This window comes from Apaloderma vittatum, unplaced genomic scaffold (assembly GCF_000703405.1).
Source record: "Apaloderma vittatum isolate BGI_N311 unplaced genomic scaffold, ASM70340v1 scaffold9227, whole genome shotgun sequence".
Taxonomy (NCBI): domain Eukaryota; kingdom Metazoa; phylum Chordata; class Aves; order Trogoniformes; family Trogonidae; genus Apaloderma; species Apaloderma vittatum.
In genome coordinates, this window is record NW_009724508.1 from 1 (window position 1) to 119,625 (window position 119,625).

The window sequence follows — 119,625 nt, forward strand, 5'->3', positions numbered from 1 at the left end:
AATAATTTAATTATTTAATTTATTTATTTGATTACTGTGAGCAAGCTGAGGAAAGACAAGCGGAAACAGTTGGACTCAGGAGGTGATTTGGCTAAGAACAGTATTAAGCCTCATAAAATGGAGGAACAGGAGGTGTGGCTCACTAATACTTCTTTTAAAGACTTGATGAATAGAGTTCAAGAGTATTTGTAAACCTAGGCGTAAACTAAGGTACTGTCTTTATATGCCTTCAACCCAAAGAACTTGTACTGTGTTCTGAATATGAAATTTCTTATGTGAACATGAGTACATGTGAGTGGCAGAAGCTTTGAGAAATGCTTGCTTCAGGCCTGCTTATCCACATACCAAATTTCTAAGGACTATGATAACATTTTCTCTGCTTTACTTTGGAGCTCAAGTCTTTTTGTCTGAGATCCCCTTCTCTTGCTCTTGAGTTGGTTTTCTGCTCATTTTCTTACTGCTACACTGACATTAGTTCTTGTTGGATGTTATTTACAGGCCTGATCCAAAGTTATTAGTCATCAACATTGCATCTATCTTGCTCAGCTTTAGGTTTTATAAAACCTAAAACATGAATAAGGTTTTCGTTAATACTAAGCTCTTGTTTTAGTGAGTTTTTTATGGTTATCTGACTGTATGTGATAGATACTGGTAACATTTGGTTGTATGCCCTTTAAACAGTTCAAATACTTTTCTATAAGACACAAATGCATAGAGTTTTTGTGAGCTGAAGTTTGATTTCTGATCACTGCTTGTTAGAGGCATCTACCCAGAAAATGCAAGTTTTGTAAGCTGAATTATAAATTTCTTGGGGAGGATGGTAGCATAGAATTATAGAATGAATTGAGTTGGAAAGGACCTTTAAAGGTCATCTACCCTCTACAAGTGAGCAGGGACTTCAGCTAGATCAGGTTGCTCAGACCGCTGTGAAGTTTAGAATATGACACTTGAGACACGACACTTGAAAGCAACACCTTTTTTCAACTTTGGTTGGTATCCCAGTAGATAGGGTTTCTGTTCTGTTCTGCTATTTCTCACTAGAAGCCATGCTGGAAGCTTATCCACAAATTTTATAAGCTTGTGAGCGTACTATGTCGGACTGGTCACATGCCAGTGAACTAAATAACCAGCATTCATACTAAATTGATATTTCTCAGCTGTCACAAGTTCTGCTGCTTTTCAGGATGCCATTGTTTTATTATACATGTAATAGAGAAAATGGAATTTGAATTGTATATCATCTGAAGACATTTCTGGATTTCATAACAAAATCAAACTTTGAAAAGTTTAGTTTATCAGATGTGTTTATCTGTTTATCAAATCATCTGTTTTTTTATAAAAGGTGAGGAAGACTGACCCTATGAGACTGTACAAAGACAAAGACTTTTTTTTAATCGCCCTTTTTTTTCTGGTCCCTCTGGATTGCTGCTGGGAGAGTGCTTTCCCCAAGTGCAGTCTGTTCTTTCTAGTTTTAGCCTGTTTTCACAAGGACTGTTGAAAAAGCATTGTTACCTCTGCTTAAAATCACGATCGTTTACTGAATCTTCGGAGCCAAACCAGTTGTTCTGACTACAGATATTTCTGTCCTGTGTGGCTGTGTTAGCCATTTCAGGCTCTTTTCACTAAATCCAAATATATGTGCGTTTTTCCTTCTGTTTATGAAGTAATTTTGAATGTAACCTTCAGATTGCAACCCCGAACTGGGTCTACAGTTGTTTCAGTTTTCTTACCTCTTTATGCCTGCCTTCCTCCAAGCTGTCCATGTGAACAGTTGCAGTGTTTTGTGACCAAGGTAGTAGCTTTCCTGTATAAAATTTAAATTTACTCTATTGATAGTATATTGAGAAACTAGATAATGTTTATTTTGCATGCTTTTCTCTTTGTAGGTAACAAATTACCAGTTTTCCCGATTTTAAATTCTTCTAAAGTGAAGAGAACTTGGATCTTTAATAGGATTTGCAAGGCAGTTAATGTATTTACATATCACAGAGTACATCTAAAGGCTCTCTTCTTAATAACTTAATTTTATTTAAAGTGCCTGATTTCATAGAATCGTAGAATGGCCTGAGCTGGAAGGGACCTTAGATTAGAGATCATTTTAATCCAGCCTCCCTGCCGCCAGGGACACCATCTCTTGACTAGATCAGGCAACACATGGGGACCGAACGGGAATCGAACCCGCGACCATAGCGTTGTTAGCGCCATGCTCAACTGACTGAGCTAACCGGCCCCCAAATTTGATGCTGTGATTTTTTTATTTTTTTTTATTACTTTGCTGCTCTTTATTTCCAAAGCAACAGGCTCCTGTGGTTAGAGAACCCTGCGATGTAACTCCACCTTTTTTTAGTCCTCTGTCAAAATGTATGCTGTATTAAGTTTATTAATCCTAATTGATGTTCATGGTTTTTTTATTATAAAGGCAGGAAAAGTCCCTCTTTACAATTTAGAGATCAATGGAGTGTGGAAGTAAATGTTTAGTTAGTATTTCATAGTGTGGTTCTTTTCAAGCATATGGGCAGTCAGTACAGGATACTTACAGGCAAATTCTCAATTAAACAAGTTACAGACCTACAGGAAAACTTTTGTGAAGTAGCTAGAATTTGGTGTTTTCTTGTGTAAGTTATATCATCAGTCATCTCATTTCTGTTGAAAATATTTTTTCTAACAGAGCAGTGTTAAATCTGTTTATTGAACATATACATCACAAATGACAATAAGAAGAAGGTTTTAATATAAAATATACCACCTTCATTTACAGTCGTGGTGATATTTTTTCAGTATCACTATGTATGTTTCATCACTTCACTAGAGTTTATTAACTCTTCTTACTGCTTTGGATTGTTATACTGTTCTTTTCATTGAGGTGTAATGTTAGCTTTTTATGTTATCATCTACATGTACTATAATTTATTAAAACATTTGACCATTTCCATATAACTTATGATGCTTGTAGAATTGAAATATGCAATCTGCCATGGATTTGCCAAGTCCTGCTGTTAGTGTGATTCAGGTGGACGCAGTATTTGCAACAAAACAAAGCAGCAACAACAATGTAGTTTTGTTTGGTGTGGTTAGCTAAGTAAAAGAAAATCAGGGTTAACATCCACAAAAAAGAAGTTTATTTCTACGCTTTAGTTTTACCTTGTCCAGTGTATCAACCCCCTGAATATTTGTCTGATTTTGTCTGAAGATAATCAAGGGAAGACCTACATTAATAAAAATAAATCTTCACAAATTTCAAAGCTTCTGATGATGGTTTTAGGGGTATTTTCTCCTCTTGTCTTCTTTACCAAGCAAGTAAGGTTTGTTTTTCATCACTGAAGAAATAAAAACAGTCATGCTTTTGTTTTAATGCATGGAAAACTTTAAATTTGCAATTAAACTAGTTTTACTGTATGTTATTCTATTATTGTATAGCATATATAAAAATGATTGAGTGGCGCAGCACAGTAGTTTGGAAATCTACTTCACAAGTAACCAGAAGACTCAAAATATTAAGTTGAAGTCCAGTGGTGCCTCTTCCGATATGAATATGTTGCCTGTGACTTATATTTTCCTTACTTTCAGCTGGTTCAGTTGTACACTGGTGTACAACCTTTTCTACTCATACAAGTTTGGTTTTTTCTTTTTTTCTCTTTCTTCTATCTTTTATCCTTCTGTCTTAATTTCAGTATTTATTACTGAGATAATACTTAGATATTTATTACTAAGAACATTTATATCTCTTTTAGTTCTGGCTGGTTTTGCTTCTGTTGATTTACTTTTCACAGTGCTGTGGTCTACCTTCACTTCTCTTTCATAATTTAATTTCCTAGTGTCCTCTGTATCTATTACGATTCTCTCTCACTTTTTCTCTTCCCAGCAGGGTCTGTGTCGAATGCTCCTCATCCAGGGGCCTCATGGGGCTATACTAGCTGAGTTATAGCTCAGGTGGTTTGAAATTAGCAAGATTCTGTGCTTCAAATTCTTCTGTAAAATTAAAGCTACAGCACAGAGTCTTGTAAGTATGAAAACACTTTAATTCTAATATTTCAAACTGTCTGTCAATAGTAGACTGAATATGTCCCTTTTGTTACTAATAAAGGAAGATGTGTAAATGCAGTAACTTAATCAAGAACATTGTAAAACTGGAGGCTCTAATGGCAGCCCTGAAATCTGCTCCAGAGCTGTTCAGGGAACTGTCTTAGTAGCTTTATCATGTTATCTTCATAGCATAGTTAACAGTTGTTATTCCAAAGAAACGGAAGAGCAACTGGAAGTTGCCTCCTCTGTGACAGTCTGTTCTGGAATAGTTACACGTTTTGTAGGATCACTCTTTAATGAGAATGCTAATACTAAAGTATTAGCAGAGCTGTTGCAAGGATATAGTGTTAGAGAACAAGAACGGGCAGCTGGAGTTAGAGTGAAGATCTGTCTCATTTGGTTTTCCATCTTGGACAATGGCCAGTATTAGATACAAATATATTTTTATTATAATAACTAATATTGTTATTAGATATATATTACAGTTAGGTATCATAACTGCCTGTTGAACAGGGCAGTTACAATATCATCTTTTTGACACTGTGTCCTTTCTTCAAGTAGATAGCTTATAGCAAATAAGTGATTAAGGAACATTTGGATGAGGGGAGTAAGACCAGCATTATCAGTCCTCTGCAGCTTGTATGCAATATCTCTGTCTATATGTATATACACAGAGGCATAAATGTGGCTCTGTGGATTGGAAAGTGAAAGCTGACAGTAGTTCACGGAAACACCCTTTTTCTATAAACTGAAATACACAATAGAGTAACTAAAAATTATGGTTACAATTGTTACCTCAAGAAACTCCTGTCTTTCAGCTCGTGGCAACCATCTAATTATGGAGGTGTAGAGTTCTGACTACCTGGTACCAAGGTCAGCCTTCCTTAAGAGGCTGTTTAAAAACTTTGTAATATTTGAACTTTAAAAGATTGAGGTTGTTTTTTTTTTTTTAACTCTTCATGACAGGTGATTGTGGAGTGGATTAGTCTTGAAAGACTTAGTTAATCGTTACTGGTTTTAACAGTGTTCTACAACTTCCAATTCTGGTTATTTTAAAAGTATGCTTGCTATTGTAGTGCTTCACAAGAGCATTTTTTCTTTTAAGTTGCAGCGTGACATGAGACTAGAAAAGGAGCAGGAATTGGCAGATTTTCTGAGACAGTCAAAAATTCCAACAATTGTTAATTTTTATTAACTTTAGCTTCTTTTGATTTGTAAGATAGATTGATTTAAATAAGTATTAAGTAAGCAATTGTTAGAAATTAAGTATCTTATTTCTGCCATGTGATTTAATTTGTCTTTAAAAGACTTCTAGGTAGATGCCTGAATAGTGAAAAACAGGCCTGCTTGATTGTCTGGAGTCTGTGTTTTATTTGTCAGACCCTCCTACATGTTTTGTAAACTCCCTTGGGTGTTCGGCTTGATCTCACAAATTTCGCATCCCACAGGGACCAGGATTCATTAATCACACATAGGATCTTGGGATAGGAGAGGCTACCATTGCAGAACCAAACTTAGAGAAAGTGAGGAGAATGGCTGGTACAATGGCCTGATTGCCTCATAGGAAACCTATTTGCAGGAGCAACCTCTGGGATCCTTCTCAGGTTAGTGGAGGATAGGAATTGGACAAAGATAATGTTCTCTGACCCCCGGGGAGACCAGTGCATGCTGCACTCAATGCTGCTCCAAAAAGGAGTTGCAGATGCAGGTGTGCGATATGGGCGGGACTTAGAGTTTTAAAATTGTATCCTGTGAGAAAACTGTGATTTTAAACTCTTTGCACTTCTGGATCAGCTCTTTCTGCTGTTTACCTTTCTTCACTTTTTCTTAGGTGGGAAGGGACAGTGAGGGACAGCTGATCCTCTAAGACTGGGGACCTTCCTGTGGCAAAAAAGCAATAAAAATGTGAGTCCACCAAAAAGCTGTAAGGACTATCTACAGAAATTTTGATCTTTGGGTGATAGCTGCTTCTATGCTGAAACTGCCTCACATGGCATTTCTCTGTATTGTCTTTCTTAATTTTTTCCCCCTTTCATTTGTTTTCAGATGACCAATTTATTTTTACCTGTCTCTTCCCATGTCTTGCTCAGCATTACAGCTGCAATATTTTGTGATCATTTTAAGTTTTAGGGTCTTTCTTGTTTTTTTCCAGTTATTGGACTTGATGATATTATGGACGAAGAAGGAGTTAAAGACAGCAGTGGTAACGACACCATTGATGATGATGAGCTTGTTTTACCTAACAGGAATTTGAGAAGCCGTTGTGAAGAAACATCAGTCACATCACCAAGAAAATCACCACGTTTAATGGCACAAGGTGATCATGCAATAGATTGTGTGTTCACATATTCGAAGTCAATTAAATTTTTATAATCCCATTCAAGCAACATCTATAAACTTCAAGTAAAGCTTTGCTATTTGTGAATTTTGCCAGTTTTGAGAATTGAACTATAGATGCTTCCTTAGGGTCAGCATCCATAGTGTACTACTGAATTTGAATTTCTCTTTGATAAATATTTTATGTCTTCCTTATGGTCCTTAAACTAATTTTTGAGTTTTTGATCCTTTTACCTGTGTTACATTAGCACTGTGGTTCTTCATCCACAAAAGTATGTTTTAATTGCAAGTAGTGTTGGAGTATTAGATTGGTTTGTCTCTTTATTTCCAATTAAAATTTTAATTCTAATTATTCTTATTTTTTTTCTTTATTTTAAATTGAGTTTTGTAGTAATTGCAGTGGAAGTCTTTCATCAAAATGTCTCAATGTGGTTAATAAGTATTTTAATCAAATATTTAAATTCTGTGTTACAGCTAATCAGTTATGGTTAGGATTTTTCTAACTTGAAATGATGGAATTAGACAGCTCTACTTTTCCCCCCCTGTATAGAGTAGGCTGAGTTAAAAGGTAAAATTACTTAATAGAGAAGTCAGAATTTAAAAGAGCCTGTGGTACAAAGCTGGCGAATATGCTTTTTAAAAAGACGTTGGAATTGGTTTCTTGCTTAGAAAATGTAAAACATGTCATCAAATGAGAATGTGACTGGACTTCAGATTCATATACTGTGTTCTTGAAAAGATTTGTAAACTTGAGCGCTATACCTCTAGTAATTTAACTTGTGCAATTTTTACTTGAGGTAAAAAAAGTTGTGGTAGAAAAATTTTTACTGTCTTTCTATTAGCAATTCTGTTTTATATATACTACTCAGAACTTTCATAGCCATTTGATACCTCAGCAGCGGAGTTGTAAACTTGAAATGCAAGCAATTTAAGTATTTAAAATTTTAAAGTAGATGACAGTTTTTTGGGGGGTTTGTGGAATGTTTTTTTGTTTGTTGTGGGTTGTTTTTTTAGTTTAGCAAACAACGAAGTTTTCTGTTTGTGTCCAGTAAGCTAAATCATGCTAAATCAGTTCTATTCTAGATAAGTGCAAAGAGGAGGACATGATATAGCTAAGACATTTTCTTTTTCCCTTCCTAGAACCAGTTCGGAGTTTGCGACAGAGCACGTTAGCCAAGCGGTCGAATGTTGCACCTCCTGTTAATACCAAGAAATCATCTGTAAAGAGTAGCTCTGCTCCAAAACCAGGGCAGAAACAAGAGAAAAGTCCAGCTAAAGACACAGATGTTGCTGCACCCTTGAAAATAGAGCAGCCTAAAGAAGTTAGGCGTAGTACAAGACGATCAGGACAGACAGAAGGAACAGCAGCAGCAACAGCATCACAAAGTAATGCAAAATGTCTTCCTGATCCTGGGGAGGTGAATGACCTGAAGTCGGAAACCCTTGAGCAGGCAAAAGTTGACGAAACATGCCAAGAGTTAAGTTGTGCTAATTTAGCAGTAGCCTCTTCTCCTGGAGAAAAAAAGGAGATAACAGAGGTTGCAACCAGGACTGAATCTGGGCATGTTGAGTCAGTTTGTTCAGTATCTGCAGATACTGAAATTACGGCGGTGAAAAATGAAGCAAATGTTGTGATTGATTCAATGGGCTCTGAAAGTTCTTCGGAAGAAAAGACTGAAAATAAAACAGAGGAAGAGGAGAAAACAGAAGACCATGACCAAAGTGGGGTAACTGGAAAAGCTAATGATCCGTCTTGTGCTTGTGTGGATCCAAGTGAAAGTTGTGAGACCTTTCCAAATCTGTCCAGCTCTGTAGATGAGGGGGTTAGTTGTGGTTTAGGTTCCCACAGTGTGGGAGTTCCTGGTGAAAATACGTTGTCATTAAAGGAGAGTGTAACAGAACCCATAGATGATAAGGGAGTAGAGAACACTGTAACTTCATCTGAGAAGCTATTGGACAGTACTGAGTTTGATAATGAAGACTTGAAAAGCAAAGATTTTTCTTCTGCTGACCCAGGGAATAATATTTTAGAAAGCACTGTTCTTGACCAAGCAAGCCAAAATACACAGCAGCAGATCAGCGATACTAAAGTAGAAGCTCCTGAAGCATCAAAACTTCAGGATGATGATAAACAAACTAGTATTTCATCAAAATGTGAAAAGAACATTAGGCCACGGCAGAGTAAATCTATAATACAGAATAAGCAAAATGTGACTGCAGGTACTCAACAGAAATCAGGTACAGTGCAACAAGAAATAATGCGTTCAAGAACAAGAGCTGGTCTTACTGTTTCAGGTCTTCGCAGTCCATCTTCAGCAAGTCTGAAGCGGAACGCGGATGAGCAAGAGAGTCATCAGCATCCAAATAACCCGGTTAAAATTAGGAAGAAACAGACTGATCTGGGTTTGAAAGCCAAGAGCTGTGTTTCAGGGGTGACTGTAAAAAAGCAGACCAATACAATGCTGAAGAAAATACCCCGAGTCCAGGCTTCTGGGCAAGTACAAAAATCAATTCACAGAGCGAGTGAGAAATCTCCTACACATCAAAGCTATTCTAAAGATAGCCACCACTCCGGGCACTCATTGTCAGGGCATGTTTCAAATCTTGGCCACAAGCAAGCCCAGGGTCAGAAACACCAGCTTGCAACTGTGCTAAAAACAAATAGCTCCACAAAGGAGGAGGCAGAGACAAAAGACCCCCCTGATCATCTGAAGGAAGATGATAAAGAAAAAAACAGATCAAAAAGAGTTGATAAGAATCTCCAACCTCACCAGAGAAGAAGTAGCAAAAGTCTTTCACTTGATGAACCTCCATTGTTTATTCCGGATAACATTTCCACTGTTAAACGGGAAGGCTTGGAACATACCTCTGCCAGTGAAAGCAAAAGTGTTTGGGTGCCCAACAAGCAGTGTGGCTTTTGCAGAAAGCCACATGGCAACAGGTGTGTGTGGCTTTGTGTCTGAGGAATTTCTTAGTGGTGTCAGAAGATAATTTCTTCCCTCACTTATCAAATGTTTCATACTGCTAGTGACAAAACAAAAATATGTAGCCTTATGATGGAAGCCTGTTGTTGTACCGTCAATTAATTTCTTTTGCACTCATACACTTTTTGTCTTTGGAATAGAGCATTGGAAGTAGTTTGGCCAAATTTTTTTACTGAAGTTTTATTATATGAATGCATTTTTGATGAATGTGCAATTTTGCTATGGTGCTGAAAATGTGTACTTTAAACTTGACTTGTTTTTCATAAAAAGGCAGTAAGGCTGAGATGTCTGCGTTCCAGATTGTAGTTTTCTTCAATCCAGAGACCTCAAGTTGAAGGATCACCGTCAACCAAAAAAAAATTGAAATAGTTGTTTGCATGTGACTTTTACCTTGTAGAAATGTGATTCAGAGATTCAAAGTGGTTTGTTTTGGTTTTTTTTTCAATTTTTGTAATCATTGTTCTGAAGCTTTCAGAGTGGTTTCAGGGGACAGGTCTCAAACTCTATGAAACTTCTATATGGGCATATGTGAAATTGTCTTTAAACCTGATAATGAGGTTGCATCTGAAGTTGATAATGTACCTCTCTGACAAAAGTAGTTATTCTACATTTTAAATTAAGTGAAAAAGGCCATTGGGTTCCACTAATGAACTATCAACCCAAGAATAAGAATTTCTTCTTTGCTACTTCTGCTTTCTGGATTTAATATTGAACAATTTTTTTTTTTATAGTTGCAGAACTACCTGCCACATGTGTATGAGGATTTTTTTGTTTTTGTTTTCCATTTAAGGATGAAGATGTTTCTAGTTAGTCTTTTGCTTGTCTGAGATAAACTTCGAGTGGTAATTTTCAGTGATTGTGCTTTAGAACTCCATGTATTGGAGTGAAATACGGAACAGTTACTTTTGGTGTGTCAGGTTGTTACAGATTCATTTGTATCTGAGAGGCGCTCCTATTGACTTCATATTTGAAACCAAATACATAAAATTAATTTACTGTGCTGCTATAGCAGCTGCATCAATGTGGCCTATTAAAAGAATTAGTGCTAGATTTGCTCTGTGTGGTTGATGAAAATAACCTTATTGAAGGGGCACTGGAATTTAGTTCTATATGGTGGTTTTTGTTAGTATGTTTTTTGAAAAATCCTTTTATTGTTAGGACTGTCCCTTTGTTATTTGTGCCATTATGGTAGGGGAAGGCAAACTGCATAAAATCAAACACTAGCTTTTATCATCTCATGTATTACCACAATGGTCGAAGTACATGGGTAGCCTGTATTTCAATGAATTGTTAACATTTAGAAAGACTGCTTCATGATATGACAACTCTTCTGTGGATGTTTTTAAAGCAAATTTCATATTTGAGATTTAAACTGCTTGGTATCTGGTAAAAAATCAGCTTTGAGTTGAACATGTCCTCTATTCTTTGTATTTTTATTAACATTGTAAACATTCTATGGGTTTTCTTTTTTCTTAGAGTTCAGAAATCCTTGATTTCTTTCTTTTTTCTTTTTTTTATTTTTATTTTTTAATACTAATTGGATCCAACCAGTGCTAGGAAGAGGCAGCAGTGAGGCAGAAATTACTTATACTTTGTAAAGTCAAAGTAATGCTACAGAAGATACACGTATTATACATTGATACGGGATTAAATGCAGCAGGATATTTGGGCACTACCGGCTCTTTCAGCTGAGGTCAGATAGAGAGCCCATGAGTTGTCACAGGTGGTGATGATTGGCATTCTCAAACTTGCAATGCCAGCCTTGTTAAGATTTTTTTTTTTTTTTTGAAAAAATTATGTCCGTGTTACAAAACTGTTGATGCAACCAGCAGTTTCAGGTCGAGAAGATCAGATTCGCTAAATGTAGAAAGATACTTAGCACATAAACACAGAAGCTTTTGTATGTAGAATGTAACAGAGACACACTGGTGGAGTGAGGAAGCTTGCAGAGTTGAGCCCTGAGCTTAATAAAAAGACTTAAGACTGTCAATCCAACACTTTACTGCCACTATTCCAAAAAAGGAAGTTTTAATTTGTTCAAATTACTTTTATTTTGTAGTTGTATGTTACAAGCAAAAACTCAAAACTTTCAGATTCACTTGATATCATTAAGATACAGGAGGAAGCAAAACTCATATCTTGAGAGGCTTGGCATTTTGTACTTGTTTAATTATTGGTGCAAGAAGAAAACACTTTCATTACAGTGGAAAAGAAAAAAGCTTAACATGATAAATTTCACTTTTATCTCTTGGAAATAACATCAAAGTTATCAAAATTTACTATAGTGATAATTTGTTTTTTTTTTTCCATTAGCTTTGTGGATTACTTTTCAAAGAATTTTTGTTTTGCTCTTGTAACAGCAACAGCCTGCATTTTCAACTTTTTTCCTTTTGTTTCCTTTGTTCATCATATAGGAGAAAATGAGAAAGTGTGAGACAAATACTGTCAAATGACAAGAAGTTAGACAAATGTCAGAGGCAGAGCTAAGGTCTGAAACAACATTTTTGTTTATATCCTGCGCTATAGTTATTAAAACCTTGGAAATTTTTATCGGTGCAATGGTACAAATTGCTTGTAGAAAAGAGGTTGAACAGAAGTTAGAGCCCTGAGTTTGCAGTGTGTCTTGTTAATTAAACACATTTAGAATTCACGAATCAAAGTAGTAGTCACTTGAACCTTTTTGTATTCCCTACAATCTGTGCAAAGCCACTAACTAGTTAATGCAATGCTGAGGTTGGAAAATTGACTCACATTGAAGATACCTTGTGAAGATCCTTTCATCAGCTTTGTTGATGTAGAATCCCTGAAGGGGGATGCTTGCAGAGGCCTTCCATAGCCCCAGGGTAATCTTACAGTGTCTGCTAGAACAATGGAAAGATAGGGTGCATTATTTCAGAATCAATACCTGACAAATGGAGTCAACTGGCATATTTAGGAATAAGTGAAATAATTTGGCCACAGGCGAAGTCAAAGTATGCTTACCTTGCACTGCAGATAAAGCAGATTTGTCTGGATCAGGAGGAATCTCTTTTTACAAACACATAACTTGCATGATCAAAAAAAGTGTACAAGTTACAACATGTCTTGCTTTAAGAGACATGCCTGGTTTTGTCTGCTAGTAGTTTGTCATTCTTTGGCATCTGAGCTTTTAACGACGACTATTTATACTCTACTTTCCACTTGTTTGATGTTTATAAGCTGGAACCAATGTAACTGCTTTGTATATCTTCATTACTCCACAAATGGGTGGTCAATATTTGACTTTGACTAATTATTTCAGTCTGTTTACATGATGTATTGTGTTGATTGCCATTCAGAGATTTGTCTTTGCAACATAACTAAAAATAATTGTTCTTTCACATGAAAACTAAACCCTCTGCTTCTGGGCAAATCAGATAACTACGATGCAGATTCTTGTACTTAATAATTTTCAACACATCTGAAACTATTTTTTTTTTTTTTGGTGCAAAGTTTGAATTGTAGTTACTCATTATCGTAGTGCTTTCGACTCATTTGACTTTGCCGTTGTATTCCCATATTGCTGTCAGATGTTCTCATCAGCTAATAACCTAAATCATAGACATAAATTTTCTTTCATTTCTCTGTAGATGGAAAGTGTGTGTATGGATGTGTGTGTGTGTTACAGACTGAAGTTACTACCTCATCTTAATGAGTTCAAGTGGTGCTGAGAGTATTAAGCTATGGCACAAACAGTAGGGTTTTTTTCCTGAAGACAGATAGCAGATCTTTAAAGGTAGTTCCAGGAAAAAAAAAAATTGTTAATTTCTTGGCATAGAGTTGGATGAAGACAGTAGCTCTGCAGACATCAAGAAATCTACTAATGTAAGATCTTTTTCTTCTATGGATCTTGTGCATCCTTGTGACATAAGGGCTCATTACAAAATTCTTCAGTTCTCATTATAGATGTTCAGGTTCCCTTTATGCTGAAGGGCTGAACTCATTCTTTTCTTGTACAGAGAGACAAAACCTAACTGATATTTTGCAGATTGTCTCCCTTGTCTTCACTGTGTCTTCTTTGAAGGAACAAATTCTACTGTTTTCTTACTAATAATTCATAGTATGTAACTTGAGATATTCTGTTTCTAAACAAATGTTCTAGAAAGCATTATATCACAAGAGAAGTGCATAACTTTGATTTGCTGCTGTCAATTTCTTTGGATTCTTACAATTCTGGTAAGATTTTTTTAATAGGCTGCGAGAGTTATTGCATTCACCTGTGGTGGTTTTTTTTTTTTCCTTTTCTGTTTGCTTTGTTGTTGCTTAGGATTTGAGCATGCTGATTGTGTGGTCAGACACAAACTGGCCTTCTCAGCTCACAGAAAAACTAAGTGTTGCAGTACCAGAGCTTTACTTAAGATCTTCTTTTTCCCCACATTTTAATTCCACTTTAATGCAGAGGAAAAGTTAGTAATATTGTAAAAGGGGATTCATTGGAGTTGATGTAGCAATGTAGATCTCTTATACATACAGGTTTCTGCACAACCGTAATACAGAAAATTACTTTAGCTGATGGATGCATTTAAAAATAAAACTGAAAACTTTCCTGTAGTAAAGGTTGTTGTTAGAGGACATTTGGTTTTTTGAAAATAGTGCTAATACTTCAGTAAACTATTTTGGAACCAGGTGATCATGTAATTTGCACAGTCAATACGAAAGAGAATGATTGAGGAAGGAGATTAAGGCTCAAAGTTTATAACCACCCTTAAGTTACATCTACATATTTTTTTAAGGATGGATGCTTGTACAGCAAATGAATCATTGTTGTGACAACATTCTTCACAAGAAACAGTAATTAAAATAATTATGACACCTTAGTTCTAGTATATGTTCATTGAATAGTATGAGCATGTTAAACACATGCAAGATGTCATCCATTTACAGTCATGGATGATGCTTTTTTTAAGTTTTCTGCCTGTTACTGCGTTCTTCCACTGTGAAAAGCCTTGCAATGTTAAAAGTTGTCATCCATATCCACCCACAGCTCTAGTAGAAATGAATGACAATATAAATAAAATAGCATTGTAGTGTATAATTATCAAATGGAGGGATTCCACTGTGTTTTATATTTATAGCTGTATCATTTTATTAGTATTTTTTTATGTATTATATTACTATGCTGCAGTATTAGTAGGTTTATTATTAATACTAGTACCATCAGGGAATTGGACAAATGGATAGCATAGCATGAGTTGTCTAATTGAGAAGTATGTTTGTGTATATACATGCAGTTTATAGAACACAGATTTGTGGCTTATGGTAGGAGTTGTAGTCTTCCTATTACTTTTTCAGTGTTTTGGGAAGTTCAGTGATTTTGTTTTTCGTGTTTTGTTGTTGGGCATGTTTTATGCATTCACTTTGAGCTCAAAGAGCGTAGAGTTGCTATTTACCCTGCTTGCTTCCTTTTTGGAGAGGTTCATGTAACATGAAAAACAAAGAAAATTATGCCTTTGAGGAGAAAAAGAAGCATATATTGCATAAAACATGGGTTATTGAAATAAGGAAATAAGTTTGCAGCGTCTTTTTCCTGTGCTGCAAATCCTGTGTGAAGAGATATGCTGATAGTTTTTTCTCTGAAGATATGTTGTTCTGCTTTCTAGAACATCAAAACCTTAAAAATCCTGTCACCTGTGTTTGCTTGTACAAAAAGCAAATGAGAAACTGCACATGTATATGTGCTCTGACAAGGTAGTGCAGATGGTTTTTGACAAACTCATTTCACTTGAGCTTTAAATTGAGCCCATACTACTTCACTGATGGGGAACTTAAGCTCTGCTAAAGCTGCTGTGAATATCTTTACTAATAACTTTTATTAGCTGAAGGAAAAACAGTTGCCTTCACACAGTGGCTCTGATTTAGCATTGACTCGACTGTAGCATCAGCGCACCTGAGACAGTTGTAATGTTACTGCAAATCTACAGCAGATTTTATGGAAGATTGGTGAACAGGGGCATGAAGGGTGGGGCAGAAATGCTTTAAATACGTAAGTCCTTAAAAAGATGTGCGTATGAGTGTATGTAAATTAATTTGAAAACATGGCCTGTATATTTTGAAAATAAATTCTCCAAGCCTGAGTTTTTCATTTAACAGGTAATTTACTGCAAATAACACATGAAGGAAAATCTCCCAGTTCTAAGAGAGGCTATGGAAGACTTGCATGATTGTATCTCTCCTTTTGTGTATCATCTATTACTTTCTGATTTTAAGGTATATCTTTTCAGGCTGATGTGTGAACTACCACATCATTCACTTCATCTAAAGGAATGAAACAGTAACATGCTCTGTGCAAAGCTCCCAGTGAACTGTAGTAATATCTGCTGTCAGCTCTTTTTAGATTTTCCTTAAAGAAAATTTTGGTTTTGTACTGAAGTCCAGTGAAAGCAGTTCTGTTATTCAATGTAGCACGATTTAATATTTTAAAACACATTTTTCTTTCTTTTCCAGCTTTACATCTTCCAATCCAGCCTTACAACATGGGTAAAACTCCTGCACTTCAAACTTGAAGCAATCTACAGTCAAAACTTTGGGTGTTTAATAGTCCAAGATATCAGAACCTCTTCAGTCACAATTCTGGCAGCGGTGCAAGAGGACACCCTTGATCCTTCAAGCCAGGATTCAGTTTCCCTTGACACTCCTTTTTAGTCTTTGAGCATTGCCCATTACTCAATTATAATTGCTGTTAAAAATCATAATTGTGTTTTGTGTGCAAATAAGTGAAACAGATAAAGATGTAAAAGTGGCCTTATGATGAAAAGGATCAAAAAGTATCCAAAAAGTATCAAAATCAGCATGTTCTCTCCCAGGTTCAGAAGTTGCAGTCTTGCAGTTGACTAGTGTGAAAATACTAGTAGAAACAGTGAATTTTTTAGGCAGGCAGTGCCAGTATTTTTATTACCATTTTGTGTAACCAGGTTTAAGCAAGATGGTTGTAAACACTACATTCCGTTTTATAGTACAGACTTCACAGACTTTTCCAGATTCTTTTCTGTCTTAGTTTCTGAATCCTGAATTCTGAAGCTTTATTATGTATGTTTAAATATAGTGTATTTGAAACGTTATTGTGAAGACTGGAATGAAGTCAAATGGTTATTCCATCTTCCGTAATTTGCTTAAAATGGCTTGAATGACATCTGTCTGTCTTGGTGTATATTCTTAGTGAAGAATGAACTTTTCTGAGCTGAATTCATTTCAAGGTGGTGTTTCAGTCTGGTGTTTGAGGTTTGGGTGGGGTTTTTTGTTTATTTTTTTTGATAGACCTGGAAATAAAGATGTAAGACTGGATGCCCATCCTGGTGCTTTACTTGTAACATACACCATCTCTATTGCCTGCTTACTGTGCGTGAGCTAAGCTAAAAAATTCCATGTACTGTAAAGTTGAAGATGTGCAGTATCTTGTGTATTTTAGTCTCTGGAGTTAATCTCTCCTTTTCTGCAAATTTAGTCAATTTTCTAAATATTAATCAAAATTTTGTTTTGGTTGCTAAAAGTTGCAGTCTCCCTTGCTGATTGAACAATTTAGTCTCCAATGCCTGAACTGACAAACTGGGGAAAAACTCCATATATTTTTAATAAAAGTTTTAGTAGCAGTTGTGGCTTCGAGACTGTGTATTCTTGATTTCCTTCTATTTTTAACCAAAAGGCATTCATTTATTAGCACACCAAAATACCCCTTAAGCAAGAAGCACTTGACTGTGTGCTTTGATCTTATTTCAGCTCCTCAGAGAATCTTAAGTTTGGTATTTTTGTAACCATTTTCAGTGTTCCCAAAGCTTTACTAGTATTTTCTTGCAGTGGTACAAGATGTAAAGCATCCTCTTACGGGTCCTTGCAGCTGTGAAGTAACCATTCACTCTGTATTTCTTGTCGTCACACGTTTGGCTCTAGGCCCTCGGAAGGCAGCAGTCATCTTTGTGGTGAAGGGCTGTCGCTTCTGTCTTTTCTTGTTGTGTCTCTGAATTCTGGCGTCTTACTCTGGTAAAACCATCAGAAGCAGTTGTCCCCTAATGTTACCTTTCATGTGTCTTCACTTTGTTGGAACACGGATCTTAAAGTGCTGATAAGCTGACAAAATGTGAAGGAACCTCTGTCTTCCTAATTGAAACTTTGAAAGAAATGGACAGATACTGTTTGCTAGCAATAATACCGTAATGTACTTGCAAATAAAAAAAATTAAAAATTGAGCAAATAGTTTTCTTTAAACTAGATTAAGTACTGGATTCTTCAGCTGTAGCAAACATCATAATAGGCTAGTGAATCTGGAAAAGACTTTTTCTCAAACTGTTGGAGTTTTAAGACTTCCCTAGATTCTTTTTGCACCAAAAGATTAGTAGAATTTAATTTTGATTTATTTTGGCTAAGCAATGACAGAACATAATGCCACAATATCTCTTATTTCACACATCCATTCTTGGATAGTAAGAATTATAATCTGTTGAGATACCAGTAGTTCTTGAATACAATACCTGCATCACGCCAGCTGGAGTGTTCATTTACAGTTCTAGAGAATTCCTCTGAGCATATTTTGTAATATTTATATGGTTTTCCAAAGTAGGTAAGTCAGCAGAAAGCAGAACCTAGCCTGAACAGGAACCATACATAAATTACTCTTAATTTTCCTTGGAATCATCTTACAAAAGAGATTTTATAGCATATTTGTTTAAGGAAGCAAGGTTTACAGGTCGATGTAGTTAGTGTGTTGAATATATTGCTGAAACAAACAGCATTTCATGAGTTACAGTTTGATCGGTTTTTTGTGAAATTTAAAAATAGTAATTAAGTAAACATGTTTTCAGTATTAACAAAGAACTCACACTTTTCATAATATACTTGCAGTCTTTCTGGATTTTCTTCAGACTATATAATAGTACATATATTTGATACAGTTTATGTAAGAATAAAACAAAAAACCTGAAAGAATATGTCAGTAATGCAAGAAGTCTTTTTACATCATTTGAAAACAGATCTTAAGTAATGATGCCAGGTTTGTTATTATAAGAAAGGACTGTAAAAAATGCCATGTAAATCTCCTGAAATAGATTATTGGGGTATTGTAACTTTGGAATTCCACGTCCTTCCCAAACAGTTCCACAGGAAATTGTACCTGTTAGTGCAGTGAGGTGCTAGTGCTACCTAATGAAGTTTTCAGAATGCTTCTTACAACGTTGTCAGAAATTACAGTTTTATTTTAGAGTAAATGATCTTCATAACACTTTGAAAATACTATCTGTACCCAAAGTTACTTTTACTTTTAATGTAGTGAAACAGGTGAGGTGACTCTGAGATGAAAGGTGCTCTTTAAGTGATCCTCATTTTGGTGTTTGAAACATTCTTTGAATGACTCTTAGCTCTGAATAAAACAGGCTAGCAACACCAAAGTGGCACGTACCTTACTTCAAGCAAACCAGCCAGTTGCTGCAAGCTAGACAGGTGTAGCTGGAAGCCAAACTCCAAGCCCTATATTTACTGGTAGAACAAAAGACAACTTGCTGAAAACAAATCAGTAATAATGATCTTTACATGTGATGTGAAATATCAGCTGGTTAGGATAGCTTGATGTTTCTGTGCTCATTTGTTGAAACACTTGAACATCTGCTGTGTTGTTGATAGGTTTCTGCTGTAAGAATGACCATATCTGAGGGAAAGCAAAGGATAAGATCTTGTGAGAAGGTTTACAGATGTTTTCAAACGCAGGTTTACAGTGTTTGAGAGTTGGTTGTTTTGGTTTTTTTTAGCTTTTACGTTCCTATCAATCTTTTTCATAGTAGTAGAATTCAAAAATCCCGTTGGTAGGATTTGGGGGCAGATTATAAAACCATAATGAGGTTATGATAGCCTCTTAGACTACTGCAAAAAAACAAAAATGCCAAAAAATATTTCTCAGGAAGACCATACCATGTTGTAAGGCTGGAGATGGATGTAAAGCTACAAAGCAAATCACTTACCAGGTAAGAGTGAGTTGTTGAGATGCACAAATCGAAACAAGTTGTACGCTCTGCTTAAGTTGCTGTATCTTCTTCTGTAGTCTGTACACTGATTTATGTCTTGCTTTGTTTTCAGGTTTATGGTGGGCTGTGGTAGATGTGATGATTGGTTTCATGGTGATTGTGTTGGACTGAGTCTTTCTCAAGCACAGCAGATGGGTGAAGAAGATAAAGAATATGTCTGTGTGAAATGCTGTGCTGAAGAAGACAAAAAAATGGAGTGTTTTGATCCAAGTGTACCAGATACTCAAATGAAGCTTGAAATCCATAGAGAAGAAAAAGCAATTGAGTGTGAAAAACTGGGGATTTCAAAGCCAACACCTACTTGTAATCTAAATGTAACAACTGAAAAAACAAAGCAAATGGAGGACACTGGGAAGCACAAAGTCAAAATCTTCAGACGGGTGTGTCTAATACTTAAAGGTTCTGTTACTAGGAGAGGAGTTTCCTCCTAAGCTCCTACCGTTTAAGACACCAAGTTTCAAACATTTTTGTGAACCTAATTTAAAACTTATCCATTATTATTTTGCTTCATTTTCATTTTATTTCATTTTCTAACTGTATTGACTCTTTTGAGGTGATGTTGCTAAACTCTTAAATATTGAGCACGTGCACATCACGTGTGTATATACACCTACACGTATAAGTGTGTACATAGAAATAGCGAAAAGTTTCGCACTTTGTTCTTTCAGACTTCTAACCATTTTAACAAGACATCTGTCAATTTGTTGTATGATATAAACCACAGATCTTTTAAATTTCTGTAAAACAATACACAAACAGTATTTTAGGTTCAATTGGTTTTAACTTCAGATTGTATGTAGAAGAAATGGTTAGGGCCTTTCTGCTTTGTGTGCCCTTTTACTAAGCAAAGGATAATTTGCAAGTGCACTGAGATGTTTCTGTTACAATTCTTTAGAGTTATGTTCATCATAACTTAATCTTATCCTTAATCCTAATCCTCTCTGTTTTATTTCTGAATAGTAGTATTGTAATTCTGACATGTAAACTATTCTGCTTAATTTTGGTTTACATTTACTTTCTAAACATAAGTGACTTCTTGTGGTTACACGGCTAAAACTGATTAAGGGGTGCTCATTGGTATCCCTGACCTTTTAAAATAACTGAAGGCATGGTGTTTTTGAACTGAAAATCGCCTCTGATGTTTTTGACCAGTATTTCAAAGAAAGTGTTCAGTAACGTTTTAGAAAATACTATACAATGGTACATACATCCAGAGAATTCATTATACAATATTCTTAAGATGAAAAAAAATGGAAAAAAAGTATGGTAATTAGATAGTGGTTCGTTGTAACATTCAGGAGCATGCTAACTTGTAAATGTTTATTTTAGGAATCTGGTGATGGGAAGAACTTGTCAGAGTCCAGAGACTCAGATACTAAAAAAGGGCAACATGTTCCTGCTCGAAAAGGATCACAAACTCCTGTAATTCCTCGGCGATCCCCTGAAGATAAAAATGAAAAAATAAATAAAGAATCCCTAAGTGTGGTTGAAAGGTCCACGAAATCAGGTACTAAATTTTGATGAAGTGTTCCGCGCTGTAATTCATGCACCGTGACAGATAATGACTTTCTTTATAGGATCAGTTTTTGAAACCACACTCTATAGTGCAAGTGATGATGATCTAAAGAGCTATTTGTTCCCATTACTTTTATGATCTTTATTTCTTACTTTTAAAATTTTATTTAGCAGGTAAATGTTTCCTCCTTCAGTAGTGGAGGATGCTCACGTAATCAAGAACGGGAAAAAAAAATACACAGAGACATCTTTGTATAAACTTCATTTCACAGTTCAGAAAACTTTGAAACACTCTTCCATAAAATACTGTGCAATATTTAATGTACATAAAAGTGTTAGAATTGCTGTATAAATTATACTCTGGCTTACTGATGTCTTCTGCACAACTTGACAAATAATTGTATCAATTAATTTCAAAGGGGAACATAATATTGCACACTGATACATCAGATTTTCATCTAGATTTATTTGAAAGGTTGAAGAGATGTATTTCCTCTCCCAGCATCCTCTGTCCCCTTCCAGCTCCCTGCCAGGAAGTGTTATTCTTCTAAGATCATGGTAATATGAAATTGTTGTCAGTTGGGAGCAAAGCTAGTGAGATTTTGTGTGAGAACTGTGTTTTTAACTCCTAAACTCAAGCTTTGAATTCTTGCCTGAAAAAAAAAAAATAATGAATCTGTTTTTCTAGTCTTTTGCCAATGCTGATGCATTCCAGAAACTCTTATTGGTGGAACAAAACAATTGAAAATATCAGAGTTAAATGTAAATCTAAAGTATTTTTTACTGAATGGTGTCTTTAGACTTGACATACCTTGTTGCTCAACTTTGAAATTCTGAGTCACAAAACAATTGACATCTAACTGCAGATTGCATGGAGTGAAATGGATCTTTGGCATCCGTAAATAATTGTTCTAAAATACATCAACTGAGCTGGGAGATGACAAAAAGATGTTTACAGTGATGGTTTCAGAATAGAAGTTAATCGAAAAATCATTTTGCAACAGAGAGGAGGCTTGGCAGTCTCATTTAGGACAATTAGCGTGAAATTATTAAGCAGCACATTTGTCTCGATCCCTTAACTGCTTCCGGTTGTGCTTATAGAGGCATTATATGTTGCCAATCTTGCCCATCACTTCACTGTTACAGGACTCTGTTTTCAGATGGTTGAAACTTTGCCAAAATGTTGCTGGCATCAGAGGGGCAAGGAGATTAGCAGAAAATTGTATTGAGCGAATAAAAGCATTGTTAGAGCTGCTTTACTTAACAAGCCTAGCATACGAATTGAATACTTTAGAGCACAGAATGGCAAACAGCTGTGTTGGGTCTGTCCCACCTTGCTGGTGTGGAAGCAGAGATCAACAATTTTTGATAGAGATTGTAGTCCTGTTAATGAGGGAGCTGATGATCCAGTCACACAGTCTACCCAGCAGAAAAGAAAATCTCTCTTCCTAGAGCTGCTTGAAAATGTAGTTGGTTCACTTCTGGTATTAATGTATTTTAAAATGCACTCAATAGGTGAAAGTAATAATAAAGAAACAGTTCTTTGTACCAACAAACACTCAAATTAGATCTTTATCAGTTTCCAGCTTTTCTGGAAAGTAGAAAGTGAATAAATTAACATTATTTACTTTCCATTAGTGGTATGTTCATGTTCTGAGACGAAAGAGCATTCAGTTGACACTCTGAAAGTTAAAATTAAAAGGAATTTGTGTGTTTTGCTATAATGATTTTAATTTGACTAGAAATTTCCGTTGTTTGTATTCATAACACAAACCTCATTATAGCCTTGTTTAAGCGTGCATGTTACCTGAATCAGAAGCTGAGATTTTTATAACTGAAATAATTCTGTTGGCTAACAGATACAGAAATATTAAGTTTAATGAAAAACACTATTTTAAAGTAAAGTTTAATGTGCCTATATTACGTACTTCCCAGTATATTATTTCTCACTTCTGTCTTGGAAAAAATCATCTATGCGATTACAAAAATTCAGAGTCAGAAACCCTACTTGAGATCAAATTAATAAGTGGTGGTCAGCTTAGCTTAGTGTAAAAGAAAAATATGTTAAGTCAGAGGGAAAACGTGCTGTTTGTTTCTGCTAAGGAAGTGTTTTTTGGATTAATCTATGTAATACAAAATCCAAACAAAGTAAGGAAAAACACCACAGCCACTCTGTGAAGTCTGTTCCTTTAGAAGTTCAGATCTTAGCATTTCCAAATACAACTTCATGACACTCAGCAACAGTAAAAGTTCATAGCAGCAGCTTGATTAGCTTACAGTTTTTAACTCTCTGTGTTTTGATAGGTGTTCATGAAAAACAAGAAATTAAGAAAAAGAAAACTGAGAAAGGATCCATTAGTGCAACACACCTGCCAGCCGTGCCAGCTGCCAAACCTTCTGCTGATCAGATAAGACAAAGTGTTAAGCAGTCTCTTAAGGAAATTCTGATGAAAAGGTAAAGATACATTATTAGTTTGTTATTGTACTTAATCTCCTTTCAGAAGGCAGAGAAAAAAATATTAATTATTTGGAAGCTTTTGGTAACTTTGGCTCTTGTGTACTCTCACAGATTGACAGACTCCAGTTTAAAGATCCCTGAGGAGAGAGCAGCAAAAGTTGCCACAAGGATAGAAAGAGAGCTATTTTCTTTTTTTCGGGACACTGACGCAAAGTATAAGAACAAATACAGAAGCTTAATGTTCAATCTGAAAGATCCTAAAAATAACGTATGTATTATTGGTCTGTTGTGCTTTACAGAAATCCTTTATTTGCTGTAGATTAAAGGAACAGTCTTTTATGTAGATACGTTATTAAGCCTTTCGCAATTTATCCTGTGTGTAATTTTTTAGATCGGTTTCATCATCTCTTTGATCTTGTTTGTCCTGTTGTGCACGCAGTGTTCTCTCTGTTCTTTTTTGCTTGTTCCCCATCATTAATTCTTTGACTCCTTGCTCCCAGTGTATCTTTCGTAGTGGTGTTTCAAAGTGTAGTGGATATAGCTTGCCTAATTTAAGTGTTTGTCTTTACCACCGATCTGGTGTGCAGGTTTCCCTGGCCCCTCCATGACTCTGTTGCTTACTGCATTGGCTTTTGTTTCTGTTCAGTAGCTTGTCTCGCTGTGCTTTTTCATGCCTAGATTTCTCAAGCTTGGTCTTCACTCTGCTTCCTGCTTTCTTGGAGCCCATTATTCAACATTATATCATCTCCTCAACTTCTGTCTTTTGTCCTTTTATAAGTTATAATTGTTTTGTCTGTAGTATTTTAAATTAGCGAACTGTAAATTACATGAACAAGCTACCTTCCCTCACTGGTTTCTCTTTGCTCACACTACTGTGGGGTGCTTTTTGTGCTAGGAACACAGTTCAGTCAGTGAAGAAGCATGGACATCCTCTTTAATACTATTTAATACTATTTTCTTTCTGCTCTGTAATGCAGGGGATTTGCACTTTTGCCAAAAAAAAAAAAAAGTCCAATTACAGCATTATGGATATAAACTCACCATCTCCTTTGGAACAACAGTTAATTATACGCCTGATTATTAAGGCTATATGTAAATACATTCTGTATGTAGAACAAATGAAACTCTGAAATTAAGCTTTTTATGTTATGAAATCTAGTACCACTTCCTACAGTAGGAGATAATTACAAAAGCATATGATCCCTGTAGCTGTCCTGAGGATGTTGTATGTCACTTCTCTGCTTTTTTTCCTGTTGTGAGCTGTTTTTGTCCTGATAGCAATAGTTACATTTTCTTCTTTCTTCTAGATATTATTTAAGAAAGTACTGAAGGGAGAGGTTACTCCAGACCATCTAATAAAAATGAGCCCAGAAGAACTGGCTTCCAAAGAACTGGCTGCTTGGAGACAGAGAGAAAACAGACATGTAAGATTTGTCAACTTATGTTGTGTATTTGACTGCCTAAGCATATCCAATTTCCTTTTTCAGGTTAAGTGAATGTAGAAAGAGCAGAATGCATGTTGCACAAGGCAACTCTGACTAATTGGGAGGATCTCTATAAATTATTTAGTATTCAAAAACCAAAGGGGATGTTAGGACAGAAGCAAAAGTTGTAATTGGGCAGTTAGTCTGGTGATAGTTCACTGCAGCTGCTTAGAAATGTCTGGTTTACAGCATTGAGTTTTTCTAATTTACAAAATCTGGATTTATGTTGGTAGAATCTTTGGTATTTATATACTGCTTTATAGAACTGAAAGTCACAAAATTTGAATAGTGTTAAATAGCATGTATTTCATGTTTTGGTTTTATGATACTAGGAATTGTGAGTTGTATCAGATGACTTCCATTAAAAAAATTAATGAGTAGGTAATGCAACATAGAATAGATGGAAATTCATCCTTCTGAATTCTGTGTGCTCACAATGAATGTTCAGTGATCAACAATTCAGTACAGTGGGCTGCTGTTTTTAGAGACTGCAGTTTGCATTGCAATATCAATTACTCCTGTTTTTTTTTTCCTTTTCTTTGCATATTATGGCTAGACCTGTTTATGAATCACAACTTGTTGCTACTTTCTGTGCAAAAACAGCAGTTAAATTATTCTGTTATCTCAGAGTTGGTTTGAGGTCCTAGAAAGGCATGAAAAGTTTGTTTATTCTGTAGCTACCTAAAGCCTGTTTTTTGTAGTATGTTTTTATTGCATTTATTTTTATAAACATCAATAAAATACTGAAAAGATCTTTACAAAACAGTATTCCACTCCTGTGAGGTACAGCTTCAAAACAAAAGCGTATGCTGCTCAAAAGTTAATGAAGGGTCCTATATATTTCATGGAAATACTTCAAAATTTCTAGAAGTTTAAATGGAATACAACTGTGTATTCCAAGTGTATTATTTGACTGTATTTTTCATTTTCCTACTTAAGACTTTGAGACTGCTACTTAATAATTTTTTTGAAGTTTTCCCAGTGTGTTCAAAAGTAACTGTAGGTGTTTGGCAGACAGATAAAGCAATCACAGAATCCTTGTTTCCTTAGGAAACTAGGCTTAAAATATTGAGGACAGCCAACACAAACTGTTTCTGGTTTAAGAAATAAAAATATGCTTTAAAAAGCAATTTTTTGAAAGAATGGTTTACATTTTATTTTTTTCAACAGAGCAAAGCAGCAGTGCTGATCAGAATTACCATATCCATTAGTTTAAAAATACATTAAAGTGTTCTTTTCTGAGGTAGAGTATTAGGTTTATGTACTGAAAAACAAGTTCTTGAAAAATCATAGAATCATTAATGTTGGAAAAGACCTCTTAAGATCATCAGCCCAATACTCAAATGATAAAAATCTGTATATGTGTTTCCTGTGCTTGTATTTTTTTTCTTTAGCTCTTGGAACATCAGAATTACCTGTCTTTAAATTTAGCATTGAAGGTCTGTTTTAGAACCTGTATTTGCATGCCCTGTAAGTACTTGGTGCACTGTAGGTGAATTTAGACCAGTTACTTCTGCATTTGCTTTATGAAACTACTTGACACTTGCAAAATAAGAATGTATTCTTTTTCCCCCAGAGGGTTTCCTAATTGCAATTCTGTTTTCTGTTGTTATATTTGTTCATTTTTCCAAATATTATTGCATGGAAATAAATATACATATCTTCCTGCTTTTACAGACAATTGAAATGATCGAGAAAGAACAGAGGGAAGTTGAAAGAAGACCTATCACAAAAATTACTCACAAAGGAGAAATAGAAATTGAAAGTGAAACACCAATAAAAGAACAAGAGGAAGTAATGGAAATTCAGGTAGAAAAGAAAACACGGCAACACAGTGTATTTAGTTCATAGATAATATGATTGTAAAGTGGTTTGTTTATGGTTTTGTTGTTCAGATCTGTACTCACACATTAGGTCTGTTTTGTGTTTAATGTTTTCTTTGACCTTACTTTTATTTCTGGGCCTGGTGTTTTTGGTTTTTCCATGTTCTGTCTGTAACTGCATGATGAATTCTGACAATAGTGGAAAATATTCGAAATGTTGCCTAAAAGCTATCATTCTTTTAGTTGCATTGGTAGATTTTGTAATAACCTTTTAGGCTATACAGCTGAAGGGAGAGTTTTATGACTGAAGGAAAGAAAATACCATAAACTATTCAAGCAATACAAGTAACAATATTAGGAATATTAACAGAGGGGGAAAAAAAGGCTAACTGAAATGTGTTTGACTTTACGTAGGAACCTAATACAAAGTTGTTTGAGAAGTCAGAAGAAGCTGAAAGAGATAAAGAAGTAAATGAATCTTCGTCTCCGGACACCACAAGTCAACATAAAAATCATCTCTTTGATCTTAACTGCAAAATCTGCATAGGTAATTTTGAAAAGAACATCAAAATAAACACACCGTGCTTGTATAATGCTTTTCCGTCATAAATCTTAGTATCCCTCAAAAATGTAAATAAGTGGTTTCTTTTTTCCCTAGTTTGCTGACAAAGATGTAGAAGCGGTGTTTTGCTTCGTAACTGACAAAGGAGACAATATTAAAATGATAGGCTATTGGCATAAACTTGTCTTCTATTTAATTTAAAAAAAGACAGCAGAGAAAGAAATCTCTTTAATGGCTGTACATGCTATTGTTCATTCCTCATTTCCATATACTGTCCCATTACAGTCGCAATATTTATGTGTAATATTAATATATACAATGTATATTTTTATATTTACAGTGTTATACATTGTAAATATATAAATTTATACATAGTATAAATATGTATAAAATGTATCACTTTTTATTCTATCCCACTTCAATGGCAGCAAGTAGTATTTCTGGTCTCCCTTGAGAGGAAGTCCTCTTTTGTTTCTTTAACAAAAAATACAAAGCATTGCACTTCTCTGCAGGTCGAATGGCACCACCTACTGATGATCTTTCTGCGAAGAAAGTGAAAGTGTCTGTCGGGGTGGCGCGGAAGCAGTCGGACAACGAAGCCGAGAGCATTGCAGATGCGCTTTCTTCAACATCAAGTATTTTAGCTTCCGAATTACTGGAAGATGATAAGCAAGACCCCTCCAAGTCATCATTCACACCTCTCCCAAAGTAATATAAACTGCAGAAGTAGTATTTTGAAGTTAAAAGTGTTATTAATCATGTTAAGCTATTCTGACTAAATACAATTTTTTTGTAACAGCATTTCATTAATCTGTTTATGCACTTGAAGTTGTGCACCTCTTCTTAGGAATGGGGTTCTCTGCTGGTGTAAATGATGCTATACATTTATTTAAATTATACTACTTACTGTGATTACACACTTCTGATTACCTTATGTTTTCTGCTGGACCAAGATCTAAAAAGGCATGTGAGTTTATGTTAAAAAAATCAGGATTTAGATTTATACTATATTTTGCTACTAAGTAACATAGTATGTACAATGCTGCAGTTGAATGAGCCTGTGTTTGTGTATAAAGCTAGGGAATTCGAGATTGCTCCAAGCAACACTGTCACTGATAAATCCCATCTAGTTTCAAATCTCAAAGCAACACTTTTCTAGAAATGACAATTAACAGCAGCTTTTCTAGTGTTTTGTAATATTTGCTGTCAGCACTCTCTTTGTTTTGTTCCACACTCTGCTACCCACTGAAGAGCGAATTACAATTTATGAGGCTGTGGGGTTTTTCAGGTTTGAAGGGAGGGTTTTCTAGAAAAAAAATCGACTCCCAGTTTTTAGGATTGACCAGAGTTCATGCTCAAATTCTGCCTTTATCAGGACAGTGTGATCCTGTGCCAAGGACAGTGGACTTGAATATCTTCCTGAAGATTCAAGCTAGCTTAGGCAGAAAGAAGTATACATTACTGTGTTAATGTAAAAACACAACATCTGGTACTACCGAACTGTTGGCTGAAAAGTAATAGCATACCTAGACTATTTTAATAGCAATTGATATGTGGCTGTAACCTTTTCCATAAGGAAACCCTCAGGCTGAGAAACACTCTCCTGTGAAATTATTTAAGTCTTCCCATTTATTGTTTCCATCTGCATTGTTGACAAAACAGGATTTTCTTTTTGAAAGGGGGAAACCCCTTGTTTTGTACAGATGATACTGGAATTGGGAAGCTGTGGAAGTGGTGCATGGGTGAGAAGAGATGAGGATCCAGCTTGTGGGGCAGGGGAAGGGCAATGCAGGTATTCAGGTGTTGGGCAGACAGGGTTGTAGCAAAAACTAGGAGCTAGGAAAGCAGAGCAAGGCAGTCTGTTGTCTTCTTCCCTCCTTCCTGTGCCAGGGGAAGATCTTATAGAATCATAGAATGGTTAAGGTTGGAAGGGACCTGGAAGATCATCTAGTTCCAATCCCCCTGCTGTGGGCAGGGACACCTCTCTCCCACTAGTCCCGGTTGCTCACAGCCCCATCCAGCCTGGCCTTGAACACTTCCAGGGATGGGGCATCCACAGCTTCTCAGGCAACCTGTTCCAGTGCTTCACCACTCTCATGGTGAAGAATTTTTTCCTTATGTCTAAATCTGCCCTCTTGCAGTTTCAGGCCATTGCCCCTTCAGGCCCTTGTAAAAAAGCTCTTCTCCAGCTTTCCTGTTCATGGATGGGCAGGCTGCTATTAGGTCACCCCGGAGCCTTCTCTAAGTTGAATAACCCCAGCTCCCTCAGCCTGTCTTCATAGCAGAGGTGCTCCAACACTCTAATCATCTTTATGACATCCATGTCCTTTTTGTACTGTGGGCTCCAGAACTGGGCACAGTGCTCCAGGTGGAGCCTGAGCAGAGTAGAGGGGGAGAATCACCTCCCTCGACCTGCTGATCACGCTGCTTTTGATGCAGCCCAGGACACAGTTCGCTTTTTGGGCTGCAAGTGCACACTGCCAGCTCGTGTTGACCCTCTCATCAACTTGCACACCCAAGTCCTCCTCCGCAGGGCTGCTCCCAATCTGTTCTTGGCCCAGCCTGTATCTGTGCTTGGAATTGCCTCGACCCAGGCATAGGACCTTGCACTTGGCCTTGTTAAACTTCATGAGGTTGGCCTGGGCCCATCTCTCAAGCCTGTCCAAGGTCTCGCTGGATGGCATCCCTTCCCTCCAGCATGTTGACCACTCCACAGAGTTTGGTGTTGTTGACAAACTTGCTGAGGGTGCACTCTGTCCCACTGTCCATGTTGCTGACAAAGATGTTAAATAGCACTAGTCCCAGTACCCGTCTTTGCAGGACACCACTCGTCACTCGTCTCCACATGGACAATGAGCCATTGATCGCAACTCTTTGACTGCGACCATCTCGCTAATTCATTATCTATCGAGTGGGCCTGCAGCACCTGTATGTGTCCTTTCCAGTAGCATTTAATAACTTGGACTAAATCACTTCTGTATTCTCAAAAGATACAGCACTGAACTAATATGCTGCTTGTCTGACTGTTCCTCCTGTAACCTCTGTCTGCTTCACTGGAAGGGGATATGGTTGTCTACCTCTCTCTTTTCATTGACTCTCAGTTATGCTTAACTAAAAAAGAAACTTCTTAATGACATGTGATTATTAAGGTTTACGTTATCTTGTGATATATCATGTTCTAAACAAAATCATTCTCTGTTGTTTTTTAGGTCAGAAACGCCTGGTACTGTGGAATGTGAAAGTCTGTTTCTGGCACGCCTGAATTTCATCTGGAAGGGTTTTATCAATATGCCTTCAGTGGCAAAATTTGTTATTAAGGCTTATCCAGTTTCTGGCTCTTTTGAATATTTAACGGAGGTATATATATTTCCTGCAAAGAATGAATAATTCATTTATTAACTTTAGCAACTTGTTTATCTTGTCATCTAATAATAGCACAATGATGAAGGGCAGTGAAGCATGATCATTGTACTGAGTAAAGTATTTGTGGGAAGACATAGGTTAGGATATTTTTCAGTATTTTTCAGTTTGTCCTACATGGATCTGTAGTTCATCAGGATTCAGGTTCTTTGAGATATTTTAACATGTTTTGCTCTCATCTTACTGTAAAGTATTTCTTGAGGATAAGCAGCCATATTTCTAGAGCTGGTTTTATAGAAGTTGAATGATTTTTTGTTTATTGTGGAGCATCTTCTATAATATGAAGTGGCAAGGAAAGATAGGACAGAATTTCCTACTGAAATAACCACTTTGATGCCTTCCATTTTCTGAATTAGAGGTGAGAAAATTGTAGCTTATTTCTGAATTCAAAGCATTAAAAAGTCGATACTAATTTTTGGAAGAGAGATGTCTAATGGTGGTTTCTGTTGACAATGGAAGATTCTACAACAGAAACCTACGTAACTTTATTTTTTGTATCTATCTGGTGGAAATTCGCATCCTAACCTTTCATTCTAAGACTAAATTGTACCTAAAAGAAAAAAAAAAAAGGTTGTGCAGTGTTCTCATCAGTATCTGAGACGCAGGAAAAGGATGCAACTAGTTATAACAGTTGTCTTTGTGTCATAAAATAAAGATCAGAGAGCTCGTAAGGCACAGTGTTACTTCTTGCCAGTGACCCTGGATGCATTGGCTTTCTAGTTAATAGGACTTTTAGGTTTTCTGCAAATCTTCCATGAAGTGCACGGCATGCAATACCCTTTAGTATTAAAGGATTGTTTTATGAATATGATGTGCCTTTCAAATATCTTCTGCTTTATTTCAAGAAGCTGTTTTTCGTAGGTTTTCCTAAATGCTTCTGAAAGTCTGTGTTTATTACTTGTCAATAGTGAACTTGATAGTATCCAAGAACAAGTTTATTTCTCTATATACACATGTAGGTTATGGTTTCCCCTAATAATTCAGATTTTAAAAGTTTATTATATACATAGGTGTGGGGCTTTCATAGCAGTTTGATATTACAGATGTCGTTTGAGTTTTTCTAGAGCACTTTACAGTTCTTTGTAGTCAATGTTGCAGAAATTAATAATTTTGAGGAGTTATAGATGACCAGTATTAAATGATAACGAATAGTGCAGATTGTTGGCTTTGCACTGAGAATATTAATTTCAATGTCCAAATTTTGTATTAATTTGTTTCTACTGTTGTAACCTCTACTGATATTTTAAAATTATACTTTAAGAACTAGAAGACTTAAGTATGTTTTGAATATATGAAACAGATACTGGATGAAGGATTTACCTCAATTTTTTGCATTTGATTCAGGTTTTTGTTGTCCTTTCTTATAGGATTTACCTGATAGTATTCAAGTAGGTGGCAGGATATCTCCTCACACTGTCTGGGAATATGTAGAAAAAATCAAAGCTTCAGGGACCAAGGTAAGAAGTTTACATCCTGAAGACTTCCTGTTTAACATATATCCTATTCGCCCTAAAGACTTCCCCCCCATGCCCCGTGGAACATTTGCAAACTACATGATGCTTTAAGGATAATTGATGATTATGTTAGCTCAGTCTGTTGAGCGTGGCGCTGACAACGCCAAGGTCGCGAGTTCAATTCCCGTTCAGTCCCCATATGTTGCCTGATCTAGCCGACAGGTGGCGACCCTGGCGACAGGGAGGCTGGATTAAAATGATCTCTAAGGTCCCTTCCAGCCTAGGCCATTCTATGATTCTATGATTCTATGTTGGAATAGGATGGATGGCAGCTGGTGGTGGTTGTTTTCTTACTAACTTTAACCTCTTATTTGCTTTTTGAAAATACCTGTATTCCTTTGGGACAGTAACTCAGCATAAATGTTTGGATACCACGACTCAAGTGTCACCGTTTTGTTTGGGTACTGTTAAAATGCGCAAAACCACCTCGGTGGTCCTCTACTGGATCTGTCCCAATATGTGGAGGTTGTTCTTGTGCTGGGTAGCCCAGAATTAGGTAGTGTTCCCCAAATGCTGTCTCACAAGTGCTGGATAATAAAGAATAATAAATTCCCTTGGCCTGCTGGCAGCTTTGGTTCTGACACCAAGCATGCGGTTGGCCTTCTTGGCGTGAACACATTTCTGGTTCGCACTCAACTTGCACGCCAGGACTCCCACGTCCTTTGATGCCAAACTGCTCTGCAGCCGGTCAGTGTCCTGTCCTGCCCTGGTGCGTGGGGTTCCTCCATCTTGAGGTGCAAGGTTTTGCCTTTGCTGACCTTCGCAAAGGTCAGCCCCTTTTGTCAGCCTCCTCAGTTTCCCCCATATGGCAACCAGCCCTTCAGCACATCGACCGCTGCCCCTGGTGAGGTGCCCCCTCAGTCTTGCAGGGGCTCTCCTGTCCCATCTTCCGGGTCATTCGTTAAGCCATTAAACAGTGTCAGCTCCTGAGCTGGGCCTTGGTCGTCATTCTTGGATCTCTGTGGTCTTCCTCTAGTATTAACAGATCTCTCGGACACCGTAAACTACAAAATAAAGCTTTATAGGACTTTAAAGCGTGGGGAGGGGAGTAATTACTTGGAAACTGGTGTGGTTCTCTAGAACTTGCTATTTAACTGGCTGATAAAGTGTGGGCTTTTTTGTCGTGCACTGCAATTATTTTTTTTTTTAATACTAAGTACTTTTTATTTATTTTCTCAAGTTTTTCTTGTTTATATTTGGCCCTCTTTCTGTACCTTCCGCCTCTGTTGTTCTCTGCCTTCTTACAGAGGCTTTTTCTCCACCTCCAAACTGTGCTTTTAAATAAAAAGAGGTCAAAACAACTAGAATTTTGTGGAAAAATGTATCTGACCATCTTTTTCTCTCTCTTTTTGTAAACAGGAGATCTGTGTAGTTCGTTTTACCCCAGTAACTGAAGAGGATCAGATATCCTATGCATTGTTGTTTGCCTATTTCAGCAGTAGAAAACGTTACGGAGTAGCAGCCAATAACATGAAACAAGTGAAAGATTTGTACCTCATCCCTTTAGGTTCCTCAGATAAAGTCCCACATCATCTTGTGCCTTTTGATGGGCCTGGTAAGTACAACTTGGAATTTGGAACTGTATTATCTGAACGCTACTTAAATAAGTTCACAACAGAAATACAAGAGAAAATTTGATTTAAAAATGCCAGTTATTCTGTTCAAACATGTCCCGAGTTTTCCAGTATATCAGCTTCCTTGAAAATACATTAATTTCCCAATGTAAGACTTTTCTGATACTTTAAAATATTGCCCAAAAAACCCTCTGTGCGTAGCTTTTTCACATTTACAACATTTTTCCTCTAACCTAGGTGGCTTTGTAGGTTAAATTTCAGTAAATTTAGTGATGCAAGTGAACTGTCATAGTAGTCTACTGCATTCCAAATTGATACTGTAACTTCAAAACAGTATTTTTTTATTATTTGAAATGTACTAATTCCTTTTCTCTCAAGTGTTCCAAATTTCCTTAAAAAAAGAAAGACATAGAAAGTTTGAAAAACAGATGGGCAAGGAAGCAAAGATCCTGAAATGGGTCTCAGTTGTTCTGCTTTTGCCTCAGTTATTTTGTATCAATTTATTTTGGTTATAAAAAATTGTGGATGATTTCTTCTTTTGAGATGGGCAGGGCCGAAATGAAGAGAGTCGGAGCTACAATTCATAATTTTTTTTTTTTTTTTGCAAGAACCTAAATTGTACAGAACACAATACATAGTGAAGAGATAGCTAATAGTGTATCGTGAAACACAGCTCCTTCCTGGAATGAGAGCAGCGTTTCAGGAACTTGCTCTTTGTGTGTCTGTGAAGTATGTCGATCACAAGTTGATGAAGAGGCTTTCTGGTTGCAAGTGTGCTGTTTGTTTTAACTCTCATGCTTTGCTACCACTGTTACCAGGCTGTAGCTCTGTTACAATAATATGATGTTTAACTTCTGTGACTGATATCCTATATCCCAGTTTCATGTTCTGCAATCTGAAGTTACGGTGGGCAGATAGAGTACTTAAACCAATTTTAATTTGCAGTGTTTGAAGACATAACTTGGTTGTTGGGAAAACATTTTTGATTATTTGAAGTATTGCTCCTCGTGTTTAATGATGGAAATTTCAAATGTCATAAAATGCATACTTTCTGTAAGATATTAGAAGAGTCTGGGGGGTTATTTTTGTTAAAATGATTGCCTTAACCAAAACATACGGAGATGATAAATTGCTGTTACAATTTTGCACAGGGATTGAAATACATCGACCAAATTTATTACTGGGATTAATAATTCGCCAGAAAATGAAGAGGCAGATTTCCGCTGTCGCAAGTGTTACTAGTAGCTTTGCTGATGAAGCTTCTGAAAGTACGTTGTGTAACTTGCCACCAGAGAAGAAGAGCAAGCCAAACAAACCTGAAGTCTCTCATCATGAGTTGGCACTGGAAGAAGAGGAGGAAAATGATTTTTTTAACTCCTTCACAACTGTGCTACACAAGCAGAGAAATAAACCTCAGCAATCTAATGTAGAAGATGTTCCTGCAGTTGTTGAACCATTGGTGGAAAGTACCAAACATGAACCACCGAAGCCTCTCAGATTTCTTCCTGGAGTCTTGGTTGGGTGGGAAAATCAGCCTTCTGCTCTGGAGCTAGCAAATAAACCGTTGCCAGTAGATGATATTCTGCAAAGCCTATTGGGTACGACAGGGCAGGTGTATGAACACAGCAAGTCTGAAGCGAGTCCCAGCGAAGAGATACCGTTGTTAAATGAACCAGCAACCTTAAAAGAAGAAAACATGGTTGTTGCTGATGTCACTCCTGAAGTTACTGAAGCGAAGACTGGTTTGGGTGATCTACAAGAATCCACTAACAGTGCTCCAGCTGGGGATGCAGCAGCTGTAGGGACCACAAGTTCTGCAAGAAGCACTGGATCTTTAATGGGGCTGAGTCTTAAGGGAAAACCTCCGGATGTCTCCACAGAAGCGTTTTTAGCAAATATATCTGCTCAGTCACAGAATAAAGAAACTGAAGAAACTAAAGAAAATGATGTAAAGCGGCAGTTGCCTGACAAGGATAACGTTGCACAGGAAGTTAGAAGGACCCCAAATTCCAGCTTCTCTTCTTCCTCATCAAACACAGGGAAAAAGCCCAGTGAGAACAACATTAATGTAGGCTCTGCTGAAGTCACCACTGTCAATACCTCTAAATCACCACCATTTATTAATCTTAAAAGAGACCCTCGGCAGGCAGCTGGGCGAAGTCAGCAGACTAATGCTTCAGAAAACAAGGAAGGAGACGTTAGCAAAAATGAAGACCGGCAGAACGCTTCAGGAAATGATCAAACGGAACCAGAGAATAAACAAAGTGATGCACAAACCACTGAGACGCAGTACAGTTCAACCGCAGCAAAAGCAGATAACGCCACTGCATCACAAGTGGAAGATACCAAACACTCGCCGGAAGATGGACTGATGCAAAACATTGAAACACTGAACTCGTTTCGAAGAGGACCAGCAGCAGCAGCAGCTTCATCTCATTTTGAAACCGAAAACTCTTCTCGTTCTGAATTCATTTCCAAAGGCCCAACCCCTATTACAAGTGGCAGCTTCTCGTCTGTTAGACCTCCGCAGCAGAATTTTCAGCATCCTAAATCGAACCCACCTGGATTTCAGTTTCAGGCTCCTGCACCTCATAACTTCCCTCCACAGAACAACCCTATGTTTGGATTTCCTCCTCATTTACCACCTCCACTTCTTCCTCCTCCTGGCTTCGGCTTTCCTCAAAATCCAATGATGCCATGGCCACCAGTAGCTCATTTATCAGGTCAGCCACCACACTATGCTGGACCCATTGCACAAGGGCTACCAGTGGCTCACAAACAGTCAAGATTTTTGGGACCAGAAAATTTTTTTCAGAGTAAAGACAGTAGGAGACCAGAAAGACGCCACAGTGATCCTTGGGGCAGACAAGAGCAGCATTTGGAGAGAGCGTTCAGTAGGGGAAAAAACGATCAACATAGACAGAGGTTTTACAGTGAATCCCATCACCAAAAGAAAGACAGACATGAAAAGGAGTGGAACAACGAGAAATATTGGGAGCAAGATTCTGAAAGAAATAGACGCAGGGACAGAAACCAGGAGAAGGAAAGAGAGAGGAAGAGTAGAGAGGAAGGACAGAGAGACAAAGAAAGATTGCGATCTCCACACAGCGATAGGGCTGCTGATGGGAAAAGCCCCCGAGAGACTAGAAATCCCGAAAAAAAGACAGAGAAGCCTAAAAGTGAAGAACAGCCTGATGAAAAAGATAAGGAGAGGGAGAAAAGCAAAGAGAAGCATAGAGAACGAGAAAGTGAAAAGAACAGAGAGAGACATAGGGACCACACTGACAGAACTAAAAGCAAAAGGTAAAAAGATGCAGGCAGTCTTTGAAAATCCTATTTAAATAAAATGATAGAGTAATGTCGTAAAACTTTGTATAAAAAAAAAAAAAAAGCCTGCTAGGATTGTGCCATCTTTTTTATTCAGTGTTGGTGTTTTGCAGAAACAAGTCTGTGTTTTGGTACCACTCGGCATACCAATACTCATCCTTTTTTTTCATTATACCAACTATCGCTAGAAGTAGGAGTTTAATATTTTTAAAAAATTTTACATTGCTGTATATTCAAAATTTTAAAGATTTCTTTTATTAATATGCAATAAAGGCTTAGAAATTTTCTTAGCTGATGAAGCTGGCTTTAGTCAAGTCTGCAGTATAGTTGCTGCCTTTGGTAATTTGTGCTCTCTTCTGTTTTAAGATGCTCTGATAATTTTAAAGGTCAATTTCATACAATAACCTTCTTTTTAAATTGCACTGTTTTTAAGGACTGTAGCAAAGCTTCAGAATCCACACACATTACAACAAAAGATAACATGCTTGGTGGCGTGAAGAGGTTTTTTTGTTCTTTTTTTAAATTATTCTGTAGTACAATAAAATAATTCAAGTGTATTTCATTAGTTTTTCAAGTTTTTCCTAAGCATCTGAAGCAGTTTGTGACCAGAAATTGGAAGGCTGAGCTGCTTGAATGTTATTGCTTTAAACTGCACTTGTTTAATAAGAAAGCATTTTTAACCTAAATCCCTGAAAATATGATTTGTAGTAGTAAATTCATTTCTCCCACCATTTTCCATGCTTCAGAAAACTTGAATACCTAAGCTTGTACATTACTTTGTGTTTTGCTATCCTTTTTACTGTAAAATGTAAATATTTTAAGGGATATTTTGATTCTAAAATGATAAAACTTTCTCACATACTGCGTGTGTTTGATTTCATAGGTGTGAAACTGTAGGCTAAGTGAATACAGGAGGCTGAGTTATGGAGTGCCACATCTGTTGTTTAACTTCATGGGTCAGGCGTTTTGAGTTTTGGGGGGTGAAGAGGCGGGAAGAAGGGCAGAAGGGTGTTTGTACCATTGGGACTTCTAGTAAATTGGTATTTTGTAGTGACTACTATGCAGTGGTGCCAAGCAAAAAGCCAAAAGAAACGCAAACCTGAAAACAAGCTCAGATCTCCTGCTTTTATACTTCTTAAAATACACTGTCCATTTTGCTGAGTTGGTCAGAAGCAACAGAAATATTCCACCAAGTAAAGAAAAACTTATGATCATTGTTCCAATTTTCAGTGTTTTGTTTTTCATTTTGAGCGGATGAACATGTCCTGATGTAGCATTTTGCACTTTGCTGTACAAAAGCCTCTTCTCTACAGAAAACTCTTTCCAGTTGAACAACACAATAATTGTAAGTTTTAATTATGAATATACTTGAAGGTAAAACTTCATGTGGATACCTTGCAGGTAGTTTCATGGTCAAATTGACTAAAATTAAAAAACTTGCACTGCATAAAGGAGGTGACTGACATCTATTAAGTAATGCTTCTTAGACTCACAGTTAAGAAGATGTATAAAGAAAAAGTCTTCCATTTGTTAGTCACTAGAAGCAATATTTTTAGCATGATCACATGACGTGATTAAATTAGTCTTTCCCAAATTAATTCCTGTATAGCAGTAGTGCTGTTGGATGTATCTAGCAGTATTATGCAAGTGTTGTGTTGCTTAGTATTTACATCAGAGTTCTTTAAACACAGAAGTGCACCAAAGCATTATTCTGGGTTTTGGGCTAAGTTTTAAGTTGGCAGCTCTGCTTGTGAAGATTTTCTTTTTACCTGTTCAAAACTTGTCAACTCCCGATCCACTGGTGATCCATCTCTCACATTCACATCCATCATTTGTGCTCTAAAAATAAACTGAGAGCAATGAAAATTGCAACTGTCTGTACAGAAGGGATGGGAACTCTGCCTGCCAGGGTGACCAGAAGTAATTTGTTTGGAAAGAATACATAAACGTTTTCCACGTTGGCTGAGTGCTTTACTACCTGCCTCATGTAAGTAGAACCCAAAGAGAGCCTCACTCTGGAGGGAGAGTTTTTTAGGAGTTAAGTTAATAAGCAGCAACAGTTTCCAGGATTTGGTCCTGGAATCTGAGTTTGTGTAACAGGATTAAATCGCACTCCTACAGGAATAAAGGATTTGTCTTCTCCATTGCCTTCAGTCACTCTCCTTCGTGTTAGCTGAAAGTACTCTAATTGCTTGTTTTGTGCTGAATCACTGCTCAGACAACAAAAAGCAGTATGCACTCAGGAGGAGCTGGCAGTACACCAGGAGCCCCAGAGAGAACAGGATAAACCCTAAATACGCTCCCTTTCCCGGCATCACTTGGCCGTAAAAGGCCCTCCTAAGAGAAACTGGAAGAGGAGAAGAATCCGGGGCCAGTTCATGTGCCAGGTGGGCTTCACGGGCTGGCTGCTGGCAAGAGGGGAGAAACCTCTGCTGCATCATGCTGATGGATTGAGGGCTGAGAACAGCTGAAGAGGATGGAGCGAACCTCACAAAGATGTCTGCAGATGCTTATTAGAACATCTCTGGGTAGTTCTAGCCCTCCCCCTCACTTCAAGTCATCTATAACTGACTTGGCAGTGCATATGCTGCTGCTTATGAATTATGGTTATGTGGAAACTAATACATGTCACCCAGTTTTACTGTGATTCCTGTCCCTGCTCCGTATTTGCTTTATGGAAAGATGGGAAAAAAAAAAAAAAAGAGGTACTTGTTTTTGATAGGTGTCCACTGAAGACTTGTGTTCGGTGTATTTCCATGCAAAGAGGAGATGGTTTATTGTTTTGTGCTTTTGAGCAATAGTAAAGTAAAAAAAGGAGAAGATAGGAATCAATCACTACTATTTTTATTTAAGTGTTTTATTTCTATAGAAAGCCAGCAGTCAAATTAGAAATGTGGACTCCATCATAAATCATTTGTTTAAAGACATTAAAAGAGAACTTGATTTATTTTGGTCTTACTGCTCACTAAAGTAAAATGTAACGGAACTTTTTCAGAAGGAATAGACTTCCTGCATTTTCATGTGAAGAGCTCTGTTTAATTTTTTGATATTATAAATTCATGAAAAATATAGTCATAATTTACTGTGGCCAAAGCCTTTGTCTTGTAAAATTGCAAAATCTGATTTAGAGGAATATAAACCAGAAAGGTTTAGCTAAAGCAAAGTGGTTCTTAGACTTTGTAGTTTTTAAGCTGTTAGGAATAGGAGTTATTTGTAGGCAGATGTCCACCTTCCCATATTAAAATTATTAATGGGTAAACCATGTAGTCAAACAGGAAAAGACCTCTTCTGGAGAAAAACAGCAGGCAGATTTTATATCTGTGCAGCAATTACATGAAATAGTTTGTCTGCTTTTAAAATCGTTCTTCAAGTGTAATATTTTTTCGGGAAGGCAGGCTTACGCTGTACCCTTCTACATAAATGCACAACGACTGATGGATAGAGAGACAGGCAGGAGAACGTCTTCATTACCTAAAATAAAGTCTTTGTGGACTTAATTAATTACAGATGTTATGATTTTAAAAATTCTCATTGCAATAAATGTGCTTTTTGGCCCAAGTATACCTTTTTTCTCCCTCCTCGCCCTGCAATTTATTCTGCACTTGACCTTAATATTACAAAATTTGAAGAGAAACCCCACACTGTAATAAAATTTAAGGGTTTTGGAGAAACAGGCAAGTTGTCTGTCCTCATAAAGCAACAAACAATACTGGAGTGACAGTTAGCTTTATAAGTTAAATACTACGTATTTGTCTACAAAACTTCTCATTATTTTAAAATCAATACTAAAGAGTATACGTAAGTAATTTTATGAGTAAAACAACTGATCACATTTTATATATGCTACTAATACTCAACATTCACAAAAAAGGACGGGGACAATTTTATTCAGCGCTTACTTGAATTAGTTCCCGAGTCTTACACTGCCAGCTAACACAAGAAATGGGATGGAAAGGCAGTTTATTACTTCTAAAGAGTCTTACACAGTTTTTGAATTAATTTCCATAATTTCCGTTGTAAACATTATACCCTTCTGCTTTCATGAGCTGAATTTTCTTAGAATCGTGGAAGAGCACAATATCTTTAATTTTACCAATGAATTCCTTCTGAAAAAGCCCTGCTGTGACTACGCTGACTTTCCTGCCAATTTCAAAACCACCAAAATAACAAATGCCACCATAGTTTAATGCAGTGTATTTTCTGCGTGGATCAATGTCTTCAAAAAGAATTAACTCCTCATCAAGGTACACCTTAATACAAGTTTGGTTTTGAATGACAGTAACAAAATGCCATCTTCCATCACAACAGACGGAGTATTTGCTCTGAATTAGAGGAACAGAGATTCTTTCTCCAAGATTAATCACAACTTTTAATGTTCCATTGGAAAGACCGATGGCAAGGAAATCATTATCTTCATCTTCGCCTTTTCCCATCCATACTATTAAGCCTTCAGTTTGATTGGTAGTAAAATTTAAAGAAATGCGGCTATGCTGGAGGTCTCTTTTTCCATAATAAGGATCTGTGTATTTGATGTAGGAATTTCCAACAAACTTTGCTATGAAAAAGTTGATTTTGCTATCGCAGTACTTCCCTGACCAGCCTAGTGTGCATACACAGGCATACGAAAACAAAGCAGGTTGAGGAATACAGAGAGCGTGAGACCCACACCTGTTCCATGAACAGTGAATAGATTGTTCACACGTGCTCCCTGTCCACTCTCGTGGGCACGAACAAGAAAAGCCTGACTTTTCAACGTGACATGTTCCGTTGTTTTTGCACACTTTGTACCCACAGGCTGTTCCGTCACAGTCACCAACATTGGCTCCACCTTTGGCATCAGTCGTGGTAAGCTTCAGTTCCCTGTCATTTATAACAATTTCTCGTATACAACCGGTGAAACCTGTGGGTTCGTTTTCTACCGCCATTGAATTAACAAGGTTTAAGGAGGACACCCCTCCCACAAAAAAATCTGTGTGCGTGTCTAGGGCTTTCATTCCAGGACTAGCTCCTTGAGTAACGTTGACACCATCGAGGTCCAGGTAACCTTCGCTGCCAACTCTTCCTGCTTTGAGCGAATGCCATGTATTGCCATTTGCATGGACCTTCTGAAAGGTCTGTAGGATGACTGTCTTGTCTCCGAGATTGTAGCGTAACTGTATAAATCCATTTACTAATGATACGCATAGAAAGTCACCTGTAAAAAGACAGTATAAAATAGTTTTACTTTTTAGAGGCAGCACACTGAAGAACAGAATCATAATCCTGTTGTTTTCATGCCTTACCTTCCCCACGTCAGTAACTTATTTTCAGTAGCCTTGTACCATCACTGTATAAATCGCACAAAGGGAAAAATGTTCCCTAATAAGTTTCTCATGTTTTTTTTTTTATTTTATTTTTTTTTTCCATTATTGGAAACTGAGCTTGTGTTTGCTTCAAAGTTAAAAGAAAACCCAACCTGGAAAGCTCTGCTTTGGTGCTCAGACTAGGTAACTGTGACAAAGGAAGAAACAGGATCACTTTGGCATCCAGGGACTTTGAGTTGATGTTCCCATGAAAAAGAATTGAGTTTTGGCCAAGTTACAAAACCCAGAATACTCTCAATTTCCACATGCCAAATAAAAGCTTGAATGGATTTGTCAGTTTAATGCACTGAAATTTTGCCCGCACCAAATATACTCTGCTTTCCCTGAAGCTGGTTTTTGCAGCAGGGATGTTTTGGGTTTAAGAATCTGACAAGTGTAGGAACAGGTAAGTGTTTTATTGAATTGTTCTGGAGGCCTCTCTGACAGGAACTATTAGGAGGTTGTCTTTTCTTGTACTATCAGTTTCTGGCCTAACAAGCAATATAAATGGAGAGAGAGTGCCAGCTGGGACTCAATGTGAAGAAGAAGAAAAGCTAGGAAAGGTTAGGAAATGAGAGCTGGAAGGAAGTGTGTAAGGGCAAAGATGGAGCCTCGTAGAGGAAGGTGACAGGGAGGCTGAAGAGGACAGCAGAAGAGTCTGCAAATGAAAGTCACATTTTCCAGCTTTTTGATATTTGCCTGTGCAATTTAACTTCTTTATATTACTTTTGGAAATAGTAGGCTTAAGGTTGTTGTGTTTTGTTTTGGTTTGTTTTTTTAAATTGAATTTCTGAGTTAATAAATATGAACCTACTTGAGGTCCATATGTATGTGGATAAATACAGACATAGACCTGTTGGAGCGGGTCCAGAGGCAGGCCAGGAAGATGATCAGGGCCTGGAGCACTTTCCCTGTGAGGACAGGCTGAGAGAGTTGATGTTGTTCAGCCTGGAGAAGAGAAGGTTCCAGGAAGTACTGCCTTCCAGTACTTAAAAAGGGGGCTGCAGGAAAGATGGGAAGGGTTTATCAGGGAGTGCAGTGACAGGATGAGGGGTAATGTTTTCAAACTAAAGGAGGGTAGATTTAGATTAGATATTAGGAAGTGATTATTTACTGTGAGGATGGTGAGACACTGGAACAGGTTGCCCAGAGAAGCTGTGGATGCCCCGTGCCTGCAAGTGTTCAAGGCCAGGCTGGATGGGGCTTTGAGCAACCTGGTGTAGTGGGAGGGGCCCCTGCCCATGGCAGTGAGGTTGCAACTAGATGATCTTTAAAGGTCCCTCCCACCTCAAACCATTCTATGATTCTATAATATGTATGTTAAATTCGAATATAAGCTTTCTTTCCTAATCATTACCGGTAAAACTTAAGTTTCATGTAGTATTTTGCTAATGAAAAAAACACTTTTAAATTTGAAAAATGCAAACTGCTCGTATGTTTGAGCAATTTACATAACCTGCTTGTCTGGCCTTAATCCTGGGGTGAGAAAGGAGCTTTGGAAACAGTTTCTGAACTACCTGCTTGTCAGCCTTCCAATCCCCCTCTCCTACCCAAACAATCAGACTTGTATAAAGTCATGAATACTCATTCTTTGCTCTCTAGGAAGAAAGAAAAACATCTGACCAGGTTTGCTTGCCCATCTGTCTTGTAATCAGGAAGAGCTGGAGAAGCTGAAAGTTCTTCCAGTCTTCCTGGCCTGCAGGGAAGCTTTTTGGTACATTTACACATTTGACAAGGTTCTGTCTAGAATGACATTAGCGAATAGTGCTTCAGCGAAGTGGAAGAAGTGGACATGGTTTCAGCAGTTAACTGTAGTGCTTCTGACTGAAGGCTACTGATGCCTGTTGCCTGTGTACTTGCTGTCAGTGTTGGAGTCTAGTCTTATTACAAGATCAGATCTGTGTTACTGCATCTGCTGTCTGCAGCTTAAGGAGAGGTTATGGCTGAGGGCTCAGGATTATGTTCTAGCACAAATCTGATGCCTCTCTTCAAATTGGAGTAACTTCGTTTTCTGCTAGTTATGAACAAAACCCCTAAACTTAGCAATTTCAGTTCCCCGTGAGGCTGTCAAGATACTTTGTTACTCCCTCGGTTGGACCCTCTTCTTTCAAAGACTTGCCATTTTAGTCTTTAGCAAGAACAGTTGAGATAGATTTTAGGATGTGGACATTGATCTTGGGGTTCAGCTCAGTATTTCTCCATGAAGTTTATCATGCCATAGGTACTACTCAGGGACAACTGGCTGTATTTTAGGGCTCTATAATATAAAGTGCTGTCTGCTAAACGTCCATGAAACTTCCTCTCAAAGTGAAGGCAGATGAGGCGCTTGTCTTTGTTCCTCTTCAGCCTGTGTCTGAAGCAGTTGCACAGTTGCACAGCTGAAGCCCATGTAGGCCTTTGCTATCATAGGAATTGCATCACTATTTTAAATAAATGTCATTATTGTCACTGAATTTCTCCTCTCAGAAGTCTCAGTATGGGAGACCATGAAGTAAGGTGGTTTCCACTGTTTCAGTTGAAGCATTACTCAAACCTGTCCCATATGACCCTAACTGGGGCCAAAGACCTTTCTGAGGGTTTCCTTTTCTTGAGTGTGAAGGAGATGACGTCCTCACTTTTCCCAGGACTAGACTTTATAGCTGGGCCCTCTTCCAACTTCTCAGATTAGCATCTCATCTAGTATGGGAAGGGGACATTTTGTAGCAGGTGTTGCCTTGAGGAAAGAACTGTTCTGGAGTTAAAAATAACACTTTTACTTGCAAATCCTAGTTCAGTGTTTTCACCAAATGACTTGACGGTCAAAGTTACTCCACCTGAAGGTGGATTGTCTTTACAGCAGAAGCCTGCACTCTGAAACAGGTTATCAGTTTTTCTCCTATCACTTTAACTTTCTGATTTTGATTGTGCCCAGAAGACTCATCTGCTCTTACATCAAATGCCAGCATTCCCAGAAGCCAAGTCAAGTCCTGAGCAGTCAGTTCCTAAAATTGGGAGTTAATGAAAAGTCTCCTGTAAGTACATCTGACTACTACTGTGAGATCAGGATTATCCATGGTAGTATCTGCTTATATGACTTCTTATGATGAATTCTGAATGCATCACACAAAGTTTCAGCTTGCTGTTACTCTGAATGTAAGTCTTTAAGCAAACTGGTTGCAGTCACGCAGTCAAGTTTTAAATTCCCCCAAATGGTGACAATGTCCTTTAGTGTTCACCCTTTATCTAGACACACACGTGTCTCTTTATAACTTGAGAGGGGATCGTGCTTAAGCAGTATCAGGTCACCATGTTTTATGTTGCCACAGGAAACTCGTCTAAATTGTAAAGTCTCAAAATTTTGTACAGCTGGAAACGCATACTGGTGCACTCTGAGTGGCCCTGTTCATGCCAGAAGCATTACTATGGCTAACAAATGCGATGATGGTGGTAAGTTTACGCTGCTGTGTTGGGCAAAGACCTCTGCAGTTACTGCCTTCCCTATCCAATCTGCCTAATGCTGACACATTTCCTTCCTAGGAGGACTGAATACAGGGTCGGGGGATCTTAGGCTGCCAGGCCGTGGGCAGGGAGGGGGTATCCTGGATGATATTTTCAATGCTTCTCTTTCAGAGACTCTTCTTGTGCTCTGTGTGTGTAAGGTAAAGCCTTTATTACCTTTTAGAGTGCCTGAATCTATTCCTACAATTCACTGCAAATTAACAATAAAGATTTCCCACTAGTTTTTCAGGCCAAAGGAACTTCCAGAACATCCTTTTCAGTAACTTTGGAAGCAGTGGCATGCACCTTTTTGATGCTGTTTGCATGTCCCCAGCAATACAGAGATGCAAATCTCTGTAAAGTCTTCCTCTTTGATTGAAACTCACTGATTTGTTCCTGGATCACTGAAGGTTTAGATTCCTTTACAAAGATTAACAAGACATCTGATGCTTGTCCTTTTCCTCAACCTGTGTTACTAAGCAGAAGCCTCTATGCTGTGTTGGGGGCAGAGGCTTTGATGATCTCAGTGCTTCAGCAGTTTCTGCAGGGTAGAAACAAGAACTCTAGGCGGTGCTTTCCTGGTTACAGAACATGGGTAGTCTTGGTTCTTTCAGACTTTTCAGAGCCCTGAGACAGCATCTCTGGATGTATGTTTGCTGGCCTCAGTCTGCACCTTCTGTTGCTTTTACCTCAACTTTCTGTCCTCTAGCTCAAGGCCAGAATGTCAGTTTCTATCACTGTCGTATCAGGTAGCATTCCCTCCCCGTCCTCCTTCCACCTTCTTTTTCAGAAAACCTTGTTGATCATTGTGACCATCTCAGTGACAGAGTAAAAATCTGAACCTTATATTCTCATAAGCAGTAACTTTGACAGGAATCATTCCCAGTTAATGAGACCTCTTTCTGTAGGTTCGTTTCAGTATTTGCTCATCTTCACTCTAAATTGACCTCTAAGCCACCGTAGTAAAGTGCCTGTGTCTCCAACAGTATTTATTGCCTATTTTTTGGTGTGACGCATCCTGTAACCATCATAGCTCCAGATGTATCTTTGCTCCCTGCTCTTCCCTGCCTTGCTGAACTTGCTGAAGGGAATATTCACATTGCTTTTATTTTTCCTTCTTTTCACCATCCTGCTCTTCACAGTTTTCCTTTCACCCTGCTATCCTGTATGACTTCTGTACCCAAATCCTGACCTCTTTATCATACTCTTTCAGGAGCAGAACTTTTCTGGACTAGTAGGAGCAGAAATAGTCACGTCACCCTGCAGTTGAATGGCAGTACTCTGTGGCCAAGGAAGGTGATGCGCTGTGGTCTCCACGTGAGAGGGAACCTAGATGAGCAGTAGCTTTCCTTCACAGCTGGCCTTCTGAACATTTCCAGGAGCTGGAATAAGGCCCGGGGCCAAGAGGAAGAGGGAGGGCTATAAATGAGTAGAACAAAGAAACAAAGGACACCCTTCCACAGCCTCTGCTGCTGATTGTTAAGCCAATAGTATGTCAGCATGGTTGAAGTTTGTTATTCTCAGCTTAATCTCTTTGTGGTCTGCCTTGTCTTTAAGGGTTTGTTAACCTTGACTCTGTCTTTGCCATAGCCTGGGTGCACGCACACAGTCAGGCATCGGTCAGCTGACAGGTGGTAGCAGCTTGTTGCACCTGTTGTTACTTGATCTTTTATCTAGTGATGAGCGCAGCCAGTGCCCCTAATGCACACTTACAGGAGCTACCCATGAATGTGCTTTCATGGATTATTACAAAATGATTCTACTCCATGTACGGAGCCACTTCTCACAGCTAATGCGAGACTGAGAACAGGTACCAAGTCAAGCCTGTGGATCTCTCAAGCCACGTAAAAATCACTGGGGCTACAGGTAGATTTCAGCTCCCACATGGACCACTGCCCCAGAGCAGAAGGGCATAGCTAGGATCTAGAACAACTCCGCTGATGGAGTGAGACTCATGCATCTAGAAGGGGCAGGCAATTACCTATTTGTAAGTCAGACCACTCAGCCTCACCTTCGTAAATGCTCCTCTCCTTGGTGAAGAAATTCTTCCACTTCCTTTAGTCACCACTGCCACCCTGGCATATTTTGGCAGCTAGAAGCAGCCACGATACTTGAGCAACCTCAGTTTGCCACTCTTAGTTTTGTTTTGCTTGCCAGTGGCAAAGGAGTAGCAAAAACACTTCATGTGCAACACATTTCAGAACGATGGGAATGTCTGTTCTGTCACACAGACAGCTGGTAGTTCTGCTTCCTATGCTGCTAATTTAACCCAGTACAAATGATCCCAAACTAACAACAAAGCAGAAATTATGTCCTTGTCAGCTAAGGAAACCTGGCTGCCGAGAGAGAAGACTTAACCACTCTTAAGTTCGAAAAATAGGTGGATAATCAATTTGTTTCTGATTAGGAAAACAACACTTGTGGGTGTTCTAGAAATTCTGAATATTTCCGTAAGGTTTTAGTTCAGTTCCATAATCTAGTTTTCACCAAAAACAATGTCTTAGAAAACTGCGCAGATATCACACCCTGGTTACCTCTTATTTTCATGCTTTAGATTTTTAAACTGAAACGCTTTAAATATCAGGAGTTAAAGTTTTGAGGTTTTTCAGACCAGGTAGGGAATGTAATCTGGTTAAAGAGAGACAGAGCACTGGTGTTGCAAACGTTGAATACTAAATATAGTGTGAGTCATCCCGTTCTGTTTATTAACCTGACATTCTTCTTAGTCATGCAGCATAAGTGTTCTTTCTCATCCCATCAGGGAGCAAACCTTTCCATCACCCTGGCCTGAACTCTGGAATAGTGCAGACAGCCTACAGCATGTTCCACCTTCGTGAACAAACATAAAGCTTCAGTAATGTCATGACTCAACAAAAAAGTAATGCTCTTTACTACCTTTTACCCAGAGTGCCAAGGTGGCAAGGAGTGGTCAGTCAAGGGACTGAACTGTGCATTGTTCAAGCAGTTGATAGGCATCCAGCAAACCCTGTCTGAATTAAAGGCTTTTTATTCAGTGAGGGTCTCACGCTTCCACTGGTAGAAATAAGACACACTGGACTTGAGGAAATGTGGAGAGGGATGCCCTTCTACTGAGGCTCTGCTGGGCTCCACTAGAGAGTGCTGCATTTTTTGCAGCCACCTCACTCAGAAGCAGAGAATACAGCTCTCTGCATCTCCCACATTTTTACTTCATTGGCATAAGACAAATAATCAAAGAGGGGGGAGAAAAGTCCCCATCATTCTGTCTGCAAGTTTCTAAACTAAAATATGCATACACAGTTCATCTGTTGTCATTTTTTGGTGCATGTTTGTTTCCCTCCAGCTTACTATAAATATAGCTAGCTGCATAAATTCAGCCAAATTTCAGAAATTATTTTCTTAAGGTCCACAGAAATCAATACTACCAAATTTAAAGTCACGACATACATTCAGAAACAGTTAAGGCGAGAAAACCAATGACTGACAGAATTATAGGAAATCCAGCTAACAGGTAAAGATCCATGGGATGTTTTCCATTTTAGGCCAATTTGCCAGGTGTTTAAATGTGTGTACTGAAGCAATCACCTTGTTAAGATACTCGAAGGCTGGAACCAGAATATCAACTTTCGTTTAAGGAGACTAGCCACCTACCTACCCTTTCTAGAAACGCACATAATGTTCCGTCAGAAGAACAAAGCAAGAAGGAAATGTTTCAACACAAGTCCATTGCTTATTTCTTCACCTGCTACAGATTTTTTTTTTTTTTTAATGATTGAAGTATTATTTGGTGTGGGCATGCCCCTGAAGGGAAAGTCCCAGTGTAGTGTTTACATGGGTAACAAGCCAAGCTAATTGATAACTGTGTCACTCTGTATCATTACTAATTTAGCTGCGCAGTCAGAGTTCATTTCCTATTAAAAAAAAAAAATCAGTATTGCCTAGTAAGGAAAATGTTCTAATTATTTCCTGATAAAAAGGAATGTTAGGGAAAAAAAAAGTGTTTTCAGCAATCAGTTTATTAGATCTTACATAACTGTGTAGAAGAAAAGGCTTTATAGGAAGTGCTTTTTAAACTAATCCCCAACAGAAAGCTCTTTCACATCTGCTGGCTGCTAAGAATACTTCTGAGTCTTTCATCAGTCTAATTCTGTCTGGATTTGACAGGATTATATGAAGGCATATATAAAGAGCCAGATGATTAGCTTTTCCTAAATCTTTCAAAACTTCAGGGCAGAGAAAATGGAAGGAGGAAAATTGTAAAGGAATTAAATTACTCTGTAGAAGTTGTTTTTTATTTTGAAGTGAAATTGATATGAATCTAGAAAGCGATTTAAAGAAAATATTCCTTCTGGTACAAACTAAACATTCATGAATGGCAGAAGAACGAGGGCATGCTCATGCTAAGCCTCTACTGGCCCAAGTTAAACACACTTAGCACTCTCTTTGATGCTTTCCAGAGAGATATTTAATTTCTTTATATGCTAGCTGCTTCCATGACCTTTGACTATTCTTTTGAGAGAGATCCTTTTTTTCTCTTCTGTTTTTCATGGTCCATGTAATGCTTTAGTTTATACACTGAGAATCTCAGAATTTTGCCTGTAAGTGATAGAATTAGAAAAGATTCATTGTAGAAGACAAAGTGCTTTGCAAATAAATGTATTTGTATTCCATGTATTTATTCTCTGAAGCTGTTTCTCTGTATGTGGCTGTAATTAGACTGAGGTGAACAGGAGGTGCCAGCAGCGCGTGACACATTATCGCTCTTACTGAATGGTAGCCTGTTTAAACCTTTGTGTGCAGAATAAGAAGATGGTAAATTGGGCATGTGTGTGTTTATATGCATGTGTGGCTGAGTGTGTTTATTGAAATGGTTCAAAGCTTTCGGCTTTGATCAAAGGAATTCAAAGATATATGATGAATAGTTAAATGCATTTTTTGTCATACAAAGGCCCATTTTTTGCATAATGTACTACTAAAAAGTGGAAAATTTGCTCTAAGATCATGTTATGAATGATAAGCGATGCTTCTGTTTAAAAATGTGCAAGACACCACATAAATGCAATTGAAAGATTTTAGCCCTAAAGGCTAAATTTTAAAATGTTATTTACACTGGTTGTAAATATTTGGTTGGCAAATTATGTTTTCATGCCATGAAGTTTTAGGAATGTTAACTCAGTAAAGTTTAAAATACTTTTATAAATAGCAGAAATATTTTTTTTAGATTTGTTTTTCACTCTGTACATCTGGCAAACGCAGAACTTGCACAATTTGCACGCTGCTCCAGCAACCTTTTGGCATTATATAATAAAAAGTTAGAGTTCTGGTGAACCTCATTAGCTCTGTCGTAGTCTGTTCATTTTCACTTAACTCATTGGATCAATTTTTATATTGCTTTATTTTTGCTCATTTTAAAACACCGTCCCAGACCCCTAGACTTTGAAGCCTCATGTAGCTGCACTGAAACTGTGGGAGCAGTATCAGTACATGGCTGCTGAAAAGCTCACTCCAGGTACTTTTCAGGGGAAAATGGTTTCCTGAACCACTTCATGATATCCTTGCTGGCTTTGGGCTGATCTAAAATTTTGTTATGCGTGTTTTTATTTACGAAATTGATTATTCACAGATCAAGACCCAGTCACCATGGTCAAGGTGTTACAGAGACTGAATGCCTCAATCACATTAGTGCACTGCCTTTCTTTTTTTATAAAGTCCCTGGCTGTATGGCATCAGCAAGGGGGAATACCCTTACCTGACTGGGTACCCAAATGCTGGGCGATGTAAAACAGGATACCCTCTGGCGATAGAGGCTGGAACTGTATTTTGATATGGGTCTTATGCCGGACATAAAAAGGTGCAAATGACATCCATGATGATTCATTACTTCTGAAAGATGGATCACTAATGGAAATACCTGAAAAATACAAGAGAAAAGATCTTCTGAAAGATATTTTGAGAGGACTGCATTATTATGGCACCAGTTGTCTACAGTTATTTTGTACAGCTCATAAATGCTCTATATTACACTTCAAATTCTTCCATTTCCAAAGACTAAAAATAACCTACATACAGAATAAAACACAGACAATAGCAAATCAGTGCCATTTTGTCTTCTGTCTGCCTTGTTTTCGTTAACAATCAAGCCTGTAGTTGTAATGCAAAATAAACGTGATCTTGTTAGTGTTCATTTTCAAGTAAATATAAGTGTAAATTTTACATTGTATAAACATTCAAATGCAAAATACTTTTGCAGGAATCAGAATAAACATTTATTTCTTCACCATACAGATGAAAACCTTAGTGGAGGATTTTTAATGAATGCCTTTGTGTGGCATAAGAATGTACATTTTGAGTGGACTGTGTTCATTAATTGCTACTGAAATTTGGGGTTTGGATAGTCATACTGAGATGCCTGGTAATTGAAATTGTCCTGTCTTATACTGAAATGGAGCACTTTCACACAATGAAAGTGAAGATACAGTGTACACCACATCATTTTGTCTTACCACTTCTCTCAGGGCTAATTGTTCATACGGGCCTAAGAATCAGGCTGATTAACCTTCCTTCAGGTAGATGACTATACTTTTTTATGCTTCTTACGTCCCTTGAAGTTAGGTCAGTTATTAGCTAATTCACTGTTGTGTAGTTGTTAGCTTGCTGCATTTGTGGATTCACTGCATCAAGTCAGGCTATTCAGAAGTGTAGGGTACGTACAGACCTGTGTGTGAGACTTTTTTATTATTTTTACTTTTACTGCTGGGTTAACAGCACTAGTAAATACCTGAACTGTAAGTACAGCCTCCTTCACTTCTCACAGCCTTCCTGCTGATTCTCTTCTAAGAAGCCAACATCTTTCTTCATTTCGGTGCTCCTAATTTCATAGGTTTATAGTAACTTGCTTTCAGTCAGACACACTTTCGTGTATGTACCTACCTTGTAGTGCATTCCTGGACAACCTTATGCTACCTTTCCGTACCCAATTTTCCTGCACAGCATCTGCTCAAGAATTCACTTGCTATCCAGTCGCAGCCGCACTGCCTGTGGCCTATGGGCCGTAGTTATTAGACTGGAATGCAGTCAGCACGCTGCAACACTTTGTAATTTGCCTTTCTGTCACACTACCTCTCTCAGAACACGATTCAAGGTGTTCCTGGTGGAGCGTGTCCAGCGGACAGACACACCATTATACAGGATCCAGATCTCTCACCTGTTATCAGCATAGTGACCTGAGGATGCCTCTTAATTGCGCAGACACAACTGCCCTGTTTGTGCGTTCACCTCCCCAGAAGGCAGGTAATACTTCTTAAGAAGGTGCGTGGGTTTAACCTCACAATTCCTCACTAAGTCGAAAAGTAAGAATACTGATCATAGTGGATTTATGAAATGCTTGAATGATCAGAATCAGTCTTTTGATGAGCTGTTATTCAACCTATGTACAGATCATCATGCAAACACATTACATTAACAAATCTCTCACATCCTAAGCATCATAAAAGTTGTTACGATATCAAGGCTCGGCAGTGTCTGCAGTAATATATTACATGTCAGAAATTCAAAGTTCCTGGCAGCTATACTTAAAAGCTGACAGAAATAAAACAGTGTTAAGAGTAGCAATCACCTGCAAGACAAATAGTAATTAAACTTGCTTAACAGATTAGGTCGTGTAATTTATATCATTAAAACTTATAAACACTATCAGGTACAAAAGAAAAAATTTAAAAAAACCCAACTTTCATATAGATTTTTAGGTGCTTGTGATTTTTCAGTAGGTAAGAGAAAATATTCTCCATTAGTAGTGAAAGATGTAATCCCTATACTGTTGTCTTCATATTTAAAAATGAATAATAATATAATTCATTTTGTACATAGATATTTTTGCTTTATGCATCATTTGCCAGTCAATTGTAGTAAATTTTTGCACAGTGAGACCCACACATGGAGGCACTATGCCACAGCAGTCGATCTTATATTAAAACATGCTCATGCTTAAAAGGTCATTCCAGGTGAAGTGTGCACTGAGGCATCTGAAAGTCTTTATGTCAGATTCAGTTTCACTTTGTCAATGTATTTAATTCTTTCATGGCTTATGAAGGAATTGTGGACAATGACTAGTGTGAAAGCAAAATGTTCAGCTGCAGCTACGTTTCTTTTCAATGGAAGGTATACAAAAGGAAGATAGGTGTGATAAAAAGCCGTGGAGCAGCGAGGAAGGACAAGGATGAAAAAAGGTGATTTTATAGTATCACTCAGAGAATTAGTTAAATCCATGGCTTTACATTACAAACAGACTATTAAAAAATAACACCCCCCCAGATGTCGGAATGCTTTAGAAAAGTGGTACTATCCTGATTTATAGATATCACATAAAAGATTCTTTTCAATATACTTCATCCCAAAGCTTCCAAGATGCAAATATTTTATTGTCATTTTTAGAAAAAAGTGGTTTTATTCCCAATAAATATGTCAGACAGCAACATATTTTGCTACAATGCAGCAGGCCTAACTACAGGAAGTGTTAGAATGACTTCTAATTTGCTTGTAAATTATCTGTAGATCCTGTGAGTACTGATTATATGCATGGAAAAAATCTGACTTGACAGGCACATGGAAGTGTGCAACCACATCTCAAAACAGAATGGTTTAACTCTACTGCAGTGCAGAAGGAAGATCACTAGAAAATTTCATTTTTTAAGAATTGCACCAATGAATAGACAAACTTTTATGGTGAAGAATAAGACAATTTAAGCTTTTTGATTTGTTTTTATGGCAGGTATATGCAAAGCTAACATGTCATGTCAAATGGTGAGGTGCTTTGCTGTTGTTTTCTTGGCAACAAACTATTTTTCCCCACCTAAGACAAGAAAATAAGCAGGTTGGCTAAACTTGCACAAGACAGTTCCTGTGTAACATATGCTTATTTTAGAGAAACTCTTACTAAAACAAATGAGATGAATGGATGCCTTTGCCAATCCTACAAGCTAAATTTGTGCTGTCTAAGTACGGCATTACTAACAAGGGCGCTCAGCACTGTGTGGTACACTGTAAGCACAACAGGCATCTAAGCAAACCTTTCTGTTCTGTCTCTGATAATTGACTCACTTTTCTAAACTGAATACTAGTATCTCATGAGGGTATACACTTCTAAATGGTACAAAAAGAAACTCTAAATCCCTTTAGACCTGTGAGAGCTATGGGAGCACAAAGTTACTGTAAGTACTATTGTTGAAGTGTGCTTTTCTTTCCAACATGCATTACTGCTTTTCAGGTTCCTCCCGCTATCCTCATTTGATCAGCCCATCCTATTCTACTGTTCCGAACAAAGCTTTCTAGGCCATTCTTGTAGCTCATTTTCCACCATTGAAGCACAAGTGCTTGTGCACATCCCGGTCTACATTTTGATGGCATTGCATTTTGATAGTTTCTTCAAGCAGCTTGTTGCCTTAAAACTTTCAGCAAGTCCATTTTTTTCTTCAGCACGTCAAGGAAACTTGCAGTGGAAGAGTCAAACAGGCATCATGAAAAAAACTATCTCAAACTCCAAGGCAGAACTTCTACCAACAGGGATACAGAGCCATTGCCTGAGTTGGATAGGGATGGAGTCAGGAGTCAAAACTCGTCAGGGGTTGAAACTGGCAAGAGATATAAATAGAAACAAGAAGGGCTCATAGGGCTTTTCCTTAGGCAACAAGAAGGGCTTGTAGACATTGCACTTCAGCACATGGTTTAGTAGTCATGGCAGAGTTGCGCTGATGGTTGAACTTGATGATCTTAGAGGTCTTTTCCAGCTTTAATGATTCTGTGATTCCAAGAAGGAAAATGTGAGGCCGCTCCTGAAAGGAGCAGGGACCTTTTTACAAAGGACATAGAAAGAGGCAGAATAGTAAAAGCTTTGTTTGGCTCATTTTTCACTTGACAAAGCCTGATCAAGCCTCCCAAGTCCCTGAGTCTGGTATCTGAGTTTGGGAAGTGAAATTGTGTCTATGGCAGAGGAAGAATTTGGGAACACATCAGCTAATCAGACATACACATGGGCAGGACACTAGCCAGGACACATCCCCAAGTGCTGAGGGAGATGGCCAACATGACTGTGAGGCTGCTCACTATCAATAAACTCTGAGAGGTTGTGGCAATCACAAGAAGTTCCTAGTGACTGGAGGAAGGCAAAACATCATCCTCTCCTCCAACAAATGCAAGACAGATGATGCAGAGACCTATAGACCAGTCAGCCTCACCTCACTTGGGAACTGTCATGGAACAAAGCCTCCTTGACAAAATATCCAAGCACATAAAGGACAAGATGGTGACAAGGTCAAATTGTGTGTGACCAGCCTGATAGCCTTCTTTGAGGAGACAGGTGGCTCAGTGCTAAGTCAAGAGCAGTGAATTTACTTAACTTCAAGATTGACAAAACCTCTGACAGGCTTTCATAGTAATCATGTGGTCAAATTGGCAAAAATTGGTTTGGATGGATGGGTTAGTCTGTGACGCTAGCTGTATCAGTTTTTTTTCTTCTCTAATCTGTTTTGGAACAAAATATATCAAGCAAGATTTTTCATAGAACTGTCACTTATCTACTGTCCTGCCCACAAACTGTAATGTTTTTCTCAGTGTTTGTTTCATTTTGGTGGTGTTAGGAGCCACAGGAGTAGCGACGGCTCGGAGCCAGGAGCCGGGAGTGATATCCCATGGCTGCTCAGGGCAGAGGGCTCTGCGTCCAGGGCCCTAAACGGAAATGTGTTTTTCTGTTGAATCATCATCTTTTATTTAATATTTGAAGAGCTAGATTTTCATTCTTATAAAATAATTCATGTATGGCAAAAAATATTTCAACTTTCATTTTTTGTGCAGTAACAATCATGTTAATAGAAGTGTCGATTACTAACACAACTAGAATATAACCACTGTAACTAGTAATAACCATGTAGTCATGAAAATTGTAATTTTGCCAGACTTGCAGCCATAAGTAGTCCTTGATGTCTCTGGAGAGGAGAGACTGAGGCAACCATTATTCTGAGCAATACTGGGAGAAAAGATTGCAGTTTTCTAGAGTGAAAACTACAGTTCTGTTTGATTTTGTTGCAGTGGAGCTGTAATCTCTACTGTTAGCTAATTAGAGACCTAATTAGCTAAGAAGTAACATCTACGAACATATGGCTAAATCCCTGAAGTGGTCTCTGGTCTTTCAAATCCTAAAATAGCTATTACTAGGCAAAGTCAAAACACTAGAACTCAATCTTTCAGTACGACACGTCTTAAGAGATAAGTGTCTAAGCATAAGTCACGTGAGCCAGCAAATTATACAGGAAGCAGCTATGAAATCTCAGTATTAGGAAATAAATTGGCCCAGGAATCTGAACCCGATTCTCCTGCATCTGAGGATATGGATATCATAGCCAACATACAGATAGTTTGTAATTCTTCTTTCCAATGTATATTTCATGAAACAAACTTTTCCTAGAAAAGATAGAGGCAAAAAAAGAAAACTTTACATACCTAATTGTTTAGTGGTTATTATATTCTCTGAGGATATGACAGATATGGGTTCAAGTATTTGCACTTGAAAGCTAACTTTTAATCAACAGGCAGTTAGTAAAATGTGACATAAATAAAATCTACAAAGGCTTTAGTAGTAAGCTTGTTCTAGGTAGTGAAATACTCTGAAGATTCTTTCAAAATGAAACCTGCAAAAATAAAAAACCAGTCTGATATTCTCTCACTGGAACCATTTCTGCACTGGAAATCTGCAGTTGTCTGAAGACTAGGGCATTGTGAGGGACTGTGAGTATCCCACAGCCTGATAAAGCAATTGGTAGACAAATAAGTATTCAAAACTTTGTTAATCTAGTTTCAAATTGAGATCTTCACTTACTGTTTTTTGGACTAGATTTAGTCAGACAACAATGCAAGTGTATTTTGAGAAGGACTGGAGTATAAGAAAGCTGATATTCTGCATAGTGTTTATGAAAGTAATTCAGGGCAATAGATTACTATAAAATTAAAGGAATTAATTTTGACACTAAGACATATTTAGCTGTCTACACATTATTTATAGGCACAAAAATACTCATTATGGCCAACTGTGACCTAAAACAGGATTCACTTGCTGAAATATGTTTGTTGCTTGCCATTGAGATGCTTTAGTGTACGCAGATTATCCACATATGGGCCTGGCTGGTGTAATGGCAAACACAGGACCTGCTGGAGGTGGCAGCTGGAAGCTGTGGGGGATCTACGGCAGCATGTACCCTGGTCCTATTTTCAGGCAACTGAATAGTACAGCTGTGCCGCACAGTCAGCAGATCTAGAAAGAGATTCATAGAATCATAGAATGGTTTGGGTTGGAAGGGACTTCTAGTTTCAACTTCCCTGCTATGAGCAGGGTCATCTCCCACTAGATCAGGTTGCTCAAAGACCCGTCCAGCCTGCTCTTGAACCCTTACAGGCATGAGGCATCCACAACTTCTCTGGGCAACCTGTTCCAGTGTCTCACCACCCTCATTGTAAAGAACTCATTCCTAATGTCTAATTGAAATCCACCCTCTTCTAGTTTAAAACCAATGACTCTTAGCCTACTCACAACATGCCCTAGCTTTCCTATAGGCCCCCTCCAGGTACTGGAAGACCACTTATAAGGTCTCCCTGGAGCCTTATATTCTTCTCCAGGCTGAACAGAACCAACTTAAGCCTGTCCACTTAGGAGAGGTGCTCCAGACCCCTGATCATCTTTCTGGCCCTCCTCTGAACCCTCTTCAACAGGTCCACATCCTTCTTGTGTCAAGGGCTCCACAGGTGGATGCAGTACACCAGGTAGGGTCTCATCAGAGCAAATCAGAGGAGCAGGATCACCTCCCTTCACCTGCTGGCCACGCTTCTTTTGATGCAGCCCAGGACACTGTTGTTTTTTTGGGCTGGCAGTGCACATTGCCAGCTCATGTTACGCACTTCATCAAACAGCACCCTCAAGTCCTTCTCAGGTGTTTTCAGAAATGTAACTTGACATCAGAAAAATATCTAGGAAGTTGACTTGAGCTGATAAACATAGCTAAAGAAGTTGTTTGCCATTTGTTCATCAAGGAAATGGCTTTATTGCTTGGAAAGTATCTCATTAAATTGAGGCTACAACAATAAAACCAACCTTACATGTCTTTTCATTTCTTCAAGAGCTGTATGTTGACAGGCAGTATTTGTAGCTATGGAATTCAGAGACTAATACATAATTAACAAAGTCTATTTATTAACTTATTTATTTGTGAAAAGGGGAGTAACATTCCATTATGTAGTCTTGAAGAAAAAATATTTTAACAGATTTTATGGAAGTATGTGGTACAAACTAATCTTGCTAAAGAAAACCGCTGAATAATTTAAAATCCATAGAAATACTGTGGTAAAAACCGTGCTTGGTTTGGCCACTGGCAATTCTTCTCCAATACTGCCATCTAGAGAAGCTTTCAAATATTACATTGCTGTCCCCTTAAATAAGAATACTATAGGTTTGTGAAATTTCACAATTAGCTAAGTTGAACTTAGAGGCCATTTCACTCCTATGAATGGAAACCAAGTAACTTATCTAGGACATAAATTTCATATTCTTAGTATCTAGAGGAATCCTATCTTATGTGTCAATGTATCTCAGAGCAACTTAGTTGAATTCAAATGTATTTCTGCTCAAGTTTTCCACTGCCTTAAGCAATTCTGTTTCTGACAAGGTGAGAGACTTGATTTAGTCCATTAAAAAAAAAGGTCAAGAAAAAGATAAGTCTCAATGCCTTGATGCTAGAAGACTTCTTTGGGGAGATGTCATATAGAGTTGCTTTGTTGAAACCTTTCCCTAAACCTTCATTGTTGGCCACCGCTCCAGACACGATTAGCGGCCTCACACAGGGACACTGCTCTTAAATGAGTAATAAGCTGCTGAGATACAATTTAGTAGAGATTAGAATATAATTGCAGGCAGTCATTATGGATATGTATTTTTAATGTTTGCTTCTAATAATTACTAGTTATGAAAAAAGATACTGTGTTCACAAATATAATAATTACACTGTCTGAAGCAAAAGAGTTTTAGACCATTTCTTGTTCCCCAGGAACAAACATCCTTGACATCTGATTTGGCCACTTCTTCTCCCAGTAGTAATAACACTGGAGCCAATAGGTCTTACATATACTTGCAGGAGGGCTGATACAAGAGATTTCTCCCTTTTCAGAAACCTGTTGATATATGTAATTACAAAGGTGCTCATCAGGCCAAATGCAGTAAGTTGGAATTTAGTGTTCAAAGCCATGCAGTAGATTCCCCAGACGAAGTGCTGGGAGGCAAAACCTCTTGTTGATTTTTGAACATTGTGTATTAATGAAACAGCTAAACTAAATTACAAGATGCTCTGGGCTGAAGCTTCACTTCTTAATCAGAATGGCAGAGTTGTTTGGTACTTCAGTTGCAAATGTTAAGCCAAACAAAAAAGAAGATTTTTATTAACTTCATAGTGTGATGTCCTGGAAAAATGTAACTACTTTAAAAAAACCTGGATAAACTACTTCTTCCGTATTCCTAATCTGTGTAGTTAAGGAACTGCTAACTAAGAAGTAACACTGTGCCAGATGTGTGGTTGCCATTTATGCACTTCAGGATTTGGGCTGGTTTTGCCATGTTTCTGTTAACAACTGTGATAATTTCAAACCAATGGAACAGAATTATCTGTTGCTTCATGTATCCCAGACAGTTTTAGAAGTGGTCTGAGTGTGGATGGCAATATTAACACCAAGTAAAAAAGACTCCTGCATAAATTTCCCATTTCCTTCCCATTTAATTACAACTACTTCTATTTCTGGCAGTATAAATCAATAATTTTTTGTTTACATCAGTGTTACCTTTAGAAACCTAACACACTTGAAGAACCATCCTGTCTTATGAGCATTAATGGGCTTGGGAAACACAGTACACCCAAGAAGTGGAGATTTAATTTATTTTACAATTAATGTATTACTTTGCCTTCCCTGACAAAGCTTTGTTCCTTGGACCCATTCAGATGTAATTACCAGCCTTCTCCTCTGTTCCTAGTGCTCCTTAGGGATGCTTGCTTTCCCAAAGCAGGTCTTAAATCTCACAAACCTCTTCCTGCTGCACTTCACTCACGACACGTTGACTACTTGCTAAACCTCTTGTTCTTTCTTCTAGAAAAGCAAGTCCTGGTGCTTGCTTTGGCAGGTTGAAACGTACAATAAAATTTTTGCTCTGAGAGTGTCAGATGAAAGAAGTACTTGTGTACTACTTGCTGAATATTAATTGATCATGTAGACCCTATAGGAAATGCAGGGTAGTTGAAACTGCTGCTCTCTCTTCATCAAGTGGGCTGATTTCTTCCAATTTCCTCTGAAGTATATGATTTAATACACATACTACTGCAACCTCCTGAGCATATTGCTCAATACTTGCACTTTGGAAATGAACATCGTGAGAGTGGACCAAGTAGGCACTCTGAATTTCATTCCATATGAGCCATTAAAACTATGTTCTTTAACTGATCTTGCTCTCTCTAGGTTTACTGTTGTTCTAACTTAGTTTTCCAACTCCTGAACACTTGTTAGTGCAGCTCAGTCTTCTAAAGCTTAACCACAGAATCATAGAATCATAGAGTGGCATAGGCTGGAAGGGACCTTAGAGGTCATCTAGTCCAACCTCCCTGTCATGGGCAGGGACGCCTCTCAACTAGATCATGATACTCAAGGCTCCATCCAACTTGGCCTTGAACACCTCCAGGGAGGGGGCAGCCACAGCGTCTCTGGGCAATTTATTCCAAAGTCTTGCCGCCCTCGTACTGAAGAATTTCTTCCTAAGGTCCAATCTAAATACAACTTAAACCCATTTCCCCTTGTCCTGTCAGTGGACACTCTTGTAAAATGTCCCTCCCCAGCCTTCCTGTAGGTTCCCTTCAGGTATTGGAAGGCAGCTATTAGGTCCCCCCGAAGTCTTCCCTTTTCAAGACTGAACAATCCCAGCTCCCGCAGCCTGTCCTCGTAGCAGAGGTTCTCCAGCCCCTGGACCATCCTTGTGGCCCTCTTGTGAACACGCTCCAACAGATCCACGTCCCTCTTATGGGGGGGGCACCAAAACTGAACCATAAGGTACCACATCTCTGTGCTGACAGTCATTGCATCCTTGGTGGTCTGAGTTGCTGCTCAAAGAAGGACGCTACAATCATGTCCTCATCTGCACATATGCTTTCATCCATCATGTACATAATTCATACAGAACCACAAATATTTTTAATATTTATTAGGCAAGTTAGTGCCTGATGATTGCCCGTTTACATATAAGTACCCTTAATGTTTGTGGTCAGCGTACTCTTCCTTATTACTGTGATTCTGCCCCTACTGCCCCATTTACTTACTTCACCTGACTTGTTCTTGTGTAGTCTGTACTGTTGGACTGTATTTACCAGTTGCTATTATTAAGTAAAGCTCTGTTTATTCTTACTCTTTGTTATTGTCCTCTGCTTTTTTTCCCCTTCATAAATCTCTTCTGTCTTTTTTTTTTTGCCCACACTTTTTTTCCTTCTTTCTAGCACATTCATTAGTCTCCATCATTTAATTTTGCTTTGTTCTCTCCTGGTCCCTCGGGCTGTTCATTGCTCTCTGTCTCTTTTTGTTTTGGCTCCAATAACTGCCATCAATCTAGAGATGAGATATTCAGTCTTGATAAGCAGCTGTTTTTTAGCAATTTACTATCCACTAGAAGTGCAAACTGCACTTTGAAAAATCTCATGATAATTCATTACTCTGCTAGAGTAAGGTGAAATGCAGGGCAAAGAGTTTGGTCAGGACCCATAGTCCTTACTCATAAAAAGATAGCTTTTAAACAGAATAGAGAGGAACCCTCTAATGTGTTTACCAGGTGGAGGAATTACTGAAAGGATGACAATCTACAAGAAAGAGAATTTTCTGTTGCTCAGATATAAGCTATTTGTGCTGGTAATAGTGGCTATCACAAGAAGATCCAAATCTATTCTGAAACCAGAACACAGGAGTGTTTACCTGATTAATTACCTGCTTTATGCACGTCCTGGTGATCAGTGTCCTGAATCCAGGTGGCATTACTTTTGAAAACTTGACTTGAAATGACAATTCAAAATTGAAAAGTTCACATAAGGAGCCCTGAAAAGCTGTTGCAGCAGAGGCAACAGAGCAAGTGCATTCTTACATGGAGTAAAGAATCTAACAACGACTTTCCAGAAGCTGTATTCTCTCCTTGATTTGAGCCTACCAGCTGCAAGTGCTTTCTGTAATGGGATTATAAAACTGTACTCATCTATAGGGTGAAGACCACAAATCAGGTCAAACACAGCTCAGCTTGTCAGTTTTGTGCTTGAAACTCGCTCTGTGGGCACAACAAGGGGGGCTGGACCTTGGCAGGCAGTTTGAAAAGGCTGCTATTTAACAGTAACAGGAATTCTCCAAAAGACGTACAGGGAGCTTCTCAAAGGAAAAACATAAGCTTGTACAATATTAACCAAAATCTAAAAGCTGTGGAATGGAGAGTGTGGACTGTACCACATTTCCTGGCACACAGAGGTGTTTCAGACAGGGGGAAAGTCCTTGCCAGAGCTTGTAGCACCTGTGTATCCACATTGCTGGATATTCATTTGTGCAATCTCACAGAGAAGGAAACAGATGTGTAAAGAATTCCTATATATGAGGGTAAGAAAATGTAAACCCAGCAAATTGAGGACACATTTTGAGGGTGACAGGTTGGAAGAAAGCTGGGGGAATAGATACTTTAAGATTATTACAGTGATGCATCTTTTATCATCTTTCTCAGTGCGTCCCTACCCAATAGCCATTGAAGTCAAAAGGAATCTCTCCATCAGTGTCAGCAGAAATTGGATAAGGTCCTAGAAGCTCCCTACTTCTGAAGTGTCATCAGAAGTGTCCTACTAAGCTCTTAAGTGCATTTCTCGATATATTTCATTATGTGATCTTGGGAATTGAATTGAGCACTATAATGCTGCCCTGGATGCCTCCTGTCCCCTTGCTATGACAATGCCATGCTTCACACGAATTTGGATGAATGATCTGAAAAAACTGAAGGAACAATTGGTGTCAAAAATAAGCAGAGTCATAAAACAATATCTAACAATTCATAGCTTTAAATTACTTGATTTTTCTAACAGAAAGGAGTGCCACTCTCTTAAATAAAAACTATTTTGCACTTTGTGTCTTTGAGTCACATTTAATTGCTGGATTACAAAACACAGAGTGTTTTATTACACAGCTGTACGGAGAGTGTGCTGTCCATTTAGACATACCTTGTTCACAATAGGTGCCCGTTGTTCCAAGAGGACAGTGACACGTGTAGCCGTCAGGCAGAGGCACACAGGTACCACCTTGCTTGCACAGGTGTGGAGGATCATGCTCAGGATCACACACTGACACCCTTTCTGTGCAAAATGCTCCTTTCCATCCAGTGAGGCAGTCACAGCTACAGCGGGTGAGTGAAAGGAAAGAAAGCAGTGTTACTACCAAAAGAAATCAATGTGTCAGTGGCAACGTAATTAAGACTTTCAAGTTTGGGTGCCTATATTTAGCCATCTGATCCAAAATGGTTAACAGAAAAGTGTGGTAACAAGGTTTCTCATTTAACTTTTTGACACGTTTTTTTCATTGGAGAAGAACATGCTTAATAGGAAGCATTTTATTTTGAATCTTAGCATTACAACGTTGGCATTTGTAAAAAAAAAAAGAGAAAAAAGCAGCTTGCATCTCTACTGTTTCACCAAAGCTTCAGATCAGGCAATAACATGTAAACAAAGCACAGCCAACAAGCCCTTGAGGGTGATAAACAGCTATTTGCAATGATGGGGAAAAGAGGACAGGACCTTGCAAAAGCAAAACCACCTCAATTCATCAAAGTCAGCATCAGAATGCTTTCTGTCTCAGCTATAAATGTTATGCTTTGATGCATGAAAGCTAATGAGAAAGGGAAGTAATTTCACTCCCTGAATGCAAACAGAAATGTCCATTTCTTGGGCTGTGAGGCAGTAGCTGAAGCTACTCCTGTTGGGCAGCATATACACAAAGGTTCTTCCGCTTGCCCTTGCTTGTAGCTACACGTATCTGTTTAAGTTTCTTCTCATTCTTGACTTTTAGGACCTTATAAAAATTAGGCTTTTAAATGAGTTAAAAATTATTTGCACAGAGCTCAACATGTCTGAGGTGGCAAAGGTCTGTAAACGAATGCAACCTAGCTTCTAATTAACACTCCTAAGCAAGTTGTACAGGTGTTGAGAACTTCAGATCCAAAATGTACTGATCTTTTTCCAGATGAGGTAAACCCAATGGCTTGCATAATAACTAGTGCCTTGAATCTCTGGGATTTAAAGACCCATTTAGAATGGGTCAAGTTAGATGGCACACATAAGGATCACTGAGTCAAACGCCCTGTATCTCACAGGACTACCTAAAACTAAATTGTATGACTAGGAGCATCATCCAGACGCTCCTTAAATTTCTGTAGCTATAAGAATTGAGATTCATTCTGAGATCAAGGCATCTAATTTTACGTTATATTTGGTGTCCAGGTGGCCTTCAATTGCCTTCCTAGAGGTATGTGAGGGAGACAGCTTGAGACCAGGGAGACCAGATTCTGCCTGAGATCACTGAATGCTCAAGTTTTGGCAATGGGATCCTCAAGCAGGTTGCCTGAGCTCCTATGTTAATCAGTGATGATCCAGCTGAAGCAGTCAGGAGAACTGGAGCACTATCCAACCCACAAACCAATACATGCATGACTAACAATGAGGTGCTGCATTCAGTTGCCTCAAGGCAGGCATTCAGTGCCATCTGATATGCCGTGATCTATCTGAGATCTGTGTGAGGACAGAAGAACTGCAGAAGACTTGTGCTCTTCTGGACACCTTATGAAGATCAGAAAAGGTATCCCAGAACCTGCACCATTAGAATGCCAACGTTTAGACAATTAGAAAGGTCTGGACCTCCATCGACTATGATAGGATCTTACACATTTATGTCACCTGGAGACACTCTAAGTTTGTGTGTCTTAGGAGCTAAATCTCACTACAAGATACTTTCCTATTTTCCTGTTTTTTGAAGAACATGGATTCTTCAACTTTTTAGGTTCTTCAGAGAAACTTCTAAAATGTCTTTTTTTCTGTAGCATATTTAGAGAGGCTATCATACACTACTTTGATGGAGTGTATAACAGGAAACTGGATAATCTTGAACCCTATAGTTTTGCAAAGGATTCTTCAAAACATAACATGGCAAAGTCGTCCAGTTCAAGAAGCAAGAACTCTCAAACTCACAGATCACAGAAAAATACAACAAATGATCACTTTCAGTTCTGCATATTTCAGACACCACTTCAAGTTCTGTAATCTTTGTATTTAGGAAGGTCAATTATGGTTTGATTTATAGTATTTTTCTCTTTCTTGATTTTTTTTATAGTCAAATGATTAACAGTGTCATGCAGTGTTTATGGAATAGATTTCAAGGCTCAAGTCCTTTACCAAAGCCAAACTGACCTCTCAAATAAGTAACACAATTTCTGTATAAGCAAGGACAACAAGTTTATGTCACTGTTGATTATGCACCAAATCCTGAAATTTATTATATAAAAATTCAGGCAATATTTAAAAAAAAAAAAACAAAAGTAATCTAATTTTAAAAATTCTGTAAGCCACATGTCTATATGTTATTATACAAAATCCTAATCAAATCAGAAGCATTTGTTGAACATTATAGGGAAATAATTAAAGGTCCTAAAGGATTTTTGTGAAGCAATGGGAAACTTTGCTTATACCTGATATGGTTTCCTAAACTACACAAAGAGCATTCTTACTTTAAACATAGAAAATATTATGTTTAAAATGCCATGCTCAATGCTAGGAGATTTGCAACTTCACCTAGATGTAAGATGGAAATATACTCAATGGAGATCAGAGGCTCAGTTAATGTATGTAATTAGAGTGGCCAAGTCAGACCACGCAGATGTTTAATGCCATCCAGAACTCCCTAGAGTATCTCATCTGGCCTCCAACTACTCCAGGTGGGAGTCTCATGAGAGTGGAGTAAAGTGGGAAATGATTCTCCTCCTCCTCTATTCTGCTCTCATGAGACCCTACCTGCAGTACTGCGTTCAGCTCTGCGGACCTCAGTGTAAGAAGGATACAGGCCTGCTTGAGTGGGTCCAGAGGAGGGCCATGAAGATGATCAAGGGCCTGGATCACTGCCCCTGTGAGGACAGGCTGAGAGAGCTGGGGCTGTTTAGCCTGGAGAAGAGAGGGCTCCAGGGAGACCTTATAGCTGCCTTCTAGTAGTTAATGAGAGCCTACAGGAAAGGTGAGGAGGGACTCTTTCTCAGGGAGTGTAGCGGTAGGACAAGGGGTAACGGCTTTAAACTGAAAACCAGTAGATTTAGATTATATGTAAGGAAGAAATTCTACACTATGAGGATGATGAGACACTGGAACAAGTTGCCCAGAGAAGTTGTGGACACATCCTCCTGGAAGTGTTCAAGGTCAGGCTGGATGGGGCTCTGGGCAACCTGATCTAGTGGGAGGTGTTGGAACTAGATGATCTTTAAAGATCCCTTCCATTGCAAACCATTCTGTGATTCTATGATTCCAGGAGGAATTGTCATATTTGTCAATATCATATCAGTATCTCAGATAGTGCTAGGCATCATAAATTCATATTGTCCTGTACTGGCCACATCAGGCTACCCAAACGACTGGAGATTCTGGATATAGTTTTAAATTTTCATTGTACTGAAACTGAAAGATGCTGAGCAGTGGACGAGATATCTGAATAAAAGTGGCTTTAAATTCAGGCAGTGGAAGACTAGAGCATAAAAAAAAGTAAACTATCTTCAGGCTAGAAGGTAAAAATGGAGTCTGAAGAAATTAAGATTGGAAGGAAATGAACTATATTTGAACAAAGAGAACAATGGAATACTGCAAAAGTGTCCTATTAAATAAGCCAAACTGGATTGAAATTTTTAGATAGCAAATCCATCCCTTAAAGCAGAAACTTTTATTGATCCAAACTCCAAAAATTTAATAAGGGAACACCTTTTCCCTTACAAATTATAAAAACATGTCCTTGCATTAAAGATTGCTTCTCTCCTTGCACTGAAAATTAGTTTCAATTGGGTCTAACCTAAACATGAATCTACAGCAACGTATTTTATGAGGCATCTCTCACCATATAGGGTATGATTTAACATCCTAAATCTAAGTGGCTAGTGCTATTTGAGAGCTATAGATTACTGAAAATTCCACGTGAGGCTTGGATTTATGACAGAAGATTTATGCAAGACCTAAGCTCTTCTGAAAGAGCAGCTGAAGGCCAAGTGGTCTACCCAGGGGTATCTAAAGTGACACTATGCGCTTACATTTAGCATCCTTCCCATTATATCTGATGTTCTGTTCAAAGTGCACACAAGACATACTCTTACTTCAGCAACCAGCAATAGCCATAACACATCACTATCTTATCATATATATATATTCTATTTTGTATGATTCTATGCCATAAATAACGGAGGATATTATTGCCACTTGAACATTAATTCTTAATTTAATTATTAAAATATTTCCTCTTTATTTCATTAAAATATAGTAGTCATGTTTCTGACCAGAATGTAAATTTTGATGCTGTGTATTTCTGCTTCTATTTAAATCAAAGCATTATCCCTATAGCAACTGAATCTACAGCTTAACAGCATTGTATGCTTTCTGGCAGGGTAGTGAAAACAAGACATAAAAATAGCTCAAAACAGCAACAAAAACCTCTGGAGAGATCTCATTTCAGGATAAAAAAATATTTGAATGCAAATGCAGTTCCCTCCGGGACTCTACTCTTCAAAGGAACAAGGATGATTTGAAAACAGAAAGAAGTTCCCTCCGAGAAAATGTAAGATTATATTGACAGCTAGTATACATTGACAAAAATTATATGCATGCTATGCCCACACCTCTTTGGCAATGTTTCCCTTTTTTTGTGAGAGGAAAAAGCCATTAGTGGTACATGCATGCATATACACATGGCCTGTGAAGACCTAGCTGTCTTGAAATACGAGAAGAGAAATATAATTCAGTAGTAGGTGTGGCAGGTATTTCCTCCCCCCAGCTAAGCTGTTTCTAGGCAGATTCCAGGGAATCTGCCTACCTGGGCTAGTCCAGACTTGTCTAGCTGGTCAGGACTCGGTTACACCCAGGAAGTTGGCCAGCAGCCAATGAGAAGCTGAGATGGCTATGATTGACCACAGTCATCATTGGCTAGGTTTTAAAAGAGGGCTTTGCAGTGTCCATGTTGGAGTTACCTCGTGGCAGTGGCCTGAGGAGATGTCCCCCTTGGTCTAGGGGATCCCTAGGCAAGGTTGACCAGGTGAGCATGGGAACCCCCACCTGGTAAAGGTAACCCCTGGCAAGGTTAAAAGGGAGAATGGGAATCCCCCCTTTTATGGTACCTTAGTGAAAACAATCAAGACGAGAAAGGGAACCCCTGGCTTGATTGAGGTGAGTGTATGATAATCTGGATTATCATTCTTTTGTCAAGGGCTAGTGCGTGATCTTGATCTTTATCTCAACCGATACCGAACCTTTAAATTGGCAGGGAGCTTATATCCTGTAAATAAATTTAAATTTAACTATACGCGTGAATTTATTTTTTTGCGGATATGGGCGCGCTCCTCACCTCCTTCTTTACAGTAGGTCACTACAAAGTAAAACCAAAAAAAAATTACATTTTTTACACTACATTTAAAAACTAGACCCAGAAGGGAACAAACCTCCCAATTTTAGAACAATCCCCAAACAAATCTGGAATATAAATTATCATAGATTCATAGAATTGTAGAATGGCCTAGGCTGGAAGGGAACCTTAGAGCTACTTTAATCCAATATCCCTGTCATGGGCAGGGACGCCTCTCTCAACTAGATCAGGTAACATATTATGAAACTATAATGATGAAAAAGTGCTTTGCCTATAATATAGAATCATAGAATGTGTTGAGTTCGAAGGGATCTTGAAAGGTTCAACCTCCCTGCATTGAGCAGGGACAACTTTAAGTAGACCAGATTGCTCAGACCCTGACCCTCAATGCCTCCAGGGATGAGGCTTCTACCACCTCTCTGGGCAACCTCTGCCAATGGTTCACCACTCTCATAGTAAAGAACTTCTTCTTAATGTCTAGTCTAAATCTACCCTGCTCCAGTTTAAAACCATTGCCCCTCATCCTGTCACTACACACCGTTGTGAATAGTCCCTTCCCAACTTTTCTGTAGGCCCCCTTCACGCACTAGAAGGCCGCTCTAAGGTCTCTCTGGAGCCTTCTTTTTTCCAGGCTAAACAACCCCAACTCTCTCAGCCTGTCCTCATAGGAGAGGTGCTCCAGCCCTCTGATCATTTTTGTGACCTTCTCTGGACCCACTCCAACAGGTCTATGTCTTTCATGTGTTGGGGGCTCCACAGCTAGGCACAGAACTGCAGGTGGGGTCTCACCAGAACAGAGTAGAGGGTCAGAATCACTTCTCTCAACCTGCTGGCCATTCTGATGCAGCCCAGGATGTGATTGGCCTTCTGGGCTGCGAGCTTGCATTGTTGGCTTATGTCCAGCTTCCTATCCACCAACACCCGCAAGTCCCTTTTCCTCAGGGCTGCTCTCTAGCACATCATCCTCCAGCCTGTATTGGTAACAAGGACTGTCCTGGAGGACCTTGCCCTTGGTCTTGTTGAACCTCATGAGGTTCACATGGGCCCAGTTCTCCAGCTCATCCAGGTCCCTCTGAAGCACATCCCATCACTCTGCCATGTCAACTGCACCACTCAGCTTGGTGTCATCTGCAAAGTTGCTGAGGGTGCACTCAATCCCACTATGTCGTTAATGAAGATATTTAACAACACTGCTCCTGGCACAAACCCCTGAGGGACACCATTTTTCACACGTCTCCATCTAGGCATCAAACCATTGACCACTACCCTCTGGGTGTGACCATCCAACCAACTCGTTATCCACCAAACAGTCCACCCATCAAATCTGCATGTCTCCAACTTAGAGAGAACGATGTTGCGGGGGACTGTGTCAAATGCCTTGTGGAAGTCCACATAGATGACATCCGTTGCTCTTTCCTTGTCCACTGAAGTAGTAACCCCATTGTAGAATACTCGACTTTCTGTCTAGCTATATCACCACCTGCCACTCTAGCCTGCCACTTGCCTTCCAAATGTTCTCTTGTGGTTGCTCTGTGTACCTTATAGAGATGGTGACTTAGCATGGCTGGGTAAGTTGCTGAAGCAAGGATTTGGGGTGGTGTAGGTGGACACATGACAGTGGCATGCTTCAGTCCACATTTCGGATTTTTTTTTCCTACAGTTTTGGTTTTGTATCTCCTCTAATATGTTCATAATTGAAAAGAGTGCCATTCTCCTTTCTTGTTCCTCAGACAAACAAAACACTCTGAATGTCAAAGGTTTAACAGTTCTGGAAAGATACTGAAAAGTGCAATACTTGGGATATACTGTAGCTCAACAATAACAAAGCAATCCCAAATTATGTCTTTCAAAGTATTTTCTTCATTACTGTGTTCAAGAGAATATAAATATGGTCATAAGGAGAATGGAGAGGTTGGGAACTGCATGCAACATCTTAGCGGTGAATTTTCCAAATTTTAGTACAGCCTTACTAGAAGCACTAGGTTTGTTTTTGTCTCAGGGGCAGTAAAACCAATTAGCATATAATTATCTCTCAATACACAGTTATTAGACTGTTTATAGCTTGATGAGTATGCAAACTCTCTTTGTTGCACACAGAAGGACATGTCTTTGTTGTTTTGAAGAAAAATCATACAGAGAGGCTCCAAAGTGCACAGCCTGATTTTTTTCTTCTTTTCTGTCTTGCTGTCTGCAATGTTTTCAGTCAGTGTCTTCAGATATTTTAAATCAGCACTTTTCTCTCTTTTTTAAAAAAAGAATGCAAATAGGTGTGAATAAATGAACACAGGCAGAAGCACACGATTGGAAGCAAGTATAATTAATCTTGACATATACTTTTAAAATCAGAAATGCTCCTCAGCAAAAGATTTTACAACTGAGTTACAAAGTGTTTGAAAACAAGATTTATTACAATGGAACTGTTGGCACACAACAGCGATTTGGAACTGCAAAGGTACTTCCTTTCTGTGTGCCTTACAGTTTGGACACTAAGATCCATCTACACTTAGTGATAAGACATGAAAGACCATAGACTCATCTTCTGGGCCAGATGTCTTCACTATCACTTATTATCCCATCGATTAGCCAGGTGAATAGCTCATATGATGAACTGACCTAGTTCAAACAATTTTAACATGAGATCCTTACTAACACACCTTTTTTTCTTTTAAATGGATTAAGAAGGTCTTAACATGAGCAGGCCAGTCAGCACATCTGGAAAGGCAAAGGTGAAGGAACACTTGAGAATGGCATGAAGAGTGACTGGTGAAGGTCCATTTGAGAGTCAGGAAAGTATCCACAGAAATCACAACAGGAGGCACAGAGAATTTTGTGTAAAAGGGAGTGACTGAGCAGAACAGAAGGATGTTAGTTAAGGGAGCTCCAAAGGAATTAAACTGGCTCAGAACATTCTGATGTTGGGCAGTCAGTGGTTTACTCCAGGAAGGGGCTCTTAGATGAAAATATTCATTTCCAGGTAACAGAAATCACTGTTTTTGCCCCGCCAGCTATGTTCAGAGATTAAGACAGTCAAGCACACATTTTCGTTATTTGTTCTCTGCTAGCTGGGCTGCTCATTTAGTTTTTTTAAAAAATGTCTTTCTTACATATCTAATTCTTTCATGCTTTTTGTAGTAAGTCTGTAGTAAGGCCAGTGACTTCAGTGTAGCAGAACCAGCACCTGGTTAAAGAAGTCAATTTCTTAACCAAGTTCCCCAGGAAGTGTCATAACATAATATTTTAATTATGATTTTATTAATGTAAGATTAAAATTATTTGTGTAACTGAAAGAATCCTTCAGCAGTTTTCTTTCTTTCTAATGAGATGAATGGGTCCTGGAGACTTCTGTTATCAAGCCACTAAATTACTGTAGTTATTATTCTAGAGATCAGTCTATGCTGTAGTCTAAGAAAAAAAATACTTACTAAACAGTAGAGCCACTTTCTCTGCACTTCCCACCATTTCTGCATTTTATTAAACTGCACGGAGAATCTTTACATTGTCCAACACTGCGACCAGAATTGGGGTGACCTTCTGGAGTCCCTGGTGATTTAAACTCTTGGTTCACACTAGTGCGAACTTGAACATCGAAAATGCAACCTCAAAAGTAGAAAGAAAAAATAAATGAAGTTTAAAACAGATACAGGAAGTCAAACCAAACAGCATATTGTCAACCCTCAATCAATGGGTACCACAAGAATGTCTTTAGTGGATGGGCAACTATGCCACCTACACGAGCTGAAGGTATGCTGGCTACTTTCTGTGCAGGCAAATGAGTGGATGATTTTAAGTTCCCTCATTTAATGATAAGTAAAACAACAGAGGTAATTTCTTAAGGAACAGACAGGATACAAATTCAGTAACTAAGGAGTGACTAGATGCAATTTTGTCTTTATACACACATGCTCTTATAGGAATGTATCTATATCGTATAAAAGCAGTCAAAAAAACCCTAACAACCCAAACCAACCACCACAATAGGAAAAAAAAAAGAACAGATGCCAAGAAGTCTGTTTGGTATAAAATATATAAGAATCCAGAGAACACTGACTAATAATGCAGGCAGAGAATATGGACTTGAATTTCCTTATTCTGAAAAAGACTCCTTCAGAGGAAGACCCATATTCTCCCCTTCTTAAGTGCAAGCTTCAGCCTCTGATACATACAGATAATGTCACACATGATCATATTTCAAAGAAGGTGTATGCTGCTCCTTTAGTCCTTCAATCTGAGAACATAGTTGAAAAGTTTAACATATACTAGTAAACAATTCCAAGACCCGTTACTTGTTCCTGTGGGCAAGTGACCTGGTTTAGCCATGATTATAACTTCCCAGAACAGTATAGCTGCACCCAGGCTACTTATGGGAAATGGTCTCTAGATTATGTAAAGTCCCTAAATATACCAAAAAATTGTTTGGAAAAATGGTAGTTGTCACTAACACAGTATCTGTCAGGGACCAGTGCAAGAATTCATTTGTAGAGATGACTGAGTGCCAGCATTTGGATCTATGCCCTGACATTCTTTTGATTTGCTAATGCATTGGTATCCCAAGTGAAAGGAGGAGCCAAAGGTTGGAGTGAAGCAGAAATATTCCCTGCTTGCTACCTCCGGGAAGCTCCTGCTAAGCCTGTCGGCTTTCTGTGGATTGCTGCTTTGCAGAGTCTTTGCTCTTTCTAGGGACTGCACAGCATGGGTAGCCTTATGGGTCTAACTAATGTTTCCATATTTTTGTACTGCACAGCTGAAGATTATGTCATATATTGTATCTATTTGGATCAAGTAACTTTTAAAAATATACCTGAAGATCCAAGTGATTTAATGTCACATGTAAAGGCAACCTTAAGCACTTATGAAATGTCACCCAGATCTATCTACAAATACATACAATTTTAAACTAAAACCAAGATTTTAAATCACTTTAGTTAAACCAATACAATAACATATTTAGAAATGCTCATACCCTCCTAAACTTCCTTTAAACAATTTAGCTGAGAGATGGTGACTTCCCACAGTGCTTGAAATCATGAGAATAGTAGGCATTCAGTAGTGTATGCCAGAGGCTCTCTGTTTAGTATTAAAAGCAGGAAAGGATACAATATGGAGACTACTAGTAATCATCACATGATTTTTGTTAAAAAATCACTTAATATGACTTTTTGCATGATTCAGTGAAATCACATAAAAAAAGAGTTACACCTGGAAGACACAAGGAATGTCCAATTGTGATTTTTTTTAATAATCACATAATTTGTTTTGAACAAAATATAAGTAGTATTTATAACAAGATAACTATTTTAACTCTGGTTAGAACAATGTTAGGAAAAGTGTCTTTCTATTTTTCCATATTATACACATTATGTAGTTCTGTTTTTATTGACACATAGCTGGAAATTCAAACCCTCATATTAAGCGATTTAAAAATAACCTAGTTTGATGATTATTTGCAGTCTTCCTATTATTACTTCTTCGCTTTTAACAGTGTTGGTTTTAGGCCACCATATGCTTGGTAAATCCTAACTTATGTTTCATCTGTTTATCAGTAGCAGAAGAAGCATGTTCTGTTCTCCTGAGTCTTGCTGGAGTGCTTAGAAAAAGCAGCCCGGAGCTCTGTGTAAACAACGGAAAGCACAGCGAGTACCCAAAAACTGGTAAGGTCATAATGGAAAATAAACTGGCATTTGTGTTGATGAGTGGATTGACTGTACCAGGAGAACACCTAGGTTAGGAACAGTTCTTGAGCACTCGTAAACAAAGCATATAGTAAGTACAAGAGTGTTCTGGCCCAGCTTTCTCAGTTCAACTGCATTTTTCCTTTTATTTTCTTAACTCTTCTAATGCTTAGTGGGATGCAAATGAAGAACTCAGAGCAGCAATTTCAGCCTGTTGTACTAAGCACTGTACAGCCTTCTGCAGAGGGATCAGCTGATGAATGTGTCTTCTTTCTGACCTGAATTCCCTTTGCTTTGCCAGTTCTGGGCCTCTTTTAATGACAGACTGCCAACCACAGTGAATAGTGGAGAGGTTTTCCTACACAGCCAAGTTTGCAAGAGGAACTCAAAAGAAGTTTCTGAATTTACGAGTTAAACTCGATTTGATCCTGAAGATCAGTGTTTGATGCAAGTAAGCTGAAATCAGATGCAACAAGACAGTGCATTCATAGAGGATATATTACCTTGTTGTCTGTAAACTTATGTGTAGTGACTCCTTAGGCCACACTTACGGCTTTCTGTCAATTACCTTTTTTTTGACTCTCAATTTAATTTATAGCTTTCACCCCTGTCAAAAAGAGCTCATTTACCACCAAATAACCATGGAAAATGGATTAAGGACATTTCAGAAATTATAATACAAAAATGTTCACTTCATTATTCAGTTTTACTTATCATACAGAGATTTTTTTTCAAAAATTTCTTACTATTCTTCCTTACCCTCGTAAGCACTTGTACTCATTTGACTGAAAATACACAAAGCAGGCATTTTCAGAAAGATGTACTAAAAATGTAGCAAGAGAACTGACAAAAATAGATACATTGATAAACTCTGGTCCACCTGAATGCACTACTGAATTTACACATTTTTAAAATTCTACTTGTTATAAAGTGCAAACTAACACTGCCAGAGACACTGGCCAGAGCTAGCTGGAAAAATCTAAACTACAGCAGAGAAAGGAAGTACTTTTGGATCAATGCTGTAGAAAAGGAAGACATAAGAAGAAATGACATCACAGCAAACTTCCATTTTTATCAGAAGGTACTTAAATATTTAACAAAGCCTCTCTTTGCATCATGCTTCTCGATAATCATAGTGAAACAAACAAAAAGCCACAAGAATCTCAATCAAGGAGGTGCTCCTTTGTTTCCTTATAACACAGAAATTTTAGATCTTTATTTCACAGGCAACTGAAAAAATCTAAGGCATGTTTTAAAAGGAATTGAAAACAGTATAATCTTTACCTTGAAAGCCATTCTTAAACCTGGATCCCTTTGGTAGGAGTTCTGGAATATACTCGTGATAGCCTCCTAAATAAAACTGACTGAAGACATTGAGCCCAACCAGTCTTCCAGGAGAAATGACAGTTTTATTCTTCTGATCATCCACCTTTCAATGAAATATTTATATGTGTTACAATAAAGGAATTTACCTTATTTAGGAACTCATAATGAAGACAGTCCTCCAAATTTAACAAGGAAACGCACAAGTAATTTTTAAACTTTCCATATAAAATGTGGAAAAAAAGATCTCTTTCATCTAAAAGCTCTTCTTCTAAAGGAAATAATTTCTTACCTTCAGCCAGCCTTTTTGCAGGTACCTGCCAAGATGGATGACATGAATATCCAGCGTCAGATCAAGTGGTTTACTAATTATTGTTGCTGTGCCAGATCCTAGATTGTAGTTGTATACTACTCTGCCATTACGGAGGCCTAACTCCAAGAAATCATCTCCATTCAGACCTGAAAAGAAAAAAATAGAATAACTAGTTATACTGGGATTTAGTTAATACTGATGCATAAAATATTCTCCAAATCCATTGGAAATATCTCAGTTCAGGAAAATTCTAGCCAGAAAAGTTTTAAGATTTGTATACATTTTTAATATTCTCTGTTTCAGTTGTAATACTATTTCCAAAATCCTTGTGGATTTAAAATAGAAACTGCAAAGATTTTGAACATGATCACAGGTTCTTTGAAGGAAGTTCTTTTTTTCACACTAGAGCAGGTTAGTGATGTCCACAAAACCTTTTGAGCCTGGTGGATTTAGCGGCCATTGACCCCCCTCCCTGCAACTGGAACAAATTCTCCAAAAGCATAAAAAAGCAGATTGAAATTCCAAGTTGCATGTGAGAATAGCCCATGACTTAATTCTATTCCAGTATGCTTGCATGGTAATAACTTTAACAGACTAAAAACCTGAGGGCATCTGCTGCGGCAAAGTAAGGGAAGCAACAGAGATACGGGCCTGAGGATGCTCTAGCAGCTTCCGTCAAGCTCAGTCAGTTGCCCTTGACCAGGAGTGCCTGGAAACTTAATTGCAGCTGCCCTTGGTTAGGACAGCTTTAGAGTATTTGTTACTGATGTTTCTATAATCAGAATGGCTGCATGATTTAATTCTCTGAAGCCTTCTTAAACTTTCAGGTTAGAAATCATTCATTTGCAAATTCACAGTAAATAATTTTGTTCTTTTACATCTTAGGACTACATGCTCTAAGTGTAGTCTGTGTTTTTCAGGTGCTATACTATAAAAACTCATTTGAAAGACTTGAAAGTCTGACATAAAGCCTATGAGTAAGAATTCAATTCCAGGACCCATTCCTGGTCATCCAAGTACCTGGATTTTTGCACTGGCATCTTTGAAGGGAATGCAGACCCTCTTCTCAGGTAGACAAGAGTGGAACCACCATTGGTCAGAGAAAACCTGATCAACTTGTTTCTTCTTACAAACCCCACCCTTTCTTTTGTACATACTCTTAGTAAAAGAACTGGGATACCAACAATGGTAAAAGGGAAGAGTGTTCTTAGTCTTGGATTAGGATGTCCTGAATTGAAATTCAAAGCCATCAATTTCTTTTTACAACTCTCCTGTGAATTAAAGTCACTAGGTGCTCAGTTTCATGCCTGTAAACTGTGTTTTTTTTGTTTATTTCTTCTGTTTTCATCAGGCTATCTCATTTTGTATTTGTTTTAGGGAAGGTCTTTTCCCATTTGTTCTTGCAGTGTCGCAGGGTGGCCCTCGTTTCAAACGACTTGATGCCCCTGTGCCAAGTGGGAATTTGCTTCATTTGCAAAAGATGAAGTGGGTTTTTCCCCACATGAGGCAATAATACGAATCTTGTCCTCTCATTGAAGCTCTGCATACTGCTATTTCACAGCGAAAACTGCCCCATATTTCCTTATTGTAAACAAACATGCCGCATTAGCAATGTGGGGGAGAGGAGGAACACTACTCTGCTTTTTTTGTACGAAAGTTTGATTTTTCTATACAGTTACTGTTTGCATACAGCATGGCTAAAAAGAAAAGCTTATTCTGAAGAATTTGAATACCCAGACTCTGTAGAAAATCTATAATTGCATTCAGTTAAATAGAACATAAACACTGTTCATTTTTATCACAATGATTTGTTCATGACTGAATGAAACCCCATGGCCTTAAGTTACACTGGCACTTTACCAGTGAAGAACTTCCAAACTGAAAATAACTTTTTAAAAATCATTACTCAAGTTTCTATTTTCAGCATTGTCCACAATGTACTTACATGATTTGGCCTGCAATGCTAGGGGAGGCACATTAAAGACAAAGTATTATTTAAAATGTTGTCTGAATTTTTTAAAACATTTTCTTGGAAATGAAGAACATGACAGATATGCAACAGCATCAACATTCTACAAAATGGACCCAATGGTGAAGATAAAATTAATTAATTGTATAAATGAGACAGCTTTTAACTGTTTTATTGGTTTTGATTCTTCTGTCTTACTCCTTGTCCATAGCAAGAATAGAAAGGAAAACAGACACTAAAGTAAGCTTCAAAGAAATAAGGCCATCTTAAATTCACATTCTTTTTGTTGATTTCTGATTCACCTATTTAGAGTTTTAAAACCAGTCATTTTCTACTTATGCATTAGTCTTGGAATGGCATAATTTTATTGACTTAGTTTTTCTTGTACTAGTGTAACTGCAAATAGAATCGAATCTCAAATGTTTTAACATGTTTATATATATACATATTTACTTCCTCTTCTTTCATGAGTAAAGAACTATACTTGTAAGTTTTTGGGAAGGATAGATTTGTTTATTCCAGTTTGAAAACAGTGATAGTTAGCATGTATTCAGCCTGAATTATTCTAAATTATTTAGCCTGAATTCTAAATTATTCAGCCTGAATTATTCTAAAATTGTAAAAATCTTATTTTGGAGACAGGAGACAAAAGCTGACATGTTTTTGCAGTAGTGTAAGGAGGATACTCTGTATCTTATTGATGTGAAGTACTGCAATTATTTTGTGTGATATAAATGTAACTGCATATTAACTCCCCAAAACTGATTTTTAGTGATGTAGTTTGGAATCTCAGTAGCTTAAAATGGATAAAAATAACGTCTTACCTCTTATAGAAGTATTAGTTTGCTGATACCAATAAGTGTAAGTGTACGGTTTCCATAAGTCATGGGCTCTATCTGCCAAACTCATGTGATATCTTGGTAAAGCATCTACTGTGACACTCTCCCACTGTGATGGGTGTAGACCTAAAGAAACACTACCAAACCTCCCTCTGAGTCTTCAGCATCCCCGCAGGACATCTCCAACCTCAAAAGTTAGCTCATACTTCAATTGAAGAAACAATCAAGGTAAAAATAAGTAATATGTTTCTTATGGTCTGTTAAGTATAAAGTAGTTTCTACCCTGACTGCTTTAAGTCTGCATTAACATTTCATTATTTTTTTCTCAATTTTCACCAATACTCATAGAGTCATAGAATATAAGCCAATATTATGGGTCCTGTGTGAACAAGCAGTATTACTTACCCCATTTCGGTGCTTAGGCCATGGCAGCCTGCCACAGTAGGGTACTGTAAAGAGATACTTAAAGTGCCACCAAAATCCGACTACAAAGATTCTAAGTAGATCTGTATGAATTGCTTCTTAGCTGTGTTCATAGAATCATAGAATGGCCTAGGTTGGAAGGGACCTCAGAGGTCATCTAGTCCAACCTCCCTGTCATGGACAGGGATGCAGCCTTCCAACTAGACCAGCCAACACATGGGGACTGAGCAGGAATTGAACCTGCGACCTCGGTGTTGTCATTGTTGTCAGCACCACACTCAAACCACTGAGCCAACTGGGTGTTAATCAGACCAAGTTGAATACTTCACTATACAGTTCGCAGCACAAATTATTCATAGCTAGCTTTAGATAATTTACATTGAATGATCTTGAGGGTTAGGGTCTCTTATTTTATGCCCAATTTTTGTTGCCACAGGGTTGGATTTCAGTTTTGAGAGTCTGGTGGGCCATGGAAGTGCAGCCACTGTGGTAACAGCAGCAGTTCGTGGCTGCTCCTGCAGTAAGTCGTTTGAAAACACAGGAAGAAGAACTGGCAGGGTGGCTGTAGCACGTTGGGTGGATGGGTTGATAAATATCAGTGGAAGAAGACTTGAGCAGCATCTCTAAAAACTGCACTAAATAGATGTAATTAATAATGGAATATAAGTTTGAGACAGAAGAGAGAACTTTCATCTTCTGGTTTCCATTTATTTTGTTCAGAAATATGCTACATCAAGAGCCAGATTAACAGTTGATTTAAATTATTGGAAGTGATTATACTTTTTAATGAAAATAAGCAACCTATTTACTATATCTTTGCAAAACAATAGAGTGTTGAAGAGATTATTTTCTTCCTAATGAAATTACGTCCCAAAAAGAATGAAGAAAAGGCTGTATATATTTTTATCCTACTTGTTTAATGAATATCTGAAAGTCTGTAAGGATAGGCAATAAAAATAAAGCTTACCTTGGCCCTTCTGTCCAGCGAAAAAGATCAGGTTATCTTGAAAAGCTGAGTGGTGGTTTGCCAACTGGAATTTCAGGCGGAATTCATAGTAGAAGGTGATATTTGGAATTGTAGAGTAAGCTAGAAATGAGGTATAGCCAAAGACATCCGTGCCACTAAAACTTGGTTGACTAATATTAATAGCTGGATTTAAAAAAAAAAAATAGAATCAGCCTTAGGGCAAATTCTTATAATATATGTATTTGCAAGTTCTATTTATTAGCCCATTCTAGAACTAAAACCTAATAAATAATACTAATAATTTGATGTGTTATAGTATTTTACACACATGCAGATATAGAATGGCTTTCCTTTGAGTGTTATCTCTTTATTTTTCAGCTTCTGCAAAGTTGTATTCTGCAAATGAATTATTGGCAACTACTGCCATCTCCTGGATTCTAGATAACACTGTTACAAATAGGAGTACACTGCAATATAGACTCAAAACTCAGACAAAGAAAACATACAAAGAAACTATCCTGTTAAAAGAAACACAATCTCTGACATGCATCTGAGTGAAAATATGTGCGAGGAAGTGTTGGAGAGTTCAAAGAATAACAATTCTTCACAGGTAGAGAAATAATTAAAAAACTCCATCATTAAAGGATGTATTTGCAGGACAGTGATAGGACCTACATGATTTATACTGCTCACATTATTTGCTCCATCATTGGAACTCTCTGAATATTCAGAAATTGAGTATTAAAAATATATAATTTCCAGTACTGACAAATTATTTAACCTTTTTTTTTTGTCATTTAAGTTCAATTTATTAGAAAGTTCCTTTATGTTGGGCATTGAACAAGCAAAGCTTGTAGCTTTTACTAGAATACCTTTTCAACTATATACTTCTGCTTCCTCCAAAGCTGTGAAGCCTACAAATTCATTCAAACACCTACTGGTTTTGTGACAGAGAAGTTTATAATTTATGCCGAGAAAAACTGCAGGATTAAAAAAGCAAATAGAAAGCAAATAAAATCAAGTCTATACACACATCTGCCCTGGTAAACAGCCAATAGAGCACTGGTACTAAGCACCCATATGACCCCAAGGACTATCTGCTGGGACAGTATAGCCAGGCAGCTGTAGTCAATTCTTGTCACTGATACTCAGAGCAGAGATAATGCCTGTGTTGCCAATATGGTTTAGGGGAAAAACAGGAGAGAAAGAGGAGAGGAAGAGCTGAGTAAAGCTTAATCCTGAAAGATTGGATATGGGGCTAGATTTAAGATTTGAGCAGTTATCTCCAGCCAACCTGAGTACAAAATGCGACTGGATTGAGCTTTACTAATGAAGACAGTAGGAGGGATTGATTGAGGGAGGAAGGAATATGTAGCAAGTGCTAGTAAAGAATTACAATCCTCCCCCAAGTAAATCTATGTTAGCCTAAGTACCTTCAAGCAGCTGGCTCTAAACGCTTGTGGTGTGGGAGAAGCGATCCCTGTGAAAAACGATATCGCCATCTCTACTTTGTGGAATCTGTTTCTAAATGTTCAGCTTGGGAAACCTGCCATATTGGCACTGCAGTGGCAGACATTGCCTTAGGATCTGCATTGGACAAAAGGTGCAGACGTAGGCTCTGACAAACCTTTTCTAGCACAGGCTTGGAGCCTGCAGCAATACAGAGTGTGCTCTCCCATTTATTAAGCACTATTTCACACATGTGGCGCATTATGCCTTGATCCGTGATCTTAAATGGGAGCCAGGAAATTTCCATATGAAACAGTGATTTCGTCCTAATTAGAAGAAAATTGCCGATGAGTTTGTTGTCAACCTAGTCTGCCTGAACATAACCTCAAGTCTTAGACCTTTGTGAGTCATGTGCTGCACTAGAGAAAAACCATAACTCTCACATATTCAGAATCTGTGTTGACTGTAGCCCACTAATGCTCCCTCAGAATGCTTGAACATGCCTGAGGGAGGCTCGAGTTCTGCATTGTTTGCTTCTCAGGAAGCTATGACAGACAGGCAGCTCTTATAATGCAAAATATTTTTCCTTCATTTCTTCCTGTCCTTTTTTTTAGTTTTATTCCTTTCTCTTTATTCAATAAAACACTGAATACTTAAAAGACAAGAAGATTTTAATATAAAGGAGGCCTTTGTGTTTATTTTCTTTTCCTGCTTTTCTTTATAACGAGAAAGGCAAATCCTATCATGTACCTCCACAGAGCCAGGTAATTTGGTTTGCTGACAGTGATCACCAAAGAGCCTGTTTCTGACAGGTTATTCCCAGCAAGGTAAAACACTTTATTTTCAGGATGAAATATGCCATTGTCTCAGCTTTTTCCTTGGAGCTTTCTAACTGGTGAGTTTTCTTGCCTTTTTATTTGCTTTTTCAACATTCCATATAAATACAGATTGACAAAAGAGTGTCCTGAAAAGCGTTCTACGTCAGTAGGACCTGGACAGTAGAAGGATGCTACTTCTACTGACTAGGTGCTGGCCAACATAAAGACAATTGTTACATATATCCATACTTACAGTTTATTACTAGGTATCAGTTTCAATTCCACTGCAGTTTTGACAGATCCTTGTACAAAAAGCTCAAAGATCCCAATTCACACTTAAGGGTAAAATCATATCTTGTTTAAGCAAGAAGAGTTTTGGCCCATGAGCTGGGCTACAGCAAATCTGGGACTCCTCAGGAATGAGTCAGCTTTTTGCGGTGTGTTTCTTTATGTAGCAAAGTGATAGATAATCATAGAATCACAGAAAGGTTAAGGTTGGAAGGTTAACGAATGCTTAAGGTTGGAAGGGATCTTGAAGATCATCTAGTTCCAACCCCCCTCCTGTGGGCAGGGACAACTCTCTCCCACTAGCCCAGGTTGCTCAAACCTTCACTGCATGGAAGTTTTATTTGAAGCATGACAAAACTGTGTTGACAACAGAACTATTCCTATTTAAGGTTCTATACAAAAAACATTTAAATAACTTCACCTAAAATGAGGGGCACGCGGCTAGTCTTACTAAGTTAAAGATGCTATCCAAAATTTAGTTTGGTAAGTTCTCAGTCATAGGAAGTTGCTATTGTTTGACTCCAGAGACTACTATCACCATTTATATACAGCCTGTGATCCATCATATGGCCTGGACTCCTCACAGTGCTAAAAGGTTGGCCATTCTGTGGTTTTACTTATTCACTCTTGTTTTTAGGATAAAGTCTTAAGAAGATAAGCCTGAGAGAAAAATTACCAGGCCAAATTGATGGTGAAGTTTTTTAGCAATAAATGAACAGAAAACGGTATAGAAAGATAAGTTTCAATAAAAATGTTAAAATCAGTAAGTATATGGATAGTAATAGCTGGCATCTGCAGACTGATCATGTATGCTGTATTTGGTCAAATGTAGCTGTCAAAGTGCTTGACATGGTCAAGCAGGCTTAAAAGGCTTCTTAGAGACACCTCAGTGATAGTGCAAATTCAAAACCACCTTAGAAGTGAAATGTTTTGAAGAGTATGGTGCAAAGTCCTGAAGAAGATATATTAGAGAATGCCAATGTGGCATGTTACTTAAGAGTTCCTGAAGGCCGGATTGCTAGTTCTGAGAGCACATGGAATGAATGGCCCACAGCCATGGTCTCTGACAAACAAAAGTCATCAGTGAACAAACATCTATTTGAAGGTAAGAAGATGGGAGCTCTATCTCCAACCCAAAACATGACAGACATTCTGGTTTGGACCTTTACCTACACTGTAATTTTACCTACAGTTTACCAGAACTGGGTACGAGAATTAACACTTTACTTTCAAGAAAGGAAAGCCTACATATAACCATACCTTCTGCACTCTCAGGAAAAAATCTAGTATATAATAGTTTTTTGCTATACTATAATACAAAAACCTTTCACATTAGTGTTTAATAATTGTCAAATTTTTCATTTCACAGTATTGCTTACCTATTTTTTTCCTGTATTTACTTACTAAATATTTGTGTCCTAAAACTCCCACTTGCTAGTAGCAATCTGGACATGTACACAAAAGGTGACAGTCATCTGACCAAATGAGGGCTTTTATGATATAGATGTTTATGTAAGAGCTGATTACCTAAGCTTGCACTTCATGTTGGTGGAAAAATTAAGCACATTCAGGATGCAATGTCTTTTGTATAAAACATCTACCTTATACAGGTCAGGTCAACAGTATTCTAAAATGCTTATTTTATCCCACCAAATACAAAAGCACCATTGGGTTGTAAGTTAGAATAAAGTATTAAAAACTTCTAAAGTTAGCTGGGATGAAGTCTACCTTCTCTTTATCCTGCCACTACCCATTCGGTATGTTCTTTGTCTCTGGTCTTCATTGTCATAAAAGCTAAATGATTTAGAAATTCTGAACTCATTCTCTGTAAAATCAGAGAAACTTTCTGATTTTAAAGAATGGGAACTATAGGGCACTCAGAAACTAAATTATTTGCACAAAGTTGCACACAAAGTCTAGAGGGTACTCAAGAATTGAGTGTAGATCTCTGAACTTCAGGTTAGAGCACAGTCACTCAGCATTCTTTGCAAATTGATTTTTTAATTTTTCACCTCTGTTGTCTGAGCACATCCCTATTTAAAACATCTGACAAGAAACAATCTTCATAAATAATGTCCATCTTGACTACTTGAGCATCTCCTCTCATCTCTTTAGGGTCTTCTCGTCCAGTGGTAAGACACCACGATCCAACAGCTTTTGGGATAAACAGCAGAGTAACAAATACAAAGCAGTAGTACAATTACCCCAGTTAAAACAACAGTATATCACTAGTAGTGGGTTAAACACAGTATCTGGGCACAAAAACATTTACCTAACAGTGGCTATCAGTAGGCCAACAGGAAGCAGGACATGTCTTCTCCAGATGAGCAATTCAGACTCACCAGCATGTTTAGGGAATTACAAATTTTCTTATCGGACTCTTCTTTTTTACTATTGATCTGCAAAGGAACTACCTGCAATTGATAACCAGCCGTTGTATTGATTCCTGCTCCCCCCCGTGCTAGTCCTGCCCTGGGTGGGCACAGTGCTCAGATGTTACCTGAAATGGTGTGCAACCACCATACGGAGCTAAACCTATACAGGGCATGTGGTCATCAAATGGAGAAATGCTGTATGAGGGAATGGGAGTCCCACTGGCATATTTTATGGAAACCATTGTACATTAATTTAGTTTACTTCTTTACAGATTTCTCCACAGTGTTGAAGCAGTTTCTTACACCTAATAGAAGCCAGATGCAGTATCTAATTAACTAAGCTATCCCTAGCAGGTAGATACATGCAGTAAGTTTTTGCAAATAGTCCTTCCTATTCTGGTCTCTGAAGAGTGAAAGCTGTTTAGAAATTTAAATTAGTCCCAAGTCAAAAGCTTATGTTTCTGGCTAATTCAATATATCTAGCTTGATAGCTATTGTATATTTTATCTGTTTCTAGACTGCTGCTTATAGATTTTCTACTATTTTTTAAATCATGTTTTTCCCCTACACTAAGTATTATTTATCAAGAGATCTTTATCCACTCACATTAAAAACTATCAGTAAATGTGCATCACTGTAAAACATTCAGTCTTTGAGATGTCATTCATGCAATGACCTTTGTTAGTTGGATTTTAATACAGACTAGTTTACCAGACTCTTACATATTCTTAACTTAAACATTTAAAAAACCTAAAAACCTCATATAAAAACCACAGTGACTGGTAAAATTGTGTCAAGCGAGGTAATTCCAATTTTTCTTTTCATTGTAAAGCTATGGAGACAAGACCATGCAGAAAATTGTATAATCTTACAGCCCTCTTTTCCTTGAAACACAGTCCTTCAAAACATTATTTATAGATTGTTTGGGGCTGAGTGGTTAGCTCTGCGGTTAGCAGAGGGTGCAGCTAATCACAATGGGTTATTTACCTTTTTCTGCCTGGAAACTGATTTCCACTCTTGCACTTGCAGTGGTAAAGAAATCAGAAGTGGTAAAGAAGAGAGATGTGTCCCAATGGCTCTGATTATGAGCCATGCAAAAGCTTACTCCTCGTTAACGCTCTGCTTAAAACGCCACTTCTGACAGAGTACTGAAGACTTTTATCAACTTTTGTCCTTGATCTTGTCCTGTGTCTCTCTGCCAGTCCTATGCCATTCATCGTCCTCGTCTGCATTCCCAGTATTGAAGAAGTAATAAGGTATGATGTGTCCCTTTGCCTCACAAACAAATAATGACAAATTATCTCATTATATAAATATATTAATATGGTCGGCTACCCACTTCCCTAACATTGTACATCTTACCAGAAGTGAATATAAAAGCGATAGGTAAAAAAAAAATCAACTGTAGTTTGAAAAAAAATCTTAACAAAGGGTAGAGAACAAAGTGACAAAGAAGAAAGAGAGTAATTATCTTTCAATTTTCTGTTCTGAGTTAAAATTAATGTTCCTTTCAGTATTCGCTGTCAATACATCTTGAATCACAGATTTATAATACATTGCAAAACCAAGACAGATGAAAGGATGTGCTGTTTTTGACTTGGATAGAGTTATTTCTTCACAGTAGCTGGTATGAGGCTGTGTTTTGATTTGTGCTGATAACAGTGTTGATAATACTTTAGTTACTGCATATTTTAGTTAATGCTGAGCAGTGCTTACACAGGGTAAGGGCCTTTTTTTCCTCTCAAACCACCCTGCCAGTGAGTGGGCTGGGGGTGCAGAATAAGTTGGGACAGCTGACCCCAACTGACTTAAGCCTTATCTTGTATCTCATACCATATGATGTCACCCTCAGTATACAGATTTGGGGGAGGAAGAAGGAGGGGACATGTAGAGTGATGGTGTTCGTCTTCCCAAGACACCGTTACGTGTGATGGAGCCCAGATGGAGCCTTTTGTGTCTTCTCCCAGCATAAATGAACCACAATTCTATAATCTTCCTGCAAAACTTGACCTTGTTTCCAGAGCTCATACATTTTCTTCTTCCTCTTGAGTTCCGCAAGAATACCCTGTCCAGCCACACTGATGTTCTGCCCCATTTGCTTGAATTACAACACAGTGGAATTGCCTGCTCCTGGGTATTTAGTTTACCTGTTTTGCTAGTTCTACATTAAATCTATTTTCTTTAATAGGCAACCTGCTTTCCTTACCAGAAACTCTGGGAAGTGCAAGGAGGAAAAGATAAGGAATGCTGGAATTCCAGGGCGGTGCAGTACCAGCAGAGTTCAGGGTGGTAGTAGAACACTCTTGACATCTGGAACACTATTGTATGAGGAGTTTGTGATCCATATATCAGGTAATTCAGGTGTTCACCTCCTTCCATGTCCCACCCCTCAGTATATACTGGGTATTCCTTTTATTTTTCTTATGACCTTAGCAGTCAAGGAGCCCATAGGCCCTACCAGCTTAGCTTATTTCTGTAATTATATGGACTAGTAACTTGTATTTCTGATTGGCAGCTGAGATCTGAAATAATAAAAGTGATTTCACTGCTCAAGGATGAAAATACAAATCTGAAGAACTGGTAACAGAGCAATGACACTAATAGTGTGTGAATGTGCCTATGTGTGTTTTGTGCAATTTTTATGACATTTCTCACATCGGAGGGGAGGGGGAAATTAAGGCCCAGCTAAAAGCAAATGACCCAGAAAATAAATTCTTGTGAATAGGAAAAAGAGCAACCCTGATCAGCATTCCCCAAAGTCTCTTACCACTGACCAGAAACCTTGCAATGCAGTTGTTTTTTTGGGGTTTTTTTTGAGAAAATTCCCTTTGGGCATCTGCTGTCACTGAACTGCACAATTTAGTCTGCAGACCCAAACAGCTCTGAAGGTGACACTGTGTGCCAGACATTGCTGCACTGAAGCAATTCACTTGCTGATTTTTACTCAATAGAGCTTGCAGCAAGTGACTATTCCCACTTCAGCACTTTGAAATGAATTTTATACATGGGGGAAATACATCCTAAAGAAAAACTGCTGGAATCCTTCGGGCTGTGAAGCATCACCCTAAATGTTGATCAGAAAGGTTTCAAGTAACCTGTTTACTGTGTGTGAATGCATGCTATGGATGGCCCTTTTTGATGTGTGTTTATTAAATACAAGATCACAGAACTCAGTCTCATGTTTTCCCATGTATACCTATGTGAAACATATAGTGAACTAAAACACTGAAGTTTGGTCTAAAACATTGCTTTTGACACAATTACTCAGTAATGCACATTCCTTTGAAATCCTTCTCCTTTTGAATTTAGCTTCACCCTTACAAAGCTCTTGTCCTCGTTTCCTGGCTTAAAAAAATGCTTCATGTTATGACCAACGGCTTCCCAGAAGTGGCTAGTTTCTTAGAACAGAATCATAGAAACACTAGGTCTACATGTTTTTTAAACATCTCCAGGGATGGTGACTCCATCACTTCCCAGAGCAGCCTGTTTCAATGCTTCACTACTCTTTCAGTAAAAAATTTTTTCCTAATATCCAATCTAAACCCTCCCTGGGGCAACTTGATCCCCATTGTGTAAGATGTAATTAACAACATCAAGAGTTTGGAAGTCCAGGTGTTCATTTGCATTCCTGGTGAATGAAGCATTTCTGCATCATTCATAATTAAGAGGCCACAACTCCACAGTACGATGATAACCTGATACTTCCTCTTTAAAATTTCCGTGTCATTTGGATAAAAATTCCATACACTCGGATATTTCAAACATGCTGGCCTTATATTTCACACATCCATACCAGTTTCCTGCACCAGCTAGAGAATGCCCCCAGTCTGTACTTAAATGAAAGTGTTAAAAAAAATAGAAAAAAGAAATAAAGACTTATTACAGAGATGGTAGCTATTCAGCAAGCCCCCCTTTTTTTTTGTTTGTTTTTAAGGTACAAGAACTTTGCTTATTTTAGTGAGATACAATAGATTTTTTAGTAGTTTAGGCTCAGGAAAACTATTTGATTTTTATTTCATGTTAATAACAGTAATTTGGCCACATTTATATTAAAATAATTATTATTATTAGAATCTTCCTTCATTTTAAAAGAGTTAAGGTATAGTGATATGGACATCTCTAACTGACTGAGCTCAAACTTTCTCTTTGGATCGAGCAAGCATCATGGATTTTTATTTAAGTCTTAGAGGCTATGAAATGAGAAATCTCCCCACATGACAAGCAGTTCTAGTGCTAACCTAATCTCACTTGCTTCCCATAAAAAGTTGTTTACATGTCTTCCTGACCAAATTTTAAAAGTAGAAAAATCAATTACATAGGAAGTATTTTAAAAAGCATTTTACAGAAGAATGTTCATAGCACTGCTGGAGAATCCGTATTAATCTGGCCTGAAATGGTGCTGTTTGTAAACACTTTCATTCACCAGTGTGATCCTAAATACTGGCGGAGATTTAATCTGCAAGAAACACAATGCAAACAGCTTTTTACTAAATGAAATGTGAAAGGAAATTTATCAGACTACGGCTTGAATTTTGTTTGCTTTCACAGAAAACTACTGCAAAGCTGGAGCTCAGTAATGGGACTCAGTTTAAATGACATAGATGCCTTCATGTGCAGCTTTAAAAAAAGTCACCTGGGAGATTGAGTCAAGCTGCCCATGTAGATATAGTTTCTATTTCAAATCATTGCATATTGATAATGTGCATTGTTAAATATTTCTTGTTTTCGGTTTCAGTAAGTGACTAAATTCTTGTTTCATGCAACTTCAGCCCCTTAGCTGAAAGTCATGGGGGGAATTAACTCCTCACATCAACACTTTGGTTATGTGAGAAATGCCTGCCTGAGTACCCACAAAGCAGCACCTAAAGCCAATGGTATTTGGGGGAAACTCAATTAATACCCTGCCCCAGCTACTCCCAGCCCTATCCTGGGAGCCATCAGCACATACAGGTCCATCTCCATAATCCCAGAGGAGCTCAGAGCCCAGTGGTAGGTGGGAACCCAAACTAAGGATTCAGAAGAAAGGACACATGGTCTTGGCCCCTCCCAGGGCTGTCCCAGGAGACCCTCAGACCTAGTGTCCAGGTGTGACACCCACCACGATGAGTCAATACTGGAGCACCTATTGAACAGAGGCAGGTAGAGTGAACAGCGTTCTAGAATAGCACAAGACTGATGTTTAAGGGAGGAACTAAACGTGGGGTGAAAGAGGGAATTAGGAGATTTGGGGAGGAACAAGCGTGGAAAAATAGGGGAGTACAGGGACAAAAAGGGCCAGTAACATTTAAATTGTTGGCTGGTCAGTATGCTTGTCTGGCTGTGTCCTTCACCTGATCAGTGCTTTCTGTGCTCTCTTACGTTATCATCCCCTCTCCTTGCTGGCCCATTATGCCTTAGCTATGTAGCTCCTTCAGAGAGATTTAAATACATAGTGGTCAACCTGCAGTCATAATAATGATTAGCTAGTGATAAAAGCAAAGAGAGATGAGAGATGAGAGATAATGCATTTTACTATACATGTTTGGAAAAATGGACATGCTCTTAGGAGGCTTTTCTTGAAGTCTGAAACAAGTATAAAGCAACTAAGATAAACTCAGAGCATTTGTTCCCAGCCTGCTTACACTGCAGAATGCTCCATCTGCTTTAGAAATGGAAGAAAAATCCTTGTTAGTCCCCAGAGCTTGTCTAGTTTTCCATATTTATATAGGTTTGCCTAATAGCCGTTACTGTCTGTCCTTCAACTTTTTGTGTCATTCATCATGTTTATGGTAGCCTTATAGATTTCTTACTTTCAGAATGCTATACATTCCCCATAAAGTGATGTATGTTTTGTTTTATCATTACGAAGGTTTCTTTTCTTTTTTTCCCCCCATTTGATAGTGACAGTAGTTTTCTTATCACTTTTTCTTACATGTTTGTAGAGATTTGATGTTTCTAGTGTGACTTCCAACTCTTAACAGACAGCAAATAGAGCTCTGATACGTGCAAGACCTGTAGCAGTGGGTTCATTTGTGGATCTGCCCGCATATTTATTTATCCTTACTTTGCCTTTTGTAAATAATCTCTATTGCTAGGAGCAATGGCATGAAATCTGCAGTTCTGTTTGGTACATTTACTATATACATTTTATCAAACAATCAGTGTAAACATCTTGAACATTTCTTGTTGATGAAGACCAATTACTATTTGATAAGCATTTAGGAGAAACAAGTTTTTCTTCAGTGTTACAGACAAAAAGTACAATGCACTTGGTTACTAATTTTAACAGTAGAGACAATGCTATTACATATTGTAAATGGGAGATGATTCATTAAAAATGCATGTGCCTAGACTTTAAATTTTATGGATCATTTCTTTCTAATACATTTATCATCTGGGCCACTCATTTTATTATAGTAAACAATCATGTTTTATTTTCTATTTCTAATATAATCAACATTGTTCCACCATTATAATTAGGCAATCTATCATTTTATTCAAATACCTCACCAAATGCAGGGCTTTGATGCTGCTAGGGCTATTTCTAAGTCTGCACCCAGCCTTCATTGAGTTGTGTCTCTGTTTCTCACCTCTTTGTGCAGTTTTATCATGTGTGATAAAAAGGCCTTTTGCAGCTGATTTTAAGTTTCAATGCAAAGTCTAGCTTAACAAGGCTTCTGTCTGTGCTCAGTTTAAAACTCTTCAGACAGTTCAATAAAATAATTTTCCATATTTCAATAATTTTTGAGTTGCAGGTTTATTGAGCCTAGATTTATACTCTGTCCTAAAAAGCTGTGTGCTCTTCCCCATTTTTTTGATGGTGGTGATCCAGAGAGAGTCTTCCCCTTCCATTCAAAAGAATTTCATTCCTTCTATGCTTTCAAAGCCTTCAGCTCAGAATCCTAATCAAACTAATGAACGTGTTTACTTTCTCTCAATTTAAGCTCTCTCCATTTTTACTCACTCTCAATTTAGAAATAGCTAAACACAAAATGTTGCAGAAGAGCCTCATCAAACGCCTACAGGGAAAAAGTGTTAGATGATACCCAATGTTTACAGATGCAAATTGAGGTAGATTACAGCAACAGTCGTAGCCTTAGATACAGAATAGTGGGTTCTGAATTTGCCATAAACATTCAAAGAAAAGCATTAGGAGTTTTAACAAGCAGTTTCATGAAAACGTCAGTGTAGCCATGAAACTGAATAAAATGGTTAAGAAAAGGACAGAGAGTAAAGCAGAAAAATGCCAGACACCACTGTATAAGGCAGTAGCATTATCACACCCTGAATACTGTGATTAGCTCTACTTTTATTTTAAAGAGAATGCGCTGGATCTGATAAGGAACAATGAAAGGCAGCTTGGATAACTAAAGATACAGCATGGCTGGCATCCCAAAAGTGAATGAATCAACATGGACTATTCTGAAATAATTTTGGGAGGGTTATAGTAAGTTTATATATATAAAACAAAGAGAGGCATAGAGAAGGTAAATACAGAATCATTCACAGGACAGGAAGCAACTCTGAAATGTCTCTTCTAATAGAGGCGCTTGAGGCATTAATGTCCTTAGCAACTGGCTCTGTCCATCAAGCAAATGGAAGTATTTCTGCACAAGCTAGGTACTTCAGCTCTGGAGATCTTTTCTGTAGGATGTCGTATATTGAGTTTACATAGACTCAATGACCAATTAGAGAAGTGCATGGAAGAAAATAAATCTGTCAAGGGCTAAACCAGATACTGCCCCCAGCTTATGAAGCCCCAACATCTTATGCTATTACAAGTTAAGAAAGATTACCAAGGAAGTATCATACATGTTTGATACACTTGACTACATATTTGCTATTGGTTATCAATTAGCAGGTTTAGAAGAAAACATGGATGAAACATAAGCATTCACCTGCTGATAAATTTTGGAAATTAAGATTTTGAATAAGAGATAAAGATGCGTAGGATAGGAAGAAAAAGGTAGTGTAGACTTTGATGTGACCTGAACATTGCTCACTATTTATTTTAAAAGGTATGTCACATGATTAGGGGGCCAATTAGCTCAGTCAGTTGAGCATGGCACTAACAACGCCAAGGTCGCAGGTTCGATTCCCGTTCGGTCCCCATGTGTTTCCTGATCTAGTCGAGAGGTGGCGTCCCTTCCAGTCTAGGCCATTCTATGATTCTATGCATTTGTGAATCAGCTCAGAACCAGTGATTTTTTCTATACACAGATTTTTCAATCTTTACTTCTTGCTACACTGAGTGTTAGGGGAAAAGAAGACCTTGGATGATCACACATAGGAATTTCTGACCTAGAATAATCATTATAATCAATGTTTGAGGAACAAAAGTCCTTCATTTGATAGTATTAGTCAAAACATCCTATTTGCTTAGCTTTATTAATTTCCCTCCATCCTGTCTCCTGCCTCATAGCAAAGCACTCAGTAAATTTTTATTTATTCCTCTTCGTGACCTGAGAAATGAATGAAATTTTAGCACCTGGTGGTATTTTTACATTCACATTTACAATCCAGAAAGTATTACTTTTACATTCCTTTTATTTACAAAATGTACAAAGTAATGCTTCCCTAAGTAGATGAGGAAGATGGTCACATTCAGTGTTCTGCCTTCAAAGCATCTGGCCTGTTTCTTACAGCTTCTATGAATGATAGAAACTACGACTGATGCATGAAGAGCATGGTTCTTACCATTGCTGCAGAGGATGCCAGATCTTCCGTATGGACAAAGGCAAACAGCATCTTTCCTGGACTTTGGAAAACACGTAGCACCGTTTCCACATGGATTTTCATCACAAGTTGCAAACTGGCAGAGTTTTCCAGAATAGAGTTTAGGGCATTCACAAAACCAATTTTCTGCATCACTGAAATATTTAAATTTTAAAAAAAATAAATAAATGTATATGTACCAAAACATGCATAAAAATAAACTCAGAGAAAATCAGTGACATTTGACTTATGCCTGTAATATATTTCTTGGTTTTCACTCTCTTATTTTTTCTTCTTCTTGCGTGCTTGGTATTAGAGATGTCAGAATGCTTTACAGTGACTTGATTTGATACACTCTTTAGGGTTTGATTTTTATATTTTAATTTATCTTTCCCTTTATGGTAAAATATCACAGACTGATATTTTGTGACTTTTTAATGTCTCACTAGTTACTCGTGCTGCTGCTTTCATAAGAGTTCAAATAACTGCTACAGAAAAACAGCTCTTCTATTATGTCTGAAAAAGGAAAGAAAGTGAAAACAAAAATGTAAAAGTTACTAGCTTACTTTGCAAATGGAAACCTTTCTATATTCATGTATTACACATAGCTTGTGACAACACAGTAGGATGTAAGAAAAAACTGAAATATGAATAGTTATAGTAATTATATTGAAATTGAATCAGAATAAACAGGTAAAATCTCTGCTTTCATATATCTTATGTTCTCAGTCATAGAAAGAATATTAGAATAGGCACTGGAAAAAAATAAGCTGTAATCAGTCTTGAGGGGTGATAAAACAAGCATCTAGAAATGTGTATATTGTGTTTGTGTGAATAATATCTCTTTTTTTTTTAGTATACAAAGGCATAATGGCAGATATGGCAGGAAAACCGAATTATCAGATAGGAAAAGCAGGAGGGTAAGACATTCCCATCTATCACTTATTATAAATCTAATTTCATTAAAGGTCTTATTTGATTTTCCCGTTGTTTTATGACCACAATTAGATAAGAGCGAGATAGGTCAGTTTATGTGATTACAACACATCCCTGGTATAGAACAGAAATGTGTCTGTCTTATACTTGATAAGGTCACATATGCCTGTGGGTTTGAATGCAGAAGACATGACGTGAGCTGTAGCAAACCACAGTCATTATGCTCTTCCAGATAATAGTATAATCATTAGGATGTTCAGTGATAAAATGTCAAATATATATGATTTCTAAAAAATCTGTTCACTGCTCATAATAATCATGCAACCAGGTTAGAGAAAATAATCTGGAGCTGAGAGAACTCCTGTATTTTTTATGAGGGAAATAAAGAAACCTTGTGACTGCCTTTGTGCATAGCAGTTGATTAGTGTGTTTCTAAGCTGACCACCCGCAGTTCTGGGGAGTGAGGATCCCAGCTGGAGAGTCTACCAGAATGACTCTCATGAATAATGCCTCCAGACACCTTTGCAAAAGAAAATTGCTATCAGCTGCAATAATAAATTTCTGTGTGTAGCCTATTCTATTTATAGAGTTGCTGCAGACACCAGGACGGGAATGTAAATGAGATACCAGTTTGCTTTCTTTCATGCAGCATCGAAAAGACTGTTTTCAATGATTTTAGTATCAGCATTACAAAGTTCAGCTAATTAAAAAAGCAACAATAAACTGCATTCTTCCTGGAAATCTATAATTGATGGTAACAGTTTCTAAAGCTAGTTATCAAATGTGTTTCTGTTTGTTTATAGAAAACAAAACAATTGTCTCTGCTGACTTGCAAAATGTAGAGATTTTAGTCTTCACTTTTAAAGAACAATTTTCATACATTCTACTGTTGAGTTGTATATGTCAACATTGGCCCTTTCTTTTTATAGTCTTACCTTTGTTATTCTGAAGAACATTAAAAATAATAGGCCTCATAACAAATTGTGAAGAGTTTATTGTCATCAAAATGAGTGATGTTCTAAAATTTTACTACTGAGACATCCTAATTATAAAGAGCAATACACAACAAAGCAAAAAAAAAACAGTTTTGGAAAATAATACACAACCTGAAATTGTAATAGCTAACCACACAGAAGAAATATCACTGCCAATTCACAAGAATTAATATACCGAAATACAAAGTCCAAAATGACAACTTATTATCTCTCAAAGTATTCTGTCACTGTACTTGGCGTAAGAAACACACCAATGTTTGAATGACCAGGACTTCTTCCCTCCCAGATGGATTTCACAATTCCATGACATCCTACTATCCTTTATAAATGCAAGAAGCAAATGAAAAGGGCCAGCACAACAGGACATTGATACCTTTTGCCTATGCTGTACACCTGTGAATGGCTCCAAGAAAAAGTCATTGGATAATTACATACATGTACGCCCTCTCGGTCCCCATGTGTTGCCTGGTCTAGTCGAGAGGTGACGTCCCTGCCCATGACAAGGAGGTTGGACTAGATGATCTCTACGGTCCCTTCCAGCCTAGGTCATTCTATGATTCTATGAGCAGAAGAGAGGGATTAATGTGTGAAAGAAACAAGGAAAATACCAGAAATTTGAGGCTGCAAAACTAAAGAAAAATTTGGACTGTTTTGCTGGAACGTATTCTACATCTATATTAGTGTTTGAATTCAGACCCAGAGCATGGCTTTGAAGCAAATCTCCTTGCTGTCCTCGGTTGCGATGCTTTGGTTCACACTGTGGAGTAGCCTCAAGAGTACACGAGCTCCATTTCTTTCAGATGACTCTGCACTACAAGATTGCTTCACACTCAGGTGCTCCAGCTGCTGATGAACATTCAGTGCATGAGGCCAGAGTGTGTGAAAGTTCCCTGAAACATGAATGATGGGGATATTGAGTCCTCAGCATGAGCCAATTGGTCCTGTAAATCTATGCCTATTGAACTACATTATCTGATAATATAGAGGTAGATTTATAAGACATCAAAAGAAAAGCAGGCACCCATGATGTAAATTATACACCAAAAAAAGATCCAGATTTTAAACTGGAGTATTGACGAACTCTAGAAGTAGATAGAGAAAAAACAAAACTAACCATCCAGAACCATACGATAAATGTCACAAACAGTGAGAGAAAATAGGAGAAGAGCCAGAAATAGTGTAGAAAAGGAGTGAAAGAGACAAGAACAATAATCCTAGAGCACTATCACATCATATCAGCAGTCTTACATATGAAGAAAAAAGCATAGACAAGATGAAATCTTTGCTGACACTCTTGTAACCCTCCTCTGGTATGTTAAGGGGTACATTTTACCATTTCTTTGTTAAAATATTCCTTTGATCTTTGGTCTGGATATTAGATTGGAAAGAAAATCATCAAGAAGCATTTTCATGGTATGACACGATACTGGTAATTTGGGAATACAAATTGTGGCAGGTATTTCCTCCCCCCAGCTAAGCTGTTGCTAGGCAGATTCCAGGGAATCTGCCACCTGGGCTAGTCCAGACTTGTCTAGCTGGTCAGGACTTGGTTACACCCAGGCCAGCAGCCAATGAGAAGCCGAGATGGCTATGATTGACCACAGTCATCATTGGCTAGGTTTTAAAAGTGGGCTTTGCAGTGTCCATGTTGGAGTTACCTCGTGGCAGTGGCCTGAGGAGGTGTCCCCCTGGGTCTAGGGGATCCCGAGACAAGGTTGACCAGGTGAGAAAGGGAACCCCCACCTGGTAAAGGTACCCCCTGGCAAGGTTAAAAGGGAGAACGGGAATCCCCCCTTTTTATGGTACCTTAGTGAGAACAATCAAGACGAGAAAGGGAACCCCCGGCTTGATTGAGGTGAGTGTATGATAATCTGGATTATCATTCTTTTGTCAAGGGCTAGTGCATGATCTTGATCTTTGTCTCAACCGATACTGAACCTTTAAATTGGTGGGGAGCTTATATCCTGTAAATAAATTTAAATTTAACTATATGTGTGAATTTATTTTTCGGATATGGGCGCGCTCCTCACCTCCTTCTTTACACAAATTCTTCTTGACTCAGTACTACATCAGTGACCTGATTTAATGAAATTAAAATTTTGTATAAGCCTTTGAGATGCCAACACAGGTTTTGATAACTTGGTTTGTTTCTTACATATTGCTCAATGTTGAGGAGACTGGATTATAACCCATTAATAATCTGGTCACAGCTCTATTTAACCACAGTTTTTGACTGTTAAACTAATCCTGTATTTAAAGAAAATAATATTATAATCCATCTATATAATGTCAAATATATGTCTGTATATGCCTATATATGTCTATACATGTCTATACATATTATGTCAAAGACATAATTTGTGCTCTAGTGATACAGTGTTTTGGTTCTCTGAAGCAGAGTATAGTTTTCTATATGCTTGCACTTTTTCCATCTTTAAAGTGGGAGCACTATGCTCTGTGATTCCAGCTGAAGGCATCACACATGTCATTTGTGTAGTCGTATCTGAGAAGGCTGCCCTGAAAGGGAGCACGCTCAACACTCTTTAATCCTGACAGTGCTAAGCTGAGAATATCAAAACCTATGTGTCACAGTGGGTTCAATATTTAACAATTAAGTTCTTTTAGTGCTCTCACTACATTATGTGGAACAAAGCTATGGAAGTTGGACAGAACAGATTCCTGGGCTTCTTCAGTTAATAAACAGTTTATTTAAAAGTTGTTCACTATTATTTATCCCCAGTGCCATTTTGTTCTAAATTACTGGGAGCTGAAAGAAGAATCATTGTGATATCAGTTTAAACTTTAAGTTGAATTACACTTAATGCAAAGACTCATTAAATCTTTTTCTAGAAAATACCAGGATAATGTAAAGGTGATTAGGATCTTCCTTTGAAAGCTCTGTGTAAAAGCCAAATCCATAGAAACTCATTGACAACATATAATGCAGGCATTTATTCCTTGTGCACAGCGGGTGTTTTTCTAGTATATAATATATCTGTCAATCTTTCCTCGTATTATACAGCTCCCAAAAATCAATTCGGCTTTCCTGCTGCTTTAGTACTTTCACTCAGGTTTCCTCAATTATGGTATCTTCTCTAGATCTGAGAGCTTTTGTTAACTTTACTGTTTTGAATCCTTTTTTCCCCTCTCAGGAATTATTATTCTGCAAGCTCTGGTGATTCACTTTACATTCCTTTTCCTTTCACTGAAAGCATTTTTCTATTGGGCTTGCATGACAAAGTTTTGGAAGCAGTAAGGGAGGCTACAGGAGGGGCTTTTGTATGAGGGTGCTAGAAGCTGCCCCTATGCCTGACAGAGCCAATGCCAACCAGCTCTCAGACGGACCCCTCACTGACCAAGGCCAAACCCACAAGCAACAGCAGTAGCACCTCTGTGATAGGGTATTTAAGAAGGGGGGAAAAATACCTGGGCAAGATAAACTGCAGCTGGAGAGAGGAATGCAAATACGTGAGAGTAGCAGCTCAGCAGGCACCAAGGTCAGTGAAGAAAGAGGGGATGGCGATTCTCCAGGGGCCACAGCAGAGATTCCCCTGCAGCCCATGGTGAAGACCAAGGTGAGACAGGCTGTGCCTCTGCAGCCCATGGAGGTTAATGGTGGAGCAGATGTTCACCTGCAGCCCATGAGGGACCCCGCACCAGAACATATGGATGCCCAAAGGAGACTGTGACCCTGTGGGAGCAGGCTCCTGGCAGGACCTGTGGTCCTATGGGGGATCCATGCCAGAGCAGTCTATTCCTGAAAGACTGAATCCATTGGAAAGGACCCACACTGGAGCAGTGTGCAAAGAATTGCAGCCTGTGGGAACAACTCAAACTGGAGAATTACATGAAGGACTATCTCCTATGGGAGGGACCCCACGTTGGAGCAGGGGAAGAGTGCGAAGAGTCCTCCGCCTGAGGAGGAAGGAGTGGCAGAGGCAATGTGTGATGAACTGGCCACAATCCCTATTCCCCATCTCCCTGTGCTGCTTGAGGGTAGGAGGTAGAGAAATCATGAGTGAGGTTAAGCCCAGGAGGAAGGGAGGGGTAGGGGAAAGGTCTTTTAAGACTTAGTTTTTCTTTCTCATCATCCTAGCCTGATTTCGATTGGTAATAATTCCCCAAACTGAGTCTGTTTTGCCCATGACATTAATGCTGACTGATTTCCCTGTTCTTATCTCAACTGATGAGCCTTTCCTTAAATTTTGTCTCCCCAGTCCAGAGGAGAGGAACTGATAGAGCAGTTTGGTGGGCATCTTGGTCAATCCACCACAACTTTCTAAATTGCTTCTCTCTGTATAAACAACCACTGACAGGCTCTCTTTAAACCATGTGTAAACCACTTGTGAAAGAAATTGGTTTTGCAAACTCAAAGGGAAAATATTTCCAGATTGGTTGGGTGCAGTTATGGAAAAATGTTTTTGCTTTAGATTTTGACACAGGCTTATACTTAGAGTTATACTGATTCTACCATGAACTAAATAGGAGCTCATATTTAAAAGATACTTTCAAATTCTTTGATCCAGGTTAAAAGCATTGGGGTGAGAAGGTTCCAATTCCACATCAAAAAGAATAGGAGTGATAAAAATAGGTTCCAGCACCTTGCTTACTTGCTGCCAAGATACAAGAAAGAGATCGAGTACAAAATTATTCATCTCAAATAGAAAATTAGTTTATAGGACCCAACTAAGAAATGTAGTGAAAAAGATGTTTACTCTATCCCAGTCAGATAACAATGAGTGTCTGCTCAATCTTATCATTAAGCATATGTATATTAGTTCCTTTGAACAAGAATCCACTCCTGAAAAAGTACCTGCACCTTCAAAAGTTTAATGGAGTTGTGTTTGAATAAATTATGACTTGGGAAGGGCAGTATTTGGCTTATGGAGATGATGAAGGACCAAGAGCACTTGTTTATTGGCAGAATGTCTGTTTCAGATCTTGCCAAAGGCGTAATGATTTTCAGGAATGTAGGATTGCTAAAATTGATTTTAAAATTACTCAGTTAAATATCTAACAGTACTATTTAAGTTTTCAGAATCATCAAGTCTCTCCTGGACTCTTTTATAAACCGTCTTTAACCTCAATTTTCCACTCAGATGGCGAATATAAAAGTGATTCCCCATCACATGAAGGATACAGATCCATTAAAAAGTATCATGTATGAAATGTCCTGTCCTCTAACGTGACAATTATGACCATTCTGGACACACAAGAGGATACACAATCATGGCATCAAGCACTTCTGGACACATAACATGCAATGGCGGATGGTTAAGGATCCCTTAGGAAAAAATACAGTACACAATGATCGGTGAGAACAATTTATGGAGGTAGCAATCCATTCTCCGGCCACATCTAGGGAGAGAAACAAGGACCTGTCAGGCTGGTCCATTGCAAGGGCTGTAATTAGCTGTGACAATACCCATTTCCCCAATTTTCTCAGTCATTTCGGTTAAATCTACATTTCTCCTTCCTTGTGTTGTATGGGAAAAATAGTAAATAGATGTTTTTATCTGCTAAAACGTATTTATAAAAACAAAATTATTTTTGTGAAAAAATATTGAAAGGCTATGATTTCAATAATAAAAAATTAGCACTATATGAAACATGGCCAGGGAAGAACATAAACATTTTCAACAGCATAAGGTAGAAACCAGTCCTCCACTTTTCACCAAAATCACATGCTGTCTGACTTCTGCTTCTCCTTCAAAAATTTCTCATAATTCCTTATGACAGAAAGTTTCCAATTGCTCCCATAAGTCTTTAGAGCTTTAAGGAGTCTTTGCCTCAATACAGCTATTATTTGCAGCAGGACTTGCGGGCATCATATCCAAAGCAGTAACAATGAATATTGGTGTGCAGCGCATTTCTTCTTGCACTGTTTTCATTAAACATGCATTGCATACAATTACTCACCTCTGTTAGAATTTTAAAAGAATATTTTAGCACAAAAACATTCATTAGCTCAATGTTAGTTGAATTTGTGGGTGGCAGATCTGTGCAATTTAGTTTTTTCCAAGATTTCACAGCACAACTGCAGTTTTCTACACTGATCACAAGGCGATAGATGACAACGAAATTGAAGAACAAAATCTTGAATGATTTGTAAAACATCAGCACTTACTTTAAATTCACAACATAATAATTTCGAACTGCAAAGATCATAAATCCAGAAGTGTATATTCAGAAAGAGAAACAATGTTAGTGTAAATCCAGGTGTTTGTTATACTTTCCTCTCTCAGTTTCTTCCTAATATTTTTATTCTGTTTCTAAAACAGATTTTTTATTTATGTATTTACTATTTTAGACTTTCATAGATGCAAACTGTTCCTATGCTGCTCTGAATTTAACTTACAGAATTTTCATAACCATTTTTTCATTGTATTGTCACTAGTTCTATTGATTTGCAACTCTAATAATCAGTGGTTCAGCACTTCCCTCATTTTAAAAACATTCTTAATCAGGCAGATCACTGGTGCTTTCTTGCAAGCCTGGTCTATGCACAAGGCTGGAAGCCAGAATCTCTTAAGAACTCAGACAAAAGGCTTTGAACTTGCAGGGTGTCATCACCTTCCTACTGTGATTTGCCCCATTCATACAATTGCCTCCCAATACCTCCTGTTAATTCAAACGCACAATCTTCTTTTCAGTCCCAGGTACCATCTCAGGTCCTTCCAGTTTCAAGTCAGTCTCTGAACTTCATATTTCCAGCTCACCAAAATAGAAATCATTTTATGATGTACATGTAACACAGTGTAATATTTACATTAGAACAATAATGTTTCTAAAACATGTAAAATGAAATGCACCCCAAGCTATGAATAAAAAGAGCAATTACAAAATGCTCTATGAAAACGTGACAACATCGTAATGAGAATGTGAACCATATGCTTTAAACTCACATCGTCTTTACCATTCACTTGGGATACTCCCTTTTCTAACAATCTTAGAAACACCATGAAAGATAAATTCTGAATGAGCGAACCTCAGGGAGGAGAAACTGAATTGAACCTTTCTTAGATGGTCATCTTTCCATAGTATATCTGGACCTCTTTTTCCTCACTGATTGCCAGAAGAAAATTTGTATCTTGTTTGTTCATTTCTTAATGAAAACACAAAAGTGGGTGCACAGGCATGCACTCTACTTTTTATCTGGCAGCTAACAGAGCCACAGGAAATTTTAACTGGGACAGAGCAGGTATTATAATAATGCTTTCCCATGGAAGGGGACACTTTTACAATGATATTTGAATGTTAATGAGAAAGTCCTATGTCTCCTAATCAACGTTTGCATATAGTTTCCATTATTTAAATTGTATTTGTTTTCTATCCTTGGGCCTTGGGAGCTTGCTGTTTTTTTCTCGTTCTATAAGCTGGCACAGGAGAAGATCACATTTCTCCCTACAAATCATGCCTTGAAGCAGTAAGCGTTCATTGACAGATATTCTGTGTTTGCACAGTGGCTAGTGAAATGTAGCCCCTTGCTCCTTCTTCCTATGAATTACAGCAAATGTGATTAAATAATAAAATAACAAATATTTGAAAATGTACTATGTCATTTTGTAATTAATCTATTAATAATGCACCACTGATCTAATCAGTGCAGGACAGCTTCCACACTTTTACACATTCTTAGAAAGACTATAAGATACAACTAAAATTCATTTGCCTACAGAAAATATTTTTTCAAGCTCCTGGTCAAATGAAGTCATAAACTATATATACAGCATAGCAGGTTAGAGCCTCTCAAACATCATATCCTAGGAATGTTGTGGGCTGAGTTCATTTCTATTAACACCTCAATATAAACCTATTATGAAGCTTGAGGTGATATATGAATGACATAAACAATTGCACTTACTGTATTTTCTACACATCTAGTGCTTATGAAAGGTGATAGATTAGCTGAAATTCTCTGGTTGTCAGGAAATAGATAGTGTAAGTTTTCCTACCAACGACCAAGGTAATTTCTCTGCCTCAGAAGTCACACCTCTCTGAAGGTGTGAATTCAGTCTGTGGTTTCTCTGACTGACAAGAACTTTAATTCTAACACAGGTAACTCCTAGAGAATGGAACTAAGACTCTGGGAGGATGCCAAAGAGCTTTGTACATCTTTCAGACTAGCACATCATCAGTCACATGATGTAAATGAAGTGGTAGGTGTTGTTTGAAAAACACTGATTTTCAGGAATCACCTCACATACTAGGAGACAAAGTCTCCAGAGCTAATCCTTATCTCAGTCTAACAGTTACATTTCATCACTGGAGATGCATCTAATTACGCTGTAAGCATGGAATATGTGGTGTTGAAATCCAGAAAAAAACCCCAACAAAACCAAAAACGTAGGCACCCTAAATCTTTGTGGTTCTTAGAACAAGAGTAGTAAAACTGGCCTCCATCAGGCACAGCACTTTCATTATGAATGTAGTATAGCAACTTTCCACACCAACAAAACAAAGTTTTTTTTTTTACTTTCAAAACAAAAGATCTCTTAGAGCTTCTGGGTGTCTGTCCTGTGTTCATCTTTCTTCGTGTCTCTTTGAGATTCACTCATTTCCCCATTGCAGTCCAGTTATCTTCCTCTACTTTCAGGAATAAGAGAGGAGAAGAAAGCGACAGCACCGTGAATGCTTTTCTTGTGAATGCTTTTCTGAGGTGTCATCATCTCTCAGAAGGAGTAAGAAATCCCCGAAGCACAGGATTTCTGTTTATACATTAACTGAACTGTAGGAGGTTAAGGAAAACTTCATAGATTTCCTTTGCCCATGGCTCTATCTGAATATCTACAATAAATTTAGACTAAGCTATTTCTTTAAATGACACCAAATGTAGGTCACAAAACCTGAAATCAAAAAGCCATTAGGAATATAAGTGCATTTGACTGACTAAATCTTGATATGTCTATCAGTTCTCTCCTACTACAAAGTAAAGATTACATATAGGAGACTGCACAAAGCTTTTACAAAGACTAGCTGCTTAAGCTTGTGCAAATTTTTGAACATAAGGGCAAGAGAAGTGATGAGTACTAAAACTATTGACATCATTGACTGAAGTAAAAAGTTAGCAACCACTATGTGCTTTCAATTTTTTTACAACACAGTCTTTATCAATAGCTTGAGTTGTCTCGTAAGTTGACCTTTCACTTTAATTCCTGCCTCAGCTATGAATTTCACACATTCCTGGATGATGGCTATGACTTATGAAGGATATAAGGTGCCCTAAAAACTGTGAAAACAAATGCTATAAATCTGAGTGCTGGCATTATTCAAGTGTGCAAGAATCGTAACTGTTTGAGTTGTTCCATTGCTGGGAACTAACATAGCTGGGTGACATAAGAGGCTAAAGTAAAATGCAAGAGAAAAAAAATCTGTTTTGCAGTTGACCTCTATAATTGGTACAAAAGGCCATTTGTGTACCATTTTCTCAAACAGACTTAAAATGCTATGAGATTAGTCCCTTTCTAGCTTGCATTTAAGAGGTCAGATAAGCCAGGTAGTCTGATTTCTTTGCAGCAGAAGGTAAACGACTACCTTGAAAAAGCAAATTACAGAAAATTTTAGTTAGAGGAAAACTATTGCATCACAGCATCACAGTTGTCATTTGCTTCCAGACTTCCTTCAGAGAAACAAGTCAGTTCTTCCTCCTTGATATCTCAATACTGATCCATTCCTTCACATCTATGCAGATGGGTAAAAGGAATTTATTCTGTCAGTCTGGCTCTACATGCTACCTTATCTTGAAAGCTTCAGGAGAATGAAAATGAACTGATCTTTTAAATAAGACACTTGAACTTAGAAAGTCAGTCTAGAAATACAGATATAATTAATTTATATTTAACCTATAACTGTAGCAGCATTTAGAGGAACTTTGTGGAAAAGCAGACGTACTATTTTACATTGTCTTCTGGATATACGGTATCTCTAACTAAGGTTTAGTAAGATGATATCTATGACAAAGATATCTCTGAATGCAAAGAAGGTTCTTCACATCTTCTGAACATTTTCATTTTCCAGTGTACATCATTATGATGTCTATACATGTGAAATTCAAATAGAGGAACAACAGCTAATAACCAAAGCCTTGACCCAATCTGATATTACACTGTCTCATTCTATTGTCAGTATTTTACAGGTGCTTCAGTCTCTAATATACACTGTACTCTTTCAACAGAAAGACTTTACCCCAAGCAAGGATGGTGATTTGAAGGGTCTATAGGTATTTTTACCATAAAGTTTTGAGGCTATATCTACACAGCAGAATGAGCAAATCATCAAAGTAGAATCACACATTTGATTTAGCTTTATTCTAATTAGCACAGTTATGACCTGCAGTGAAAACATGGTGATGTTATATCCTGACTGCTAATCCTTCAGTGAAAGCAGGGCTTTTATTCAGTTTATTAGCCTGTGCTGATATTACTACTCATTCTACCTTCATGAAAACTACCTTAGTTGTTAGCTTTCCTACAACCATTATCCCTTTATTTTGCTTTATAGGCATGCTCTCTGTGTATCCATAGAAACAAGAACAGAATGAACTGTGATGCCTTGTGGTCACACATTTGTTTTGAAGTTACCACATAATGGAAGTGAGAGTGCCCTAAAAAAAGAAAAAGGCATGAAAAAAATGACAAGGGGCTAATGCAGCCAGAGGAAAGAATACATTTTAACCCTTCCTGTTATAAGTCAACTTATAACGTAGTTGCCAAATCCACATTAGCTGCAATATTAATGTAGAAATCTCTTCCTTTGATATCAGTACTCCCATAAGCCAAATGCACATTACAGCTAGTAAGAGCAATTGACTATTCCAACAGCTCAGTTAATAGGTTGGGAAAGAAAATTAAACATCTTGCTTGTGGATACACAGTGATTGACAGCAGGTGCTTGGAGTTTTCCCAGGCTTCTAAGTTCAATTGGCCAGATCAGGACAGTTCTACTGAAATCTGTGGCAGTCTTGAAAAGTCACAGTTTTTCACACACTGCCGTATAAATAGGCATAATCAGAATCAGAAATTTAATTTTCGGGTACTCAGATGGAAAAAGGCAAACTGGAATCCCATTCTCTACTTCCTGACTGCTTATGCTTGAATATTAGAAATATATTGACTAAATTATTGCCTATGGACTAGAAACTCAGTTCTCTCGATTTCTGTGATATGCCTGATCAAAGGTAGGGGCAGGTCCCCTCCTGATTATTTCTGGTCCAGAGCAACAGACTATTTCACTCTTGCCTTGCTGGCTGCAGGTTTCACTTCTGAAGAGAGGTGAAAAATGCTCCCAGGAAGCTTCTGAGAGACTTGGGTACTTAAAGACTAACCTAGAACAGGGCCTGAAGCACAAAAGTTATTTGAGACCTGTACCATAAATTACCCAAGAATCATGAGAACTTGATAGAATCTGAGGTTATAGAGAATTTTTATTTTACAGGTGTAAATATTAAAAATATCAATGTCTTGTGTTAGTCAAATGAATTGCACAACTATTAGTCAAAGGAGAACAACGTGATTCTGTTTAATTTCTTTGTTAACCGAACCCATTTTCTAATGTTCTTTATATAGCTTTTTTAAGAGATTCAGGACTGGAAGGCAGTTCCCTAGAGTTGAAGTCCCCCCACAACTAAATAGCTTTTACGTTAAAGAATATATTTCTCTTGAAACTCCTACCTGTGACTGAATTTCCAACACAATAGCTTTTAATATGTTGAAGAGCCAGACCATGGTGTGAATGTTCAGACTGTGTCTGAACCAGGTGAGTGGTTTCATGAAGATCATAATCTTCAGCACAGTGGCAGATGCTTTAATACAGACAAAGATCTCCATGAAACCACTTAGCAACTACAGAAGCTGGTAAAAAAAATGAATTCTTTGATGAATGTACTACTCCTCACTGCAAAAAAAAAATAAAAAAATAAGAGTTCTTGCTTTAGTCAAGGTAAAGTAATCCTGAAAAGTGCTGTTGTGTGACAAATCAGTATGTGATACACATCACATGCCTCTGAAATGAAAATAAAAAAAAAAAAATTGGATTTGTATGCAGAGTCAGTAATCAAATTTTTTTTTGGTGGTGGATACTGAGGAAAAGGGTGCAAGAAGGTGGGAAGTCCTACTGACGCACAGTTATGATTAAATTGTATACCCTGCATATATAATCTTTGTACTAAATTGATGTAAATTAAAGGGTAAAAAAGTAGTAAATGGTATGTTGTCATAAAATTTTTTTCCATATGTTTTCATTTTTTTTTAAATTAAATTTGTGAAATCCTGACTTTGTTAACATTCATGTAGATCATTTTATATGGGATCTATATAAACATGGAATATCATGATCATAACATAAATTTTTAGGTCAGTTTGACATTGTATCATCTATGAGATAAAGGCTTAAACAGACCTTTAAATGCAACTGATAGAAGACATTGTTGATTACAAGTATTTTAAAACAATTTTTTACTGAATTATTTAAAATGTAAAATCAACAATTACTGTTAATTAGTATCTTTTATTATATGATCAGCAAATTGCTTTAAAACCTCACTTTCCTTTTGCACTTACACTACCATTTCTTTTTAAAGGGGTCAAAGAGATAAGCAACTGTTTTGAAATATGTTAATATCCATAATCTTTTAATTTTTCGAACGGCACTAGAATTCATGTTGCAGTAGTGTTTGTGGGAAGAGAACCTCTGGCAGAGGTTTCTACTAGTTTAACTGAACATGAAATATCTTCAATGGGATTGAATCTGCGTTGTGATTGTAAAGAAAAGCGAGTTTGTGTTGCAACTGTAAGAAGCTGTCTGGAGTCCTCCAAGTGCACAAAATCTTTTCTGGCAGAAATTCCTGTAACTCAGATGGCTACTTTTAAATGTGTTTTCTCTGTGTAATGTAATTCTATGTCTTCTAGTATAATCTAAAAAAGGGTTTATGCCAAGGTATCATTTACGTGTTTCCAGTGTTCCAGCAATTGGATTAATGCTAGACTGGAAACTGCAGCACTGAAAGAATGAAGTGATTCATTGCTAGGAGGTTTCTAACCGTAAGCTTCTCCCCTGCTGTAATTGTTCAGTTCCACAGGTGGTAGCTATGGCAGCATCACTTGTGCAGAGAGAATATTGTGCAGCTCCTGATGTTTTAAGGAAGGTTAAATTTTTTATTGTTAAAAGCAGTCCTACACAGCACAATGCTTATATATGGCATCAGCTACACTGTTACTATTAAAGATTAGCTCATGCACAGTAAGAGTGTTTGTAATAAATGTTAAAAGTAGAAAAAAAGGTATTATTTAATGACTTAGTAAACAAAGAATATTTGAACCTTTACAAGCAAAAGTTATAAGCAGGAGACACATAAAAAGTGGCCAACATAGCTAAAAAGTGTCTGTAATTCATGCAGTGGTAAGTAAGATTTTGTTATGCTTGTCCATTTTCATAGAATCATAGAATCATTCAGGTTGGAAAAGACCCTTGGGAACATCGAGTCCAACCACTTTATCTAAGGATCATCTTTATCTCCAAAGTGGTGCAGCTGTGACCCAAACATGCAGGCTTATCTATTTTACACAGGACTCCTTAAATTTCAGATTTCAAAGTAAACAAGAAAAACACAGGTTTTGTGGAGCAAATAGCACTCTATTTGTTATTTATCAAATGACTTTTTGTTTACAAGGCTAAGCTGTGCTGCTGAGTGACACAGTAATGTGCAAGGAGCACAAGAAGTATGAATTCATCAAAGAATCACCAGCATAAATCATACAAGACCCTAAACCATACATTAATCACTCCTCCCTCATACGTCACCACCTGCCAGGGGATGGCTGGTAATGCGCCCTTCTCTCATTCTTAAACAGTTGCAGGCAGTGCCTGAAATAGTATTATGTCCTATTTTATGAAGGTTAAGTATCTTGGAGAAAAGGCATCGTCCTCTTACTACCCAAGCCATTAAAAAGCCTCATCTCCCATTCATCATCGTTTCAGTGAATACATTGCTCTGTGGCCACAGTACCCTCCTGCCTGCCAGGGAACACAACCCTCTGAAGAGCACAAACTGCAGCATGGTCCTACCACCTGTCACATTGCAAAGGCAGAGTTTTTTTCCAAATGCATGCCAGACATCCTGTGAGAAAGTCCCAAAACACAATTTATTTCAGACAATCTGATGACAAGAAAAAAAAAAAAATTCCTTCCTACTGTCCCAGAAGAAATTAGCTCAATGTTCACAGCCGCTCGCAAGATTCACAGCCGTGCTCCGACCTATGAATGAAAACTAAACATCCCCCAGCATGAGCTGTGGCTGATGAGGCAATACCATACGCACTTTTCTGAGATATGAAAAAGAACTGGTGTTCTAAGTGGCTCATTTCTGACATGTCTTATTAACCCATGTGAGAAACTCAGAATCCTTTCCTCCTCCAGGCAGACAAAGCCCTACTCCCTTTTAGCTTACATGACACACATTCTTGAAATGGAAACTTTTTGCTTCTAAGACCTGTGTTGTGGCCAAGACACAATGACACCAGGCTATGCCTGTGAGTAACAGGGGGTTCTCACCTGCTGGCTGGGGTCAACCCTCCCCATCGAGTAACTGATGAACTCCAAATGGGCCTGGCAACGACTGCGGCAGGAGCTGCAATACGTCAATCTGGAGGAGTTTGCATTTCACGTGCTATTCAAGGATGAATAACGTGGCCCAAAGCCTGGAAAATCTGCTTTTTGCAAGGGACATTAACTTCCTCCAATTCATCCCCATCTTGATAACAACAGGCATTTGTCAGAATGAGTTCACTAGCAGGTCAGGATTTGTGCAACAATCAGGATGCAACATATTTAATCAAGAAACAGAGAGCAGAAATACCGCGTATCCTTAAAGGCTTTCATACTTCATTTTTCACTCTGTTCCTGCTGCCACACAGACCACAGCAGATGCCTTGCCTGGGTTCTGTGATGGCAGATACAGAAATCCCACTCCTTTAGAGTCAGTACAAAACCTAGTGGCATGTCCACAGAGCTATGAATGTGTCCTTGGAGCTGACACTGAAGGGGGCTGAGCAGCATGCTGAAACATGTAGACATGTTTGGTCTGGCCTCATGTAGTCCTTGAAATCCCAGAATAACAAGGACTGCAGAGGAGGCGGGCTGCCTGCTAGGCAAGGGAATCATCTAAGGTGAGGAACATGTATCATTATCAAGCCGTTTAAGAACTCGTACCTTTGCTAATCTTCTCAGAATAATTGTAAGCATTCTTACACAAAGAAATACTGGAGGGTAAGACCCAAACCTGTGGACTAATGTTGGAGATTAAAATATTTTACCTGTAGAATATTAGAATTAATCGTGGGATCGCTTAAAACCGCGATGAATTGAAATTTATTTTGTCTTACGAGTGACATTGCTTAGCATGAGCAGCCAGATTTAGCGAAGTCTTAGGCAAAGACTATGGACTTTTACATAAGTAATGAAGAGCTTAGGCTGAAGAAAGGCCTGGAAAACAATGTGAATTGAGAAAGATAATATCAACATAAACTGCATCTCGAGATAAAGAAAAGAATGCCTACCTGGAGGGAGAGAAAGGGTCCAATGAGAAACAAGAAGACCTCAGACCCAAATATTACTATTGGATGGAACAATCACATGAGGGGAGGTGAACTTGGATTGTAAGAATATAATTTATTTAATCAGGGTTCTTCTCAGAGGGTCCCAGCTCCAGCCGAAATAAACCAACTCTGTGGCAGAACCTAGGGCCCAAACTCTTCTTTAGAGCTGGAGGCTAAGAGTGGATCCATCTGCACCTGGGCTCCTCTCTGTGAGGAAGTTTATAAAGCAAGGGAAGTTTAAAAAACAAGGGAAGTTTAGAAAGCAAGGAAAGTTTAGAAAGCAAAGTCGGAACCTCACAACTCAGCAGGAGGATCTTTCGGGACTCTTCTGTAACAACCAGAGCAGTCAGGGGCTTGATTCTGTGGAGCATTTTGTGATACTTAGATACTAAATTTGAGAAGGAGACAGTGTTGCTTTACATGTTATTTTTAGGAGTGTTTCAGATCCTTCCAAATCGAAAAATTGTTTCCACTAATGGCAGAAGATAGTCACTGAGAGTTCTGACTTTCTGATATACACTGGTCTCTCGGTGTGTCTAGGACCAGCAGTATCCAAAGGCAATTCAGCACCATCTCAAGATTTTTAAGCAGGCCAACCAGCAAATAACGGTTGTCTGGGATGGTTATAGATCAGCCTTTAGAAGTAAAGGATAAGGTAATATGAGCAAAACATTACAGAAGACCTTGAGCAATATCAAAAACCAACACAGCAGAGGATATTGTAAGGATGGCATACTTTACATAAGCTTTGGAAAAGATAGCAAAACCTCTATCTAGTGAGCCACATGGCCTTATTCTTTGTCCTAAGTGAAATGAAAATTGTTTTTTAATATTTCATATTCTAGAACATGAGGGAGAACAGATAAACAACATCAACGCACCAAAGAGACATGCTTATGCCTGGTTAAAAGATGTCCACTACATTGCAGTTGCAACTTTTCCTCTTAATTTCAAGTCATCTTTTATGCTTATATGTCAGTTAACGCTTAAAAGTGATTCCACAATCATTAAAATGCAAATCCAGTTAAAAGTAGTGAATTAAAGAAAGTTACGAAAAGGTCACATTCGGTATAGAGAGAGCAGTAGCAATCTTGTTTATTAGGTTACACTCTGCAGGCTTTAAACCATTAAAATGTCTGTTTTAGAAAGATGTTAATTATATTCTAAGATACTCTAAAGTAAAATAATACTAAGTGTGTTTCTAAATGTGTTTCCATTTGAGGCAGATTAAGGTAATTTATCTTAAAGAGCTGTTGTGCAGACTATAAGGATAGAGACACATCCTAATTGTGAAGGGCCATCATCTGATTCTGGAATATGAAGGAAAACTTTATTATGAGTTAACATTGAAAATAGCAATAAGAAAACAGGACATTCACCTGGGATTTTGTAAACCTACATTTTCAACTATCATGTCAATTTGTCTACAAATCAGCTAATAGAGCTGCTAAGGCAGACAAAATTGATAACATCTGAAGTAGGCTTTCTGCTGCCTAGTTTCCAAGTGTCAGTAGCAATATATTCAGTGTTATGAATGTCCTGAAGGCACAAATGACTCCTGCTCCTATGTCTGTGATATGTCTCATTTCTCGAGAAGTGTAGTTGTCATTGAAAATTACATTTGAAAACTGGTAAGACTCTTCAAAGCAAAGAACCAAACACATCAAAAACCAGAGGACTGACAAACAGTCATCTGCATTTTGAATAAATGCGTCTGACAGTCCAGGGCTTGCTACTCTTCAGTTTCTGATGAATCCTGCTGTATTTACACAAAAGACATGGTAGGATTAGAATGTGCTAAGGACCGTGGCATGGGAAAAATCCTCACTCTTTTACAGATTTTCAGACCTTGGGCTAATCTCTTTGATGTTTGCACTGAAAAGCATACTTAAGACAGCAATAGCTTCACTATAACACACCACCGACAAAGCAGCCTGTTGAGATCCCTACTCTAACACAAACAACTTGAGGTAAAAAGACCACCATATGGGAATTTTTAGTAACAAAGAAATTCAAGCCAGAGACAAGACTCAACTTTGAATCTGAATAACTTTTCACCTAAGGGAAGACAAGGTATTACAGTTCCATGCTAAGGTTCTTCATCTGTAAAATTCATGTAATTTTGTTCTTCTGTGTGGGTTAAAAAGATCAATATGAAACACTGCAAAAATATGATCCAGAGAAGTCCTTAATCTATATTCAACACAAATTCTTTTACAACAACATGTATAGTCTGCTCATAGTCTTATCCAAAACTACCGATTCAGTGGAACGAACTAGTATTTCTACATCCATTTAACAATATTTACTCCTTGGTCTTAGTTTCAGGGTGTTAGTGTACTGGCTGGAGAGAAACACTATTGTATTGTCTTTCAGCACTCAGAGATTTTCATTTGGAAAGGAAAGCTGAAAATAGCAGAAGGCAAAATTACCTATTTTATTCTAAATTAAGGAAATTGATATGTTTATTTTTGTATTTAGATTTGAAGTCAGGCTCATAAGTGCAAGGTTTCAAAAGTTATAGTTAGGGAGATTCAAAGTAAAATGCTGCTGGAAGCAATTGGCTTAACTGTTTTCAGACTCAAAACTGAAATGAAAACAGATCTGGAAGACTGTAATGTCAATTAAAATTGTGGCAGTGCTACATGGTACCATTTGCATTCAATTCTTTCTGAGAATACTGTGAAATGGTATGTGTCATAATAGTAAATCCTCCTTATAATAGCCTCTTAACAGTGTTAAGTGTTATTCTTTTATGCTTTAGTTATCTTTCTAGTTTTCCTCTTTTAAAACAATCCCCATCCTTGCCATTCTGAAGTGATGTATCATCAAAACTATATTAACATTATCCCTTAACTAACGCTCAGGCTGTGCCTTGTGAAACCATAGAGGATGGAGTCCTATCATAGCATTTATTTAACACACAGAAAGAGACAGATCTGGCAATGTACTGTTTGAACACCATGGTAACGGATCTGCTCGTGCAGTTGCTCGAGTACTATGGAGATGACAACAATATACACAGAAAGCCTGAAGATGTCGATAGCTTGGCAGCTTTTAGAGTTCCTGTGCTTCTTTCTCTGTAGGCTGGAGAGATGAGGCGGCTCAGATCCCACTGGTGCCCTACTCCTCAAATCTACCTGCAGGCAGGAATGACGAGCCTCACTCACACGTTCCTTAATACAGTTCACACTGCTGAGTGTTTTCCTATGTGCTAGGGGTTGTCCATGTCCCTAAAGCCTGAGAACAAGATTTGTACCACTAGACCACGATTTGTAAGATTATTTCATTAGGCTTAAATGTTTGAAAAGTTAAACAACAGTCTGGTAATTTCATTGTAGGTACAATTGGGGAATGAACCATTTTAGCAAATGAAAGTGCCCAGCATGTTACAAATGTTTTGTGTATTTGCAGTTTGTTGTCAGAGGGTAGCTGGCTGTTCCTAGCTTTGGTATCCACAGCAGTAGGTTTAAGTACCAGGCAGCATAATCGAGAGCCTTCATCAATCAGGTTTCAGAATTGCTTTATGACAATTTGCAGTGTTTATGATTCTGGCAACTGTCTGTAATGTAAACTCTGTGGTCATCTGAATAAAATAATGCTCATACTAATATGATAAATCAAAACTACTGTACAGAATTTATTACATATATTATGGTGCCCTTGGTTTAGCATTATTTTAATGCACTCCTCTACAAGGCTCTGTACATTTGCAGTAATATACTGCAATTTTATACAGTTACATAAAAGCTTTATTGGAATAATACTTCACAGCGTTTTTACGCATTTCTTAAAATAGCAGAGGCATAATGTAACCCAAAAATCGTAGACTATTTAATAATGCATGAGATGTAAAAATGATGCCATTTTTGTATTGTAAATTTTCCTTTTTTTCTTCTTCTGTCTCAGATGTTCTCTTCAACACTGTGCTACTTTACCGTCCTTCACTGATCTCAATGCAAAGAAATATCATTTTACAGCACACTATTGTTACATTTTTCCTCCCAATCTATAGTGCATTACGAGAAGCAGTTAAAGAATAAAGGAGTTCCTTTTGACCCTGCTTCCCCATTTTCTTTCCTTCATTTGCACAAATTCAGAAGCTGAAGGAACCACTGTGTTTATCTTGCCAAATGCTATTTCCGACCTTATAAAATCAAGGTAGAGATTCATGGTTCATGCTAGTCTTATACATAATTTTCTCGCAATTTGGACACCCTTAGAAGTAAAAAGCTATGCTCACAGAAACTAAAGACTTCGTCTGCTACTCTAGGAGTCTGTTTTTTTCAGTCAACATAAAGATATTACAGAAGTCAGCACTCACACAATTTACCAGAAAGGAATACTTTTGCCTCTTCAACTCCTGAAGTAGGCAGGCATTGTCTAAAGTGTACAACACATTTCTGTCACAAAGGGACCCTAAAGAAGTACAATCCTGTTGCTTAGCAATATCAAGCAAACAAGATTAAAAACATTTCTTTTCATCCTACTTTCCTCTGCCTCACACTTGTTTCTTTTCTAAAATATCCACAGGCATTTGTGACTAAGCCATACTAAGCTTACATCCAGGACGATAGCCTATATTTTTTTAAAGTATGAAAAAGGTACCTTTATGAAATCCTTTAATGGAAGTACTAGATACCAATGAATGTTTAAAATTCTTAAGACTCTTACTGAACCGGAACAATACACTTAATGACATTTGTGGCAAACAAAAACAGCTGTCAGATTCAGATTGCTCAAAAACTAGAGCAAATAATACTGTGCCATAAGCAGAATTTCTTATTCAAATGTTCTCTGATATGGGAATGGTTGAGGTTGGAAGGTCCTCTGGAGGTTACCTGGTCAAATCCCTCTGCTCATGTAACCAGTTGCCCAGGACCATGTCTAGATATTTTTTTAATATCTTCACAGATGGACACTCCAGAACCTCTCTGGGCAATGTGTATCAGCATATGTTTAGCTAATAACAGTACAAAGCAAATGATAGCAACTTCAGAATATATTTTATTGCTCATTTCACTCCTGTTCAAGATAGGTATAAAGAAAAGCCAAGAGATACAGATACTAGCAACCCGACAAACGATCACTTTAATTTCAAGACAGATTTTAGCTATTAATAATTACAGCAGTCAGTCAAATAGAAGGTGCTTACACAGGTGAAATAACAATAGAGCAGTCCAAATACACAGTGAAGGATGTTCCCTGGCTTTTGAGCACTTTTCAATGCTGAAAATGCTTACTTGTCAGTTGACTAGCTTGCATTTATAATCAAATTTACAGGCTTGCTCTGCCTTGCAAACAAATGCTAAGTAAGACATATTTTTGAAACTGTAACACCCAGCTATTGAACTGGGTGCTTGTAGTTTCAGAATGTTCCATTTTCTGAGCATTTTATGTTTATCAAACAGTTCAAATTATAGTACCGACTATTCAACAGAAGAAAGGAAGATTAAGAATATTAATAAATGCATACTTAACACTTACAAGTTTGCACAGATCACAGATAAATTGAGTGGCTTTTAAAAAAAGTCTTTATATGAGACCAACTATGCTGAAGAAAGATGCAGTGTCAAAAGAGATGAACAATGCCCAGGAGAAGATATGACACATAGAGAGATCTATGTTACACAGAGAGAAAGTACTTTCTGTTAGAAAATTTTTTTTCTTGCTTTTATATGATAAATACGAATCTAATCACTTTTAATGACACATTCCCTTTTAGAAAAAATTAAAATTTAGTTCGGCTATATACTGTTAAATGCACTAGGTGGCAGCAAAAAGTAAGCTAACAAAATCCACAACCTTATAAAAATCTGCATGATTTCAAGAGGGAACAAAGGTGAAAGGAAAGAGATTCTAGCTTCTTTCGCTCAGGTATTTTCTATTAAACAGTGCAGTGCCCGAGCAAGTTGTCTATCTAACTCTGTCACAAAGTTCAGATGTTCACAATGGTCTTTCAAGGAGAATGAAACGCAGAGTCTCTACATGGCCCAGAGCAAGGAAAGACAGTAACAAACCCAAGAGTGCCAATAGGTGCACAAATAAACTATGCTACATTCTCACTACTTGAGGCCAAATATTTTAACTGAAATGATATGCCATACTTAAATATAAGAAAATGCTGTGAATCTATACTAAAAAAGGGCACTGTTTTCCAAATTATTTGTATTGCTGCTTCTTCTTCAGTATATTATAGTTTTTACAATTAGGATCTCAAACTGCAGTTATGCAGTAGTTTCTCAGAAGATTTATGAGATGACTGGATCTAAAAAACAAAACACAAACAAAAAGCTATGTAAAGCTGTACCACTTAAGTCTTATCCAGACGGGCTGCCAGAATATTAGGCATAATGCAGAGGACAGCTGTAATGACATTATGCTCTGAAAAACATTTGGAAGCTGTCATATAGTACTTCCTATGGCTCCCATTAAAGTTAGTTACATACATCTAACTATTTGCCTGCCTATGCAAGAAACACAAAAGGTTACAACTAAGAAAAGTTCAATAGAATTCTTATTACCCCACAAGGTAATATGGATATATAAGAGAGAGATAAATATATATATATGCCTTATAAATATTGCTCTATTAAAAGATGCAGGGAATCTGCAAATAGATCAGAAGATAAGAGGCAAGCAATAGAAGTGCAGATGTGTGTAAATCATAGCATGTTTTGGGTTGGAAGGAACCTTTTAAAAGTCATCTAGCCTGACCCCCCGGCAGCCAGCAGGAACATCTTCAATGGGATCACATTTCTCAGAGCCTTGGCCAACCTGATCACCTTGAATGTTTTCAGGGGTGGGGAAACATAACATAGGGCAGCATCATGTTTCCAAGCCTCTCCAAGCCTCCGGAGCCTGGTCACTGCTAGTGGGGGTTTTGGAGAGGGTCTGACAACAGGAGTTTTAATATCTCCCTCAATGGCACCTAAGGAATGCGATGAACTGATAAGGGCCAAATGGTATGTGGGACAGGGACCTGTTAAAGCTTAGGAAACAGATGCCTCAAACAACCTTGATTCACTGAGGCATGAGGGAAGGAGTCTTGCGAAGGCAGGATGACCTTGCCTTGTAGCATATATCCCACGAAGATAAAGCAATTGTATATGGTCATAATCAATGACCTTATATACATATAGTATGTCCCTACTGGACATACTATATGTGGATGTATAGTAAGTCCCTACTGGACATACTATACATCCACATACAGGAAAAGTGTGTATCCCTACTGGACATACTATGCATCCAAATATAGACAAAGTGTGTATAAATTCCAGGAAGAAAAGGTAGAGAATTAGAAGAAGAAACACAAAGAAGCAAGAAGATAATGATGGATGCATCCTGAACTCCAGCTGTCTGGACCAGCACGGGAACTTGGAGCAGTGATCTTTCTCTCCTCCCCC

At 37.9% G+C, this 119,625-nt stretch overlaps 1 protein-coding gene across 1 annotated transcript; it reads left to right on the forward strand.

The window, feature by feature from the left end:
- Positions 1–6,180: 6,180 nt before the first annotated feature.
- On the forward strand, positions 6,181–37,023 carry PHF3 (PHD finger protein 3). The gene is made up of 14 exons (XM_009872528.1): positions 6,181–6,340; positions 7,501–9,301; positions 19,419–19,746; positions 20,696–20,873; positions 23,186–23,336; positions 23,451–23,607; positions 24,647–24,763; positions 26,501–26,632; positions 27,061–27,193; positions 27,721–27,916; positions 30,418–30,565; positions 31,996–32,085; positions 33,502–33,697; positions 34,868–37,023. Exons 1-14 carry the CDS (start codon positions 6,196–6,198, stop codon positions 37,021–37,023), a joined length of 5,928 nt encoding a protein of 1,975 aa, XP_009870830.1. The 5' UTR covers positions 6,181–6,195.
- The last annotated feature ends 82,602 nt before the right edge of the window (positions 37,024–119,625 follow it).

Excerpts from the sequence above, each read along its gene's own strand:
- PHF3 (XM_009872528.1), top strand. The coding sequence starts at position 6,196 with ATGGACGAAGAAGGAGTTAAAGACAGCAGTGGTAACGACACCATTGAT. Across the intron at positions 6,341-7,500 it reads ACCACGTTTAATGGCACAAG|AACCAGTTCGGAGTTTGCGA; the intron begins GTGATCATGCAA and ends TTCCCTTCCTAG. Across the intron at positions 23,337-23,450 it reads AAGGAAATTCTGATGAAAAG|ATTGACAGACTCCAGTTTAA; the intron begins GTAAAGATACAT and ends GTACTCTCACAG.